Source organism: Momordica charantia (assembly GCF_013281855.1).
Source record: "Momordica charantia cultivar OHB3-1 chromosome 4 unlocalized genomic scaffold, Mcharantia_2.0 BLBB01000004.1, whole genome shotgun sequence".
NCBI lineage: Eukaryota > Viridiplantae > Streptophyta > Magnoliopsida > Cucurbitales > Cucurbitaceae > Momordica > Momordica charantia.
The window spans coordinates 3,450,738-3,568,850 of record NW_028275162.1 but is presented as its reverse complement, the minus strand read 5'-3'; the positions used below and the strand labels follow the sequence as shown (position 1 = coordinate 3,568,850).

Sequence of the window (118,113 nt, the reverse complement as noted above, 5' to 3'; positions counted from 1 at the left end):
CATTTCATTTTTCTTTATTAAGAATGAAAAAACAGGGATAATAAAGAAGAATGTTACTAAACGAACCCTAGTTTTCGTCTGATATTTATATTGATGTTTTTATAGATCATAGATTCGATATCAACTGATCGACACTTCTATAATATTGTAAGCAATTTTGACAAATAAACATAACAATTTTAAATACTACTAATGTAAACATAACATTAATAAGACATTTTCACTTATCTACAGATAACTACATTTTATTGATATTTTCATCGACGTCTTCATCAATTGATGCATCAACATTTCCATCGACATCGATGTATTGACGTCTTCCTAAGTGTCGAGTAACTTTGATATATTTGTAAATACCACAAATAATGAGATTTTGCAAAAATAGTAACTCTGTACAGTAGGCGTCTGTGAAGTTGAGATACGTTGAGTTTTAATAAAAAGTTAGTGTCATATTTACAAATGTTGTTAGCTTAGGTGTGTCATATTTACAAATGTTGTTAGCTTACGTGCAATCGTCTCTATACTAGGTTTGGTTCCTAAACTTAAAAGGTTTTTATGTTTAACATGTTTGATGGACTTTAAAAAAATGTTATGATTTTTAATATATTAACATATGTTAATGTATATTTTAAACTTTAAAAATTGTATAATGAGTCAATGACCTTTCAATTAATGTCAAATAAATACACGAAGCCTTAAAAAATTATGGTAAAGTAATTTATCTATTGACACACAATTGAAAGTCTAAAAGACTTATTAAATACATGATTGGAAGTCTACAAATTTATTACACTTTTTAAAGTTGTGGACCTAATAAATCAAATATTGAAAGTTTAAACACTTAAACTTATAATTGAACAAACTTAGAAAATGGTATTGCTGAGGTAATTGGAACTTTCTGCTTGTAAGAAAAGATATTGATATTTAGCTATTTGGATTATACTTAGATTAGTATTAATATCCAACCATTAGTTCACGTGTTAAATGATCCTACTTTAATAATTGAATTTTCACTATCAAATAAATTACAAAGAGATTTTACATTATTGTTCAAAAAAAAAAAAAAACAGTTCAACTAATTAAGACATCTAGAATCCTCACCTTCGTATATTTTACTAAAATAATAATAATAAATAAATAAATACAGTGAGGAATAGCTTTGTTTTTTTTTATTGCTTTTTCAATTTAGTTATTTTTAAAATTTAAAATTTATTCTTTAAAATACAAAAGTATTCAACCATTTTTTTGTCCTTACTAAACATTGTTAAAAATTGAAATGACATGATATTGGTGTGACGTTTAAATAAAAACATTATTTTTTTCATGGGTTGGTGAGTTTTTCATTCAAGTAGGGTCAACTTTTTTTTTCTTTTGAAATCCTAATATAACAACATGAACACTAAACAATCAAATAATAATAATAATAATAATAATAAATTTTTTTTTTATCTCGTAAGAGAAATAAAGAAAGAAAGAAGGGAGGGAAAAAAAGAAAAACAAAAAAACAAACAAACAAACTAGAGAAAATTTTATACTTGCCCTCGTACTTATTTCTGTCTTTAACCTTATAGGACTATGAGCTTGAAGAAGCAATGAAATCAAAACGATGCCTATTTTTAACAAAAAAAAAAAGTATTATATATATTTTTTTTGATAAAACAAAAAATGTATGGATATGGAGATATATATGGATATCTTTTTATAGATCATATAGATGTCAATCAATAACAAATTATAGTTTATAACTAAAATTGTAACAATTAACATCTGATTTAATTATACAAGTTATTAAATTATAGTTTTTTTCAATTCAGTTTTTATTTTCATTTAAAGGGTTAAGTAGTGAAATAAACCATAGTAAATTTTAGGGTTTGAAAAGTAATTTTTAGATTTAAATACTATTTTGGTCAACGGATTTTCAAGACGTAAATTTTAGTTTATGTACTTTCAACTTTTGTTCATTTTAGTCCGTATACTTTTGAAACGTTCGTTTTGGTCATTGTATTTTTAAAAAACAATCATTTTGATTGTATCTCAATTATTTTAGTAAAATTTTTAGTATGACACATCACCCACTAAATTTCTTGAAATATAATCATAAATTTATATTAAAAATTTTATAATGTTTATACCATTTGTATTAATGTTTTTTAAATAGAACGACGAAATTGATAACTTTTCAAAGTATAGAAAGCAAAATAAATATTTTTAAAAATATAATACGTAGAATAAATAAAAATTAAACGCACAAATGAAAATTTTAAAATTACTAAAACACCGTCAAAATATTATTTGAACCTAATTTTTGTCTAGACCATTTTTTGAAGAGACGCGCGGCGGAGAGAGACGCCGGAAGTGAGGTTCCGAGAACCATGTGATTGGTGGGTCCGGCATCGTGCACTTTACACGTAGGACCTCGAGGGGCAGATGTGACTTGACCAGTACAAGCATGTTCGACGCCCACGTGGGGCTACTACCGTCTTTACACATGTTTGGATGCGACCCAGTTTCCACTCGCCACCACGCGCCACCACGCGCCGCCCTCCGAGTCCGTCGACCACCGCGGTTAGCAACCATGGATTAATGTCCTCGAGACGTGCACCCACGACCACGATTATTATCAAGTAATTTAAAAAATAAAATAAGTATTTTATTTCCAAAAATATTATAAAAAATACAGAGTTTCAAATTTCAATTGCTTGCCAGCCAAAAAGTTGGCTACGTTACACATTTACACTTGTTCAAATCCAACTGCCTATCTTTATTATTATTATTTTTTATATATAAAATATAGTTTTAACTTTTAAGATGTAATTGCCTGAATTAATACTATAGATAAATCATTATTTATAAATAGTACAAGTACTGAACTCAAAATTTTAAAAACTAAGAAAGAAAGGGTAGAATTAGGCTTAGCAAAGCAATTGGTTTAGATATTCTAAGTTTATATATCTATAGGAGGGTAAAATATGAGTATCTATCGTAAAACAAAGTATACATACATCTTGATCTATATTATAGGCCAACTTATGAAGCTCGAGAGAAACAATAATAATCTTCACAAAGACATACTTCTGAACTGTGTCATTGTCGACCTATGGCCTAACATTTCGTAACTGCTTGTCAGAATCGCCATAACGGATTTGCAATGCTTCATCCGCTTATAAAACGAATTTGCCCCCCTTTGTCTAAGGTTGACTTACTCAATTCGACATCAACTGACTTGAGCTTCATAGTGTTTATTCCTTATATACATAGGTCATGCGTTCCTATCTTGTCCGATAGTATTCTATAGCATTGCTTAGGTCTTCCTAACTTGTCCGAATGTGAAGAGGTCGACCTTTGGTTCTTGACAAAATTGAGCATAAACATTTAAAATATGCGTACAATGAATCACTTAACGCTTCACTGAAGTATAAAGAAATATAGTTGCTCATTCGCTCGCAAGGAAAGTTGTGGAATACTATCAGAAGGGGTGTGGAGTGAAGAATGACTTTCGAAAACCACCGCAAAGCTTCTAATTTTGGACTCTCTAGACGGGTCTATCATATTTTTGTCGTTCAATTATTACTTTATAAAAAAAAGTGTTACATCCTCCCTGTTATTGAATGAATAAATAAATAATATATATAACAAATTTTTTTATTGTCAACGTAAACATAACTTAGAGTCAAAAGCAGGTTCATTCTCACATTTGTAATACTAAAAATTTTTAATAAGATTATTATTTAACTACCATCAAAATTATATCTTTGAACGTAACAATTTGATTTAATTAAATCTGACGCATCCAGCAGAGAGAAGCAGCGTTCCATTCTTTTCGGCGGCATCCTTCCGCATTGGCGGCGAGTGAAGTGCCACCCCCTCCCCGGCCGGAGATCCTCCAGGACAAGGGGGCGGTGGGTCAACATGTGGAATTTGCTGGTGAAGTTCCTGGGTTGGTTTGGCCTGTCCCTGCGGGAACTCCGGCGGAAGTCTAAGGCTCTTCCCGGTTATCAGGGCAGTAGAACTAGCACTAGACTTCTTAAAAAATTTCCAATAGGACCTAGATTAAATTTTAGTCCACAAAATTCATTAATTTTAATTAATCATTTAACAAAACTATAGATATGTCGTCAAGGCGAGCATAGCTCAGCGATAATTGTCATATACCTCCAACCAAGAGGTTGGTCCCTATAATTTTTAGTTTTGGCCAATGTACTTTTCAAAAGTGATCGTTTTTTTCCATTCATTTTATTTTTTTTAACTTTTTTTTTCCTATGACAATTTTAACCTAAAACACCATACTAAATATATTTTTATTGAAATGTAGCTCTAACTTTATATTTAAAAGGTTTATGTTGTGTGCAGAGCTTGTATTAAATATTTGAAAATACGAACTAAAAAGAATGTCTTAAAAATACATAAACTATAATAAACAAGTTAAAATTAATGTTCATTATCTTTTTGTCGAAAGAAGATATATTTATAGTTGATTTTATCGATCAAATTATAAACAATCTTGTTTCCACTTTTCTTGGAGGAGAGATCGAGTTTCGAGAAATAGTAAATGGTCTCCTCTAGTTTCCCTAATGGCATAAGAAAATAAATCTCCAGATTGATCAACTCCACTAGCTACACAGGAATCGCAAGCATCACGAGCACCACCTACATTGCAAATCTATCAAACATGATCAACCATTAACGAATTATCCTAATGTAAACGACTTTCTGGTTCACTTACAAAATACAAAATTTGATTTTCAACCATCCAAAAATAATAATCTAAAAAGTGAATTTAATTCTTAAAAAATAGGAAATCCCTTTAACCACCCTATGGTGGGATTAGGAAGGCTCACCTGAAGATGGACAAAATTAAAATTTGTAAAATGTTTAGTTGTTGGGCACAAACCAACATATAAATCAAGATGGGTTTGTTTTAACTAACCAACAACCCCTCATTCAAATTTAAACTATGTTAGGATAATGTTCATTTGCATAGCTTTATTTTATTTTTTTTTTCTTTAAAGATTCTGAATTTTAAAAATATTTTGTGTTTTTTTTCCTTCTACTAAACTTGAAAATATATTTCCGTCTTCTATTATTAAATTTTTACATTGTATTTAACATGAAATTGAGGACATATGTTCAATTTGACATTGTTGTCCAAAAAAAATAATTACATATGGCACAAAATGTAAATTAAATATATACATTTTTATAATAAATATGAGAGCGGGAGAATTTTTTTTTTTTTTTTGAATAAGAGAGCGTGAGAATTTGAAACTTCAATTTCAAGGTAAGAAGTAGATGTGTTTATTGCTTAGCTATATTTATTTGACAAATTTAGGTTCCTACGAAAGTATACAAGTTATTTATCAAATAGACATGGATAAATATGGTGAGCGAATTTTGCAACCATGTTAAATTGTTTGAAACTACATAGACTAAAACTAAATAAAAAAAAAACTTGGTACTTGTAATATGAATTAATATAAAAAAAATGTATCTAAACGTCAATTCGAATCTAGTTTAGTAGATAAAATATCTATTATTATTTCAAAAATCGATGGTTTGATCTTTCAACTCACAATTCTTGAACTAAAAAAAATCTACCTAAAGTTAAATATACACTTAATTAATTAATACATCATTAATTTTTCTTTATCGTTCAAATTAGGTATATTTTGACATTAACTAGAAATTAATTAATGAGTACAGTCCTTTCTCCTATTCCCTATAATCATTTCACAGGAATAAAAATATATTTTTAAACGGATAATAAAAACTCATACAACTAAAACGTTATTTTTATTACTCGATAACAATGATCTGAGTCTTATAAAGATGAGTTTAATATCCAAAGTTCTTAATGTCATCTACGTTTGGACCTTGAGACAGGTACTAATACTCATTGGTTATTGTGTAAAAAATTAAAACTTATCAATTTTGGATTATAAATAAAAAATAAAAAAGTAATAATATTTGAATTTTAAAAATAAAATATCCAAACAAAAAAAAAACCTAGCTGGCTTTGGTTTTTGTAATACTCAAAATACCTCATACTATATTATCTTATCCTCCAAGACATTGTTTGAATTCTCAACGAACAAAATCACGAAAGAAAGAGAATCTTAATGTGGATCAACCTCACCATCTCCACTCAAAGGAAGCCAAGAGATCATCTTGATGATGCCTTCGATATACAAGTATCATATACATCAATGTCGTTTGTCCTCTAGTTTTACAGTAAAAGTCGAAACCGTTACTTTACCTGAAATAAAAAAGGAAAAAAAAAGTTCAATTTTTGTAACAATATGTTACAAAATTAGCTTAATATAAAATATTGAAATATGGTAAAAATCTTAAACCTTAGGTTGTGTGAAATATATATATAAAAATGAGAAATATTGATGTTTCGTTTTGGAAGAGTGGGAGAGGAGAAAAAAAAGAGGGTGGGGATTGTTTACTTGAAAAGGAAGCGATGAGCTGTGACTGTGAGGCAGTTTTTTTTATTTTTAATTTTTATTTTCACGTGGGAAGTGGGGCCCGCCCGCTGAGGATGGGGACACGTCATCGGGCTCTCTCTGTTTTGGGCTCTGTGGAGGAGCTGTCATTTTCAAGGCCACATTCATGGGCCCAAACTTTATGGACCATCTCCCCTCAAAAAACAATAATAACCATATATATATATATATATATATATATATATTATCTATTTTTTAGATCAATAAATTGTCATGTATTATTTACATTAGACAATGGACATCATATTTTTATATTCTATTTTTTTATTAATTAAAATCCCAAATTCAAATTAAGGATACACGAGCTCAAGTTTTAATAACTTGTTCATTTTCATAATTTGAACTTTTTATCATACAAAATTTGAGTTTTTAACATAAAATTTCGAAATTGGGATTTAACAAAATCCTCATTGATTTTAGTTTTTATTATTACTCTCCTACATTAGTTTTGCCCTTGTTCTTTAAGGATGAGTCATGGAGACACTCTTTTCAACGATAATGCTAGGATTTCTTTAATATATGTATAGGTCAACGTTAACATATTAAAAATTAATTGTAATAAATAATAATATGTTAATGAATTTTGTTTATAATTTATTTCAATGTTATTATTTGGTTTAAATACTATTTTGAGTCCTATATTTTAGATTTTGGTTTATTTTGGTGTCCATACTCTCAAAACGTCCATTTTTATTTATGTACTTGTAACTTTTTGTATGTTTCAAAAAATTGTTCATTTACAATTCTGGACCTCAGACCAGAACGCATGGCCCAACTCTATTTTTGGATTGGACGGGCCAAATGTTCTCCAAACCTCCCATCAAGCATGGGCCGAAACTCCAGTCATTTCAAAGACCTCACATGAGTTACGAGCCCACGTTACCAGGCCCGGCGACTGTGCTTCTTTGCACATATATTATTAAGGAAATTCTGGGCCAATCTCTACCGATGTGGGTTGGATGGAGCAAGATTTTTATTTTATTTATTTTATAATTAAAATTAATTCTTTCATCTATGAAAAAAGTTGACTGCTTCTTCCTCTCTGAGTTTTGAGAGGAGTCTGGGTATTTTGCTTTTTTCTTTTAAATTAGTTATTCAGTTGAAAAATAATGTGTTGGCACTCATAATTTGAATATGGTCAAGTTTATGAAATTTGAAGTTGGAAGACGTTTAGAGTTTGTGTAATTAAATTATGTTTAGATTGTATAAATAAATTATATAAGATATTTTTGAAATTAACGCCTTAAAGTTTGAACCTCTAATGTCAAATAAATTAAATTATAGAAACTTTATGTTGGTGTAACTTTTGCTTCTAAAATACACCATATAAAAATATATTTTTCAAAATTTAGGTTTTATATACGACCTTTTGAGATTAATAAATTTATAGTGATTGGATAAATCAACGCACGTGATAACATAAACTTGACTTTCGATAACCTTAGTAAATTTTGAAGCAAGTTAATTAGTCTAAGATGTGAAATTTTTTGTTAACATGAAGTATTAATATTTAATATGTATAGAGATTTAGGAGTACCCTATAGTTTAAAAACAATCTTGGCTGTTACTGATTTATTGATCTATATAGGTAAAAGAACATCAATCACCCCTTGATGTTATTTTTACATCAACGACCAATAAATTGTTGCATTTTAAAAAATTGAGGTGAAGTCATTTTAAACTAAATATTTACATATTAGAACTAAAAGTTTTAAATCATCTAAGTACATAATTTTTTTTCTTTACCATTTCTCAATTTCTTAGGTTTAAGTAAAAAAAAAAAAAGTCAAAGCCAGCATACAACGGTAGAAAAAAAGAAAGAAAAAAATACTAAAAAAGATCCTCATATTTAACAATATTCTAATATTTCTCTCCCAAACCGAGAATAGCTCAATGGTAAGAAAAAATTATAATATTCCTCTCCAAAATTTCTAAGAAGTTGTATGAAATGTCTTTTTTTTTTTTTGCTCTAATTTTTACCAACTCAACTAAATATCATAACCTACAAATTTATGACTTATCCACTGATTTTAACATCTATCCAACAATAGCAATAATAAAAATAAAAATAAAATAAAAAAGGTTGAAACACGAGATATGGAATGAAAAAAACAACTCAATTACAATGGAACGAAAAATATATATTTAGGCTATTCAATTTATAAATAAATACTTTTTAAGAATTAACAAATCAGCATGACTTTTAACTATTAAAAAGTTGCTATTTATTCCTTTGAAATAATTGTTTTTTTTTCTGATTTCATTTAATAATGCATTCCTCTCTCCCAGGGGTAAAAAGACTATTATATATACCCTGATAACTAATTAATAGTACATTTGGTAATTTATTGTTTATTGTCTTCAATTTTTTGGTAACTGTTATTATTTTTCATTTTTAAGAAACAATTCTAAAATTGTGTTGGGTTTTTGCAAAATATTGGAATTAAAGTTATCCCACGTTGGAATACAAGGATGATCTTCATATGTTAGAAGTTGTCCCATATCGGAAAAGTACAAGGGAGGAGACGTGTTTCAACTACTATAAAAGGAGCTCATGAGCTTGTGTTTTAATCATGTGAAATACTTTAAGCCTGATATACTAGCTCTAGTTAACTGAGCGGTATTTGCTTTGAAAGAGTGTTTTGTGTAATTGGGGGAGAGAAATCTGTGTGATTCTAATAATTTTTCACATATTGGATTTTCCCTTGTGGGCCGTGGTTTTTTCTCTGGTTTGGAGTTTTTCCACGTTAATTATTGTCTTTCTTTATTTTATTGCCTTCTTTAAATTTATCAGTAATTGTCTGCTTATTCTTCCTGGGGTAGAAGTAGGGGATTTTTCCCAACAAATTGTATATAAATTTTAAAAATAACTAAATTAAAGTTTATTTTTTTTCCGTTCCTATTTCTATTATTTTATTTTCAAAACACAAATAAAAGTATTTTTTTATTATTAAAATTTCCATAAATGTAAAAAAAAATTAAAAACATTATATGTTTAATTTAAAAATTAAATTTCCATTATCTCATTCTTTTTAATTTAAAGTTTTAAATAACGGCATATATAATAAATAAATAATAAACATAATTTTTTTTTTCCAAAACAAGAATAAGAAACAACTACAAAGATAGTTTTTATTATATTTATCAAAAATAAAAAATAAAAAATAGAAACAACAATATTATCAACCGAACATAAGATTACCTTGTGCATACAAGACTATCAAAATTCATGGTGGCTCGTTCGTGCCCACCCATCTATTATGGATTTCATTCACATTGATAATATAAGGAATCCAACAAATGTTTTTAATAGACATAGACTATTTCTCTCATTGTCAATTGATTTTATAATGGAACTTCATGAATATTAATATGGTATTAGAGTCCGAAACGTTTAAATGAGCATTTGCTCAAAAAATGAGATTCGACAAAGATCAATGAGTCAAAAAGAGTGGTAGACATAAACCATTCCTCTCATTACTAATTGATTTTGAGACGAACTCAGGAATATATTAATATCATCTTGATCGAATTATTTTTTTCATGATTTGAAAATTGTTTAAGTTGATAGAAGTCTGATACTGTATCAAAATTCACAAACGTGGTCTACCAATCAATCACACTAATCCATTTATATAATAAAAGGTAACTATGGTTCTTGAGCGACAGATGTCTTTTCTCTGAAAAAATCAAGTACAAATTAGAATCAAGTAATGATTATCTTCTTACATCATCACTTCAAATTTCAAAACCCCAAAATAAAATCTCTCTGTTTCCCATATTGCCCCCATTTCTTCACGAGCTTCCCTTCCCATGGCGGCCACTGATCTCAATCCAGAAGCTCCCATTTTCATTCCCATGCAAATCTCCCATCTCTCCCCCATTTTTCTTCCTCTCCCTTTAATAGAAATTTACCCAAATCCTTATATTCCCATTTTACCCTTCTCCGCCCCAACTTCCCCCGTTTTCCTCCTCTACTTCTCCGCCCGCCCTCCGCCGCCGGCTCACGACAAGGCCGCCGCCGTCTTCCCGGCGCGCCACGCTGACGGCGGTAAGAAGAACTCGTGTAGAATGAAATCCGGGAATTGCGGGTGCGTTAGGGCTGACGTGGCCGGCGAGGGTTGGAAGAAAATGAGGAGGCGTGAGATGATTAGGAAGGGCCGCGGCGGTGTTTTGTCGGTTACCGGAGATGGGAATTTTACGACGATTATGCTCAGAAATATTCCCACCAAATACACGTAATTTTCGATTTTTTATTTTTTAAAGTTTATTCTTGGTTTTTTATTTTTTTTTAATTTTGTAGCCGGAGGATGCTGGTGGAGTTTCTGGACCGGCACTGTAAGAGTGAAAATGAGGAGTTGGAAGATTGGAGCTCCGGCGACGGTGGAGGAGGAGAAGTTGAAGGAGTTTCAGCCTTCGATTTCTTGTATTTACCCGTAGATTTCAGGTAAATATATATGTTTTTTTGGGGGGTTAAAATACATATTTGGTTCTAATATGAAGTAATTATTTAATTTCTAAATTTTAGTTTCAATTTAGTAAAGTGATTTATTCTCTATATTTTGAGTATCAAAATTGTCTTTATTTTTTAAAATTTGTAACTACAATACTTTGATTAAAGTAAGTATCCATTTTACTCGACCATTCGATAATATATCAATTACATCATAATTTAGTTCTTACTTTTATTAAGTTGGGTTATAATTTAGTTCATGTATATTTTAAATTAGTCTATAGTAAAAAAGTAGTTCAAAATAATCCCATTTTCTGCTTCGGTGCATTTTAAGTTCTGCTTTAAAAATGTTTATTTTGATTTTATGTCTTTAACTTTGGTTCATTCTAGTCGATTTACTTTTAAAATGTTCGTAAAATACTTTACAAAATTTTAACACAAATTTTTATATAAAACAAAAAACTCTTTTTAAGTATAAAATAATGTTTACATTCTAAAAATTTTTAAAAAAAATGTTGATTGTAATGTTAAGTATAAAATAATGTTTATATTTTAAGAAATATATTGATTGTAATGTTGTGTTGAAATTACGATGGTACGAAGTATGAGATTAAAGATAAAAATGAAGAGGTCAAAATGATAATTTTTTAAAAGAATAAGGATCAAAATGAATTAAAGCGAAAAGTATAGGGATTGAAAAGTATAGGGATTAAGATGAATAAGTAAAAAGGACCAAAATTTTTAAATTATAAGATTAAAATGAAAAGAACTATTTTTAAAAAATATTGTTAAAGAATTTAATAAGATCTCTTCGATATATGTTGAAGAGTAAATGGATTTATAAGTTAAAAAAATTAAATGGTTATATATTTAAAATCAACACCTATTTTTATGAAATTTATAAATTTTTACGAGAAAGAATTTTGTAATCCATTATTCATTTCATCGGCCGGCCGTTTGACAGGACGGGGATGAACAAGGGATACGCGTTCGTGAACTTCACGACGGCGGGCGGGGCGTGGAAGTTCAAGGCCGCCGCCGACAACCAAACGTGGGATCTCTGCAACTCCTCCAAAGTCCGGCGAATCGCACGTGCCAGGCTTCAAGTTGATTTAAAACCCGACCTTTTTTTTTTCTTAATTTAAGAAAACGAATTAAAGGGTTAATAAATTAATTAATTATTTGAATTATAAAACTTGGCGTTTTGTTTAGGGGAAGGAGGAGCTGCTGCGGCACTTCGAGAACATGGGGTTTCCGTGCGAGACGGTGGAGGTTTTGCCGGTGAGGTTCAGCCCGCCGCGCGACGGCTCCGGCAAGTCGGTCAAGGAAACAACCGTCGGGCTAATCGGCGGCGCGTGGGCGACCTAAACTATTCGGATGTCACATGCATAAGGGGTTTTTCCTTTTTTAAGTTTATTTTATTTGCTTTTTTTTTTTTGGGAGGGGGTGGAGTTTGGCACCTGAAACTTGGGAGGGGCAGGTGGTGGGGTCCACCCTCTTTGATCTAACGGTTGTGATTGGGTTTGAACTAGGGTTTACAAATTACAATTTAAGTCCCCATGCATGAGAATCTAAAGAACTATGCTTCACATCTATTAGGTCTGCTTGATACATAATTTCGATTCAGTTTATTGTTCATTTGATTCTTATCAATTCAACGAATATTTGTTTAACAAATTTGTTTTTAAAACTATTGGATTTAAGTAATTTGGAAATTCTAGTATGTTTCCATGGCCGACCAAGGTAAATTATTATTTTGGTTTTGTTAATATTATAAAATTTTCAAAGTAATCACTGTTATACTAAAAATTTTCAATTTAATCTTTCTAGATAAATTTTGTTAACAAAAAGTTTTCATGTCATTTAATTGTTTTTTTATGATGTATTCATTAATAAAAATATTAATAATTTAAATACACGATAAAGTTTGAAAATAATAAAATATATACTTTTAATATTAGATTCATACTTAAATGTCATGAATTAATTTGTAATAGTTTTCAACAGTGACCTAATAAAAGAAAGAACGAACATGACAGTTAAAGAGACAAAACAGGCATTGATGAGCGGTAATTAACATATATGTCAACCTAAGAGGTTGTGAATTCGATTATCCAATCTACTAAAAAAAACATGACATTTAAAGAAAAAATTGTCATTGATACATTAGTATACCACAATAAAATAATTTCACAAATTGATCTTCGAAAACAATTTATATAATAGTCAACAAATCAATCCTAAGAATCTTTAATTTACTTCCATCATTTAAAAATAAAAAGTTATAACATTCTTTCAAAACATATATTAAATTTGTATTATATAATAAAAAAACAAATTTATTAACATATTTGAACACTATACACCTGTAAAATTCAACCCCCAATAGTGCCGTACGATTCATCGAAAAGAAAAAAGAAAAAGTTTAATTTAATGATTTCGTCTGTATATGCTAAACTTCGCCGCCACTGCCGCCGGGCGCCGCCCCGAAGCTGGCCGTACATGTAGGCTCAGGGTTAGGGTTTTTTCGGGAAGGGGAATGACGTGTGACACCGGCTGTTTTCTTCTTAATCTCTCAACTTTTTTGAAACTTAAAAAAAAAAAAAGAAAAAAACAAAACAAAACGGTTTCAAGAAATCTTCGGACCAAATAGAACCTAAAACCAAGTTTTTAAATCATGACGTGGAAGTAAACTTCAATTTCCTATCGATTATTTATGTAGAAATTAGAAAAATAAAAAAAATCGAAAAAAATATTTAAATAAACGAATAAACATTTTCTTATTTCTAAATTAGTTAAAAATAATTAATCTTAATATATGTATATATTTTTATTTTTGAAAAGTTAATATTATATTTATATATATATTAGTGACATTTTGTTGATATTTTTCATATTTTATTATACTATGATGGAAATGTTGATTTACCTCTCATGTCGATGCAAACCCATAAAAACATGGATATGCCGATAAAAATATTGATGTGTCGACATATATTTAAAACCATGCTTAAAACGAAGTTTTAAGATGTTGATGTTGATGTCTCAACTTCATAGAAATATTAATAAAGCGTCGATATACGTTTATGTAAAGGTTAGATAAATTAAAAAATCGCAAAAAATATTAAATTATACAAATAAATTTTTTCTATTTCTAAATAAGTTAAAAATAATTAATATTAATATTATGTATATATTATCGATATTTTGTTGATTTTTTTGTACTATAATGAAAATATCAATTTATCTCTCATATCGATGTCAAATCCATGAATACATAGAAATGTCGATGGAATGTCGATATATATTTAATACCATGCTTAAAAGTGATTTTCAAAATTTAAAAATAAAATAAAAAGATGGTCTAAAATTTAAAGTATTTTTGTTCCACTACCCATTTTGATCTTTGCACTCTCAAAATTTTGTTCATTTGGATGATGTAAGTCTATTTTGGTTCATGATCTTTTAAAAAGTGACTATTTTGATCATTATTTGCAAAATTTTAACACAAATTTTATATACAATAATTAAAGCGAGCAACAGTAGTTGACATATACCTCAAACCAAGAGGTTGTGAGTTCGAATCCCCTCCCTTATATTAAAAAAAATTATACACAATAAAACTATTTAATATGAATTTATAACTACATTTCAATAAATTTAGTGAGTAAAATTTCATGCTAAAATATTAATCGAAATAAATTAGATAAAAATAAAATGAATAAATATTATGTGAGTACCAAAACAAATGTTTTGAAAATACAAATATCAAAATGAACAAAAATTTAACATAACAGGAATCAAAATAGCTGTTTTACAAATAGTAAAATGAACCGAAATCGAAAATACATAAACCAAAAGAACTCATTAACATATATTTTATCAAGAAAATTAAAAAAAAAGCTAATTAATTTTAAGATACTAACTGAAACAGTAATAGCAAAATTTAAATAAAATTAACTACTTCACGAAATAAAAACAAATTAGACTATTCATCTAATATCTCATTCTATATCTTTTTTTTTTCAGAACATATTTCATGCTATATCAATTATTTTATCAAAAAGAAAAGAAACCCTATATATCAGTTAGCATACAATTATTGTGAATTACAGTCTTATAGTCAACTAATAAATAACATATACTCTTGTTCCAGAAAGAAAAATGTATACTCAGGTAATTCGATATATATATTAATTTTTGGATCGTAGAAATATTTTATCTTCACTAAATATTATTTCATTACTTTTTAATAGAAGTATTCAGGAAATAAAAAAGCAGTGCTTAATTTTTAAAAAAAAACCAAAATGGGGTGTTGCGAGAATCGAACTCGCGACCTCTCGCACCCGAAGCGAGAATCATACCACTAGACCAAACACCCGTTCATGTTACCATTCGAAATATTAGTTTAATATTTTAATTTGACATTATCCGATTTCTCTGTTCTCAAATTTCTCGGTTTCTTTTGCGGCGAAGACGAAGGAAGCAAAATGGGAGCTTCGATAATGTCCTCTCGCCCTCACCTGATCCACTCTCTTCTTCTCCGGTCAGTTCCCTTCTCCTCCTCCTCCTCCACCACCGCCGCTGCCCTCTCCACCGGTTGCTTCCGTCAATTCAGACCAAACAGTTCAATCTTCCTCATTCGTCGATCTCCTCATCGATTCCGGGATTTCGCTCCCTCCGCATCCGTTTCCGTCGCTCAATCCTTTTCCTCCGCCCTTTCTTGTCCCTCTGAGGTCGAATTCAATGAGGAGGACGATGAAATTGAAGATGAAGACGACAGTGATTACGAAGGTGAAGTTCGAATCGTGGATTTCGAACTTGAGGAGGAGAGCATTGGGGGTGAATCGCAAGCTGATGCAGTTTCGCAGTTGTCTTCGTCGGTGGTGAATGGAAGTGAAGTGAAGAATCTTCCGAGCTTGACGGTTAAGGAGAAGAAAGAGTTAGCGTCATACGCTCATAGCCTCGGGAAGAAGCTGAAAACTCAGTTGGTGGGCAAGTCTGGCGTTACTCCTGGCTTGGCTATTTCTTTCGTCGAGACGCTTGAAGCCAACGAGCTTCTCAAGGTAACGTTGATTCTTGTAATGTTCTCTTCTCTGCTTCATTGATGTATTGTTTCGTTGTTTGATGCTCTCCGATTAGTCTTTATGGTACAAGAATTAGAGTTTCTTGGTCTAGTCTTCTTAATCCACTTGAAGGGAACAAGTGCATGGGACATCAATTGTCTGTATAAATTTTTATCTCCTGATTCTTATACAACTTGAATAGCAAGAACATTCTGCACCTAAAATGCTTGTGTGTTGTTTGGACAACAATTACCTGTTTCTTGGGCGGGAAATGTTAAAACTATGGTGAGAATGAACAGTTTGACGAATGATGAAATGATATCGTAACATTTGAATTTAAGGAAGTCTTATCTAGTTCAAAGATTCGAATGATACACTTCTCTTCAAATTTCATCCGTGAAGAGAGACTGCATATGGTTAAGCATTTGCATTATGTATGATTCTCTTCCCTGTCTTTTAAATGCACAAAAAACTTCAATAATCTTCATGTACTTGTGTTGTCAACTTGCTCTTCATTCATTTTCTGTATGTTTAAATACGATTTTCTCACAAAAGAGAGAGAAATTTGCAGTTCGTTCATTTTCTGTATGAAAAGTTTAACTAGTTCATAAAGTTTCACTAGTGACATTTCTTCTTGATTGGGTTTTGTTTATGAAGGAATATGTAGCCTCTGGAACTCAATTGTGATTTCTCTATTTGTAATCTTGACTAATGGCTCCAATTTATGCGTACTTTCTGATTTAAATGTCGAATATTGAGAAAGTCCAAACTAGAATAAAAGAAACTGAACCATGGGATACAGATCAAAATTCTCAGGAACTGTCCAGTGGAGCTGGATGATGCGGTGAGGCAATTGGAGGAATCAACTGGCTCTGTGGTGGTCAGTCAAATTGGCAGAACTGTTATTATTTACAGGCCCAGCATCTCAAAAATGAAAGCCGAGGAGAAAAAAAGGCAAGCACGGAAAATTTACGTGAGAAAAGAACCCGATCGGGTGAAATCCATTCTACAGGTATAGGAAATGGATTGGCATTCTTGATATTTTCTTGAAGGAACAAAAAAAAGTGTCAACATTCTATGACAAGGTCACTCTTGAATTTGAATTCTTCCAAACTATGCAGAATAAAGTACAAACACCCGGGATCTCTAACTCCAACCGCGGTCGTCGTGGAAGCAGCAGGTTTTGATTTCAACTAGGATTCACATCTAGCAGGTTTTATGGTGGAGGAAAACAAGATTTTGAATTCCCATCCCATGTAAGTTTTGTCATACCATTCTAAATCTTTGTAGTTTTCATTTAGTTCATTAACTTTGAAATTTTACTCTGTTTCCACTTCACTGGTTTAGAGTTCAAACAAGATTGTATTGTTTGTGTGAGTTAGTAGGAGAAGTTCAAATTACAATTGTCATAGAACATGAGATCAGCCTCTGAAGATGAAGACATTGAATTTGAGTCTAGTTCCATGAATTCATCTTCCATTTGAAAAAGATTATACCCAAAAAAAAAAAAAAAAAAAAAAACTCTGTCTAGGAGAAATTATGATAAATTCTTTTCAGATTGATGATCATGCCATGGTGTCAAAGTGGCTGATATACAAAGAAAAAAAAAATAAAATCAGAATGCATGTCTTAGATGTGCCACATCTATATTCGAGTGTGGTGACATGATTTTATTCTGTGTTTGGATTCATTGGTATTCACAGGTGGCATTTAGGGGTAGTTTGGTAACTATGTTGTTTCTTGTTTTTCATTTTTTAAAATATTTTCCAAATTTGCAAATTTCCTATTTTTTTCAACTAAATGTAGTACAGTCAGACAATTGTCCTGTGAAATTAGTCGAGGTTAGCGGATCTGGACACTCGGGATATCAAAAAGAAAAAAAGGCCCATAGTTCGGAGAAAGTGAATGCAGTTTTGGGATGGGGTAACCATACAATTTTAAATAGACAATTTCAAAAAATGGTCAAAAGACCCTCAGACGAACGACCCACTAAAAAATAGGAAGATATCTTCTCACTTTTTAAGTACCAAATTACTCCTCTCTAACTAAGTGTTATTTTTATTTTTCTTTCTTTCCTTTTTTATAGGATAATCCTAACCATATTTTCTCCAACCCTATTTATAGGATAATAAAAAATACAATGTATTTTTGTGTTGATACAAAATAAACAGATAGGATGTGTTTTTGTATGTAGCTCTAGATTACCAATCAAAAGGAAGAAATTCAAAGAATATACCTCTTCAGCCTAACACTACAATAGAAATTTCTATGCATTATTCATCGTATGAATTCGTGGTAAGAGAAAAATATAGAAGATAGAAGTATAACTTTTTAAACACAAATTAATAATACAAAAAGAATTTATAGTAGGTGTCTATATTTGTTATATTTGTTACTTTTTTTTAAATGACCAAATAGTTCTTATTAATAAAAATGTCAATCTGTATTTTTTCAACTATTTCATTAGGGTTGATTTTGACCTTTTGATTTTACTATTTTTATTATTATATTTAAAATAAAATATTAATATTTCTCCTAAATTCAATTTTTTTTTGTTATTTTTTTACTATATTATCTCAATATATGTACATATATAAACCGACCTCACGAGATACATTCATGGCGGCTAGTGGCAGAGGTTGAGAGAGAGGCCACTAAGGGACTATGGATGGCAGCGAGTAGAATTGGTGGAGGGTTGCGTCCATCGGAGGAGGAGGAGAAGGAGAAGGAGTGATGCAAGTAAAATTAGTTCAATTTATGTAATTTTTTTTAATTTGAAAAGAAAAAGTCTCGTAAATTCTATGATTATATGTTGACTTTAAATGTGACTAATTTTAAAAACGAGTATTTTATTTAAGAGGATGATTCAAAATTAAATATTATTACTAACCCATCATAATTCAACTGATTTATTTAAAAGGTCTAAAACGTCGTGAATTTGAATATTTATCCCACACAAGTTGTACCAAAAAGATTAAATGTTATTTATTTTATTATTTTTATGTTAGCAGTTAGAAAAAATATCATTTACTTTTTTGGCAAACGGGCAATTTTTCATTTCTATGGTGTAACAGTGATACTAAAGCTTGGGGTGGAAGCAAATCTTGGACTAACATAAATTTATAATTATAATACCCGATTTGGTGATTTAACGACCTAAATTATCAAAACGAGCATAATTCAGCAGTAATTGATATATATCTCCAATTAAGAGGTTGTAAGTTCGATCTTTCACCCCCACATATTGTATTAGAAAAAAACGACCCAAATTCATATTCAATTCAGATATCTATTTTTCATTTCACCTGTTTTCTCAACTAGCCAACTAGGTATAGAAAAAATGAAGCCAATTAATTTTCAACTCATCAATTTGGATCTTAGGAGTCGATGACTATTCATAGCTATTACCTTGACACCAAAGAAGAATGCCGACTACTAACGAAAGACTTTCCACCTCATTGAGAAAGAGAGTTGCTCCCATTTTTTGGGTTTTAGTTTGTTAGAGGACACTGGTAAAAGTCTAAACAATATATATCTTATATAAATACTTGATTTGATAAACCATTATATCGTGAAAATTTAGAAGGGTAAAGTTACAAATTCCATTTTCTTGGTCAAAGAAGGCGTTTTTGCTCTCATAAATCAAAAGTCAAATTCAAATTCAATATGACATATTTGAAATAAATGAGGCATAATTCTCTTTAAAATTCTGATCTGTGATTTTGATCCAACGGCAGAGATTAGCATCCACCAACCTTTTTAATTATTATTTTCTTTTTCTTTTTTGTTATTGCCATATAAACGTTTCCAATAATGTTCCCACCACGTCATTTTTACTCATACAAGGCAGGATAATTAATTTAATTAAAATCATCAATATATGTGGCCATCGGTTTTGGTGGATTTTCTAGGGGAGTAGTTTGATTTTCAAGGAAAACTATTTAATTTTAAAAAATGATTAAACCGATTTAATGTTATTTCTATTTTACATGGGGAATAATTGGTTCTTACTCGTGATGTATGATCTCGTCGTCACCACCATTAAATGTTTAATATTTAAGATTTAAGAGAGAAATGCAAAATGAATTTTGGATTAAAAAAAAAGGGCAAAATGAGTTCTTTTTTATTTTTATTATTATTAGAGTGGTTAATTTTCCAAGGTGGCGATCTAGTTATCACTGTTGAGGAGTCAAATATTTTCCATTTATAAAAAATCTCTACATTTTTATTTGTCTCCCAGTTGTCAAACATTTAATAGTGGTGAGGATAAAATTGGTCAGGTAAATAACCCAATATTTTTCATTTATTTCTATTCTTAAACGTTTCAGTTTTATACTAAGATTTTGAGCTAAATGTTTACATGTTTAATCTCAACTAAAATGTTGCTCACAAAAAGGAAGACGTAACAATCCATTAGATATATTTTTTTTTTAGTACAATACGTAGGATGAGGGATCAAATTCATAACCTCTTAGTTGGAGATATATGTCAATTACCACTGAGCTATGCTCGCTTTGGTTAGATAGAATTTGGATGAAATAGTGTGACTATCCAACTGGATATCATATTAAAATTTATTTCACACTTTTAATCGTAATTTTAACCTTCACTCCCTCGACTAAATCAACCACACGTGTCTGAAATTCAATGTAAAACTTTTAATAAAGAAGCATAGATCAATAATTCATGCTTTTAACCGTAATTTCTTCGACGGTACAACACGTGAGGATGAATATTCAAATTCACAACCTTTTGATCAGATATAGATGCTTTAACTAATTGAGTTATATTCAGATTGACTACTTTTAATCCCTCGACCAAATCGACCACACCCCACTTCAATCTATTGTAGATTTCATCCATCTACATCAATAACGTAGATTAAACATATATGTACAAAAAAAAAAAAAGGTCTTGAGACATGACGTAAGTGAAAGCTTTTAAAATCTAAATATGAGGTTCCAAAGCAGATAAATAAAATTTAATCTTATGTATGCATGAGGGAAAAAAAAACAGTTGACTTTAATCAAATCTTTGAAAGTTTTAAGAGAATGCTTAGGACAGCGTTGGTCTGAGTTGTCACTTCCCAATCAAGCCACCTCCCATTAAATTCCTTTGTCTCAAAATTAAATCTCTTAGCACCAATCTTTTTGTTTATTACAATTAATTTTTTTTAATATTAAAAGAAAAAAGAAAAAATTATTAAATGGATAAAACTTGTTACTTATTACTAAACAGCAACTTTGTACTTACCACCATTAAATATTTAACAATTAAGAGGGAGAAATGTAAAAAAAAAAAATATTTTAAAATATAATAAGTTGTCAAATATTTATTGATGGTAAGGATAAAGTTGCTGGACCCAAGTTTTACCCGTAAAAAATGTAACAGTGATTAATACAAAGAACATTTGAGTAATTTTCTTCTATAAATATTATTCTTTCAAATCTTTCAAACTATCATTTGAATCTCCAATGGAGTTTTTAAGTCCCTTCTTGTTATTCTCCATTTTTTTCTTCTCTCTTTTTCTTTTAGTGATCAATTTTCTAAGGCGTAAACTCCCTTACCCGCCAGGCCCCCATGGACTACCCATCATTGGTAACATGTTGATGATGGACCAACTCACCCACCGTGGCCTCGCCCATCTCACCGCCATCTACGGTGGCCTCTTCCATCTCCGCCTCGGCGTACTCCACATGGTCGTCGTGTCCACGCCTGAGATGGCGCGTGAGTTCCTCCAAGTTCAAGACATTGCCTTTGCCAATAGGCCAGCCAACGTGGCGATCACTTATCTCACCTACGATCGTGCTGACATGGCCTTCGCCAACTATGGCCCGTTTTGGCGCCAAATACGAAAGATTTGCGTCATGAAACTCTTCAGCCGCCGACGCGCCGAGTCGTGGGCGTCGGTGCGTGACGAAGTCAACGCCGTAGTCCGAATCATTTCGGCCAAAATCCACGAGCCAGTGAACATAGGCGAGCTGGTTTTTGGTCTAACACGAAACATAATTTACAAGGCTGCGTTCGGATCGAGCTCGCACGAAGGACAAGATGAGTTCGTGAAGATCTTGCAGGAATTCTCCAAATTGTTTGGAGCTTTTAATATTGCAGATTTTTTGCCGTGGTTGGGTTGGATTCATGCGAGAGAATTTAATGAAAGATTGACGAGAGCGAGAGGAGCTCTCGACGTGTTCATCGATAGCATAATCGATGAACACAAAGAGAAGAAGAAAAAGGAAGAAGGAGAAGATTCAGATATGGTGGATGAATTGATGGCGTTCTTTGTTGATGAGTCAAGTAGAAGTGAGTTTGATGATTCACACTCGGTTCTTAAGCTCACTAGAGATAACATCAAAGCCATAATCATGGTAAGTTTTTCCAACCCCTCGTAAATATAATATAAAATAATATTAATTTTGAGTTGAACGCAAAAAAAAAAAAAAAGAAAAAGAAATAAATAGTTTATTCATCGTGAGACTTGAAATATTTTGAATTTTTAAAATTTTTTATATCAAATTTGACATAAACTGTGATATTAACTTTTTCATTTTTTATTTAAAGGTTTTTGAAATGGAAAGAAAATAATAACTTTGACTAATATAACTTTCATTCCTTATTTATTAATAAAAACCATCATAGATCTCAACAATGATCAATGTAAATAATAAAGGACTTAGAGAGAATGAATTCAAATAATGGTAGACATCTAATAATTCTGTAGTTGGATAAGGATCAACCAAACGGACTTAAATTTTTACTGAATGAAAAAATTGAGATTAAGATTTAGATTAAGTGGCCAAAATAGCTATTTTTAAAAGAAAGGGACATAAATGGATATTTTAAAAGTAAAGGGACTAAAATGAATCAAAATTAGAAGTATAGAAATATAGGAGTAGAGAACAAAGCAGAAACCAAATTAGTATTTTGACTTAATTTATTACAAACAAAATAAAAAGTTGTAGGGCTAAATTTATAATTTAACAGTGTTATGTGTTTGACGGGGTTTTTCCGACGGTTATTGCAGGACGTGATGTTCGGCGGAACGGAGACGGTGGCGTCGGTAATAGAGTGGGCCATGGCGGAGCTTATGAAGAATCCGCCGGAGCTCAAAAAAGTCCAACAAGAACTCGAACAAGTCGTCGGATTAGACCGGAATCTCCACGAATCCGACCTCGAAAACCTCCCCTACTTGAAATTCGCCGTCAAAGAAACGCTCCGCCTCCACCCGCCGATTCCGCTGCTCCTCCACGAGACCGCCGTCGACACCGCCGTCGCCGGCTACTTCATTCCTGCCGGCTCCAGAGTCTGGATCAACGCTTGGCGATCGGCCGCGACGGAGCCGCCTGGCCTGACCCGGACAGATTCCGGCCGGCGAGGTTCCAAGACGCCGCCGCGCCGGATTTCAAGGGGAGCGATTTCGAGTTCCTTCCGTTCGGGTCGGGTCGGAGGTCGTGCCCCGGAATGCAACTCGGGTTGTACGCGTGTGAGATGGCAGTGGCGAATCTTCTCCACTGTTTTAATTGGGAGTTGCCTGACGGAATGGGAACCGAAGAACTCGATATGAACGACTCGTTCGGACTCACCGCTCCGAGAGCGGTTCGACTCGTTGCCGTTCCGAGTTACCGGCTTAACTCGCCGGAGTTCGAACTCCGAGGCAAGAGATGGGAAGATAATGAAATCAATTGAAAACCACAATCGTTGTAGAATCGGATGAAAAGAATTTTCCTTTCCTTTCTTTTTTCTAATTTTAACTTTTTACAAATAATAATCCTTTTTTTGATTATAATTACGAAAGAGATTTGATATTTTTTTGCTTTTTGTTTAACTTTTATGTTGATTTTAAATTTCAATGGTTTTAAAAGGTAGGTTAAATTATACAGATGTTCTGAATTTTTGGATATATATAAACTTTTAATTCTAAAATTATAAAGATGTAAGCAAATACATTATAGGATAAAGATTCAAATTATCACCCCTCCCTCTATTATGGTAACATTATAAAAATAATTTATCGTATAATGATTTATTATAGAATTAATTTGAAATAATTCTTTAATAATTCATTTAATAGAAATTTGCTATAGTATGCCTTTTTATTTATTTACCTTATAAATATATTTGGATTATATGCATAAGACCATACGTGGGAATATGTGTTTATTCCGAGCAGATCCAAGTTTGAATTAAATAATTAGCAGCAAAAAAAAATTGTTGATAAGGACTAAAATATTGTACCTTATAAAAAATTTAAAGACTAAAATATGACATCTTGAAGCTAGAAACCAATTATTTCGAAATAAATAAATAAAAGCCAAAATCAAAATATAACATTCAAGAGACAAAAATAAAATAAGTAAAATTATAAAAGTCGATAGAATTTTGGGCAGTTTATATTTTTAGCCCATAAATTTGAACATATTCTCATTGGTTCATGAGTTTCTATAAACTAAAAACTCCCACAAAATAAAATTCTCGTTTCCTCCGAAATTGCAAATAATGAATAATGCTTTCAATTATATAATAACATTAAATCTTACCAGTCATTCCATCGTAATTTCATAATAATGCTTTAACAAATATTTCATTTCACTAATTAAGACAAATATAACTTCAGACTAAAAAGTTCTAAAAAAGAAAATAAAAAATTTCAGATGATGCGTTGTCACTAGTCACTAACCTCAGAAAGGAGGAAAATGGAAATAATAATAAAAATAGTTAAGACCAATCGATTATATATGACTGTAAATATTTTATTACAATACTTCTGTTTTTGTAGACATTTTCCTTCCAAATATGTGTGAATAAAACTATTTATTATATATTTAAGGACAATTTCTATATATTTAATTATTTGTATTTAAAAAAAAAAGAAAAGAAAAGAAAAGAAAAAGGGCATTGGAAAGAAACCCGGTTGCAATTCCTAGTCTCTCCGTTTTTATTAATTACAAATTTAGTCGTAATTTCATATTGTTTTAATTTCAGAAAAAAAGATTAATAATAAAAAATAATTCCTTTATAGGAGCAAATTCATTTGATAAAAAGAAAAACAAAATAGAAAGTTTTCTATCCAACTGTACATTTTCTCCACAAAATTTTTGTATTAGGACAAAAGTATAAGTTTATTAAAGACATAAATATAACACATGAGAATATAAACTAATACCATTCCTAAAAATATTTTTATAAATCCCTAAATAGATATTCAAGTTATAGTGTTGCTGCTTTTCTGTATAATAAACAAAATTCCTCAAAATAAACTGTCACTTTAATGTTATCATAACAATCAGGTATAAACAAATAAATCTTAATAAAAAAAATTACAATACTAATTCTGATAATAGAATATTGCTTTGAATTTTGTTGGGAAAAAAATAAGATAAAAAAGTTATGTTTTTGATTCAGTGGAGAATAAATCTTATAGTAAGATTCGAATGACAGCAAGACCCACAGCAGAAATTGAAACAACTGTACCTATGCAGTATTTAATTACATCATATTTGGCGGCTTCTAATTGAGCTCTTAAGGCATGAATTTCCTATACACCAAATAAAAAAAATAAATAAATAAGAACAGACATGAAACAATTAGAGTCTCGTGAGAGAACTTTTAAGCAATCAAGCTTACCCGATCGAGCTTATTGGTTAGATTGGTGGTTTCGGCGTTTTGATCAGCAAGTTCATCTCGTATGCGCCTGCACTCAAACCCGAACAATAAAAATGAGTTTGACATAACTTCTAGAATGATTTTGATAGGCCCCAATGAAGAAAGTGTATTCGAGAAAGAGAGAAACTCGGGGGGTAAGAAAATAGAATGTGGGTTAGTAGGCGCTGGTACGGGTATTTTGTAAACAGGAACCCACGGTAGAAGGTAGAGGTATCTTTACGTCATTTTGTCTAAGGACTGTTTGGAAGAGATTCGGGAGCTCTCTAATTCTCGCCCATTGTAATGCCTTTTAAGAGAGTTCTATCAGATTTCTAACTACTTAAAGGTGAAGTGCTTTCCCAAGGGTGGATCTTATGGATAAAAGGATTAATATCCCTTAATTAGGGAAAACATATTTCATTACACTCCAAAATGCACAAATATTGTTGAAATGAGAAAATTTCTGCCTTACCCTTTTTCAAGATTTAAATCTAAACGTTGTCCAGCAGTGACTTTATCAATCTCGTATCTGTTTCAACACATAATATATATGTATAAGATTAGAAAGTTCAAGATTAGCATGATAATTAAGCATTATGAGGCAAACCTTAATTCACTACGCATCTTCTCTATGTCACTTCTAAGTTTTTCGGTCTCTCGTTGTAACATTGAAAAGTGATGCTCCTACGGAAAGAAAAATTATCGAAAGAACTTCAATTGAAGAACAAACCTATCACTTAGCGAAAATTTTAAGTTCTATTTTTTCACAACATTTTAATTGTCTTATATAAGAAGAAATAGAGACGAGTACAAAAAAGGAGCGTTTTTCTATAGTCTAATACTGCACAACAAGTCCACAACTATACTAGTGAGGAAAAAATACTATCAAATTTAAACCCAATACCATTTCAACTAGGGGTATAATTGCTTCTTTAATTATCTATCAATTTCGATTATCCATAAACTAAAGTTTTACTATTTTTAAAACTCAAGGAAAGGATATAGTAGTACAACCTATAGAACAAATCCTATTCAAGTAAGGTGGCCCAAAATTACTTACTATTACTAATGGATTTGTATTAGACCAGGTGGTTCGTTCCAAATTTGCCAGCAAATTGATATGAAATAACCAAAATTTCAAATTCTAAAGCTAAAAAAATTTCAAAGTATGCATAGAAGGCAAAGATATCGGGACATACCTAAACAATCCCTCGATCGATACAAGAACTGGTTAGACCAAAACACCTATTCTAATCTAACATATAAAAAGAGGACAAAGAAAACCTCATCTCGACCGCATTAAACAAGATTCACCATGAAAAGGTTCTGAATCATATGTTCAATGAAAGAGAATTTAGAGAAGTACAAAAATCTCAAAAGTTTCGAAAAATCTGTATCCATAAATACCTGTGAACTTTGCACTTGAGATTTAAACTTCGACAAATTAGATTCTTGAACCATCTCAGACTGCAATATCAATATGTCATCAATGATCAAATAAATCAATCATTATTCATAGATTCTATGTTTAGAAGATCACAAAATCAATCTTAAAATGCAACCAAGATAGGCATAAAAGAAATATTAAGATATAGTTATCTTACCTTTTGCATTTCTGCTTTTGAAACAAAGGAATGGGACACATTTTCCAAGCTATCGTTTAAAACTTCAGTGATAGCAGCAGTTATAGCCTCGGCTTGCTTTGATGGCACGTCCTTTGCTTCTAAGCCTCTCACCTACAGGTAAGAGTATAATTTCTGCATATTATGACCATCTTAGAATAACAATCAAAGTCTATTCATAACTATTGACTAAGAATATCAAAAGTAACACAATTTAGTTACAAAATCAATGCACAGAATAATCAAGTTGCTATAGAAATAGAACTGAACGGCAATAAAAGATTTTCCATATGGAAACATAGGAGCAAACTAAATTTCATGAGCCTTCATTACAACAAAAACTCCTCAATAGAGTTCAATTTCCCAAAAAACAAAAATTCTAAATTCGTTTTTCTTGGAAATTTTAGTTTTATAATTCATTGAACGCACCTTGAGAATACCTTTTATGGCGATTCTTCAAAGGGAAACTTGGTAAAAATTACAACACTAATTCAAGTTTAGTCAAAGATTGCAACACAAGAGTAAACGTTGATACACCTTCTCCCCAAAAAAAAAAAAAATCAAAATGTCTACAGAAATAGAACTGAATGGCAAATAAAATATCTTCCAAATGAAATCACAGCAACAAACTAAATTCCTCACAGAAACTCATAAACAGAGTTCAAACTTCCAAATAAATAATAAACAAAAAACAAGTAAAAAAACTTTACCAGCGCCAGTGTATCCACAAGAAATGCCCGGTTTCCGTTGGTTGATTTCGCGAGCTGCGAAATCTGCCTACAAGCGAATCCATAAGTAGAAGAATTTGAAGACAAAACCAACGCCCTAACCTTCGGTAAAGGCGCACGATAAGCCATCTTCTTTACTACCAAAAAAAGAAGCCAAAATACAGATGAATTGAAATCAAAACGGACTATAAAGGCCAATGAATCGAATCAAAAACAGTGTGGAAAATGGCGGAAGGCGAATCAGAGTTGACCGAAAACGCCTAAAAGAAATGGAAAAGGAAAAAGGGCAACGCGTTGAATCGACGACGAGTTTCTCAGAGTTTGAAAAGAAAGTCCAATGGTAAAACGTTGAGAAGCTCCATTGCGTTTTCTTGGGGAAAGGGTTTTGGTCCGGTTCGGTTCGATTTTTAAGGTGGACTGAACTGGCTGAGGGAACTGCCACCGTCCCACGTGCCTGCTACATTGGGCTGGGCTTATTCGCTGAAACGAAATCGTGGGCTGGCCTTGGGCTGCTATTAGGCCCATGCAAGAATTTTAACCGTTTTTAATAACTAAATCACTTTTTCAACTACGTCAATTTGGAAAATATACTTTTGGAATAAACTTTCCAAGAAATTTGATGTTTTTTTATTTTGTATTTTGACTACAACACATAGGGATAAGAATTTAATTCAGGATATTTTAATCGCAAATAAGTGCTTTAACTCGTTGAGCTATGTTCAGGTTGACAAACTTTACGTATTTGGTAACTAATTTTTCAAAATTCTCAATTTATTCTTCGATATCTATTATTAAAAAGTTTTTATATATCATGACTCACATCAATCTCATTTCATCATTTCTTAAAAGCATAGCTTAATTGGCTAAGATATATATCTTCGACTACAACGTTGTGACTTTAAAAACTCACCTCAACATGTTATACTAAAAAAAAATCTTATTTGTCTCCTTCCTCCAACCCGTCTCCTTCTCTCCCTCCCCCAAGATCTAATATGAGGGAGGGGCACACCGAGACCTGAAATAAAACTACACAATTTTGCATGTTTTGTTTCTTGCTAATATATGCTAATTACAACTATAAGTCAATCCATTACATGCAATTGGTTTTTATGAACCCTCAGCATATCCATGGTGTTTTATGATAAAATAGATGGTAAAATAAATTTATTGATGTCTATTTGGTTACGAGGTTATAAAATGACATTTTAGTCATTTGAATTTGAAAAACTGTTTTAAATAGTCTGAAAGTCTTCCTCCTCATTTTCTATCACTCGCCACTCGCCATGTTTAAATTATATATTTTTATTAAAAAAAATAGCATTTATATTATTTACTGTTTAAATAATTAATAAAATAAATATATTGATTTTATAAATAACTTAACTGAAAATTTTAATTTCTCAAAAAAATGGTTGGGAGAAAGAAAGGTGATAGGTGGAGAATTTAGTTTATACAACTTCATCATGTACGAGAATAAACATGCAAAAACTATCATCTTGAAACTATTCCCATCAACAATCTTAAATATTAAAAAAATAAAAAATTCAAATATACCGAAAAGTCATAGTATTATTTAAAAAATCAATTTTCACAAAAGTGCTATGGAATAAATCTCTTCATTTGGAAACACACTATCTTCTTAATCCATTTTCAAACACACCTTACAACCTCTCTAGAATCATATTATTATACCAAGCACACTCATTTTGAAACCTAAATTATGTGATGTGATTGTGAATTGATTTAATTTGATAAAATTATTTTGTTTTCAAGACCTCCCATAATAGAGAACTGCGAAAGTATCACATGTATAACATTAACAACAGGAGGTTATACAAAGAAAAACTCTCAATGGTGATAAGACTATACAAAATTAATTGCTCTCTAATGGCTGTCAAATATCTAACTTCTAATTGTGCATGTAATCACAAGAAGCTCCTTTCTTGCAATGTCCACTTTCATGGTACTTGCACACTCTTTGACCTTTATAAGGAAGCCTTGAAGAACTTCCACCACCACTACCACCACCATAAAATGGCTGCTGCATCCCCCAGGATTTACCTCCGTTACCGGGATCTCCGCCGTGAGAGCCACCGTCCTTCTGGTTCGAGAACCTATCCCCATTTTTACCATGTTCATTACCCCACATGCCCTGGTTCGAGGATGGGGCGGACCAATTGGGATTCACATTCATAGGTGGCATTGGTCCGAGGCTGGGGGCGCCCCATCCCGGAGTTGGGTTCACAGGAGGTGGCATCGGTCCGTGTCCTGGCCATCCTTGAATGGCATTTTCGGTTGGTGGCCCTTGACCTGGTGCAGACCAACCTGGGTTTGTACCTGCAGGAGCAGAACTTGGAGCAGCAGCTCTCCACATCATACCAGCACCAGCATTCGGAGGTGGTGTTGCACCCCAACCCATGTTTGGATTTCCTGATGGCATTGGCCCCCAGCCTTGGTTTTGAGACTCCAAGCCGGGCCGTGGAACAGTACTCTGACCTTCCGGAGCTCCCATTCCCCAAGAAAGATTGGGCGGAGTCGAAGACTGAATGTGAGGCTGGTTACTGGGCATAGGAGGTGTAGAACGCCAAAGGTCGGAGGATGGATAACCGGTCAAGCCAGGCGTGGAGAAACTCCCTGTCGGAGTTCCTGCACTGAACGATGTCGCAGCAGCATTCTGCACAGGGGACATCTCCCCCCAACGACTGTGAGGAGGTTGTGCTGGCAGCATGCTAGAAGAAATGTTTGGTTCAACTTTGAGTGATTTTGCATTTTCCCAGGACTGCAGTTCATTTCCTAACATAGAGACCGAATTACTCATTTCCCGCTTCAGAATGGAACCAGAACCGTGTCCTTGAGTTTCGATGTGAGGATTACGATTACTGATGGATTGTACTAAACTTTGAAGATTCGCGCTAATGCTTTTAATATCTGCAGCTGCCTTGACAGAAGCATCATCAAGGATAGTTGATGGCCTTGCTGGCTGAGAATGATTTTGATATGTATTTATAGAACCTAAACCCATGCCCTTTTCTGCTGAATTCATGCCAGAATGTGACCGCAAGGAATCCTTCTCGGCCCCTTGCAAACCGCCATTACCTCCTGAGAGTGAAAGTGTTCTTGCTTCCAAGAACGACGCAGCCACTTGAAATGGCTGCTCCTTTGTTCCTCCTGGGCTGGGAGTAGGAGAAGGAAGACTTGTGAAGTTTTTATTACCATGGTCAGAAGACCATCTCTCTCCCGAGTACCTGGGGACTTCTATCGAGGCCGAGGCAGGCCTCTCTCCCGAGTACCTAGGGGCTTCTATCGAGGCCGAGGCAGGCCTCTCTCCCGAGTACCTAGGGGCTTCTATCGAAGCTGAGGCAGGTCTACCAGTAGGACTAACTTCATTTTGAGATTTCCATCTTCCTCCAGAAGAATGGCCAAAAGAAATTGGATTATTAAGTGGATTTGAGGTACCAGTATTCTGACCATCCATACCTAACTGTGAAGTGGCTCCCTGAGGCTTCCCACCAACAAATGAAGAAGCATGATGCGTAGGCATTTGAAAATTGTTATCCGACGTGTCCTTTAGGATCTTTCCTGCTAAGACATCAGTCAGAAGTAGGGAGTCATCTTGCTTGTCTGAGGTTCTCCATACTCTCAAGTCAGCAGGAAAATAACCAGTGTTACTCCACTTGCGCAGTTGCACCATCGAAAATGGTCCCTGCACTTTCCCGGATGGATCTTGATAACGCCATATCTTCTCTGATTCATTAACAATAGCGGCATTTTGTGTAGTGCCTACAGATGGAGATGCTGCTGGATTTACTGAATGAGCGGCAGAAGACGACTCAGATGCTGCCCCAGACAAGGCATTCCTAACAATGATTTCTGAACTAGGTGAAACTTGTTGCTTGTCCCACTTGTTTATCTTTTTAACATCTCTTTCTCTTCCTTGACTCCAAGAATTTTCATTTATTATTTCGCCAGAACCAATGGCATCATCGCCTTGGGCAGAGAAGCCTTTGCCAGACCTGCTCAAGTCCCGATTCGTGTTGGAAAAGTTTCTCATCCCGCTCCAGGAATCATTCAAATTTGAACCTCCTTTCCCAGGAGAAACCGGATCCCTCGTCCTCCTGCCAAAGCTTGTGCTTCTTGGCAAGGCATAGGTTTCTGCATGAAACGGATGATGTTAAACTTGCTCGCTAAAGGAAAATAAATGTGAATTCAATCACAAAAGATGTAAAAAACCTGGTCTCTTATCATCTGTTTCATCCTCATCATCAGACTCATGACTCGGATCCATGTTAGGGTCGGTATGTATTTCTGGTATTTCCTCCAGTCTACGCTGCCGCTCCTCAGGTGTCTTCAAAAGCTGTAGTTTCTCAACACATTCTCTAAGCGTTGAGAGAAGTCAAGGAAAGTAATCATAGAATTCTCAATCATTAAGAGTGTTCATCAAAATAAACAAGAAATTGTGAACAATTTATGTCTTTATTCTAGTAGTTGCACACTAAAGGATTATATAGTGATCTTCAATATGAATATAATCTCTGTAATTTGACAGTTCAACCCCATGACTTGCAAATGTTATCTTCCAATGTAAGTGCAGTACCTCTTCAGGAAAAGAAAGAACCTAGAGTACTCATACAAATACATAATGAAAAAGATTATTTTTCTCTCAATGTGCGATGGGAGCAGGCTTATCATTAATCAACCAAAAGAAGAAAATCATACATAATTCAACAAAATATTGAGAAAAGGATATTCCTTCCTGCGCCCTTTTTCACTTGCTCGATCACGGAGATGACTAAGTCGGACTATCTCGGTTTCCATCCACTAGAAGGGAGACATACAAAGAAATAGTCAACTAAAAAATAATGAAGCTGTATCTGAAATAGATATCAATAAATAGTTTGTTCTAAACATATAAACTATTTATAATATGCAACATGTGCCAACTTGACCAGTAAGATGAGTTTGTTCTCATCTCCCAAAAAAAATTTAACAAAAACGAGATGCCAAGAAATTATTCTTCTTTTACATATGAAGCTTTTTGGTAACATACTAGCCATTGTTGTTACTGATTAATTTTATAACATAGTGCAAATGAACAATCTAACATCACCCCCATTTCTAGCTTCTTGCTCTAAATTCTCAAATAAGTTGATGCACGACAAAGTGGACCACTACCTCCCAATTAATCTTAGCTTCCCAATATCTTTTAGTCACTTTACATTATGACAATGTTATCTCTACTTAAACTCTTGGTTGCTTGAGTTCTTATACCTAATAAAGGGGAACAAAAAAAGAAGAAGAAAATAAAGAGCCTAGGAGTCGTAAATTGTTTGACAAAAAGTAGCACATACTCAAGAGGCCATCTCAGTACAAGCATTAACTCCAAATGATTATGGTTAGATGAATTTTGTTTTTCCTCTACAAATAAAACAATAGAAAAATAGACGCACTCTGATTGATATTCATAGTGCAGATGTACTAAACTGCATGCATAAGTCACATGGCAGGTAATGAACCAGACAAGATATAAACTAGCAAGTAAATGAAATTACTACAATGATAACAATAACATTTTTAATGGATATTTGCATCTTAGATTGAAGGCATATTTATTTCCTCGGTAAACTGGTCGAACATTAAAATTTAAAACACGAAGTTGATAATATTTCCCTTCAAAACATGCATGCATGTCAAACTATTCCAGGATCAAATATATCAAATACATATATAAATAGATCCATACACCTCTAACATTGAGAAAATGCAGAATAGTTAACAATCAAATACTTACATCTTTGACTCTTGCATCTTGAAGCGACATTGCTCTCTCTTGAAGGTCGCCCTAGCAGGGGGAGTTGATATTTTAACAAAGCTTGAATAATATTAAATAGAAGACAAAAAGAAAGAAAAGCAAGATTACCACAGTCAGACGGTTAAGAATTCCACACTTCATGCTCTGTCGAAGACGCTTGCACTCCTCCTGAGCACCCCCCATCACCCACGGAAAGGGGAAAAAGTACAAACAAAAATTAAAACCAAAAAAGAATGCAAATTGTTGGTGCCCAAAAGATCATGGCAATCAAGTTCTAAGAAGATATTCAAGCATTAAATTAGTATTAAAATTACCTCCGTGAACTCTTGATTTGAGATAATATCAATTGAAATCACTTCTGTCTTGTTCAAATTCAAGATCTCTAGCATGATATTTGTCATTTTTTTACCAACTTTATATGGCTCAGATGCTTTGCTTGTACCTGATAACATCAATAACTTAAAACGTTATTTTTATTACCTTTTTATAAGAAGCAAACGATTAAGAATTAACATTCCTTCGAATGGTAAAGGAATGACTCCTTACCCATAACTTGAACAAGCCGATATAAATCTTGTTTTTGTGCACTGCCTGATATCCTTATCCTCACAAAAGAACCAACAACCTTGTCGTGAAAACTCTCCTCGTCTTCAATCAGATATTCCACCAAATTACGTCTTAAGTAAATTAAATTAATGTTGTGAATATCAATGGCTGCATAATCATCAAGGTTAGACTGGAGTCCTCTCTCATCACCCTTTTTCCGAGTCCTGCGTTTCTTCTCTTTCTTAGTCTTTCCTAAAGCATCAGTGTGCCCATCAGCCTCCAATTGACTTGATTCAGTATCAGCAACACTCCCTTGGAGGTCATTTGTCTGGGCATCCTCTTTGACGAGGAAGTGCGACTCTAGAAGCTTCAACATTTCAAAATGCCCCACACGTGGCTTTCCAAACAAATTTTCAAGTCTTGAATCACATATGATTTGACTTTTCCGCCGAGGATCACGAAGCTTATTTCTTTTAATATATTCTAACAAGAGAGCCTGCACATCAAACTGAGATAAAACAGTTTTATCACCGTTCCTCATGTGCATAACAAACTCCAAGAGCTCTTTAGATGCCCACTCAACATCGTTATCTGTGGATAGCCCTTGGGAATCAGGTATAATGGGCATACTAGGTGAGCTCATTTCCTTTGCATGAGTTTTTGACCTTTTCTTAGCTTTTCTTTTCTTGGAACTACTAGATTCTTCATTTTCAGAAACGTCCAAATCTGATCCTCCATCAACAGTACCATCACATAACTCGCCAGGTGAATCAGGTCTGCTAGTTAGCGTCTCAGATCCTTTGCACGGGTTCTTTGCATGAACAAGTTCATCAAAAGTTAGAGACAGACTTCCCTTCAAGTCTGTCCAGTACTCCTTAAAAAGATACTCCCAGCTATTTTTGTCATTAAAATCAATTTGGCCCTGCACAAGCACAAGAATGAAGGAATAAGCAAAATGACCTGCTGCAGTAAAACACATCCATGGTAATGCATATAAAAGTTCCCTTATTAAAACGTAGCTCTCCCTGCTTATACGCATTGGTTAGAATTAATACAAACGGAAAAAAATAAATAATCCCCAGAAACTAAGCCAAGACAACGATGAGTTATCTGGAGCCTATGTAATCTGATTTCCACATCACGGAAGAATTCAATCACATACATAGATATAATGGTCTTCCTTAGGAAGTAATCATAAAAAAGAAAGACGCAAGATTAATCCCATACTTCAATCATTTTGCAACCAAAAAGAAGCCCTTGGTTCTTTTCTTGCATATGACACCATTAACTTCAGCATCTATTGAAATCAACCTATTTTCCTATTATTCGATTAATTAACCAGAAATGCACGTGACATGCACAAGTTGCATCATATAATGTGAATACTTTGAACAAAAACAACCTTTTACTTTTGACTATGTAACCAACAAAATAGAGGTTTGGTAATAAATTGAAAATTTTGGCAAAATCACCAAAACCGAGTATATATAAAGCACTCTTTTCTTTCTACCCTAAAGGTTACCTAAATCTTAACTTGACCTCCTGTCCCCATATTTTTAGTTCCTAACGAGATAAAAAAACAAACCGACAACACCATCTCCACATCGAAGAGTTCACCACCAAGCTACGATTAATGGACAACGCCTGTATGATAACTGCAATTCAAATAACCCAAGTAACAAGCTGACACTTGAGAGATATCAAACAGAGTTCTGAGGAAAGTTGATGTATGGAAGTAATGACCATTAGAGGCAAGATCCACCTTCCAAATCTTTTGAAAGAAATTAATAACCATATACCTTTTCCATACTTCAACTAGTCCATGACTTTCTAATACATCATTTTCTCCCTCCCTTCCCAACACTTCTGCAAAATATAAGTTCCCGGCCATTTTATTTTAATTTTTTTTAAAAAAGAATCAGCTTTCATGGAGAGGAACTGAAAGAATATAAAAGGGTCACAAAAAACAGCCCAATGATCCAAAAACTAAACTAGCTATATAAAAAAATGGCTCCATCCAATCCAAGAGAATAAGGCCTAAATGACAGTTACAAAATTCCTTAGTAACATTGGCCCCAAAGGTGCATTAAATCTAGCACAAAACCACACCTCCTCCAACACCTCTAATCCCATTAAAGATCTTCCTATTTCTCTCGAGCCTAATCTCCCACAAAACAGCAAAAGAAGAAAAGCCCAAAGGACACTGTCCCTTATCACAAATCTAGGGATGGAAGTCCCCAGCCATATTTCATGGTTTTTCCGTTCTTGAGGTATAAGAAAATGCACAGCAGATAACACTAGAAAATGATTAAGGCACTAGGATTTACATGAATAAGGGAGATTCCTAATGACTTTTCAAAGTGTGGAAACTCTTGGACTGATTTATGGTCAGATTCAGATTATTTAATGCAGAATTTAACATGGACAACAAAGTTTGGTGATCTTGTCTCCCCATTATTATATTGTGATTGCCTAATTAGTACTTATGTAAAACTATTCCGTTCTTTCTGTTGTATGCTTGCTGCAAAAGAGAAGGTTCCCCTTCACTTTATTTGTCCAAAACGATAATGAGACAATGGAAATGCAGTACAATGAGTCAAGTAATGTTAGGAATTTATTAGCAACTAAGTACACCTGAACATTATGCATTTTTTGCACCAACAAAATGTAACATGTACCTTTTCCGTATTCCCCTGTTCATTCTTTTCAATCAACGTGACAAATCTCATGCATGCCTCACAGAAGCCTTTGTTCCCTCTAACACACAAAATAACAGCATTTTTTATGCAGCCCTTGCACAAGGAGAACGTACAGGTGTAACACATGTAGTGGGCAGACTTCTCACAGTTACTACAAAGGTGCCAACCTAAAATCATTATTAAAAGAACTTGAATGAGAACATAAATCAGTTCAGTTCACAAAGTAGACAAAATAGAGAAAAAAAAGTTTACTGCCCAGTTTAGAAGATTGTTTCAGATATTCAAAAGGCAAAGAGATGATGATAAGTTACTGACATAAAGGCATACAAGAAACAGCAACGCTTTATAAGTTGAATGATGGTCAGTCATTTTTATTTATGTTTCTTTGATAGGAAATAAGGTCAATCAATAATTTGTAAATAATTAGAAAGGGTTTAATAAAAAAATCAACTCTTGAAGCACACTTGATACATTATTAAGAAACTGAGTGAAAATCTATAAACTTTTTCTTTGGAAAAGTAGGCATTTTTTCATTCATTTAGTGAAAAGTACAACCCAAAGCCATACCCTCCCAATACAGGTGTACAAAAAAGAACACCAATTTCTGCCAATTACATTGAGAGTTAATTACAAAAGAATGAAGAAGAGCACCAATAATCTTTAAAAAAAAGTTATCAGAGGAAACAAAAATGATCGACTGCACACAAGAGCCATTGCCACAAAATTGAACTTCTGGTTGAAAAGATTGCAGGACCTTCATCTCTTCAGGCTACAGCCTTATTTGTTTCCTACACAAATGCTACATTTACCAAGTAAACCTCTGACTTCAAATTTTAAAATCAATATCTCTAGTTTCTATTATAATTTTAGTGTACAAGTTGAAATACATATATCCGAGAAGATTACCCGCACACCAGCCAGATACCTCCCCCCTTCCCCTTCCTCTGCCTTCGAAAAAACTCAAGTTATATTGAGGATAAGGAGAAGTGTTTTCAGTTAGGATAAGAAAAAAATGTCCAAACATCCTTCGGTGAAGTACGATGCTTTCCACTTCCAAGGCACTATTTTTAGCCAGAAAGTTATATCAACACATTTTAAGATCAGAGAGAACACTTTGGCTGGCTGATTAATTTGATATTCTTTGAAACATTTGGTTAGCGAGAAACATGAAGGTCTTCAAGGACACAAAGGTTCATATTTGATGTAGGTTTGGTTATACACACTCAACCCTCTTATCTTCAATTGAACTTTTTGTATTATCCTTTGTTTTCTATTCCTAACAACAGGAGTCTCCCGGGTCTCCTTTTGTAGTTTCTTCTCCCGAGACTCATTTTGTTTATTTCATACCTGTTTTTCATATTGCCATAATTCTTATACTCATATTTCTAAATGAAACTTGGTTTCTTGTGTCCTATCATTAAAATATTTACAACCATTTCCACTTCCACAGTACAAACTTATAAACACTAACTCTCCAACATTTTTGCATAGGTGATATAGTACAATAGATGAGCCTGGTTATTCCAAGTTTAGTAACCAAAGTTTCTCTACCTCCATTATTGATACAAAGAACATGCTGCAGCTGAAACTTCAAACCAAGCAACACCTATAACTAGGAAATCTTAATTGCTACAATTCCTGATTCCTGAACACTATAATGCATGTAATTCAGATGTCTTAAAACCTGCATGATAATAATCTGCAGCCATCTACACAAAGACCTTTATAAAACAAAGGATGATAAACTTTGGCGCAAGGACTTCCACTTTATTAAAATTTATAAAAAAACGAGTTCTTTTGGGTGGAAAACAAGAATCTCATTGAATACCAAGAAAGTGTAGAAGAGGGAAAAGAGAACATCCACGCAAACTAGCTAGCTAACGTGGTTAACAAAAAAAACTTTAAATACTACTTTGGTCCGTATACTTCAGCCTTGGTTCATTTTGGTCTCAATACTTTCAACTCTTGTCCATTCTAGTTGGTGTATTTTCAAAACGTTCATTTTGGTGCCTGTACTTCTAAAAAATTTCCTTTTGGTACCTCCATTTTCTTTTTTAACAGCCTTTTGAACGGTTTTTTGACACCATTGTTTTTTGGTTATATCTTGGTGTAAATGCTCTCCTCTCTTACACCCCTATAGCTTTTCAACTCTACTTTACAGTTGGAGAAGCATTCTTTAGCCCTCATATGGGCCTCTTTTGTGATCCCTCCTATGGGCCACTCTTGTAATTTCATACATCAATGAAATTGTTTCTTTTACACACACAAAAAAAAAAAAAAAATCTTTTTTATCTCATTTATTTCAATCAAAATTTTAGCACAACACTACACATAATAAAATTTTTGAAACATAGTCATAACTTCGTATTAAAGGGTTTTCATAGTATATAGAATTTGTGTTAAAATTTAGCAAACATGGACCAAAATAGACACTTTCCCATTCGACCGTTTTTTTTTTTTTTGAAGCTATAGTTTATTAGTTGTCTCTTGGTGTAAAGGCTCCCCTTTGTTTCATTACTATAGCTATACATCCCTTTTAACCAATTGGATATGTTTTATGTAACTCCCTTCACTTGGCTTCCTCAACTTTTGTAATTTCATTCATCAATAAGATTGTTTCTTAAAAGAAAAAAGTACAAGACCAAAACGGACGTTTTGTAAGTAAAGAAACTAAAATAAACCAAAGTTAAAAGAAAGTATAGAGAACAAAATAGTATTTAAACCAACCAAAAAAAAAAAACTCTTCAAGTTAGTGCAATTTTTGTGAAAGGGAATAACTACAGAAATAAATAAATAAAAATCCCCAAAGAAGACCTTGACGAAGTCATAGAAACAGAAACCTCCCACAAATAAGATAATTATTTATTCCCTTACAAAAAGAGAAAAACAAAAGACCCTCAATCTCTATCAACAACTACCGAAAAATGACTTTCAGTTTCACCAAGTTGCAACAGAAAACTTCAGCCTTCTCATAAACCAACTGCCACCAAGGAATTGAATGAGGTCACTGAAGATTCTGGATGGAAAAAAATAATGCGCAAGTAATCTATCGGGAAAGTGGAAACCTCTTTTTCCCCAATATTGTCTCGGTCCAAAAGATCAATGAAACATCAGGAACACACCGTTAAAAAATGCAAATAACCATGTAAGAAAAATGAGTGACTCTTAAGAAATTGAGTACATTATAAGAAGCATAGGTAATATAGGACACCACATTACCACAATTCCATCGACCCTTGGCTCGGAAGAATGCCTCATCACGATTTATACAAGAAGGGTGATATGCCTTGGGACAACCCCTGGAACCAAGAAGAAAATTTCAACATACGATCTCAATAAAACATTGATTTTAGACGTCCCAGATAAACTAACCTGCGATCACAGAGCACAAGATTACCCCCATCAAAACAAATAAAGCAAACGTCCTCTTCCACCTTCTTTCTAGAAGGCGCTCTAGCTGGAGCTTTAGGATTCTTTCCACGTTTCCTTTTAGACCCACTACCACCTTTACTTAGCTCATCAACCTCCTCTGCCTCCTCTGCTGCTTCAGTTTCCTCCAACAAGTAAGTCATGTTTGCGTCAGTCTCCTCTGATCCAATCCCGTCATCCACCAAGTAAACCATGTCATCTGCCTCCTCAGTCTCTTCTGCCATTGCTATTTCCTCCACCTGTTCATTGTTGTCTACCTCATTTTCCATAGTTTCCACTTCGGCAGTGTAGTCTGCCACTTGCACTCCCCCCTCAGCCTCTGAAGCCTCCTCTACCATGCTCTCAATCTTTCCCACCTCGGCACTCTCATCAGCCACGCCAAATTCCTGCATCCCCGCTTCCCTATCTTCCACGTTCTCAATCTTTAACACTTCAATACCGTAGTCTGCTATGTCCACTCCCTTGATATCTCGGGTCTCATCTGCCAAATTCTCCATCATCATCACCACCTCGGCTGTCTTGTCTTCCATACACATTCCATCCAACTCAACAGTCTTGTCTTCTGCATTCTCCATATTTACCGCCTCATCGATCTCACCAGCCAAATTTGTCAGCCCCATCTCAGCCGTATTTCTCGAGAAATTCTCCATCTTCAACGTCTCACCAGTATTGTCAGCTAAATTAGTTGTCCGTCCCTCCTCCACCGCAGTCCCATCTACCAAACTAACTTTCAACTTGGAGTTCTCTGAAAGTGGAACACCTAATTCCCTATCCTCCGTCGTAGCAAACGTTTCTTGCTTTGGAACCTCCATATCATCTGCGTCCTCAGGCCCATCAGCATCCATTGCCACCTCTGTCTTCTCCGCCAAATTAGTGGCATCTGTAACACCTGCATCCTGCACAAAAAGAGTCGTTTCTGCAAGCGTTTCCACGGCCACAACATCAGTTGAGCGGGTCTTGCCGATTATCTCTGCGCAGCCAAGTGCAGCTGCGCCTTCCAAGACCGTATTCTCTTGAAAATTATCCATCAACGCGTTGCCCTCAACCCGATTTTCAGCCACACCAGCCAAAACCATTTCATGTAACAATTCACCGTCTGAAAAACCAGTAACAGCCTTCTCCTCCGCCCCTGCATCCTCTGTCACATCAGAGAAAACCCTTTGCCCCAATAACCCCGTATCCGCAATATCAGGCTCAATCTCTAACTTCACTGAATCTTCCGCCAAATCCTCGAGAATGTTAGGGAAAGCCTTCTCCTCTGCCATCTGCGTCTCCTCCATCACACCCTCCTTCTCCATCTCCGAATAAGCATCCGCAGCCAGACCCTGGTCTCCAAGAATTGCATCTCTGGGTGGTAAAGATTCAACGCTGCTATTGGGTGGCAACTCCGTTTCGATAATGGAGGACTTGAACACACAATGCTGTTCGTTGCTCTGAAGCTCCTGAAGGGCGTCACACTTAACACCAAAGTTGGCATCATCAACATAGAGAGATGATGTTTCGTCATGTTTCGTGGAATCGTCTTCTTCGGCTTCCATTAAGAAACAAAATTGGATTACAAATTAGGAAGGCCCAGAATTGAAACCCTAGGGTTTTAAGATCCACTTCCCCCACCTCTCCTCTGACAAAATTTATGGTCCAAGAAAAGAATTACGAGCGTTTGCAGAAAAATTGAGTTTCGCTCCCCTTCGAGGATTTGCCTTCGTGTTTTTCAATTTTGATTTTCCTTTTTCTTTGTGAACAAATATATTAATACAATATATAGCCCTGTAATTTAGCTTAATTACATATGCACCCTTATATAATCTCTAAATTAATATGATAAGTTTTGCCAATTAGTTTTTAATTATACTCCTGATTTTATTTTATTTTTTTATTTTTCAATTTAAACATAGTTTAATTGGTAAGATATCATTGACCAATAAATGAACAGACCTATTGAACTTAAAAGAAATATAATCACATATATACTTCTAACTTTTTATTTCATGTCATTCAAAAAAAAAAAAAATTTCATGAATCAATAGTTTTAAAAAGTTTGAGGTTGAATTATAAACTTAGTTGTTAAATCTTACCGTGTTTATTTAGATTTTATATTTAGTTTTAAATTTTATTTTGATGTTGAACTTTTGTGTTATATTGTTGGTGTGATTTCTTAAATGTTATTTGACTTTAAATGAGTTATTATTTATGTCAGTCACAAATTTAGTACTGGCTCAACCTTTGTCTCAAACCAATTTAGGTAATTTCAATACACTTCAAAAAAGTACAAATATTCATAGTCGTGTTAACTATTTGTCAAAAAACAAAATAAATATAATATAAGGATAAAAAGAATCATTTTATAGTCCGATGAATAAAGTACACGTGTTAGTAAAGACATGTATTGATTTTTTTGAAGTTGAAGATTTGAATTCTCACATCTCGCATTTCTTGTACTAGAAAAAAAAAATACACATTGAAAATTCAATGGCCAAAATATATACCAGAAAAGTCAAGGATCAAAATTGACATTTTGAAAGTCTAGGAATCAAAACCGATAAAATTACAAAATTCAAATATAAAAAAAATGAATTTAATCTTTTATATATATATATATATATATATATATATATATATATATATTACGACATGTAAGGGTAACAGTTTGAACTCATGACGATGAAGAGATGTAATTATCAATAAAATTCAACGTATAAATGTTTAATTGATTAAGACACCTATGCCTCACGAGAAGCTCAGAAGTATGAATCACCCCACTTCACATGTATTAAAAAAGGTATTCATACTCAGGACTGATCCGAGATGGGTGTTTTTGCTATGCTTAGGTTGGCTTATAATTACATTTTCAAACTATAAAATCATATAGTAATTATAATAAAATTATTTATTAATCTGTTCAATTAGCTGCCATGTCACAAGTTGGTCACAAATTTTAAAACTGTTTTCTTTAATTGCGGTTGGAACTCCAAAATGAGGAAGGTTTTTTTTTGCAAAGGAATGAGGAAAGATTTATAAAATGAATTTATCCCAATTCATTACACACTTTTCAGAAAACAAAAAAAATTAACATGATGGGTTCATATCATTAAAATTTAAAACGCCATAGTATTGAGTTCATGTGTTATCATATTTGATTATTGTCATATATTAGCGACATTCTTGAGAACGTCGAGTTAAAACACCTATATCAGATCAGAAGGTGGTGGGTTCAAATCTCCCAACCCCACATGTTGTCCCAAAAGAAATTAAAAATAGAATAGAATTTAATCTAACAAAAATACACTACATAGAGATTGGGCTTCAAAGTCTGCTACGCTTGCAAAAAATCAAATAACTAGTGTTTGAAATACGACATCTACAACTATTGAAAACATACCTTATGTTTAGAAATAAAATATGAATGTCCCTTCATATAAGTTAAAAGATACCAACACGAACATCAACATATTAAGATTGTTAGTCTCATTTTCGTACAAGTTCTCCTTATTTTCAAAAATCACATTCCATCCATGAGAAGAAACAGGCCTATAATCCAAATGTGTGATATGAGTAGAAGTTCAAAACTAGCATCTCAAAATGAGTCAACTAAATCAAGTTTAACAACTAGCAATTTCATTACGAGGAAAATCAACAAAACTACAGAATCATTGATAGGAAGTCTTATTATATAGAACCATGATCAACAATAATAATACTAAAAATTCATCGGTTGAGACCGCAAAACAAATGTTCAATAATAACATGAGCAAATACTACAATAAGCAAGTAGAGTAATTCTCTAGAGTTTAGTTACCCACTCGTCTAAACTCGAAGCAAAATCCGAAGGTCTAACCATGTCAAAGACATACGATTAGCTCTTTTGATCATCAGTACCTCCTGGGATAGCGCTCCATAAACCGACCAGAAGGGCATTCGTACGCTAGGTGCCCGCGTCCCCCGCAGTTATGGCAGATCATCAAGGGGCCCATGCAATCCCTGCTCATATGGCCAAGCTGCTGGCAGTTCCTGCACACAACGTCCCGATAACCACCACCGCTGCCGCCACGCACACTGCCACCGCCACTGCCAATGCCCCGGTCTACCCGGTCACTGAGGATGTTGGATTTTGGACACTGTCTGGCCACATGCCCGGATACATTACACAAGTTGCAAATTGGGTCATTTGGACAATCGCGAGCAAGATGGCCTGTCTTCCTGCAATTGTTGCAGGCCTTCTCGTTAGTACAGTCAGCTGCTATATGACCCTGCTTATAGCAATTATTGCACAGCCTCAAGTCCCCCGGTGGCAGCGGAGGAGCGGTGCATTCCCTAGCCCGATGTCCTGCCTTACCACAGGTGTGGCAGATGCCTTCATTGGGACAGCTATTTGCCATGTGACCTGGTTCTCGACAATTCCAACATAGTGATTTCGTTGTGCACTCTGAAGCAATATGCCTAGTAGATGCAGTATCGCAAATTTATCATCAATTGCAAGTTGAGCAATTAAATAAAAAGGGGGATCATTATATCCTCAATTCAATTTTGAATCTTGAACTCTAAACTAAGACTAGCAAAACTATTGATTTCAGTCTAAATAGATCAATTACTCCCAGCCATAAATAATTTTCACATCGAGTGGAATGGAAAATAACAAGTCACTTTTTGCAATGCCAGAGATGAGTATAATGGTAAATAGTTGGTTTAGTAAAAAACGAGTATTCTTATAAAAAAAAACATGAGTGTTCAAATAGCTATTCGAGGATGATAACCATAAGATCAAGTTTCCTTACCCAGGGAGACCACAATTGTGACAGATTGCCACATTGGGGCATTCTCGTGCAAAATGGCCAGGCCGCTTGCAGTTCTTGCAAAGATTGTCTCGACTGGCAATAAAATCAGATTAAGTTTAACAGCTTCAAGCAAGGAAAAATGGAAGATAAGCATAATCGATATATTAAAAATGGTCCTTCCATAACATTATAATCTCTGTCCACAATACCATGTTAGACCTCCGATCAATCAAGTGTCCATGCACAAGGGCAGGAAACTTGGGGACTTAAATTAGGATGCACTCCTAAGCAGTTATTTACTTTTGCTTTCTGTTTCTATCATCTTTTGTGCTTGTGTTAACTATCGGTTAGTTTGGTTAGTTTTTGTAAATAAGGGGTAAGCTAGTGGGATAGGTAGGCAATATTTTCTGGAACAGGTGTTCAATGTTTATGGGAGAGATACAATTAGTATTACATGGATATACATGTATGTCAGCTGTGCAGGAGACTTCCACGTATGCTCAAGCATGGTAAATGCAGAGATTTGTGAGCATGATCAAATAAAAAACATGCATAACCAGAAGAGTATAACAATACACAGCTACAAATAATTCATTTAAAAGATGTAGAAATATTTTAAGAAAAAACAAGATATTTATGGATGAATGACATATCTAAGAAAGGTAATATAGCCCCGCAGCCAAAGATGCATACAAGAATAAAATGACCATGACTGCATATAAAAAACACATCTGTTGATTATTTCCCCAGCCTGTGTATCAGACATGAGATAAATAAGTAATTTATCAGAATCAGAAACCTGAAACCCCGACGCGACTCTCTCCTGTACGGTGCATCACGATATGCAAAACGATCAGACCGGATCTTACGATCCAGTGGGCTCCTGCTCCTGCTCCTGCTCCGACTCCTGCTATCTGAACTCATTTCCAAACTTATCCTTCAATACTTATCCCCACTGATACGTGAAAATACCACCACCACCAAAATCACACAGATGCTGCCTCCTCCCTGTCCACACAACAACCACATACCCAAATTCATTTCCATGAATCCAAACCAAACTCTTTCTTTTCCCTTCAAATAGAAAACACCAAGTTCCAATCCCATTCAACAAAGTAGTAAAATTCCAACAAAGCAAACACCACATTCCCCCAACATCCGAGAATAATTATCCCCTTCCTTGACTACATTCTTCAAGTTCATACAGTTTCAAGAGGGTCTCACATACAGTGAATATTACCAACACATCACACCAAACTAAGAACATGCCCCCTAGTGGACAATCCACAAACAACCCCCACTAAAATTCATATTCCAGATTGCTACATCAACTTATTTCACTGTTATAACTATTAATGCGAAAGATGTCAATATTTTTTTTTAGAAATGTCACAGTTTACAACTAGCAATCCCACGAGTAGTTATTTTGGAAACAACTCTTCAACCAGTTACTTTCATTGCAGAAAAGGTAAAATTGTCAATTTGTGCAGCTGTTAGAGTTCTAGACCTTAGTCCCATAACAAGTCTATCCCAACAGAATGCTAAACACTACATTGATATGAACTGCATAAATATTTTTCTAATAGAAGCAAACACTAACTGACGAACTATTTACCACCACTGACGCCAATAATAACTACAACGGCCACAAATCATGAGATCTTTGCAGACATTATCAGTTGGCGTTGCACAAATTTCCTAACCGCAGAGAGAAATGATTCCAAAATGAACATTCATACACGCCCTTCGGTTCCAGCAAAAGAAAGAACACGATTCCCGGACGCCTTGCATAAACTCACTCAAGTAATCTACAGCGCTGTAACTTATTAATCATTCCCATCCCTACCTGTTCGTAGACCCGAAGGAAGATGAAGAAGCAACACAACGCATCGAGAAATCTTAAACACGAGACAGCATACAGAAAACTAAAACCATACTTCTCAATCCAATGTGCGTCTACATGAATTACAGACAATTAACGAAGGAATTAACCCTAAGCCTGTAGCCCTAAAAATGCAACGAGAGCATAAGTTTAGACTGAAAATCAGAGATGAAAGCGAGACGAACCTAATGCGAATGGCTGTGTGCTTCGGATCGATACGGCCGTAGCTCGGATGGATGAAGATGTAAGATTACGAACGAAGCTGAAGAACAAGGAGAAGATTCGCGGGAGAACAGCCGCTCGAGCCCGAAGATTTGTGAAGTTCAGACGAAGAGATTAGAGAAGATACAACAAATCGGATCGAAAAGGCAGAAGCCAATCTTGGGCCTCGTTTTGGCAACTGATTCAGCCCAAGAACCTTCTGCGCCTTTCTCCGGTCTTTACGTTCCTATTGGCCCGAATATTCGACTTTTTTTCTAGCAAAAAAATAAAAAGTAAAAAACATATTTATATTTTATAAAGCAAAATATGTATGTGTATATATATATATATATATATATTTTTTTTTTTTTTTATGCCAACGTGAGTGCAACTCGCTATTTTTTAGAGACTGAAATTGACTTTTTTTCTATCTTCAAAATTTGTTGTAATATATATATATATAATCGTTCTGTTCGAGTTCATGCCTAAAGTTTTGCAACGACCGTCACACCTTTCTATTCATCAAAGCCTGGCACTTGCCTCGACGGTCGGGTATAGGTCACATGCTTCAGCGCCATCCATTTTTCGGACTAGTTGATTTGGTAGGTGAGTTGTTACACACTCTTTAGTAGATTTCGACTTCCATGACCACCGTCCTGCTGTCTTAATCGACCAACACCCTTTGTGGGTCTAGGTTAACGTGCAGTTAGGCACCATAATTTGACTTTCGGTGGCCCACTTGGAGCTCTCGATTTCGTGGTATGGCTCAATAAAACAGCCGCACCGTCCTACTTATTTAAAGTTTGAGAATAGGTCGACGGCGTTGTGCCCGATGCCTCTAATTATTGGCTTTTTATATATATATATATATATATATATATATATTTATTTAGTTATTCTAATAAATTTAAAAATTGAATCTCAATTTTAAAAATCAATATGTTTAGTAATACATTTGTAAAATAATAAATAGAGTAGCCGCGCCGTCCTACCTATTTAAAGTTTGAGAATAGGTCGAGGCGTTACACCCCATGCCTCTAATTATTGGCTTTATATATATTTTTTTTAATATATTTATTCTAATAAATTTAAAAATTGAATATCAATTTTAAAAATGATACGTTTAGTAATATATTTGTAAAATAATTAGTTACCAACTAAATATTTATTTGAATCTAATATATTACTAATTTATTTATTAACGTATTAGATATTTTGTATAATTATTATTTTACAATATTATATAACTTATAATATATTGTATTTTACATATTTTAATGATGAAAAATAATACAAATAAAATGAATTTATAATATAAAATGAAATAGTATATTTAACAAAGTTATTTTTCTGTTCAAAAAAAAAACAAAGTTATTTTTATCTGTTTTTAATTTAGTTATGAATTTTAAAGTTTCAAATTTAAATTATATAAATACTGTAAAAATGTTGTTTCCATCTGATTTACACTATTTGGATCATGTACTCCAAAAACGTAAATTCTAATTATTGTACTTAAAAAAATACTCTTTTAAACAATTTTCTCCATTCTCGTCTTATTAATTTCAATTGTAAATTCTTTCAGTATATTTTAATTATAATTCTGCTCTTCACTCACTTTTTTTTCTCTTTAAATGTAGCCATACAAAAACTATAAGATTTATATCAAACATTAGAATCAAAACTTTTTAAAATATAGAAATCAAAACAAATATTTTAAAATTACAAAAATTAAAATGATAAAAATTTAAAGTATTGCTATCAAAATATAATAAATAGTCAAATCGAGCATAGTTCAAGTGGTCAAGACACCTATCTAAGAGGTCATGAGTTCGACTCCACTTCCACGTGTTGTATAAAAAAAAACTCAAAATATAATAAATATTTAAAAAGTAGAATAACAAAGATAAATAAAAGCGAAAAAAAGGTGGAAAATAGTATTTCAACCTAAATATTTTTTAAGATTTAGAATTGAATCAGACAATTTGAAATTCTAAGGAGCACAGTTGTAATTTAAGGGGAGAGGGAATGCAGAGTCCTTCAATCGTCGTCTCAGTTTCTTCTGCTATCTACTCATAAAGCTGCCCTTGCTAGATACTAGATAGATTGCCTGCAATTCCGCTCATCTCCAGCAAAATTAGGGTTCGATTCTGTGAGGTTGGGTTCTCTGATCTGTTTCCTTTTCTCTTTCTTTCTGTTACATAGAAATCACTGCCATGATCGATTCAATTACAGCCATCTATCTCATGTTCATGCCGCCTGAGGGTTTTTTGTCGGCTATGCAGTAGATTAGATTCACGGCTCACTTGCTAGTTTCTTGTTTTAATTTTATGATAATCTATTGCATTTATAAGGTTTTCGATTCCGTTCAGAAGCATGAAGTTTTAGGAAGTATGATTTACTGATTTGCAGTGTTTGTTTCAGTTCATAGAAACGTTTTGTGAGTTTTTCTTAGTTTTAAGCTTATAGTAATCAATGAATAAATAGAGAAGAGAGGACAGGGAAATTTTGGCCTTTAAGTCTTAGCTGAGATTGCTGGGTTCCTAGATTAATCTCTCACAGAATCACGGGAAATTTTTTAGACCTGTGGAATTGGTCTTTCTGTCTTGTTTTGATCCGTTTTTCCCTCTTCACTCAGAGAAGATGATCATTAATGAACCTGTCCTTCATTTTTTACTTACTATTTTCATTCTGCTTCTTCAAATTTAGGCTCTATCAATTTCCTCTCCCTTGCCCTTGTTATTATTGCTTTATTTGCTTTGGTATGGATTGACTGTGACTGGAAGATTTTGACACCTAGAAAGAAAGTCGGGATAAACCATAGTTTTGGTACTAAGCCTTAAGTAGAACACAGACTTTCTATATTGACATCTTGTCATTAACTAAATTATAAGATCCGAGTTACCAAAATTTTAGCATAGCTCAACTGATTAAGCCATATATTCTTGACAAAGAGGTTAGAAGTTCAAATCTCCACCCCACAGTTGATGAACTAAAAGGAAAACCGTAGGATCTGGGTTGTTTTTGTGAAATGAAACTAGTAGAGAGTTACTTGTTGTTACACAGATGGATTGATTTATTTATTTTCATGTCCTTAAACATCAAAGTATTTCTGATAAGTTTATACCTTTGGTTGTATGGAACAGCATGGTTGAAGAATCCATCTCTTCTTATCTCGACAGTAGACCGGAATCTAAAGAGCCAGTTGATGCTCTTACTCCTGAAGACATTGCTTGGGTTGATTCTTGTCTGATTAACGAGACACCCGATATTTCTGATGGGAATTGGAACAATATGAAGTCTGCCTTATTGGAAATCCTCGATCTGTATCCTGAAAGTTTTGCATCTTCTGCTGTATTAAGTGATAATGCTCCGGGAGGTACTAAAGATGACATTGACATGCTTCCCTCTAATAATGAAAAGGAATCCATATTTCCCTGGGGAGATGATGATGATCCTATGAGCGAACCAGGAATAGCTTCGGAAGATCCACGAGACCATGACGATATCGATACATCTCTGTCGTTATCGTTTAGCAAGAATCCATTTTTACCCACTTACAAAGAAGATGTAGGAGGGAAGGAGAATACTCAAACTGGATCCAGCCAGGATTTATCAGAAATTGGATATGAGTTCCCAGTAAACGATATTTTCAGGGTCTGGGACTTGAACCTCCCTCCGGTCGAAGATGAGCTTCTCGAGCAGCTTAACAAAGCCCTTTCCGAAAATTCCTTTAAATCACTTCCTTCAATGTGGGATAATCGTAGTGTCTTGAAAGACTTCAAGGAAGAATCACTTGATGACTTGATCAATAGCATTTCAGACCTGTCTTTAGAACAGAATAATTAGTAGGGACAGAGTTGTTCAACAGCCCTTGATTTCTGAAAGTTCATGCTGCTGACACGTGGCATTCCGTTATTTGTCAACTTTGGATGTCTCACATAGGAATAAGGGTGATTTTAGAGAAGCTACTAGGAGACTTAGATGATAGTTCTACAATCTGTTATTATTTTTGGCTCAGTGCAGTCTAGTGGGATATGTAAGTACCTTTTTTCTCAGAATCTTATTGACCATTTTGGTTAATGACGACGTTATAGTAATTAATAGGTCTAATTGGCTGTAAAATTTGATTTCGTTTTTGTGAAAGTAGGTGGTACTATTTATGTTGAATCAGATTTATACCAGCAATTATTTCTAATTTTGATTAATTAAAGTAATCTCATGTAAATACCATGAGATAAGGTTTGATCAGATTCGGGAAATATTTCATTAGAAAAAAAAGAGTTTAAAAATAATTGATTTTTTTTTTAAAGGTTGGATGCTGTTACTAAAAATTTAATTTTTAATTCAACTATAATTTTTAAGAAAACTTTTCATTTGTTTCTTTGGTATAAAAGTTTATTTTCCAACCATGGCTAATATCTTCTATTTTTTTCGAGTACAATATGTGGGGTGGGAGATCGAACTCACAACCTCATAGTTGGAGGTATATGCCAATTATCGTTGAGCTATGCTGGTTTTGACGACTAGTATCTTGAATGATTAAATAGTTTAAATAACTATTACAAAATTATGCATGAAAAAAATTTAACTATTGAGTTTTGTAAAATAGTACTGTTTACTCCTTAAAAAAAGGTTATACATTTCTTTTCCAAGAGAACTGTTATTATTTTGGTTACGTTAGCTATGTAAAATTGATAACTTAAATGGCAGTACTTTTAGTTTCGGTTTATTTTGGTTTCTATATTTTAAAAACGTCTATTTTGGTTTTTATACTTTCAATCTTTTCTTCCATTTTAGTCTTTATACTTTTGAAGTATTCGATTTGATTCCTATACTTTTAAAAAGTGCATTCTTGTTCTCTCCATTTTATTTTCTATCTCATTTGTTATATCACAATTTTAGCACGACACCACGTGCAATCAAAATAAATACTTTGAAAGTACAATAATCAAAATGAACTAGAACCAAAAATACAGAAGTCCCTAATATTAACCAAAAGTAGAGGAAGTCCCTGTCAAGGATCAAAAGAGTATTTAAACCTAATATTAATCATCTTTATACTTGTAACAGTTTTTAAAATTAATTTAATACACTTTTATTATCAATATTTCTTAATCTTTGCTTTCATTTTTTTCCCTTGATTAATGGAATGATCGTTGAACCTTTGAAAAGAAATGATTGTTAAAGGATAACAATAATTAGCAATTATAAAACCTAGCATTAGCCCAATTAAACTAGCCAAAGGCATTGTTTGCAGCTTGAGAATTACTATTGTTGGAGGATAACGATAAAAACTAGCTTCACCAATCAATTCAACTTGATGACATTTAAATAATTTATTTAACAGTGAAGGACATAGCTGAACGGTAATTGACATATATCTATAAAGAGGCCGTGAGTTCGATCTTCCACCCCAAAAAAATTATTTAACCAAAAGGAGAAGACTAACTTACTATTGAAGCCAAACTGAGACCAGCCGAACCAAAGAATCACTCAAGTTCTCCTCAACCGATTTGAGGATGTCGACCTTAGATCTGACAATCCGTAACCGTCCTAACCACATATTGGAACGGTCCTAACGGGCTTGTCCCTCAACTCTCCCTGTAAAAGGAATGTCACTTCTCCGACTCAGGTACGCAATTTTATCTCAGAAGAACCTATTGATCTTGAGTCCTTATTTACTTGAGCGTCGAAGTGTTTGTTCTTTTTTGTGCAGATCACTCATTACACACCTTGCTTCTCTGTAGCTCGATCAGATTCGTTGGAAGTTGATCTTTGTGGCTCAGCAAAATTCAACATCAACATTGTAATTTAGATCATGAGTTTCATACCCACCATAAATTGAATATATATATATAGATATATATTATATATATATATATATAAATTTAATTATGTTGGTATCATGTAGTTTTTCTTGTATCATTATTTTAAGCATGTGAATTTGAAATAACAACAGCAACATTTCTAACGAAGATTAATTATTTCATCATGTAAAAAAATCTCAACAATGATTTATCTATTTTGATGATGTATATATCAAATAGGATCCAAAAGAAACTAAATTGAGCCTCGTCAGTGCAGTTGGATTTAATAATATTGTTTATAATTATGTCTGATTGTATACTGTTTGATATAAAATTACAAAAAAAAAAAAGAAAGACATTAAATCTATTCAATCCAATTAAAGTTTTAGTAAGTCCATAATTATTTGTTTTTATTGTATATATAGTAATAGGGAGTGTTGAGAAATAAATTGCATTGTTATATAGAGTATGTGATAGATTTCGTTCGATTTTCTCTCGTTAAAGGAGGCAAAAAGAGTATACATAATGGATTTATAGTAGTTCGATCTTAGAAAATGGATATTCAATTATAAGAGATGGTCAATATCATTAAAAGAGATTGAAGAACACAATAATGAACTAAATAAAATAAATAAACGACATAACCGTAATCAAACATCATCAAACTAGAGTCGCGACATTTAATTTTTTTGCATAATAATTTGGAACATGAAAAATGAAATGGAGAATGTGGCAAGAAAATGGATATTCCATTAAAAGAGATGGTCGATATTATTAAAAGAGATTGAAGAATACAATAATGAAATAAATAAATTAAAAAAACGACGTAACCGTAATCAAATATCATCAAACTAGAGTCGCGACAGTTAATTTTTTTTGTATAATAATTTGGAACATGAAAAATGAAATGGAGAATGTGGCAAGAAAATGGAGAATATAGTAGTCAATGGGCTTCCAAACCCAAACAAATAAATGAGACTTAAATCTGAAAAATATAAAATGGATTGGCAATTTATATTATATTTTAAAAGTACCGAGACCAAAATAAACAAAATTTGAAAGTATGCAACAAAAATGGATACTTTGAAAATACAATGACCAAAATGAACAAAAAAACTAAATATACAAGGACCTACATACAAATATGAATAATAAAAAATCGATGCATAGAATTTGAAATTATTCGAACTAGATTATTCTCTTTCACTATATCTAACGTTTTATAGTTTTGACTATATTATAGTTCTGTTTTTGTTTCTTTAATGAAATATGATAATGTCCTAACACAACATAATCGTAAGATTAGATGTATCAAGAGTAATTAAAATGATGAATAAGAGACTTTTATGGGTTGATACTTTTAATATAAAGTTAAATCATATGATAATTTTCTTAAGCTCTTCCATGTTGATTTAGTTAAACTCGTGGATGTTTAATCTTTCTCACTTTTTAAGAGAACAATTAAGAAAAAAAATTTGTGCACATGTTAAATAGGTAAGGTTCTTTTAGGGGGCGACCAAGTTAAGGTTAATTTTGGCTAAAATACTTGGGGATTGGAACAAAATGAATCAAAATATTATGTTTTAATACTCCAGGAAACTAAATCGATCAACAAAATTATTTTAAAAAGAGAAAAAAGTTGATCAACAAAAATAGTTTAAACTGACTTTTTCTTAGTTCGAAAGATATAAGTGCTTTGGTCGATCTGATACTTAGTTAACTCTTTGATCTTTATGTTCCCACTATACCCTAATCGATAAAGAACCTGAATGCCTTTTTTAGATCCAATTCCATCAATTTTTGTTGAGGCAAGCAAAAATTACAGTAGGGATCATAACAATTACTTCTTAAAAGTACATGATCAAAATAGACATATCGAAAATACAATGAAAACGAACATAAATTAAAGCACAATGACCAAAATCATAATGACGTTGCACTAAAATAAACCATACCCGAGAGTACATAAAGTGAGATTTTGAAATGGGAAACCAAAAATAAGAAAGTAACAAAATTAGGGTTTGTTGAGATTGGGCGCAATCTCCGTACCCAACCAACAACCACATGAAAAAATAATAACAAAGGCTTCGAATTTGGGGTTCACAAGCTGCACGTCCAAACCAAACATGCCCCAAATGATGCCTATTGGAGAACCACTCCTTTCCCATCTTTCTAAACTTAATCAATTACTCTGCCAATTTCTTTTTTTAATATTTACATTTTTTTTAATACTATTTCGATCTCTGTATTTTTGAAATGTTCGTTGTTGGTCTCTATACGATCGTTTTGGTTTCTTCATTTGAAATGAAGCTATAACTTTATAAGAAAGAGCTTTCGTCATGTGTTGATGTCGTATTAATTAATATTTTGCAAACAGATACTAAAATTATCACTTTTTACATGGTCTCAGGTAGACCAAACTTGGGAGTAGAATGATTAAAATTGACATTTTAAAAGTAAATGAACTAAATGAACTAAAGCTTTAAGTATAATAAGGATCAAAATTGTATTTTAACTTCTTTTTATTTTAATTAATTGACATATAAATCTAATCCAGAGGTTTGTGAGTTGGATCTAAACTAGTAGTATTTTTGTCTTATCTAGCATTATTGTAGTGCATGCTCACAAAAGCTACCTGAAGTTGGTCAAAGTTTCAAAATAGATTTTGTTAAAATAAATAAAATATTATTTAAAAAAATTAAGGATAGTCACTTACCTTATTGATTAATTCACATATATTTTCTAACACTAAATGTTGTACGGTCAGTTGTTTCATGAAATATTGAGATGAGTCGAGACACGTGCAAGCTGACTCAGGTAGTCACAGATATAAAAAAAATCATTTTAGGATTAAAACATAATATATTTGAATTTTTTTCTATTTTTATAAAATAGATGGATGAATGACAGCTATAGTTGTTTTAATTGTATTTTTTAAAATTTTAATTTAATTTAATAATAATAGTTATTATTATTATTATTATTTTTCATTTGCACAGGAAATTCTTAATATCTTGATCTCTCACTTTATCCAATCCAATACTATACAAAACAATAATTTATAGAGATATTGACTAAGTTTGAATATAAGATATCTAGTTACAATTTTGTTTTTGTTTTTTGTTTTCCTAATTTTATGTTTTTAAAAGTTAAAGACTATTTTTCTTGCTTTTTTTTCAAATATTAGATATATTATAATATCAAATATTCACAATCTGAAATTCACCCATAGGAACAAAATGATGTTTTTATTTTCTTTACTTTATTATTTATATTCTAAAAAAGAAACTAGAACCTAATGTCTAGTTTTAATAATCATTTCACTTTTTGTTTTTTGTTTTTAAAAGTTAAGCTGATGTGTTTTTATAGACATTTTAAAAATTTAATATTAAGAAAAATAATATTTATTTTTAAAATTGGGTTAAGAATTCAAATATTATTTACAATAAAATGGAAAACTTTTAGCAATGAACTTATAAAAAATAAGCATAATTCTTAAAAAAATAAACTAAAAATGAAATGGTTATCAAATGACACTCAAAAAATTTAGGCGTTTGATAGTCATTTCATTATTAATTTTTTGTTTCTAAAAAGTAGGTTTGTTTATTTACAATTTTCTTAATATATTTTCACATTTTTTAATAAAACAAATGTGAATTTTTAGCCCATTTCTAAAAACGAAAACAAGTTTTAACTTTTTTTTTTAGTTTTTAAAATTGGATTTATATTTTAAAAAGTAGGTAGCACAATAAAAAAAATATAAAGATAAAAGTAATATTTACAAATTTAATTCTAAAAAATATAAAATTAAAAACGAAATGACCGAATAAAAATGAACCCTACTCGGAGTCTTAATCTATCTTTTGAGTTATTTTTGTCAACCATAACCATTTGTCGTTGTCCAAAATATTAAAACCAAATGTCAAATGCCTTATAATAGCTTCGTAATAAATGGAAAATAAAAAATTCTCTTCATTTTTCCCTCTCTACCCTTGATTGTGATTGGCTAGGGATGTTAAATCGTTAGATCGAGTACGAAATGACGTTCTTATCCCTTTTCCAATCTCCTATGATAAAATATAACAAAATACTTTTAAAAACTTATTAGGCTAAATATTACATATGGTCTCTCATTTTGTAGGTGATTTTCAATTTCGTGAATAAATCTTTTAAAATTTTTAATTTTACTCCAATGTAATGAAAATTCTCCATTAATTCAATAAAAAATTGTTAAATCTTATTGGCATAAATTAATATATCATTGGATTACTGCTTTATTAATATATTTGAATTCGTGAATACGTAGCTACATGACACATTAAACACAACTAGGTCATCTGTTAAATTAAATCGGTCAATCAATAAATTTCGAAAGACTTATTAGATACAATACAATCTTCAAGTTCAATTACTAGAAATGTACCATTTGAAAAATATTTAAATATACTTTTGATCTAATTTTTGTTAATTTTAGTTACGTTAGTAATAACCACTGTAGGTGGCTAAAGAATGGAAATCTTTAAATACAAATTTATACTTCATTTCAAGAAATTTAGTAAGTAAAATATCATATTAAAATTATGATAAAATCAAACAAGATAAAAATGAAAATGAATGGACAAAAAATAGAAGTACAAAAAATTAAAACAAACAAAATTTAAAATACATGAAATAAAATCGAAAATGTATGTGGTATTTAAATAAATAAAAAAAGAAAGAGAAAAAGAAAAAAGAGTAAAAAAAAAAGCTCGAGGTGCTATCAGTATTTATTATGAATTTGTCAGCTTTGTCACACTTCTCTTTCTATTCCGCTCCAACCAACGACTGGTTCCCCCACAGATCTAACGGTAGAAAACAGCAACATAGGGAGCACCGCTGACACGTGGCGCCATATCCACGCACCTCTCGTCTTAATTTTTCCCATCCAACTTTTTTTTTTCCTCTTCTGTCACGTGACGCTCCAGCTTTTGGATCACAGAGGGAATAAAAGAAAGATAGTGAGGGCATTATCGTCATTTCGCCCATTACAGTGGAGGGGCGGTTGGGGAAGAAAATTTCAACTTTCTTGACTCAGCATCGGCTCTCATTTCCTGGCACCGCCCGTTGCCTTCATCTGCGTTTCCTCTCCTCCCCGAGACAGCGACGGCTCCGCCGTGAAATACCGGAATCTGCGGCGTCTCCGGCCTTCGCATTCCGCTTCTGCTTGTCTACCTCGGCCGCTGGACGTTGCAGACTCGCCATTGTTACCGTTTCATGTAGCTCCGTCCGGGGATTCATCTCCACCTTTCAATGTTCGGTACATTTAGTTTCACCTGCTTTTTTTTATTTTTTGTTCTTCTTCTTTAATCTCTCTCACTCTTTTTCTTTATTTGTTACTCGGACGCTTTATTCCACTCGTAAAGCTTCCTCGTCTTCTCCAATATACTCATCCAACTTGCTCTGAAGCTACGCCTTGAATCCTTTTCTGCGATTGCGGTTCGAGTTTGCGTAGCTGATTTTCCATATCGGAGGAATCCGCGGAATCTCGTTTCATTTTCGATGGTTTAATTGTCCACTGGCTGCTCGTAATTTGTTACTTGTCAGCCATTTTCGTTGGAAACCGCTACTGCATTCGAATTTTGCTTTGAGTCGAAGTAAAACAAAGAGTTCTAGAGTGCAATTATTTTCGAGATCGGAATTTTAATATTCTTGCTTATTTGGGGATTTGATGAGGATGAGCTAACCGTTAGAATTGTATATTAACGCTGTTGCGTAAACCATCTAACCGTGCAACATTCCTCGTGCATTTTGATACGCACATTGTGAATAGTATCTAATTGGGAGTTTTTTCAGTTTTTTAACGTTATTTAATATTGAGATTGTTTTCTTAAAGTGCACGAGGCTTGAAGACGACGAAAAGCGTAGCAGAGGCTTCGGATCAGACCGAGACGGCAGAAAAGAAGAAAGGAAAAAGGGGAAATTTTAGAAACGACGGCGTTAGGAGGATCGCATTCACTTCTCGAGCAAGCAGGCAATTGCATTGGATATCTGAACCGCATCGCTGTACCGAATGGATACATCGTTTTCGGCGACGGTTTTCTGAAAAGACAGACGATTCGACAGTATGTTTATTTTTTTTTCCTCTCCTTTATTTTAATTTTGAAAATTCACGGTACCAGTAACAGATGAACATACCTTATCGTGAAGAGCGATAATGAAAATACAAAGAAAATAACGTTCTGATGGTTGGATGACAATGCTTACTCCTTTTCAAATTCCTCGAAATTGTCCGTAAGCTTTGTGGGTGTCCACTGTGGGGGAAGGTTTCTGTCTTACATGACATTTGTGATTTTTTTGCGGAAAATGCCCCCCACAAGGGGGGGGGGGGGGGGGGGTTTCTAATGGATGCGTAGAACTAAAGGCTAAGCTAGATTGCTAAAGGCTTAACCATAATATGGCAATTATCAATCTACTTTCTTGCTTTTATCATTTTGCGGGTGGCGGGTAAATACCCATGATTAGCTTGTAGGCTGAGGGGGTTGATTAGATCAGAAGACACTCATGGCTTGCTGAATGGTCACGATATTTAATAGTTAGCATTTGTTTAGCATATTTGTATTATTTAGTGATTAATAGTATTTTGTGCAGGTAATTTCAGTCATTAAGGGCTTATAGGCTTTCCTTTTCTTTTGTTCAAGAAACTAATTTATTTATAACAGTCCTGAAAATGTGCGAAGCAGGGACACAATTATTTGGGCTTCTACGCTTGTTTTGATCTTCGAGAGTACTACAATTATGGATTGGTATTGACTGAATCGTGGTGGCAGCCTGGTGGGCTGGGAGAAGGTTTGGTGAAAGTTGAGAAATGGGGGCAGTTGCTGGAGAGGAGCTGACGAAGTTGGAGAAAATGCAGGGGATAGCTGCCCGTGAGGAGAAAATTCTTGTTTTAGTAAGGTTGAGACCTCTGAATGAGAAGGAGATTATGATGAATGAAGCAGCAGATTGGGAGTGCATCAATGATACTACTATCTTGTATCGGAATACCTTACGTGAGGGGTCTACATTTCCAAGTGCCTATACTTTTGGTAGGAAATGCCAATCTCTCTCCCCTTTTGACATCCTTTGTATAACATCTGAAAACATCTAACTTTTCGAGCTAATATTGATGAGGATTAGACACTGGAAATGTTTCAGTACATTTTTTATTGAACGCTTTAATACAGGTTCTTTTATTCAAGCTTGGAGGATTTTGGCTTCATCACTTGTTAATATTATATTTAAATTTTGTCTATTATGTCAAATATCTTTTTAATGATTATTACCTTTTTACCTGACTGTGGCTCTGTAAGTTAAGCCCATGTTTAAACATATTTCTATGCCTTTAGTACATTGCACTACTTAAGCATGCCATTGATAGTTATAACTTTCAACTTTAATTGTTTTGTAGAAGAGGACTGTTTCATTTTCTGTTCATCTTTTTGGTGACAGATAGAGTCTTTCGAGGTGATTGCTCTACAAAGCAGGTGTACGAGGATGGAGCTAGAGAAATTGCATTTTCTGTAGTCAGTGGTATCAACTGTAAGTATGTCATTTTATTACAATTTGATTTTTAACATGTCATCGAATTCTAATAAAAAGTAAAGACCTTACTCCAATATTTATGTTTTCAAATTTCCAGCGAGTATTTTTGCATATGGTCAAACAAGCAGTGGAAAGACATACACCATGAATGGAATTCTTGAACATTCAGTGGCAGATATATTTGACTACATCAGAAGGGTGAGTTAATTGTGGTGATCGCACTACACTCTTTACCTTTACCATAAGTAAGCTCTATTCTTATAGTCTTTGATCGTTTGTTTTCTTTTCCCAAAAATAAATGTCAGCATGAAGAAAGAGCATTCGTTGTAAAGTTTTCAGCCATTGAGATATACAATGAAGCTATTAGAGATCTCCTTAGCACAGATAATAATCCGCTCAGGCTGCTAGACGATCATGAGGTGGATATATTGTTTTTTATATGAATAAAAAAAAAAATTATATTTTTTCCTATTCTGTCATTTCTCACAGTTATTTGGTTATCAATAGAGGGGGACTATTGTGGAGAAAGTTACCGAGGAAACTCTGAGGGACTGGAATCATTTAAGGGAGCTCATTTCAGTGTGTGAAGGTGAAGCATTTTGAAAAATCTTGCCAGTCCCTGATTATTTCATATCTTCATGAAATCTGGTTATAATGTGCAGCTCAACGACGGATTGGAGAGACCTCACTGAATGAGAAAAGCTCCAGATCTCATCAAATTATCAAGCTGGTGTGCTTCACGTCTCCTCTTAATTAATCACATGATCAATCTGATTGAAGGATTCTATTTTCATCTCTGGGATAAAAAAATTTTCAACCAACTCCTCTTTACTTGTTGATGCCTGCAGACAATTGAAAGTTCTGCTCGAGAGTTTTTAGGAAAAGACAATTCAACCACCCTTGCTGCTAGTGTGGTACAGACCATATAACTTTACATTGTGTGTACATTACCGTATAGCTAATGTACCGACTATGTTTTATCTTTTACTTTTAAGAGACTTCAATTAATACACAACAACATTTCAATGTGAGACAAGCAACTCATCTCAACTCTTTTTCACTCTCCCGACTTTTCTTGCAGAATTTTATTGATTTAGCTGGGAGTGAACGTGCAGCTCAAGCTTTATCAGCAGGAGCAAGATTGAAAGAAGGTTGCCATATAAATCGCAGTTTACTGACTCTGGGTACTGTCATTCGCAAACTAAGGTAGTTGAAGTCCTCTTTCCTCCCTTTACGTTGTTGACATTTGTATTTTTCAAGATCTGTTGGAAACTATTTGGATCTTCGTCACTATGGGCCTAGTTATTCCACTAAACTCAACTTTTTTTTTTCCTTTTCCTCTTTAGATTTGAGCGAATGATTAATATGCAAAATTGCCACTTGCCACTGATGCTTGTGTCATGAACTTTCTCTAATGAGTTAAGAAATAAATATGGATTGTCACCATTGTCGGCAGTGTGCAAAGCATACAACCCTGGAGGGAGGGGAGTAAAAAGCGGTGGCATATATAGGCTTTCCCCAGGCAGTACAGAAGTTTCTTACGTGCAATTCTATTATCATTTTTGAAATACTTCTCTGTACAAGCTTAAGAACTATCATTCTGGTCTACTGTGTTGTGTGACCTGTGTTTGTATCTTAGTTCAAATATGCTTCCTGGTATGTTTTGCTTATTAAAGAGTTTCCTGGTGTTTCACTGATTTATGTAGTTGATATTCCAGAAGATGGTGGTCTAGAAAATTTACTTATAAATTTAGTTTGATGTTGAGTGGGACTTGCATCTGGAAAAAACTCGTTTATAGAAAATTTTACTTTAGCCATTACAGATGTTTTTGTGATTGGAAAGGAACAAAATATTCTTTGAGAATGGATCCCAAGTGTTTCAATATCTTATTTTTGGAGTAAAAAGGTCTAATTCGTTGATAACTAGATGTTATGCCCTCTCCCTCTCATTTTATTTTTCTTTTTCTTTTCTTAAAGTTTGCACAATGAGTGAAGATCTTTTTATACTTTTTAAAAACCCTTTGAGAATTTATTGGTTTAAATTGGTGTTATAATTTGGTGCAGCAAAGGAAGACATGGTCATATCAATTACAGAGATTCTAAGCTGACACGAATATTGCAGCCGTGTTTAGGTGGCAATGCTAGAACAGCCATTATCTGTACATTGAGCCCTGCAAGAAGTCATGTTGAACAAACTAGAAACACTCTCTTGTTTGCTTGTTGTGCAAAAGAGGTGACAACAAAAGCACAAGTCAATGTGGTCATGTCTGATAAGGCTTTGGTTAAGCATTTGCAGAAAGAACTAGCTAGGTTGGAGAGTGAGCTGAGAACCCCCGCCCCTGTTTCGTCAAGCTCAGAATATGCAGCCATAATTAAAAAGAAGGATCTTCAAATTGAGAAGGTTGTGTTTGCTACCTTAATTCATGCTTGAGATATATGCTCGAATTGATTTGAAGTTTGATATAAAAAATGTGCATATTTTCATTTACATTTGTTTGATATAGCGAACACCTTTAAATATTTTATGTACTCAGTTTTTAGTTATACAATCCATATCTATTCTAGAATTAAGTTTGGTGTCAAGAATTGCCTGAGAGATCTCATGATTGAATTAAGTTTGGCTATAGATGTCCTGTGTCACGCTTGATTGAAGGAGATCACTAACCCAGACAAGTTATCTCACCCTCAAATTTGATAACCATGAGGGGGAAAAAGTTAGCATGACAATTTTGCTTATAGATTAAATTGTGTTCCATCATGCAGTTGGTGAAGGAGAATAGAGAGCTCACTAAGCAAAGGGATCTCGCTCAATCCCGGGTTGAAGATTTACTTCGTATGGTTGGACATGATGATGTCTCGAGAAAGGTAAGCATTTACTGAGTTTACTTGATTTTACTTGCATGCATGTATAGTTACCATTGTGTTCTGCATATTATTTTTTTGTCTTCTTTCCAGGATATCAAAAGTAGTCATTATAAATGGCAAGCAAGGGATAACTTGGAGGATGAATGTTCAGCATCAGAAGCTTCAAGTTTTGCTGATTCTCGAGGTGCAGATATAAGAGGAAAAACTTTTAACAATCCTCATTATTATGATGGAGACAGTGATGATGGAAAGAGGTTCCTTGACTCTCACTCAGGTCAGAGTGGAATGACAACCGCTGTTGCAATAGCACAGGATTCCGATGACTGTAGGGAAGTTCAATGTATTGAAATGGAGGAGTCAGTCGGGGACGGTGGCTTATCACCCTTTGCTTCTGGTGAGTTCGGAGGAAGACCCTTCACTGGGCCAAACGATGGAAATATTGGTCATGAGGTAATATCAACTCCAGTGAATGGGAGCAGAGAAGTGCGTCAGATTCGAAATGATTCAACAAATGGTCAGCCAGAGCAAAGACTCCATGATACAAGAATGGCCATTAATTCTATTAACAGTCCTTACCGTGACGATGCATATTCTGAGGCAGCAGCCGAGATGTCGAGCTCCAGAAGCTTGAAGCTAGCCAGAAGCTGGAGTTATAGAGACAATCTCATGATTGAGTCTCCTGATAAAGCAGAGACCACCCCTTCCCATGGATTTGACAAAAGCTTTCCTGGAAGACCTGAAGGTTTTCAACGGAAACTTCTGCCATTAGACTATGATGGCACCCTATTGAGAGTTGATTCTCAGTCTTCTATCGGAAGTGCTCGGAGCATCAGAACTTCTGCAGATGAAGATATTACTCGCTTAGATACTTTTGTTGCCGGACTGAACAAAATGACCAACGCAGAGTATGGGAAAGAACTTGCTGATGGTCAGGTGAGGATGCACTAATTTTATTTTCTTGAAATTGATTGCGTAGTTTTCAAGATGATCTAAGTTTCCATACTTTATTTCTTGCAGATGAGATATCATATGGTGTGTTCTCTAGAACTTGGGTTCATTCATACTCAGCCATGTTTTAGATAAATGCATCGTTTGGCCTATGCCTTCTCCATTAATCCCACAATTTTATACATTCATAGAAAATGCTCGAATTACAATTTAGTAATTAGGTAAGAACATTTTAATTTCTTCTAATAATTAGCATGTTCTTACTAGGTTCTGGAGGATGGGCAAGAAACAGGTTTCTTAAACAACTCAAGGGGTGCTGGAGTGGAGACAATGCAAGATGCGCTACCCGCACTGGATTGGAATGAGGAGTTTCAGAGACAGCAGAGGATGATAGTTGAACTTTGGCAAACTTGCAATGTCTCGATAGTCCACAGAACTTACTTCTTCTTGCTATTCAAAGGTGATCCTACCGATTCCATTTACATGGAAGTAGAGGTTAGGAGGCTGACTTTTCTCAAGCAAACATTTTCTTATGGTAATGAAGCTGTGGAAAATGGCCGGAAGCTCACTCTTGCTTCGAGGTTAGTCTTCGTTCTGGCACGTTTCATCTTTGATTTTTAACTTCATACTATGAGTTCAGACAGTTCAATGCAGATTGCAATCGATGGCAGTTACAAAAAGCTGGAGCTTTTTATTTCTTTCCCTTTTTGATAAGAAACTAAAGAAACTTACGGATAAATGAACTATTATACTATTATTACAGAAAGGGACACATAATATACACCAAGTGAGAGCTACAAAAGTGAGATTATCCAAAAACAAGTTTCCCATCTTTGAAAACTTTAGACAAATCTTTAGAACAGTGGGTGGGAGTTGCAGTTTAGAATACTGTTGTGACTGCTCTTATAAGATGCAGACCAGGGGTTGGAGTAACATGTTAGAAATAGAATATTGTTAACTTCCTTCAATTGTTTGAATGAGCAGAAGCATAAATGTACTAACCCTAGCAACTTTATTTCTCGTGTCGCCTGCCTGATGCTTGCTCATTTTCTTTCTGCTCGGGAAAAACAGTGCAAGGGATCTCCGTCGCGAGAGACAAACATTGAGTAAGCTAATGAAGAAACGATTCTCAGAAGAAGAGAGAAAGAGACTATTCCAGAAATGGGGAATCGGATTGAACTCAAAACGCCGAAGACTGCAGCTGACCAACCGCTTGTGGAACGACCCGAACAACATGAACCACGTAACCGAGAGTGCAGCCATTGTTGCGAAGCTTGTGAAGTTTGCTGAGCAAGGACAGACCATCAAGGGGAACTTTGGTCTCAGTTTTATCTCCCCTCAGAAAACTAGAAGTTCATATAGCTGGAAAAACAGTAGGAATTCTCTTCTGTGAACTGAGCTGCACATATAACCACACTTACAGGTAACATTTTCAGTACTGAAATTACCATACAGCAATTTTTTTTTGTTACCAGTAATTAATATTGATAATGAACTGCAGCATCATTAATTGAAATAGGGCTGTATAAATCTCCTGTAAACTTGCTTGAGCTAGGAAGTTAGATTAGGCTTTTTGTGTGTATTTTGTGGAACTTATTAGTCCCTGCTCCCCACGTACTTTATCTCAAACATGAGATGACATGTTGAGATGACAAATGTTGTCGAGTTATTATCTGTCCTTCCATTTCTTCTGCCTTTCAAATTGGATTATTCTTGGCATCTAATTACTTAATGGCGATTATTTTAATATTTACTATTGATAAAAATGTATATTTTTTATTTAGTTGATTGATTAAGGTTTAAATACTATTTTGGTCCTCGTATTTTTGGCTTTGGTTCGTTTTTGTCCACGGACTTTCAAAATGACCATTTTGGTCCCTATACTTTTTAAAAGTGATTATTTTGATAAAAATAATAAAAATGATGAATAGAACAAAATCGTCACTTTTAAAAAGTATAGAGATCAAGGTGGATGTTTTGGAAGTATGCCGACTAAAAAAACAAAAGTTGAAAGTTTAGGGATAAATTGAACGGTTGAAAAGTATAAGAACAAATATGAACTAAAGTCAAAACACGTGTATCAAAATAGTATTTAAACCCTTAATTAATGTTGGAGTTCTACATATCGATGTCAATGGAAATGGAAGGTGATAATATGGACGACAATTTGATGAGATCTTGAATTACTAGATTAAAATATTTCAGTTAAGCGGGCCTGTTATATTTTTTATTTTATTTTAAGTTTTGAAAAAATACTTAGATAACATTTTATAGAAACATTTTGAAATAAGAAAATTGAGAAATAGTTTTCAGAATGTATTTTCACTCATTTTTATTTTCAAAACAAATTTAATTATGAAAACGTGATACATAAATATTATTATATATGTTGAAATCATGATATATAAATATATGATTTTAGAACAATAATTTAACTTACATGATACAAACACGAGAATGAGAGAGCGAGTGGTTCTCCTTCTTGACATTTAGGTAACTTAAAAAAAAAATTAGTAAATTCTAAATAATTTCCCTACGCGTAAAACGGATAAGCTCACACAACATTTTAGAAAACTAATTATAAACTAAATAATAAAGAAGAAAAAGAAGTTAATTTCATGTAAGATGTACAATTTTCAACAGTACAAGAATTTAAAATTTTAAAAATATATACAGAAATAATATTTAGGGGAGAGAATGTTAAGATAGGCAATCCGAACTCTATTTATTCTTTTCAGTGTTTTCAATTTTTGAATTTAAAATTTTAAAATCAGAACTAAATTTAGTTTAAGGATATTTGTTTGGTTTTGAAAGTACATAATCCAAAATAAATAAATAAATAACCAAAAAAAATTAATAGCTGCTCTAATTCAGGCCTATATCCGTAACTAATTTGAAAATATCGGTACAGTCAAGTCCTAAAACGTTTATTTTTTATTATTCAAAAATTAAAATAGACCTTCTGAAAATCTGAACACAAAAATAGTATAAATCTTGAAAATTCACACACTAAAATGAGATTGAAAAAAATGAGCGTATTAGTTTCATTTCCACCACAAATAAATTTGCCAATTCCATCTAATTGCGTTCAGCTTCAAAATCTTTATCGCAGAAATACTTCAATTCTCAATTCCACCGCGTTGTTGCAGGCGAGGCTGCAGTAAGATAAATCAGAATCCGATCTACAAAATCTATTTTCCTCCCCAAATAATCTTCTTTCTTTCTCGAAAAATTTCCAGATATCATTATGAATCTGAGCTAATTTTCGGTCAAAAAGATCCATATTCCAATTCAAGACCGGAAAAATGAAATCGTACAAACCAGCAAGCCGATTAAGCACTCAAGATCAATTCCAATTTCGCTTAAATCGATCCTGCCAAAACCCTAAACCTCGAGAAACCCTTGATTTTTTCGAAATTACAGATCATGGAATTTTATGCGATTAGAGGCAGAAAAGGAAAACTAAAATCAGATGAGCTTGAAAGGAAGAGGCCAAGGAGTGGAACTAGGAACCTCGATTTTATCCTTGATGCGCTGAATCTTCTTCTCCTTCTTCGGCCTGGCGTTGCCGTAGGAGCCTTTGAATCTCTTCCCCTTTTTGGTCTTCTTGTCACCTCGTCCACACAGGATCGGCACCAGAGCTTCGGCCGCCATTGGTGACGTTAGTGAAGGAGCGCGCCGCTCCGTCGCCATCACTCGCCTAGCTACTGCGCCGCACCACTGCATCATCGCCATTTTTCGGTTCCGAGTCCAACTGCGCAAATGAAGCAGGCAATGGGGTCCGACTGCGAGATATCAAGTGTGTTACAAAACTTGGGCTGGGCTTATTAAGTGGCCCATAAAGCAAGCCCAACTCTTTATTTTACTGTTCCCAGAATTTCCTTGTGTAAATTTTGGAATTTTATTCCATTTTTATTGAGGAAGAATAAAAAAAAAAAAACATCACATCTGAAATATAAAATTGCTACAGATTTCATGAGAAAATTGATGGGTTGATCGAAATTTATGTCTGCTTTCTAAAATTTTTGTTCTATTAACTTTTTTTTTTTGAGTCATTCGTTATTGTGAAGTTATTTCTCTTACTTGTCACATTCTCGGACATCGTGTTAGGTACAACTAATATGAAATTTTGTTTGCATTTTCCTTGCAAACTAAACAATCCGAGCCTTGGACAGCAGTATCCCAAGTGGCTCAAGTATCTTCACAATTGTATTGTCCGTTTTGGACATAGCCCTCACCGCTTTACCTTTAGTTTCACCAAAAAGATCTCGTATCAATAGATATTTGTCGTCTCTTATATACCATGGATTATCTCATTCCCTAGCCAATGTTGAACTTTGTTTTGATACCTTGCAACCTCAATAGACAGGAAACTTTCATACCACAAATAACGGTGAAGGTAATGGTCGCTCACTTTTTGATCTCTTTGCTAGCTAAGAAATAATCAATAAGATGAGTTCATATTGCATTTTTTTAAGCTTTGAACTAAAAAATTTTAATGACTGATTAGATTAATTACGTTTTACCTAATTCAAAGGTGACTTCGGAAGAGTTCAAACCTTGTGAATCATATCATTGTATATCATCAATCCATATGATAGGCAGGAATCAACGAAAAGAAATGTTGCTCTTACATTTATTTTCAAATATTTTATTTTAGTTCTTAAAAACTCGTCTAAACAAATATTTCCTTTCTTATCATCAAAATTTCCATTAATCATGTAACAAAAATCTTAATTGATTTCAAACTTTGAGCGTATAACTTCACATCCATGCTTGTTTAGATTAACATTTATAATATATAAATGAAAAAATACTAGTAAAAGGGATATGGTTTTTTTTTAAATAATTTATTCGAAAATAAGGCCAAAATAATATTTGACTAAAAAACTTAATTTATAAGATATAATAACTAATTGTACAATACAAACATCAAGGGGTGGTGGCGCAGTTGGCTAGCGCGTAGGTCTCATAGCTGTAGAGTTATCCTGAGGTCGAGAGTTCGAGCCTCTCTCACCCCAAGATCTTTTTTCTTATTAATTTTTCCAAATTCATTTTTTCTAACCAATAAATATTTGAATTTAAATTAAAATAATAAAATAATATTACCTCTCATGCCCCTCCAGTTGAGCTTCTTCGGAGGAGTGAGAACCATTTGTTTCATCATACGATGGAGCTTAATCAATTTTGTGATCGAGATGGCTCCATCTCAAGAAGATCGACATGGCCCAGCAAATCCATCGCAACATAATCTTCAGATCTCATTTTTGCCTCAATTTCTTCTCGCTCGCACGCCAATTCCTTCATGGAGCTCCATGGAGTCACTTCCTTCTCATGGTCCCGCGCTGTATCCCACGCTCTTCCCACCCACCACCACCTCGCCGTAAGTGGGTTCGATTCTCGCAATCTCATTTATTACATTTGGTTGAGCGTTGGGGGGATTTGTGGTTAATCTTGATTAGTAGGCCCTCTCTCTGTTTTTCTTCCTTTAAATCCTCTTTTTCCTTGAAGATTTGTGGCAAGAGGTTCAGGGTTTTCTGCGCCATTGATGCAAACGAAATGGTATGTACTTACTTGAATTTCTGTGTTCTGTGTTCTGCATTCTACGGCTGTTGGCTATTTCAGTGTTGGGATTGAAGATTATAATGTGTGTTGATTTGGAGTCAGTTTGTTCTACTGGTGATTGCGTTTCATATGTTTGATAATTTTTCTCAACCAATTTGTAGCTGTGAATCTGTGCTTCTTTTATTATACTATTGTTATTGATTTTTTTCAAAATTATTCGTCTTTCAAGGTTGAGCTTGGGGGGCTGGGCATATGTAATCTGAGACTTCGTAACGAAGCCCTTTTGGCTAAATGGTCGTGGCGTTTTCCATTGGAGTCGAATGCTTTGTGTTGTAGGGTTATTGTGAGCGAGTATGGTCCTCACTCTTTCGAGTGTGCCTCAGTTTATGGGTCTAAAGGCACATTCAAGAATCCTTGGAAAACTCTCTCTGTGGGGTTTCCCTTCTTTCCTAATCTTGTGAAGTACTCAGTTGGAGATGGTTCAATTCAAACACTTATTTTTGGGAGTGGTTCGTTGGGTGATAGTCCCTTTTGTATTTTGTTTCCTCGCTTGTACCACCTTTCATCTCTGAAGCCATGTTATGTGGCTTCTGCCATATCCTGTTCTAGTAATGCATACTCGTTTAATTTCGGTTTTCGTCATCCTCTTTCAAACAGGGAACCGTTGAATTTGTCTACTCTTCTTCCTTTATTGAGAGACTTCCATATTTGCCATAGAGATATTTGTTTTTGGTCTCCTAATCCCTGTGAGGGGTTCTCTTGTTCTTTTTTTCTCATTTTGAGTAGCCCTCACACTTCTAGAAATCCTGGAAAGTTCAAAATCTTCAAAAAGGCCAAATCCTTTACTTGGCAAATCTTATATGGGAGAGTCAACATTATGGACCGAATTCAGAGCCACTCTTCCTTGTTGTGGCTGCGTTGGTGCATTTTGTGTAGGAAAGTGTTTGAGGATCTGGATCACGTCGTGTGCAGATGCCAGCTTGCTATTTTGACATGGGATAGTTTTTTGGAGACTTTTGGCGTTTGCTTAGCTCGTAATAGAGATAGATCTCCCATTTTGAAAGAGGTTTTGTTTTTTCAACTTTTTCATGATAAGGGTTGTTTTCTTTGGCATGCTAGGTTGTTCTTTTTCATTTCATTTTATTTTTATTTTTCCAAGATTTCAGAGGTCCTTAGAGAGAAGTGTGGGTTCTTGCCAAGTTTTGTGCCTCTCTTTTGGGCATATGTCATAAAAAAAGACATTTTTAACTATCCTCTAGACCTTTTTTTTAGGTTGGAGACATTTTTTGTCTGGTTAGTTATGTTGTTGGTTGGCTCTTTTTTCTTTTTGTTTTGTTCTTTTGTATTCTTTCATTTTTCTGAACAAAAGCACTATTTCTTGGGGAAAAAAAATTGTTGCAGAAAAATCAGCTCACTGTATCAATAACTGGAGCTACAGGATTTATTGGTCGAAGACTTGTGCAAAGGCTACATGCAGGTTATGTTCAATACATCAAGCTAGACATTGGAAAAACCAAGGACATCATAGCTTGCTCTATTTTTGTCTAATTTCCTATGTCACATTTTCACAAAACATTTCTTTCTTAAGTTTACATCTTTAAGCTTTCAGCTCCAATCTGCTTCTCACAATGTAGCGGTAACGACTGACTGAGAATTCTTTGTTGTGGCGCTGATTATAGATAACCATAATATTCGAGTTTTGACACGTTCTAAATCTAAGGCCGAGTTGATTTTTCCGGGTAAGAAGGTAATAAATGTCAATAGTCTTTCAATGCTTTACTATACCTTCTTAATTGTCTTCTGCCTAATTTTTGAACTACATCCCACCACTTGTAGCTAGGGAGTTTCCACGGATCGTGATCGCAGAGGAACCCGGGTGGAAAGACTGTATCCAAGGTTCAGATGGCGTTGTTAACTTGGCTGGGATGCCCATAAGTACCAGGTGGTCTTCAGAGGTAAGTAGTATATTTCCAACGGATTTTGACCCCCTATAATATGATTTTTGGTCCCACATACTACACAACAAGCAAGTAATAAGCCGCTCTATTAAATATTAACTTGTTTTTTGTCCATATTACAAAAAATACCCTTTTAACTTTGCCCTTCGTTTAAAAAATATCTCTATCCTTTCAAAAGTTTCAATATTATCCTTAACTTTTCATAAAAGTTTAAAAAAATACCTTTTTGAGCAAACATTTATGAATCTTGAACAAAAAGTTGACATGGCAGAATCTAGAATGATGTGGCAATTAACATGGAAGCCGGCCTGAATTAAGTATGGAAAGAGAGGAAATATGGAAGAATCTATCAGTTTTAAAGGGAGGATTAGGGCAAAATTTAGTACAATTCCGCTTGTTTCCTTGCTAAAAAATGACAGCTTCTTCTACATCTCCTCCCTTTTCAAACCTAATCTAGGCAAGTTTCTAATTGTCATGTTGTTCCAAATTCTGTCACGTCAATTTTCCATTCAAAATATTAACGGATACTTGCTCAAATAATATTTTTGAAACGTTTATGAAAAGTCAAGGTTAATATTGAAACTTTTGAAAGGATAGAAGTATTTTAGAAACAAAGGGTAAAGTTCATGGGTATTTTTTGTATTTTAGCCTAACTGGAAACTACATCATTTTTAGATGAACAGTTCCCATGCAATTTGATTCAAGACATGCTTTTGATCTGTCGACTATCTCTTACTCTAGTTTCTATTTGAGAATGTGAGGATTGGTTACATATTCTATCTTTCAAAGCTTAATCATTTATATTCTGTAATACAGATCAAGAAGGAGATCAAGCAAAGCAGGATCAGAGTCACCTCAAAGGTAAGGAACTTCTTCCTTTTCTAACTCTACCTTATATTTTGATTTTTGGGTGTGTGAGGTTACAGAAACAGAATCTAATATGTAACGATATTTAGTACCAAGTTTACATGGTTACTTAACCGATGTGAAGGTCGTAAGCTTAATAAATGACACACCCGATGCAGCTCGCCCTACAGTTCTGGTTAGCGCAACAGCTGTTGGTTACTATGGTATGTGCTTCTGTCTAGATTAGTTGTTGTGAATTTTTTTCATCCTTCTACTGTTAGGATTGCTTATGTATATGTTCGTTCTCTGTTGCGATGTGAGAATTATAAAATCTTCCATTGGATCCCATTCATAATCTCTCAGGCACTAGTGAAACAGCAGTTTTTGATGAACGAAGTCCGTCTGGAAATGACTACTTGGCCGAGGTGAGGAGAGTAATTGCTGCAGTTCTGTGTTGGTAATTGGTATAGGAATTGTTGGATTTATATTTGTTCTTTACAATTGAAGAGGAAAAGAATCAAATCAATAAACGTTTGCTTGTGTTGCAAGTTTGCAACAAAGTTTCCGTTAATCATACAGCATATTGACATAATTATGTGGGTCTTTCTTTTTTTTCCTACTAGATCAAGTTTGTGATTGGAACTGGTTTGTTGCAAGTATGTTAGATAGAGCTGGTAAAACTTAGTTTCCATAAGAAAAATGGACTCATGAAAATTATACATCTTTCTTAAATTCATTGGACAGTTGTCTACTCGTAGTCTATCGAGAATCTTCGACCACCGGTGGTCGGCTTAGTCGTTATTGGGGCCCTTAAAAAAATAAAGGGGCTTAGGTAATGGTTAAAAGGCCATATAATTAGGATTTAAAAATCTCAATCTTTCCGTGAGATTAGAGCTGGTTCGGAAACTCATGGACATCGAAAGAAAGAAGTAATTTCTCTTTTAAGTTTTTTTTTTTTTATTGAGGCGCGTGTTTAATGAAGATGATGATTTTGCAGGTTTGTAGGGAATGGGAAGCAACAGCCCTAGGAGTAAACAAGGATGTGAGAGTGGCCCTTATTCGTATAGGTGTTGTTCTTGGTAAAGAAGGGGGTGCTTTAGGTATAGCTGAGTTTCCCTTGTTGATTATTAAATCATTATTTCCTTATACTAATCCGATTTCTGTTTCGAGTTACTTGGAGTGGAAGGATAGATAAAAGGCCGATGTCAGTTTTTGAATTTTTTTTCAAGAATTCGAACCTTCAACCTTTTAGATGAAAATATGTCTTAACCAATTGAGTTTTGCTCAAATTTGCCTTGAATGCTTCTTCAGCCAAAATGATCCCCCTCTTCATGATGTTTGCTGGAGGCCCTTTGGGATCGGGAAAACAATGGTAACTCTCTCGACATTCTTGTTTGGAAGATTTCTTGTTTCGATAGTTAATTAACTTACAGAAGACTCAACCTTTCTTTCTCTTTTTTTTTTAATATTTGATTTCTCTGCTTAGTTTACTATTGAAATGGGTTTGCAGGTTTTCCTGGATTCATTTGGATGACATTGTGAACCTAATATATGAAGCTCTCACCAATCCGTCTTATAAGGGTAATATTGCTACTTACCAAAGTAATAGCTGCAAATCTAGTATAATTTGAATATAATATTAAAATATTACAACTAAAAATTATTATGAATATAGCAAAAAAAGTACACAAATAAATGATTATTAATTAATTCGCAGCCTAACGGAAAAAAAAGGTTGATTAGTAATAATTTGCTGATTATGGTTGAGCAGTAAGTTATATTAATGACTATTTTAATATATATAAACAACACATTGGTAATAATTATTTAATCAATAATTTATAAGTTGCGTGTAACTTTTCTAGAGATGAAAGGTTTGAATCTTGACCGCGCATTGCAAGTATTATTAAAAAAAAAAAAAAGAGCTAATCAATAATTTGTAATTTTAAAAATATTATCTTTGTAATTACTTTTAGAAATGTACAAATATTTTTTTAAAAATAAACTTAACATTCAGATTTGCCGTTGGCATATGTGATAGATGGATTTTTGAAAGTTACCATTCAGTTTCATGTAGCATTTCATTAAAATGTAGTTAAAAAAAATGCTAGAAATATGGTGAATTTGAAGATGATATTATTTAAATAAAATAAAAAAAACGTAATTTTTCAAAATATCGACTTAAATAAGATTATTTTTGCCACTTAAAAAATCGTGGTCATCACAAACATTAATTATATGCTTATAAATTGCGCATTGTCTGTGATTTCCGAAATTTTGAAATACCAGTTTTGCTAATTTTTAAATTTATTGCTTTCAGAGAGAAGAAACAAACAAACACTCAATTTATATACAAAAATTACTGACTTTTTGTTCTCTCTTTTCCTCTTATATTTCTCTCCCATTTTTCCCCCTTTTTCTTTTCCAACATCTCAATGTTTGCAATGGTTTTAAATTCTCTTAATTAGAAATGATTAAAATGTCGTTCAACCAAAAAAAAAAAAGAGAGAGAGAGAGAGAGAGAGAAACAAGAAACAAGCAACCTACAGCAAGAGATAAATTTGGAAGCAAGAGGAGGAAAAAAGAGTGAAGCTGAGAGGACTGACGAAAATTCATTAGCATGAAAATTGTATCGATGGCACACGATTTATATAGAAATTGCAACATTTGTATGTAAAAGGCTCACTGGTGGGTGGATAGAAAAAAGACTCTAAACGGGTTTGGTTACTGTTAGTAGGTGTTATAAATGGAACGGCACCAAACCCAGTTAAATTGGCAGAATTATGTAAACGATTGGGAGATGCTATGGGCAGGCCCTCGTGGCTTCCTGTACCCGAATTTGCCCTCAAAGCAGTCCTTGGAGAAGGAGCTACTGTGGTAAGTGGTAACAAATAACAATAACAACCCGTTTTTCCCTATTTTTGGTTTTCCAATTTCCAATTCCCAATTTGCTGCAGGTTTTGGAAGGGCAACGGGTGATACCTGCCAGAGCCAAGGAATTGGGGTTCTCATTCAAGTACCCTTCTGTCCAAGACGCACTCAACGCCATTCTTTCCTAACTGCTATTCTATTCTTCTACTGTAATGGATCTCAAGAGTTCTAGCTAGTAACTAGTGCTTTCCATTGTCAAATCTCTACGCATTGGTCAAATTCTTTCTGTTATATGAGATTTGCTTTCCTACTCGAAATGGCTCGAAATACTAGAGGATATATGGATCATAACATTCAAGTGTACTGGAGAAGGAGAACGAATGTTTGGTTTTGGTCCTAAATTTATGGACACAACTGACGCATGTTTTCTATTACACTGGCTGGTATAAGGATTCCATATATATATATATATATATCCAGTGCAGTAAATGTGTATTTGAATAACTCAAGAGCTAATTTATATATATAATCAAATCAACCTCTCAGCGAGTACCTTTTCCCAGAGAAGGGCTCAAATTTCGGCTCGTCCTTTTCAGGCTGCTCTTGTTTACTCTCTTTCGTGGCATCCTACGAAATGACAAAAACTCTGTTTAGTTTTCTTTTTTTTTTCAATACAATTGATGGAAGGCAATAGGAGCAAAAAAACCTTTTACCAGGCTGGTTTCCTGGAAATAAATTGATTGGGAAAAGCATTGATTTAAAATAGGATGATGAAATGTGCAAAGTGGGTAGGGTACCTTTGGAGCTTCTTTAGGGTTTCGAGGAGCATTTTGTCCAAACACTAACTTTCCCTGAGACCGACGAGTTCCGTTCTGTGAGCTAGACCCAGCAGATTGAGCAGATTGCTTCTCATCTGATGACCTAGAGGATGAAATTGACTGAGGCTGGTGACTTACAGATTTTCCATCTAAACGTCTTCCTGTTCCTGTGAAAGCATTAAATTTGGGCTCGGCTTCCGCTGCTGGAGCCTCTGCAACTGCAAGAGAATTCATTTAGAATTAGACAGACTGCCTCCTTCCTAAATGCATCTCTCCCGAGTTGATTTGACCAACATTATACTGGTATGTCAAAATAAATTTAACTGGTTCAGTCTACACGATGTGCACGTCACGATTTAATGCAGGGGGGGTTGTGTTTAAAATCAATAAACTACAATAAGAAACTGATATAAAAGGTCAATTTCATAAGCATAGATAAAACGAGAGGAAACACCAAACTGTTAAAAATGAAAAACAACGGCAGCACTGCAGCAGCCGCAAATTGCAGTGTAGGAGAAAAAGTGTAGAAGATTATACCTTGCTCCTTCCCCTTGATTGGTACAACAGGCTTCTCCGGTTCCTTGTAATCCAAGGGAGGTGCGAAATCCACCTCACAATCCGTCTCAATAATACTTATTGCATTGGAAGGCTTCGTTTCAACTATGTCAATGTAATATTTCTTGTTGTTATATGCCACCATAATACTGTCTCCAGTGGAGAGGCAGGAGAAATTCCGAAGTGTTGTCTCCAAGCTGTAATGACAAAAAAAATAAAATAAAATAAAAAAGTGTAATGTAAACAAACTTCATCGTTCCAACCATTACCGATGGAGAAATCATATATGATGTATGACAAGGGCACATCATTACAGACAAGAAAGACCTCCCTCCTCATCCGTCAAGACTAAGGATGAGTTTGGAAATGTTTTCGAGAGCAATATTAACACTTGAGCGCGCTTCTTAGACTTCTTCCAGAAGGATTAGACAATGTTTTCAAGAACAGGCAACTTTTTAGTTCTTCCTTTTTATTAAGAAAACCAAGCACAGACAAATTGAGAAAACAATTTGATATTCAACCAAACACCATAAAAATTTTCAGCATTACATTCATTAAGCTAGGGGTATTCTTGCAAGATCGAAAAGCGCTTTCAAGATGGCTGTAGTAATGCATTCTTTCATATGTATAGATTTGGACTAGCTTCACATATCTTAACTAGTTGAAAGGACTAATAGTCCAACCCTAGAACAATCGACGTCAACAAGTTTTTCTGTTATATTCAATATTCTAAGTGGATACCATGCGTTCATTGAAACATGGAACTTAGATATGGGTGCTTTGATGATGTTCAAGCATTTTGTGTACTCCTTGGGCTTGAGACTTTAAACGTGGTTGGTAATTGCTAAATTAACAGAGGTTAAAGAGAGCGCTTTCAAATTAAATAAGTGGTAGAAGATTTCAGCTTTAAAACTCCTTCCTATGACCCAAGCTGGAAATACCAACAATTGGAGAACATTAGACACATGTATCACCAACCAAAACATGAACAATTAACTCACATTGCTTTTGGATTGGAGATATCCAAGAAGTCCTTCGTGTGAGGTTGTAATTTGACATAGGTTCCCTTTGGAAGAGTGACATTCTTCACATGCACAAGGCCTCCTTCTGGTAAAAGCATGTTCTCCATCATCTGAAGGGGAAACAATTAGAAAGGAAGTGGGAGAATCATTGGATAGGAAGTAAGAGCTAATAACACCGGGGATACATATCATGCAAGAGAAATATGGACCTACCCAATAAGGCATGTAAATCATGCCTTCCTCTGCAACAAACTCCAAAACCCCGCAATGAGAGACTCGCTCAACAGCATCATTTCGAAGTTCAAACAACATTGGATAATCAATTTGTAAAGATGCTGCAGGGGGTTATGTTTAAAATCAGTAACCTACAATGAAACGAACAACGATGGAAAAAACAGGAGAAGAAAAAGGATTTTTAAAGAGATCCCAACAAACCGAGGCGATCAAGGGCTGATGGAGGCATTATAACTGCACAATGAAAATAACAATAAACAACATGAGAAATTAAGAAGATGGAGTTAAAAAAATACGTTAAGATGGGACATGGAACCTAAACCATAAAAATGGTAAAGACAGAACATCTTACTTCTATCTCCAGTTTCAATGTGTGGCTGCAGTATGAAAAAGATTAATTGGAATTAGAAGAAAATATTAACTTTAGGAAGCGCTCTCAAGTTATATGCATGCAAATATGGATGCTTAAAACGCCTTTTAGCCAACAAATTTGAGACATGAGCGGTGATTGCTTAATAATATGCAGTTATAAGCTTATTAAAAAAATTAATTCAAGAGCAATGCTTGTTCCATGCTCCAACTTCAAACAAAGACAAGAGCATATTGCAACTGCTGCCTACATTTAATTTTCTATCATGGAAACCGCCTTTATTATGGATGCTTAGCAATGAAAATGCAAAATTCAGGAAACAAATCAAATACTAATCAGCATTTGAGTACATTTCTGGTGACAGATGTTGAAGGTAATCAAACCTTATCAATAAATGACGCAGAGAAGCATTGATATCTGTGTTCAAATGTGGTTCCACGATAACCATATCCATCAAAATACTGTAGACGTGAAAATATAGAGAAAACATGAGTTTTAATGACTACAAAAAGAAGGGAAAAAAACACACATAAAATATGCAAATACTTATTCACAATAAGAACCCTCATAAAATGGGGCATTGGATGCTAGTGTATTGCATAAATAATGACATGGGCATGGTTAGAATAAAACTCAACACAAGTCATATCCTTCCTCTAGGTTTGGATTGATTTAAAAAATTCAAAACATTAGGATGATATTATAGTCATATAACAGTCTTCTTCTACCAAGTGAGAATGCATAAAAAGAAAATAAACTTTTTTCACAAAAATGAAGTGCTTTGAACACGCTATTATAAACATCCACCACTTGGGAAATTCCTTCTGCAAATATCAATGTTTTAAAAGGCTAAAGGCGGCCTCGAGGCTTTTTCTCTTGAAAAGGCGAGGCATAAGCCTCAAGGCGGTATGAGGCGTAAGCCTCAATTTTAATTAAAAGAATTAAACAAATCCTAAATTTGTGTGGTCAAGTATTACCAAACATAATAGTTATATAAAATTATCAAAATATCCACCTGTTACTTGTCACTCAAAAAAAATTCTAAAAAAACATCATAACATCACTACTATTATCACCAATAGAACTTACTTATTCTATAAATTGTTGTCTTCAATATTTTTAAAGTCTAGGTAGTAAAAGTAGTAATAGATTGAATTGTTACACTTACAACTCTTGCTTAGGATTCCACAAAAAAAAAACCTTGATATTTTTTAAGAATTGGAAAAATTAATAGTATTCTTGTAATCATTACACGAGGCGTATACTTTAAGCCTCAGTGCGTTTTCAAAGAGGCGTAAGCCTCTTCTATGCGAGGCGTAAGCCTCTTATAGTCCAAAGAAGGCGTAAGACTTGAGGCTAAAAGTTAGAGCCTTGCCTCGAGACGGGCCTCGAGGCTTAAGCCTCAAAAGCCTTTTAAAACATTGGCAAATATTGCTCAAACCAGTCTAGTGTTCCACAGCCAGAACAAGCACCACGTCTTAAGGTCTAGGATTATTAACAGTTAACATAAAGCAGCATTGTTCTCATCTAAAAGCCGAAAGCAGCATCATATTATATTGAGGGAATGTAAAACCTTATTTACGTCAGTGAAATTCAATTCCGCATGACAAACCCCTAACACATATTGCATGCCTTTTCTTCACTTTCTCATCACACAGGTAATATAAGAATCGTATGCAATTTCACTAAACGATCAGAGATACTCATTTCAATGAGCTGAAAGGCATGCATACCATTTTGTAGAGCCTTTAGAGTTCCACAAGCTCCCACTCGAGCAGAAAAGAACTGCCAGTTGTAAAATACGTAAGAAAACCGGATATTTGAAAATTGCAGCATCATAAACCTCGAATTACATCCAGCAAAAAATCGCTCATTCACCGTATAACTTAAACAAGCGTAGTGAATTTTTATAAGGTCACCACGTGCATCAAATTAGTCTATAGCCAAAACAGCAAAAACAAAGAAAGTAAACAAATCCATACTTTCCATTCCCCTCTCAATGTCAAACATGAAACAACAGCTACTAAAAAACAAATAAAACCAAGGCAAACAATAAGACTAAGCTAAAATATGAACAAATTCCAGAACTCATACTAACGCTACTCAATAATAAATCAGTAATAAAGCAAACATCAGACTAAATACTCCATAAGTTGCTATGTTTCTCTTAATTCCGCCGCAGGTAACCAACAACTTTACTTTTCTGATAATCGGAACAGGAAATAAGGTTACGAAAAGACGAACACGCATTTCCAAAGGAGTAAAACGCAAAGGTGATGAAAAATCAAAGTTCCAGTCATTCAACTTCCTCAGCAAGCAAACAACCAGAGTATCATCTCAGAGACGATTGACTAAGAAACAACATTAAATTCGAACAATACAAGCTAGAAAGCGAATGCGGTCGCACCGGAGACGAGAAAACGGAGAGAGACGTCGCCGATGAACGATCGCCGGCCGGAGGAAGCGTGTAGAGGAGAGAGAGTTTGATTGGTTTCACTAATGGGCGTCGGATTTGGAAAAGAAAAAACCCGAGATGCTAAAGCAAAACCAGATGCTCTAAATCGTAATGTTCACGCCATGTATATACGATACATTTGGGTCTGGGCCTTTGCATGGGCCATTCTTTTGAAGCCCACTAAAATAATTCGGATTGAATCTGATACAATTCCGTATATACCCTTCTACGGCACATCGTTAAACCAAAAAAAATTCACCCTTAGAATAAAGAAATAGGCTTACTATACATTAAATCACACCCAAACCAGGATATGGAAAAAAAATATGGAAAATCTTATTTAACAGTAAAGACATATAACTCTTTCTCCTGGTTGGAAATTCAAATTCTCACGTCAGATATTTATAAAAAAAAAACACTATAATAAATTTAAACAATTTGTCTAACAAAAATTTGTTGTTGAACACCAATATAATATGAATGGACTTTATGTCATGTTTGTCCACCAAGGCATGTACCCCCATTATTATTCTTTTCCAAATAGTTTATCACTCACTATAATCAAATATTTCAAAATAACTTTATAAGTTCTGTCATTCAAGTTCAAAGAATTTTCATTACGCTTCTATATTTTGTATTTTTATTTGGTATATCTTTAGTCCCTATATAAATAATATGTTTGACAAAAGTCGTCTAATTTGACACTTAAGTAAAAAAGGGAGAGACATAATCTTTCATTTTATAGATGATTTGTCATGACGACATCTATATGGAGATGGACATATCACTTCATCAAATAGTTGCAATTCTCATCAGATTAATTTCTCTCTCAACACACTTTTTCACTAAAACACTCACAACTCTTTTGGATTAACTCTTTGTTTCATCGAATGATCACAATTCTTTTGAGATTAATTCTCTCATCATACACTTTAACCCGAACAATTGTGTCTCTCGTAGAAATTTGAATGGCGAAATATGCATGTATTTAAAAGTTGAGTAAAAGAGTAGAAGGTAAAGATTCACCTCCATAGTCTCATTTATATATAGAATAAATTAACCATTAAAACATTGCTTAAAAAACAATTAAAGCAAAAAAAAAACAATTAATGAAAAAAAATCGTATATAACTTAGTCTTTCACGTTTGAAAAATATAAATTAAAAAAAAAAACATATAACATCGTAAACAACACATACGTGATACATAGCAACCATAAATCTAAAACCATAAAATTAATGATGTACATCCATCATAGTTCAATAGTAATTGACATATATCTCTAACCAATAGATTGTAAGTTTGATTCTCAGCCTCACAATATTTTAAAAGTATAAAGACTAAAATAGATAAAAATTAAAAATATAAAGGCTAGCAATATACGACCTAAAATTAGAAAAGTATGAAGTTACTCAAATGGTATCTTTTTTTTGCTCCCTTATCCAGGAACACCTGCGCCCGCCCAAAACCCCGATCGACAATACCCAAATGGTATTTAAACCTTAATTTACATCATGATAATTTTGTTGTTTATTTGATGCTATTGTTTGGAGTTCACAGTATGAAAACTAAAGAAATTTCATCTCCCGACATTGATTTAGTATGTATTTTAAAATGTCACCGACATTTTTATATGTTAAAACAGCATAAATTAACTTTTCTTGACGTAGTTTATCTCACATTTAAGTTTGATTTAAATTATACTACTTTTGTTAAATTATAAATCTTAACTTCAACTATATTTAAAAAAATTTCATATTTATTTAATATTATTTATGTAATTGTCTCTAAAAATTATATGTAGGATTTGCATGTGCGTCACATATAGATACATATACATATATTTTAAATTAGGAATTATGCATACTCTCCTCCATCATATACATATATTTTAAATTAGGAATGATGTATACTCTCCTCCATTAAATAACAGTTTCAATATTTCATTTGACGGAGGTTTATTTGACGGAGGTATAGGGTAAGTTCAATTTTTTCATACTAAAACGTATCAAATAACGTTTAATTAGTCAATACAAACATAATTCAATACTTAATATATCTACTACTTTTTTGAAGTCCAAAGTTTAAATCGTCCCCTCCCATTTACCATAATTTGTATTTGTGAAATGATGAAGCCACTATTGTCCTCTTGTTTGACTTATTTATGATTTTTATTTTTGTTTATTATTATTATTAGTATTATTATTATTATTTTTTGGGGTTTGCAAAGGTGTTTGTCTTATTCGACCATCTCGTCTCCTGCCACCAACCGGCCAGACACACATTTATTACACCACTATTTCAGCTCCAAAATTTTTGGCCGTAAAGGACAAAACGTGGCATAATATAACTGGTTGAGATTTGTAGATTTTTTTATTACAAATTAATGATTGAGATTTGTAGATTTAATAAAACAAAAAAACCAAGTATTTGGAGCCAGTACGAATATGCCATCTGGCACCCATAAGTCGATGGAGATTTAATTAAAAAAAAGTTTGAGTTCTCCCAGCATCAATGACCAACACGAAGGGTGTTTATGGCACATCCAACTTATTCAACTCATGCAATTCTTATCGAATAATAAACTCAACTCAACTATTAAATATTTAGGTTGAGTTGGTTCGAGTTATTTAATATCACTTATTCAAAGTATGGTAGGATAGTACACTACATTTTATGAACTTTATATTATAATTATTTATTAGTTTTTGTCTAATTATGACAAATTTACGTACATAACACATATTTTGTAGAGATGAATTATCGAGAGAAAATGAAACATAAATGGATCTAATCAAGAGGAAAATCTAGCCCGAAAAAGGTGGTTTAGAGTTAGAACTTAGATGTATAACTAAAGATGTTTTAAGATTGAGAGGTTTAAAAGTCCTTTAGAGATCTTTAAAAGACATATTCTTTAAAGTCCTTACTTGTTATCGAAACTAGATACAAATATTGATTTCTTAATAAGTAAGGAGAATTATTCGCTCGGGAGAGGCGGTTAAGATTTGAGAGTTCTTGGCCTATAAAATTAATAGTTCATTCCGTTTTGGGTAGGACCCGTTTGTTAACATTATTGTTTTTTGTTTTTGTTTCTTCATTTTTAATAAAGAAAAAATAGAATTGCATGGCTCCAACATTATGATTTTATGCTATTTTCGGATAAGGTAGAGAGGAGGATAAAACTCAAGATAGTTACATGTAAGAGTATATTTTGCTTACCCTCGTTAAAAAAAATTGACAATTAAATTAACTAAGTGAGATTTGAGTGGAGTTTGTATCTCATCGTAGGTGATAAATTTATATGATGCTAACTATAGGTGTGGCCGATCTAAAAAATTTGTTTAGGGGGCTTCGTACTAATATTCAGGTAAGTAATTCACAAATTTATAAAACGGTTGATTTGGAGGCTCGATAGTTATTTTTGTAAATATACTTTACAAACTTGGTTTCAATATTACATTGTAATCCACCATTATATCTATCAAAACTACAATTAATTTTCTTCAATAGAGATGATGATCCTAACAATTTTATTTGATGATAGTATATCTCTCTATTTAGATTCCAAATTAAATTTATAAGAACATTAATAAAAATAAAAATCTATGACATAAAATAAGAATATTATAATTATATGTATAAAAGCAGTTCAAACATGAAAATTTTATATTCTAGTCCAAATTTTTACTAACTATTATATTCAAAATAACATATGATATAAAGTTAATAAAAATGTACCTTAACAATTAATCTCCAAATTATCGACATCTTTAGATTTTCCAAAATTAAAATTAATAATTATATAAAATAAGAACAATTTATTTAAAAGAGAAGAAAAAAAATATCAATACAATAATTTACAGAAAAATTGTTAGCAATATGTAATATAAATTGAAAATAAAAATAAGTCTTGAAATTGTTATCAAAATTTAGATAAAAAATACTAGTTTTAAAAGAGCGGGTAGTGGTTACCTAATTTAAAACTAAGCCGGATAGAGGGGTTAAGTTAACCCTTGTCACTCCCAAAGATGAATTTATACTTTTTAGTATATTTTTATGTACTAATCCTATAAGTTCGTAAGTTCAGGGGTCTCTTTGGCCTAAAGTACATCTGCCCCTCTGACCACCATATTTTTAACTCATTCCTTAAAAGGATATAGTTTGACTCCTTAATTTAGACCAGTGACTAATAACCATGATTGTTAAATAAAGAATTAATATGAAAAAATATTGGAACGTTATCGTCCCACTATATATTATACAAACATTGTGTCGGCTAGCTATGAGAAATAATAATAATAATAATAATAATAATAATAATAATAATAATAAAAGTGACAAATCACTGTAGTGATAAATTAACTTGGATTCTTTTTTCTAATACAACATGTGGGGTGGATCATCAAACTCACGACTAGATATATGTCAATTATTCTTGAATTATACTTACTTTGGCTAGTCGCGAATTTGAAATAAGTTACTCATTAATCTTTATTAATAAATATCGCAACGTCATCGCGACCGATGAAGGGTCTCTTTCGAGAAAAACAGTTTTTAGATTTGGGAGACGCTATATTAATTCACACGTTGTTATAATGTATGAATTAATAGGTATGAGTAGTACGAACACCATTGAAAAAAATTTATCGAACTCGAACTTAGGCTACAAATGTTAATAACCAAGTGCATTGCCAATATGCCAACACTTTGGAATACAATATAAGTTTCTTTTTAAAAATACAAACTTTTTATTTTTCAATTTCCGTTTAAAAAACGAAAATTTTCTATTTAAAAAGAAAAAAAAGAAAGAAAAAAAAGATCTTTTATTTAAAATAATTATTTAGTAAAAACAATGATAAAAAATAAATAAAATAATTTTATTTCAAAGTAAGCCGAGATTCGAACTTGAGTGATACAAAAAAATCTCTAACCATCTTACCACTACGCTAATATCATAGGATAAACATAATTTATTTTAAAAAGAAATCTTAAAAACCTAAAAATAAAATCTTATTTTTTTAACACATCTATTTATATAAAAAACAAAACTATATTTAAACTCTCTTTAAAAAAATCCCAAAATCGTTTACTCTTTTTAATAATTTAGGAAAACTTTATTTTAAATTAGATTCTTTTATTTAAAAATCCAATATTTTATTTATTTTGAATTTAAAGAAAATCGATCCAAACCTAAAACAAAATCTTTTTAAAACTTGTGTTGACTTACCCAATAAAATTCTTTTATTTTAAAAGATTTTATTTATCCAAACTTTATTTTAGAAAAAAAAACCTTATTTTAGGGAGATTTTCCTTTAAGAAGGTTTTATTTTCTTAAAAAAAAACGTTTTTTCTCGATACATTTTCAGGGGATGTGACAAATTTAGACCAACCTATATTGTTGCCACTAACTCCAAGAAAGAAACAAAATGTGCTCACCTCACTTTTGGGAAGAAACATTAGAACTCTTTGGGAAAATTTGTAAATAAACTTTTTGTTGTTGGAGTTGTGGAGGAATTGTTTGAGGAAGGCTCTATGCTTGTTAAAAGGTATATTGACTGAGTATCGCTGTCGGCTTACTGCCCGTTGGAGTGGTGGTCGTCGGAGATGGTGCACCACCGCTGGAGTTCTTGCCACCGCTACTTGCGTGTCGTCGGAGGTCTATGGGTGTCGGAAGTGTGAGCTTGAGAGAGGGGTTTGAGAATGAAGAGGAGGAAGAAAATATTGATTTTTTTTTAATTTAGTTATCTTGAGGTCCACATTATTTATTGTTATAGGACTAAAGTTTTAAATTTCAATATCTCAAAATTATAGATAGAATGTCGGTAAAGGTGAGAGAAATTAAAAAATAAACATTTTTCTATTTTTAAATAAGTTGAAAATAATTAATACCAATATTATGTATATATTAATAATATTTTGTTGATATTTATTTATATTTTATCGATTATTTTATAATATGTTGAAAATTTCGATGTTCTCACGATTGGTACCAAATCTATAAGGATCCGGTCTTAAGGAAGCTTGCCGATGAATACATGAAAATATCATTTAATACTACATATAGAACGATTATTAAAAAGAAATTAGATGGCAGTGATATTTTCTAGAATTACAGAAACGCAAGTGGTGTATATCCGGAAACTTCTCCAATCTTCCTCCTCCACCTCAATCATTTATTCTTGTCTCTTTCTTTTACCGAGGGTAAAGAATAAGAAAATGGAATTAATTTATACTAATTCAGAGTAAAGTGTATGAACTTTTACCCTAAAATTATAATTTCATTAAATTTCACTTTAATGTAGTTACTAGTGAGTGTTGTGATCTTCCATTGAATAAGTTTTGTAATTCTTACCTTGAATTAATTGGTAAATAAAAAAAAAGTATTTTCATGTGCAATCAATTCAAATTATAAAACATATGGTACAAAAGAGAGTTTAAAAAAAAAATTACGTGGCGTCCGCGTGGTGCACGTCTAAATGGTCGTCTAGATGACGAACCTTCAATTTATTACAACATTTTTAAAATAAATTTCAAAATCTACAATATTTTTAATATTTTTAATTAAACAACTATATTTTTAAAAAGTAAGTTTTATTTACAACAATATTAAAATTAAGAAAAAAAACCAGTACAAAAGACACTAAAGTTGATTTCTTTTCTTACTTAAATCGGCATATTTTGATATAACCAGTTAATAGCTAATTTTTTACGTTAATCGAACTTAATTTGACTGATTTTATTGAAATCATAACCATGAGTTATTGGATTTTTTTTACCTTGTTTTTTCGGTGAATCGGCAAAAGTTGAGTTTTTCTTTTTTTCTTAAATAAATTATTATTGTCGTTAGTTCGTCGGAAAGTAATATCGTTTTAAAAGCTTTTAACAATGGCGTTAAGGAGGATGAGGCTAATTTTAAAAAGCAGAGTCGAGAGAAGAGGTTTCAGACAGTAGCAAAGGTAGTTATAAAAAAAATGGCGATAATAACTGATGGTTACCACAGTGAATTCGTAGAGGAGAGCTGGAAACTCTTAACAATGTCTTCCAAATGCCAGTTACCGGCCTCGAAGTTTGGCGTATGGAGAAGCATAAAATCAAATATCTCATTATCTATGCCATTAAAATTGGTTAAACTACCTACTTGTTAAATGGAATTATATATTTTTACGGAATTTCAAATAAAATTTCTAAATTGACTACTGTTAATTAACTAGTTGACAAGTTGATTTTTTTTTTCAACGAGGATGGCAAAAGCTATTAGTTGAATCGGTCTCGCATGTGACATCTTATTGAAGCGTTCGACTTTCTCTGTTAGTTAGCCTCTGATTTCCAATATTGCTAAATTTCTTTCCTAAGATTGAAGTGTTTCTTTCCATCATATTTATTAGGGATATATAAGTATATCTAAGAAATTAAATCAACTAGTCGAAACCAATCAACCACAATATTTATCAGTCAATTTTTAATCCACGTGAATCGATTGTGGGTTGTGCTGGTTGGTCGGTCGACCTATAAAGAAATAGATAGACCGATCGACAGATTGACACTTTTATATATTAAAAAAATAAGAGAAATACTTGGTCCCTTACTAGTACGGAACAACTTTAATTTTTCCTCACCATCATTAAATATTTGACAACTTAACGTTTTTAAAAAAATCTTTATGTTTTGTATTTCTCTCTTAATTATCATATATATTAAATGGACGATGAAGACAAAATTGCTTGAGAAATCTAGTATTTTCCAATAGAATAATGATTATGGTTCGTAGTTGGCGCTTGGGGATGCCAAATAGCCATTCATGCAGAGGTCTGAGAAAAGAGCGTTGGTGCATATTTTTTTGTTTGTTTTTTTCCTCGTCTTTTTCTTTCTTTAATCCTTCATTCTCTCTTTTTCTCCTCCTTATAGTTTCTGTTTTCTAGATCTTAGGCCGACTTATTTACTAAGATTCAGAAACCAAAATCAATCGAAATGAGAATGTTAATCTTAAATTTCTAAAATTAAAATCAGAATTTATTTGATATTGCAAACATATATTATATTATTATGGTAGTCCCTATGACTCGTCTCATCATTCCCTTTTCCCTGTTTGGGCTTTTGTCCCGTTGCATTAAAAAGAAAAAAAATGGAATTTTCTTGTAATAACAAATTTGGATGGTAGTGATATATTTTCTAGAACAAAAACACGTGAAACGCAGGTGGGGCAGATATAAAAACTCCCCCGTCTCCACCAAACAACAAAAACAAATCAATTCATTATATTATTCATCTTTCTTTGGGTAAAAAAAGAAAAAAAGAAATCAATCATTATTTAACTTCCAAGGTCTATTCAAATTTCACACACCTTCTCAAGTTGCAACTTTTAAGGGTAAAAAATTGAGTTTCATTTTTTTTTTAATTTCCGTTTTATGCAAAAAAAAACAAATTTGTCAGTGTCAGTGTCGACTACGTGGTTTCAAATGCTTTATCAATGGCGTCCATAAAAGAGAGTGAGGAGGGGAGGTTTGGGAAGCAGCAGAGGCTTAGAAAGATGGCGACGATCACTCTTAACAATGGCTTCCAAATGCCAGTGATCGGCCTCGGAGTTTGGCGTATGGAGAAGCACAAAATCAAGGATCTCATTCTCGACGCCATTAAAATTGGTTATCGCCATTTTGACTGTGCTGGTATAACTCATTCTCCTTCCCTTTCACATGGTCTCAAATCTTCTTCTTAGTTCCTGTATGTTCTGTAAATATTTATAGGGTTCAATCTCAAAACCAATCAGTTAGTCCTTATATCTTATAAATAATATAGGATTCTTAACATGCTAGTTGAAAATGGTGACTCTTTTGGACTCACTAATTTTGATCAGATCTCACTTTTTGATGGGATGCTTATTTCAGCTTGTTGGACTCTAATTCCATTCAGAGCATCTCAAAATTAATTGACGATAAAAGAGTAGCTCATATATCTTACGAATAGTGCTATCTCAAGATGGTAGTTCTTTTGAGCGTCGCATCCCTTTTTTTCTTACCAAATGTTCATTTGAATTTGTTGAATTTACCGTTGAAAGCTTACCTATCCTATATTTGTGTTTTCAAAGCTCTAACTAAGAAAATTGTAATACCTTAACCGATTTGAATATGCTTCATATGAGTATATCATTTGGATTCTCTGGCTTCTAATACTTGTTTGGTGTAGTTTCTTTCATTTTATGTCATGATTTTCAAAAGTAATATTGTAGGCAAATTATTTTGTTAAGTTTCTCAATTTAAAATTTTGGTTTAAGTTTAAATACTATTTGTGTCACTCTACCTTTAGCTTTGGTTTGTTTTGGTTTCTCTACCTTCACCAAAATAGTATTTTAACCTTTTTTTATTAATATTATTTAGTACAGGTTTATGGTCATCTTCCACCAATAAACATGCAATTCATAGGTCAAATTTCTATTTGGATTACTAACTCAGAGCACAAATTAAACTGGTTAAGAATTCTTTCCATAAAAAAAAATTGGTTGAAAAATATTTAGAAAGTGATCGGTCAACACAGATCCACTCATAAAATTTTGACAACTCTCTAATTTTTTCAATATATATATATATATATACACACACTGCATTTCTACAGTCTTCAAAAATGGATGCAGACCAGTAAGCACTTAAAGATTGTTATTAACTAGTTCAAGGTATTAGATACTTCGTGTGAAACGTAAAAGATTAGATTCTCACCCGAACCTATTGGATTATCAAAAGAAAAAAAAATCTATTACTATAGCCACCTCAAAATATCAATGTCTTAACAAAAGTAGTTTTCTTGCAGCTGATTACAAAAACGAAGCTGAAGTTGGGGAAGCACTTGCAGAAGCACTTAAGAGTGGAGTTGTGAAGAGGGAAGAACTTTTCATTACTACAAAGGTGAGTTTCAAATGATTTTAAAACCTTAAAATTTTTTTTAAAAAAAAAGAGCATTTTTAGCCCATAAATTAAAAGTAAGGCAAAATATACACCTTAGTCCTAAATTTTTATCTAATGTTCAATTAGATCATTAATATTTTAAATGATCAAATTTGTCCTTAATGTATTAAAAAATTATCAATTGTATCATTTTTATTAGAACCATGTTAGAAAACGTTGATTCATCGTTAAATTATCATTTATTCATTCCTCAAAAAAAATATCATTTATTAGCATATTTAAATACGTATATGTACAAAATACTATTTGACACATAAATGAATATTTCATTCGTCCCTTCTCAAAATATCCAAACTTACCCATCAATAAAGTTTTTTTTTTTCAAGTGGGGACATGCCTACATATTTTTATGGGTTAGTGAATAATAATTTAAGTCTCGTCTAATAACTATTTTGTCTTTTTTTTTTTTTTAATTAAGTTTGTGTAAGCACTACTTTCATTTATTTATTTGTTTTAGCATCTATTTTTTTTAAAACATTTTCAAAATCTAAACTAAAATTTGAAAACTGTAAAAAATAGTTTTTAAAAAATTGTTATGTTTTTTAAATTTGGCTAACAGTTAATTCAAATATGTTTCCAAAAATAGTTAAAACATACCCAAAAAATTTGTGAGCAAAAACATACCAAAAAAATTTGTGAGCAAACAAGCATAAATTTCAAAAATAGAAAACTAAAAATGAAATGGTAATTAAATCGGGCCTTAATTAGACCTGAGTTTGTTTTTTTTTTTAACAACCTAATTGAGTACATTCCTAGTAGAACTTAAAATTTTTAAATATTAAGGACCAAATTTGAGAACTACATAAAGAAGTATTTCTAAAATAAATTAATAATATGTTTAGTTATTGAAAGCTAAAAAAACACTTAAAAAGTACTTTTAGAAAAAGCATTGAGTTACTCCCGTCTAAATAAATCGTCTTGACTTAAAATAAGTTCTCTTATAAAAATCACTTCATCCTCCAAGTAATTAATCGAGAATCTCTACTCCACTAGTAAAAATAGGTAGCAGAGGGGAAGAAGCACTACGTGATAACGTTTTGATATTAGTGAGCGAAATTCTAGCTATATTAAAATCAATTCTAAACATGTCTCAAATGACAGCTATGGAATTCAGACCATGGACATGTTCTTGAGGCTTGCAAGGACAGCCTAAAGAAGCTTCAATTACAATATTTGGATCTCTACTTGGTGCATTTCCCAATTGCCATAAAGCATACAGGTGCTTTTCTTCATCTCATGGCTGTTTTTCGAGTAATTTGGAAGACTAGAATAATTTTTAAAAAATTAGGAATAAAGGGGTAAATAGGTCACATTTTAGTTTCTATACCATTTTTTTAAAAATAAAAGAGTTTTGAAGTACTCCTTTTGATGTTTCCTCTTTTCTAACAGAGAAAAACAAAATTGCATGATCTAAAGATTGATAGATTCAAGAATAATGAAATAATATATTTATTTATGTTTGAACAATTTGAAAATGGGAACAAGAAATAAGAAACTTATTTCGATTGTTTCCAAAATTTTTATGTAATTTTGAGAACATTTCTAAAAAAATGAAAAACAAGAAACATAAATAGTTGTCAAATACTTAAATTTCTTAATAAAATTAGAAACAGAAATTAAGGAATGGAAACGTTAATAAAAAATAATGCCCTTCTCATTTTCCTAATTCTTTTTTTTTTATTATTATTTTGGTTGTCTTTTTTTGATTTCTAAATAAGTGGAGTGGGCACTACTGGGAGTGAAAAGGATGAGGATGGGATGCTGGCCATTGATACAACCATCTCTTTAGAAACCACTTGGCATGCCATGGAAGATCTTGTCTCCTCGAAGCATCGGTATCAGGTATGGAAGCATCGGTATCAGGTATGGATTGTTCCACAATGGTATGATATTATCTGTTTTGGGCATAATCCTCACAATTTTATTTTTGGTTTCACTCAAAATGTCTTATATCAACGAACATAATTGTCCTCATCTAAATACTGTGATCATGCTCTTTGTTAGCCAATGTGAAACTTTATTTGCATTTACCTTACAAACTCGCCAAAAAGTACTTTCCTACCCACTTTAACATCGTTCTTTCTTATACTCTCTTATAATTCATAGCGGAACGATTTCAGTGCATATATTTGCATTGGGTATTTATTTTCGGATGATCATAAAACCCAAAAAAAAAAATTTTGAATGTTGCAGAAACTACGACATATTTTCAACGAGAGATTGTTTGGCATCCTCAAAAGTGAACCTGCTGTGAACCAGCTTGGAATTCACCCTTATTTTCAAAGAGAGTCTGTCCTAAAATTTTGCCACAAGCATGGAATTTGTGTCACTGCTCATACTCCTCTGGGGGTGCTGCTGCAAATGCTCAACGCTTTGGTTCACTTTCTTGTTTGGAAGATCCTATTCTTCAAGTAAGTAAATTTCCTAAACTTTTGCCAACACAAAGTGGAGGTTATATGTTGATTTTTAGGTTAAATTGCATATTTAGTTCTCGAGCTTTCATATTTGTGTCTGATAGGTTTCTGAACTTTAAAATGTATCAAATAGGTCCGGTCCCTGAACTAATAATTAGTCTTAGATAATTTTCTATCTAATAGGTGTTTGATGTATTCGAAAATTTTTAAAATTGATGGATCTATTAGACATAAAATTAAACTTTATGTCTAATTAAGACTAAAGCTTTGAATTTTGTGTATGCTAGATCTATGAATTTTAAAAATATTGAATTTGTCCAAAGATCTATTTGGTATATATAATATTGAAATTTTGGGAACCTATTAATATTTTTTTAAAGTTTATGAATTTATTACACATAAAATGAGAGTTCATCGACCAAACTTGTAATTTAACCCAATTTTTATGTCTAAACATAGTATGGTATACTAACTTTCGTTATAAACTTTCAATTTCATCAAATTGGACCTTGTCACCAACATTTGGCTAAATAGAGCATAACCGACTTTTCGACCTTTTCGTATGGGCCAGGCCTCCATTTTTTGTTAAATTTTGTGCATTGAAATATATTCTATTCTTACTGGGCTTTTGGCCCACTAGGAACTGGGTGAGAAATATGGGAGGAGCCCAGCCCAAATTGCTCTGAGATGGGGCATCCAAAGGAACACTGTGGTGATTCCAAAGACAACAAAACTGAACAGATTGGAAGAGAATCTCCAAGTTTTTGATTTTGAGCTTCAGGAAGAGGACATGAATTTGATCTCCACCATTGACAGGAAATATAGAACCAATAACACACCTGCCAGGTCATGGGGCATAGGTTTATATGCTTAATTTTTATGCAATATAATTTATTAAATAAATTTTCTACCAACTATATATTTGTAATTTGTCGAGATGCATTGGACTTGTTGCCACTCTTTCTTTTCTTATGCTAGTTCCATTATAAGAATGACGATACACTTGATTCTTGTTTCGTTTCATTTCATCTTCTGTGGTTTAGATCAAGGTCAATATTTACTGTGGTAAAAATTTCGATACTTGAATTTTATGAAAACGAGGGTCAGCTAAACGATACATGCAAGTGATATGATTGCTTGAGACCTTATGATTTTAGAAGACTCGTTGCGTTCCTTATTAAAATACAATAAAGATCACCCATTCTTTAACTAGTTAAGTTGTAATTAAGATGGTAATAACGACTAATAATTAATAAAATGGTTCACATTAAATTTGTTATAATAACTTGATGAGAGTTTGATAGATAACCTGCCCAAGAAAACAAACATACATGAATATAAACTAGGAAGATTATTTTAAAAAATTGTTTAACTAAATTAATTTTTTAAAAGAAGGTTGATTTGAGTGGATATTTCTGTAAGTTTATGAAAGATGCTGAAATTTAAAAATTTTAAATGAGTTTAAAAGATTTATTATTAATGTTATGTTGAGTTCAGACTATAAATATTTTAACTATATAGAATCTATTAATTCTCAAAAGTTTCAATTACGTCTTTAAAATTTAAAATTAGGTATATATTCAGATTTCTCCAAAAAAATGTTAACCTATCGAAACAATGGGCTTTACAGAGAAAAATCGGATAAGCCCATTTCTGTTGGGTTTTGGGCCTCGGCCCAAAACTAGGATTTTCTTCACGGCCCGCCCAACATTGCCAAAAAGACGATTATTACATCACTGCATTAAACGACGCCGTTAAAATCCGGATGAAGCCGGCATCAGTCTGCAGAAACAAGAAAAATAGTATCTTCAGGAAGTCCAGAAGGAAAATCACAAGCAAAAGCTTAGCAGTGGAGTAGCAGAGCCAGTTTGAAAGGTCCGATAAATCCAAAATGGCGATAACTCTCAACAACGGTTTCGAGATGCCGGTGATCGGACTCGGAGTTTGGCGTATGGAGAAGCACGAAGTCAGAGACCTCATAATCAACTCCATTAAGATTGGTTATCGCCATTTCGACTGCGCCGGTATCGTTCTGCTACCGATTGCTTCTTCATTTCTCAGTTTCTCTAGCTTATACTTGCCTTGTGTAGTTCCTTATGTCGACTTTATGGTTTTAGTCTTTAATGAGACTGGAACTTGGAAGAGTTTCGGATTTTCTTGAGTGGAATTTAGAAATCGTGAGATTGCGACGAAATAATGGAAGGATTTGAGTTGTAGATTATTGCATCGGATGTTCATCGATTGGCTGGAGTTGTTTGTGTATAAATAGCGGATGTTCATCGATTTGCTTGAGTTTTCTGTCCAAATTCTCTATTGATTTATCCTTAATACTACGATTTGAACTTTAAGTTCAATCGTTTAGTCTAAGGCTGTGTATAGTTCTTGTAAAAAGTTTCTACTGCGACCACTTCAAAAGATTAATTTCTTTGAGATATTTGTCTGAGGAAGACGTGAGCGGCATAGATTTTTAACAGATTGTGTTTTTTGCAGCTGATTACAAAAATGAAGCTGAAGTAGGCGAGGCACTTGCTGAAGCTTTTAGGAGTGGACTTGTCAAGAGGGAAGAACTTTTCATTACCACAAAGGTGAGTTTGATTTTCCAATTCTTCTTGTCTGCGTTACTTGAAGTTATTCAGACATTGAGGTGCTTTTAAGGGTGTGTTTGGTATGATTTTAGAACGATGTAAAAAGCATTTCAAAGATTTCACGATGTTTACTGATTGAAAATTCTGGAACACTATAAAAAGTTCTTCTAGAAGAAGCATTCAATTAACCTTCCTAATTAACGTAATCCCACACTCACTTTGAATCATTGTTGTTGGCTCTCATGACAATGGCAGCTCTGGAATTCAGACCATGGACATGTTCTTGAGGCTTGCAAGGACAGCCTAAAGAAGCTTCAACTACAATATTTGGATCTTTACTTGGTGCATTTCCCAGTTGCCATAAAGCATACAGGTGCAGTTCATCTTCTTTGATCATTATCTGTAAACATCATCCGTTTCTCGCGGCTGTTCATCAAAAGGATTCTCATTTTCCTACTTTATTTCCCTTTTTTTTTTTTCTTTTTGTCAATTCAAAATAAATAAAGGGGTCGGCAATACTAGCAGTGAATTGGCTGAAGATGGGGTGCTGGACATTGATACAACCATATCTTTAGAAACCACCTGGCATGCCATGGAAGATCTGGTTTCTAAAGGTTTAGTTCGCAGCATTGGAATCAGGTGACGTGATTGATATTCTTAGGACATCCCTATTAATTATTTAACAATACTTTCGACTTTGGTTCATTTCGGTCCCTTTACTTTTAATATTTGTTTATTTTAGTTCTCGTGGTTTTGGTTCATTTCGGTCCTTTTACTTTGTCTATTTTAGTTCCCTAGTTCCCGTACTTTTAAAACGTCGGTTCGGACCTTGAATTTTTAAAAAGTTATATTTTGATCCCTTATTTGTAAAATTTTATACACAATAAAAGTTATTTAATACAAATTTATAGCTATATTTAAGAAGTTTAGTGGGTGAATTGTCCCTACTAATTTTTATCAAACAAAGGTAAATGGATTAAAATGAATAAAAATTAAAAATAAAAGAATATTTAGACCTTCCTTAAACTATCTCGCATGTTTGCAACATTTTTGTGTCGCCAATCTCTCTTTTCATTCCTGCCCTCTTGTCAGTCTCTTTTACGAATGCAATTTCTCCTACTCTCTTTACACACCTTAGAAGATCTTTTTTTTTTTTCCTTTTAATGTTTTCATTTGAGTAATATTTTATAATTTTATAATTTATTTTTTCACTTAGTTTGTGATTTTTCAAAAGCACGAACTACAAAATGTTTGATTATTAAGCACTTTTATCAAAGTACTGTTAACATAAATAGTTTTGAAAAATAAAAAACATTTTTCGTAAAAGAACACTTTCGAACAAACTCTAATTTTCTTCTTACAATTGGCTGCGACTGATTCCACTGCATTTGAATTGTGTGTTTTGAGTATTTATATTCTCATTGAACAATTACTTGCAGCAATTACGATATCTTTTTAACCAGAGATTGTTTAGCTTACTCAAAAGTGAAGCCTGCTGTAAACCAACTTGAAATCCACCCTTACTTTCAACGCGAGTCTCTAGTCAAATTTTGCCAAAAGCATGGAATTTGTGTCACAGCTCACACTCCTTTAGGAGGTGCCGCTGCAAACGCTGAATGGTTTGGTACAGTTTCTTGTCTGGAAGATCCAGTTCTTGAAGTAAGTTATCTGAGATTGCATACTTTGCAGCTTCAATATTCGATTTTGCACAACATTCTTATCAAGCTTTTTTCCTCAGGGACTTGCCAAGAAATATGGGAAGAGTGCTGCTCAAATTGCTCTCAGGTGGGGCATCCAAAGGAACACTGTTGTTATACCGAAGACGTCGAAACGCGAGAGATTGGAAGAGAATCTCCAAGTTTTTTATTTTAAGCTTACAAAAGAGGACATGGATTTGATCAACGGAATTGACAGGAAATACCGAACAAACCAGCCCGCCAAGTTCTGGGGCATAGATTTGTATGCATAGGTAATGATGTCCTGAGGCCAAATTTGTGAACTGTTTCTTCTGCGTTGAAGTCTCTAAAACTTCCATTGCTTTGTTAATTCCATCACAAGATAATGAATCATGTAGCAGATTCCATTTGAACTACTGCTTTTCAAGATCAAGCTAAAGAAAGCTCTTTCTTTTTCCTTAAATTGCTTTTTGCTTTCGTTTATTTCTCCAAAATGAGGAAAATGGCAGAGAGATTCCCACAGGAAAGAACACATGCGACTTCTTGTCTTTGTTACAAAGAACTGGCTTGTTTCCCATCTTTTGTTTTGAAAATTTCCAAGCATTTGATGCATTTGTAGGAGTGCAAGCAGGCCTGTGATTTGATTCGAGTTGATTTTTTTGGACAAAAATCTTGGCATTTTTTTAAAGGGTCGGGAATCAGAGACGGACTCTGATTTTTGAGTTCATATAACAAGTGGGATTGGAGATTCAAATCATCGACTTCTTAGTTAGAGGATATATGTCATTAACCAATTGAGCGCTAATTGACGACAAAATCTAGTTTTTGAGAATCAAGAGGAATCAGTCACCCAACTCAAAACGATAAAAATCAAACCAATCAATTATTTCCAATTTTATACTAAAAAATTTTGAATAGGTTGACAACTATACTTCTAACTGACAAAATCGACTCAATTTCATCTCTTTTTCGTTTCGACTTGTCCTCAGTATGTCAAATGAGCAACCTACTTTCAGGCCTAGAAAATATGAGGGCTGCAACTCCAGTGCAGGGCAGAAATTCTACACAGTATGATTATAATTACATAATGATATTCAAAACAAGTAATCTCACTACAGAAAGTATGGCTTATAGTAAATTTCACATGGCTCAGTAGATATACGGTATAATAGCAAACCGGTTTCTCGGATAATCATCGAATTTACGAAGATACCACCTATGAGTGTCTACTGCTGCAAAGGCCAGATTTACCACCTGCAAACACCCAACAGAAGATTATGGGGAATGAAACAAAAAGACAATGATAATTCTCAGAGAAACAGAAGAACAGAGTAGACTTCATGTTAATTCTCAGAAAAAACTAAGAATCTCACCACAAATCCAAAAGCTAGCCAGATTGTCAAGTCTTCTCCTCCACTAGCAACCACCAGTCCAGCGTATATAACCTTTAAAAGGAGAATGAAGAGAGACGAACCCCATCAGTAGTAGCTAAGAATTAGTGACAAGAAAACTTGAAGTTAGTCTATGCAAGTTCATGAGAGAAAAACTTACAATCTCGGCAAGATAGTGTGGAGAAGATACAATTTCAAACCAATCACCATGAGGAATTTTATATTCTTCAGATTGTTGTCCAGGTACCCGCAGCGAGCCCTAAACAAATGAACCTTGCTATGTATCAGTCAAATGAATATAGGACTTGTTTTAAGAATATGGTGGCATTTGCCTGGTGAGAAAATTTCCAAACTCCTTCGAGATTTTTGAAAGGATCCTAATACTAAACATTTTTCATTGTTGAGGAATCTGTGAATAATGAAGGATCAAAAAGCATTGTGAACTGAACACTGGTTCGAGTTCCATCATGGAGATAATAAATATGATATGTGAATATACAATTCACGGTGTATCGTACCAGAATCTGATGGCAATGATGCTGATGAATCCAACCCCAAAAGAATAACGCTGCACCGATGCACTGATGCCACCCCAAATTTGTCAGAGGAATCACAAAATCAAACACTTCAACATCTGGCATATGCCTTTTGCCTTCAACAATGAACTTGACTAGTCCATTTGTAGCAAAGTGATACACTTCTGGAATAAAATTGCTACAAAGTGATAGAGGAGCTGCCGTGTAGAAACTAACAATAGAAAATAACAGAAATCAACATACCATTCCTATAGAACAGAATGTAGTATGCATACCACATTCATACATATGTAAAAGCAAAGTAAATTCAAATCCCAAATAGCATTTTCCATTCTGAGAAGCAAAGAGCAAAAGAACTGGTCTAACATCACACGTAGAGACTATATCACGTGGCTACGGACAAGAATGGGTATAGTATATATATTGCAACAGGACAACAGCCAAAGAGAGCTTCAAGATGGTACTTACAAGAAGCCAGTCAAATAGCCACAGATGTGCATCCGAGCCGAGCGACTGTAGTTGAAAACATATATTGTTTCATAAAGACGTCTCAGAACTTGAACTTCCATTAATAAAAGCAAAAAAACAGTTCTCCAGACCAGGAATCTGGTTTCCCTTCGTGATGAAAGAGATTTGCCCCATGAAAACAAACTTGAACCTCCAGTCAACTGGCTCGTAATGGCAGGAAAATTAAAGGGCTCTGAGATTTCCGGTGTCAAAGCATATGCATATATCCAAGTTGTTCCTAGCAACAATGTTGTCCAGATAACAGCCAACACATAGAAGTGGCAGAAGTACTTCTGAGGCACAGTAAATTTCTGAATTTGGAAAATATGGGTAAATAAGAGTATATCTTACACAGACACCAGAAAATTGTTAAGCAATTCACATTAGTTGCTTAAAAAAAGTAGTAATTCCTGAACTGGACTCTGGGTTTTGTGTTAACTGTTAACTATATTCTTAAACTTCAAAAAGTTCCAATTATGTCCTAGAACTTCCAATTTTCATTCAAATAAATTCATGCCATTGACTAACAAGGGATATGTCAATTATATAAAATCTGGGCAACCGGCCAAAAAAAATGGTTTAAAGCCCCCATCGAGTCTTTTGCCAATTTGCTTCTACTTTACCTAACTGGCGTTCTCCTCTATGCCACACATGTCAAATCATTAGTTCAATAAAGTGTAATGTAAATATTGAACCGTTTTGGTATAATTATAGCTGATATACCGAAGCTTTATGGTATAATTACTATACAGATTGGAATCCCCTCCCATATTTCAAATTTTCAATCATCATATTCGCATAAACTGACAATTACTTTTGAACAAAAAGGTAAGACACAGAGATTCCCGCCATCCAATGCCCATAATGCCACTAATATTCAAGGTTTCTTCAATACTCCTCACCGTGATTCAATTTTCTCACGACCAAACAGACATTTTAAGCAATGAGGCGGAAAGAAAAGTAAGCAAGTTCATCGAAATCGGACCAACTCGATCACTCACCTGAGACGACGACTGCAGGATCTTCCCTCTCCTCGCAAACCCTAACAGAACTCCGCGAAACCAATCCAGACTAGAGAAAGGTAAGAAAGCAACAAGTATAGGCAATGCTACTGCAATCCAAGCAGCTCTAAGAAGGCAATCAATCCCGAGCTCCATTTCGGCGAAAACGTAGATGGAATTGGCCCGAATAAGCTTGATTTTTGCAGTATTCTCGACAAAGGTAGCGATCCTTCGACGACTGCGTAATCGGAGATGAAGCCGACACTGTACGGAGGTAGATCAGTGCAGCGGAGAGACGAATCGGAAGAAGATCAAGAGAGGGAAATGGAGTGGGAGTCGTCATTTTGAAAGATTCGAGGCGTGAATCTGGAGATAAATTCTTGGATAAAATGCTAAGAACGCCGCCCGTTTTCACAGGTGTTTCGGTGCGTTTCGTCCGTCATGGTTACTGTTCACCGTGGATTACTTTCAACAATTTAATTTTTTTCTTTTTTGCCTAAACTAAAAATAAAAGATAAAATAATAATAATAATAATAATAATAATAACGCTCAGCTTTCCCTTTTGTTTCGAAAATTCACATTTTGTTAGAAAATTTTCAGTTTTCGGAGATATTATAAGCAAACATAAATTTAGTTAATATTTTGAATGGTTGGAATAGGGATGTTGGCTTTTGTAATAAGTAGACCTATGCTACGGATTATCATAAATCATAGATCGAACTGTCAAAAAATGGAGTGTTATTATATAACTTTATATCAGTTAAGTTCACTGAGTTTAAGATAAGCGGACTCGACCCGCTGACATCTACTGTAGGACAAATCACCATCTCTCAAGCCTCCGACTGATTCTATAATAGAGGCAAAACGAGATAGGTAGCTTTCGCTAATGCGAGATGGATTTGGAGATTAGGTCTCCTAATTCATGGAATTTGTTCTCTCTTTGTTAGTTTCTTTTTAAAGCAATATTCTCTTTCCGCTTTGATTGAGCTCGGGTCAAGTGACATAAACTATAATAATCTTGTAAAAAAAAAAAGTGTATTTTCATCCATGGAAAAGATAATTTATTTATTTTATTGTCTACCCAATTTCAGAAAACGATTCCATATTTATTCTCTTTTCAAATTTAATAAAAGTCATTTTTCTGGAATAAATTTAGTTTCAACTAGTTAATTTTATTGTTTTTAATTGATTGAACCTTCTATTTTCTTTTTTTCTTTGTTTTTTTGGATAAATTAAACCTTCTATATTTAAATTGACAATATAACTGTAAAGTAGTATAATATATATAATCCACATTTTTACTATTAAATTAGTTGATAAAAAAAGTCATATTAGCATTAAATTAGTGGCTAGATATAACTCCAAGTGCTTAGTATCAATATCTTTTATTTGGCATATTACAGTAGATTTGAATTCTCCACTTTATTTATAACTTAACCTAAAAAAGTTATTAAATTAATGGATGATTTTCTTAGTACAATAATTATAGGAATGGGATCAAACTCGATTAAGGGAAGGAGTTAGATACCTTAAATGCTATTTTAAACTCGTTTTGACAATTAGTTAAAAATAGTCTTTATCAATCTTCCATCTAAAAATTTAGTTCACGTTAAATCTTTTATTTTAGGAATATTATTTTTACGATTATCTGAATAGAAAAAAAAATTAAGTATAGAGACTAAAATGGTATTTTGACCTAAATTATGTTTTAGTGGACTTTTTAAATAGTAATTACGCTAACGTGGGCGCAGTTGTCATATATCTCTTATCAATAGTTCATTTGTTCATCACTCTTTCTACATTCGTTTATTTTAGTTTCTATACGATGAAAATATTCGTTTAGGTCCCTATACTTTTAAGAAGTGATTAGATTAGTCCATTAATTTTGTCTTTAATTTCATTTTTTCTATCACAATTTGAACATGTCATTACGCTCATACATTTTTTGAGATGTAACCATAACTTTATATTTATGGATTTTCGTTGTGTGTAAAATTTGCGTTAAATTTTTAAAATAAGTACCAAAATGATCCATTTTTAAAATCTACGAGGACTAAAATGAACCAAAGTTGAAAATACGATAAACATTTTGAAGTCGAAGCAGAGTAGTGTTTTGTAAGACACGAGTGCAATTTTTGGGTTCTAAGGGTTTTTTTTCTTCTTTTTCTAGGTCCAATAACACATGAGATTAAAAATTTGAGTTTCTAACATTTTGATCGAAAATAAATACTTCAACCAATCCAACGAGGTTAGATTGACCATTTTTTAGTTTAGATTATTTCATCAAAATAGGCATAATCTATCCCATTTTACCATATCATTATCACCTTATTCAAAATTTATCTTTTATTTTTTAAAACCAATACAATTCAAACCATCAAACGATAATCAAAGCATACAATCCAAAAAAGATTAGGAAAATAACACACACATTCGAACTGTAAATATTAAACAGATGTGAGGCTTGTAATATAACCAAATTTTAAAGAATAAAACCAAAATATTTAGCCCATAAACATAGTTCCACGCAAGATATTAGGCCCTGTTTACTTACCAACCATGTAATCAAGGAAGTGTAACAAAAACTTTTATTCTTCTGATGGTGTTTACCAAATGTTAGATATCCAATATATGAATTAAATCTAACCAACTCATTTGCTTAAGATTTTGGGTTGAGTGGTGGAGCGAGAGATGCTGTGTTCGAACCCTGCATTGTTGTTTTCTTTCTATTTATAATGATTCCACAATTCCATAAAATTTGTGGTAAACAACATCAAATGAATTTTGATTCCCATTAGATAAGTAAACATGACCTTAGTTACGTCTCTTATGGATCACGGGTTTAATACTTACAAATTTACAATACTTAACGAAATAAAAAAAATGTTTAAATACTATTTTAGTCTATATACCTTTTAATTAGTTTTATTTTAGTTATTTTATTCTCCATTTTTGTTATTTTAAGTTTTTTACTTTCAAAAAAATTTGTTTTGATTAATGTACTTTAAAAAAATGATCAATCTAATCTCTATTCGTAAAATTTTAACATAATAAAAATATTTTAATACAAATTTATAGTTACATTTTAAGAAATTTAGTAAGTGAAGTGTCATGCTAAAACTATCATCCAAGATAAAAATAAAAATAAAAGAACTAAAATAGATATTTGGTCATTTTAAAATTAAGAAATTAAAATAAATAAAAGTTATAATAAGTTGAATAAAAATCGATAGTATTTAAACCGTGGAAAAAAAAAGACTGAAAAACGTCAACGGGGAAATAAAAATGGAAAGAGAAAAAAAATACTTGAAACGACGTCGTATGAGGTGTGAAGGCAAGGCAACGGGGTCGTTTCGGATGAGAATGGGAATCAAATGAAGCTGCCCATAATTTCCTTCACCACTCCCTCTCTGTTCTTCTCTCTTCTCCGACTGTCAATCAGAAGAACAAACAAAAAATTTCTGCTACCGCTGTCAGATCGAGATTCGTTGTCCACAATCCACTCACGAATTCATCTGTAAGTTTCCGCTTCTTCCTCCTCCGTTTCTGCTCAGTTTTTTCTAGCTCTACAAATTTGTTACCGCCCAAAACCCTAGCCTTCTGTAACTCTTAGCTCCAGCGTATCCGTTTTCCCCGATTATGTTCTTCTTCTTCTTCGGCTGATGCGGTTACTTCGTATGTTTCAGCTGTTAGGTTTCGTGTTCCGTTATCTGTCAATTTGGAGGAGGTTCAGCTGCTTGCTCTGCTGCTGTTTGATTGCGGTACGGTTTTCTGTTTTCTTACATTTTTTTTTGTTGCGAACATGTGGTACTGTTATTCTTTTTTGTAAATTTTACTATATTTGTCAGTTTAATGTAAAAGATATGCTGAAAATTTTGAAATTGGATGAGGCAACTGCAGCTTTGTGACGCTAGGAGATTTTTTTTAAGAGAAATAGATTTCTAAGCTGAAGCTGAGCAAATAATGGTTGACACTGAACTATTGTTATTTTAGCTTATGTTGTTTGTCTTGTGTTCAGAGCGCTGAAGAAATTGGGTGTGAAGTGGACTTAATTTATGCTGTGCATTTATTGTTGAACTTTATTACTCTATACGCTAAAAGGTCGTTAGATGTGATCTTTTAAGGTGAAGACGAGCAACTGTTTTTTTATTTTGATCATGTTCAGAGCTCTAAAGAAATTGTTAAAACTTATAGACTTGAATGAGTGAAGTTGATTATCCTTTGATGTTAAAAGTGAAATGCTGCTTTAAAATGTGACCGTAAAATTGCTTCTGGAAAGACCTGCTAGTTCTTCTGATAGTGTAAAAAGAAAACGACTGACATTGCCAGGTTACCTTTTTTTTTTTTTTTTTTTTTGGCAAGAGCAATGTAATGAGAACCATTACATTTTATGATACCTTGATTTTGAATTAATATGTAATTTTATGTACATCTCTTTTTTAATGTGTTAGTTATCTGAAAAACCATATTATTTTAGGCTTTTTCTTTGCATTTGAATGCGTGTGCATATAGGATATATGTTTGGATTTGGTCCCCATGGGATGCCAGATGTGGCCATGCTGTACTTTCTTGCTGTTATTAAGAACTTATTATCATTCTTTGTCGATGATAAGGAAAATATCATTTTTAATTATCCGGTAGATGTGGCTAGACAAATTCATCTTGGTGTGGGTGATTCTAATTTTCTTTATAATTTTACATTAGTTCTATCGTATGTCTGCACATTGACCAAAAGATGGTCCCCTTTAGTTTGGGTTTATTACGTACTGCAGGCTCAAATTTGCTTTCAAATGTTTGTAAGTTTGTATCACCACACATTATTAGTTGCGAGGTTTTATTTTGCTTATATTTTCAATCTTTGCTGATAAATCTCGTTGATATTTCCCATCATCTAAATCTTGCTGATGCCAATTTTATTAAAACAGAATAGATGACTAGGAGTTGGAAGATTAGTTGATGATGTAAGTAGTTTGAGTTGAACTCCAACCAGCATTCTGAATCCATTTGCCTTGTTCGTTATTTTCTGGGAGTATGGATGATGGCCGGCAACATGAAAATGGGAGGCACAAACTAGATTATTTCAGAGGAAGCCCGTCGCCAGTAATTGCCTATTATTTTCCAGATTGTTTATTCTTTTATTTATTTTATTTATAGCTATTTTTAATTCATTAAATCAAGATTTTTTCTTCAATAGAATTGAATGAAATTTAAATGATGTATGCAGTGGAATATGGTACCCCAGCATCACGTCAAGGAACCAAATGCCTTGGTCATGAACAAGAAGATCATGTCCATTATAGCAGAGAGAGATGCTGCTATTAGGGAGCGAAATTTAGCACTATCTGAGAAGAATGATGCATTGGCTGCACGCGATGAGGCTCTCCGGCAGCGAGATGAGGCACTTGCACAGCGTGATACTGCATTGATGGAAAGGGATAATGCCCTTGCAGCCCTTCAAATTCGCGACAATGCTTCTAACTTTCCTCTTGGCGGTGGGATCCAGCAGAAAACAAAGCGATTGCACCATTTATCTAATCATATGCCGAACATGGCTGAAACTCCCTATGGTGCAAAAGACGTGCAAATAACTGATGCTTTTCCAATTACAGTTATAGCTTCTGAAGCTGTTAAGTCTCAACAGGGAAAGCGAACAAAGGATAACAAGGTAGTTTCATCAAAGACATCAAGGCCGCCGAGGAAGAAAGTTGGTGAAGATTTAAATAGACAGGCTGCCACCGATGGCACAAAGTACAGAACTGACTGGGATGGTCAGGATGTGGGTTTGAATCTAGTTAGTTTCGATGACTCTTCTATGCCAGCACCAATTTGCTCGTGTACTGGACTTCCAAGGCAGTGCTACAAATGGGGCAATGGCGGTTGGCAGTCGTCGTGTTGCACCACCCATATGTCCATGTATCCACTTCCACATATGCCTAATAAACGCCATGCCCGCATGGGTGGGCGGAAAATGAGCGGAAGTGTTTTTACAAAACTGCTCAGTCGGCTAGCAGCAGGAGGTCATGATCTGTCAATACCAGTGGATCTTAAGGACCACTGGGCAAGACATGGGACTAATCGCTACATAACAATCCGGTAGCTAGTTAATAGCTTCAGCAGGAGTAGAACATTTTTCAGAGGTCCTCGGGATGGTCTCGAATGCGGTCTCGTATTTGAGTAGACAACTTGGCTCAACTGAAGTGAATCTACATGAGGTAGAGCTCATCCCTTCCGTTGGCACAGGCTTTGTGATTAGACGCCCAACCTGGATGGACCACCCTAGATTGGGGATATTTGTAAAGTACGGCGATAAGAATGCGGCAGTCTTTTGTGCAAATTCCTTGGAGGCTGGCCGTGGGTTGCCGTCCTCAACTATTTTCCAAATGCTTAATTCCCCCATTAGAATTTCAGAGCAAAGGAACTGTAGAATCGAGATTGGATCGGTCTGAAATGATGTGAATGAAGCCGGGTTTATTTGATTATTTGAATTCAAGGTACCTATGCTAATCTGTTATAACCTTAGCATTCAAAAACTTACTTTCAAGGATCAAGCCTCGAGTCTCGAGAGGGCGATTCGTTGCTGAAATGGTGGTTGGAGAAACTTGTAGAATAGATCCTCCCTCCAACTCTTTTTGCACTTTGAAATGGAGTAAGAAGCTTCATTCATTTTGCCTGGTGTTGTGTTTGTTTCCTTCTCTATATGTTTGTTCCAATTGCCCCATTTTTTCAGGTGGCCTTCCCAAATCATGGCATCAACTTTTCTCCTTTCTCTGAAGCACAAATTCAAACTGTCCACCAGCAGGCAGGGCCCCGAGCTCCCATTTAAACAATGGCGAGGATTTGACGTTGTTTTGACTTATAAGATAAGGTTATTAATATATAATTAAACTCAAGTTGACATCCCCTCTGGGGTTATTAGCATGATCGAGTTGTCACATGACCATCGTTTTCTTTTAGTACAACTAATATGGGGGTGGGAGATTGGAGTTTCAATTTCAATAAAGGTAATTTGTGCCTTATTTATTGGATGGATTGGTGACACCAACACATGACCGTCATCTATTCGAGCTCATTTGAAGTCTTGTGGATTGAAAATAGATTTAACTGGCTCATGGCCAACTCAAACATATCGTTTTTAGCCCAAAAAGATTAAAGTATTGATTCAAAACTCCTATGACTGTTATAAGTTTTGAGTATTTTTTATGAGGTTTGAATACGACAGTACAATTTATTATTAAAATGGCCAAAGTTTGGGTTCGGCTCTCAAGACTCGGCCCAGACAGGCCCAACCTTTTATCTGGGCCAAAGGTCCACAATCAAGATCTAAATCCTTTGACAAAATTAAAGAGGGAATTATAAAAATAGCAAAAAAGAAATATTCATTTTTATATATACCATTCATTAGTCTTAAAATTTTATAAAAATAGCATAAATTGCAAACTTATACAATTTAATGAAACCAACCAAAAACTATTTTTGTGGCATTTAAAAAAAAAGAAAGGCAAATAATAATGATATTTTTCTTTATGCTATTTGGTATAATTTACCAAAACCAAACATATGGCTGGTCTTTTGGGGCCTATTCTTTCGTTACCTTATGAAGCCAAGGAGTGAAATAAGGAATATATATATATATATTCAGGGAATCCAAGTTTATCTATTTATTCTTGTGTCTTTCATCTAAATTTTCTTTTGGAAAGAATCTTTCATCTAAATTTTGGTTTCTTAATTTACTATGCATAGACTACATTACAAATCATACCTTATATTTTAAAAATAGTTTCAAACACTTTAGTGGGATCGAACATACATTTTTTTTTTAGAAAAGAAAAAATTTAGTGGTTACAGACATTTACTTCTTTTAAAGTCAGAGATTCAAATCCCTACACTGAAATTTGTTGTACTACAAAAAATTGTTATTAGCAAAACCTTAAAAAGTTAGTTTATTTTATGTGTGCCATCTATTTTAGTTTTGTTCAAACTAACAAAGGGTTCGAAATTACCAACCCGAGCATAAAGTAGATAATTCACTAGAATTGAAGTTTCAATCCTCCAGTTGTGTTTATTGAAAAAAAATCGTCAAGATATTAATAACTTCTTTTATAGTCATCAGTTTGAATTCTTATATCCTAATTCGAATTGTAATACTTAAAAAATGGTTTAAATACTATTTGTGTTCTTGTACTTTCGCTTTTGGTTCGTACCTATACTTTCAGCTTTTATTCATAGTCCTATACTCTTAAAAAGTAACTATTTTGGTTATTTCATCTTCATTTTTTGTCTTAGTTCTTTCCATCACAATCTTAACATGATACTTCACTCACAAAGTTTATGTATTAAACAATTTTTATTGTATATAAAATTTGCAAATAGAAACCAAAATGATCACCTTTTAAAAAGGACGATTTCGAAGTATCTGATTAAAATGAGTTTAGTTCATAACTAACGTCGAACTTACATCACTAAAATAGTAATTAATCCTAAAAAAAATTGATGAGAGCTGTTTGGATCTCCAAACCTATGGAGAATAGGAATTGAATTAGTTTGGAAGAACAAATCATGCAATTTTGGAAGCCATAAACTGCGGAATTTCCCTAAATTCCTCCGTGGATCAATAGTGAATAAAACAAAGTTTTTTTTTTTTTAAATATTTAAATGGAGATAGAGAATTGTCCCACACTATCAAACCTTTCCCAAGCCATAGCCATGATTGCCGCCCAATTTTGCCCTTTACATTCAAACAAAAAGAAAGAAATTCTTCTTTGTTTCTTCCTTCATTTCTCTCTCTCCATTCAACTTTGACAAAGTGGGTATAAATCAAACTAAAATGCTTTTTTTGACTTGCCATTTTCAATAATTTTTTGGGTTTGTGTAGGCTAAGGTTTGAAAAATTTTGGATGTAATTGATCGGTGATCTGAAAATAAAGATTCATTCGGTAATTCTACCACTCATGGATTCAAAAATGATAAAATCATCTTTTATTTATGTTTTTGATCCATTCGTAAACGAGAACCGTCCTAAAAAAAATGTAAATGAGAACAAGAAATAAAGAACTTGTTTTTGTTGTTTCCAAAATTTATATGCAATTTTGAGAATATTTTTAAAAAATTAGAAACTAGAAATATAAATAGTTATCAAATCCTTTCAAATTGAAAACGAGAAACAATAAACAAATATGTATTTCATGTTTCCCATGCTCTCGAATATGCATTTGAGTATATTTTGAAATTGAATGAGTAGTTGTTAAGTACTTATTCAATCTAAAATATTATTAATTAATTTATTAATATAGATGGCCAAAATGAGAATAGTTAAGCGATAATTGATATATTTCTAGGAGGTTGTGAGTTTAATCCTCTGCCCCACATATTGTACTAATTTTTTTATTAATATAAATTATATAAATTTTGTATAATTCTTTTTTAGAATATTATATAATTTATAATCTGTCGTGTTTTACCTATTTTAATTTTATAAAAAATGAACTGAATTTATAGCTTTCAAAAGTTAATTTATCAAAGTTTTTAAAATTTTTAAAATATAATTTTGTATATTAAATCTTAAAATTTAAAATTTGAAAAATACTGAAAATATTTTCACAACTCTAATTGTATAAACCTTATATTTAGTGGGTTGATTGGATTTGGATTTATTTCACTAGATCGATGGTTGATTTTGTAGGACGATTGATTCATTTCCTTAATTTGGCAGGTCGATTTTGCACTAAACTCAAATTAGTACATAAATTTAAACGTCTTAATCAAATTGAGCTATATTCAAGTTGGACCATAACTTAATAATGCAATTCTTGACATGGAGACTCTTTCTTCGGGTCTTTGGTTTATAACACGAAGAGTAAAACTTATATATCAAATATATATTTAACTTCAAAATGTTAGGCTACACAATTAGTCTTATATTCTTTTTTCACCGTCAACCATATCTTAAAAATCAATTATTACCATGGAAGGTTGACACGTTACCTATTGTCCAACAACGTGTGCACGTTCTATTTGGGATATTTGTTTTCTTGAAATAAAAATTATTTTAGTGCTTTCGTAATCTTCATATGTTTTCTTAAAAACTAAAGATATGTTTTGTTTAATAATAATGTTAAATAATTTTTATTTCTCGATAAATATCTCAATACTTAGGGTGTGTTTAAGAATGATGGTAGAAGAAATACTTTTGAAAAAAAAAATAATTTTCCAAAATCACAATTCAAGTGATACTTTAAAAGTCAATTTTAAGTGTAAATTTTTTAATTTGTCAGATTAATGGGAATGAAAGTAATTTTTTCAATGATAAAAGTGATTTTAACATGTCAAAATTACTCCCAAACACACTTTTGGTTTCAAATTTGTTGAAAGAGTCTATTTAGATAATATATGATTTTTTTTTTTACTTTTGGATATAGGAGGACTCGAATCTCGATATAGGTATCAACATCCAAACCTCTTATCACTATAGTATATATCTTTTAGTTAAGATATGTTATAGTCGGAAAGAAAAAAAAAAAAAGAAATATTTACTTCTTGGGAAGGGAGAAGAGAATATAAATGAAAAGCAATATGAGGATTTGAAGTTTGAAATGAAATCTTTAAAATTAATTGGATGTTGATATTCCCTTTTTCCTTTTTTTTTTCTTTTTTTGAGTAAAGGATGTTGATATTTCAAGTGCCATTAGATTTATTTTTTTATTAATGAATTAGATTATATAATATCATGAGAAAATGACAAAAGAGGACATTCATTGTCAAACATTAATGGGCCCTTCCTTATTATTATTGTATGGCCCATTAGCCTTTATTGAGTGTTTGGACAATGACTTCAATGAGAAGTGGAATGGATAAGCTCTTTTTTCTCTTCTTCTTCTCTTTTTCTTTCCAAAAAAACAATAATAAAATAAAGTTCTTCTTTGCCCTTTTTTTCTTCCCTTCAACCGCTCATAGCTTGCCACGTGTACTAGTCATCTATCAACACGTGCTCTCTATGCCCCACTAGACCTGGCCCACGTGATACTGATATCGACGGTGAAAGTCTTGCCACGTGAAGAGCATCGCGTACCCTCTTCTTTTCTTTATTCTTTGAAAAATTCTTTATTCCTTCTTTTTTTTTTCTTTTTGATTTAAATATTATTATATGGTTATTGTACTTTTAAAAAATTGTATGTATTTTTTACTTTTGTTTATTTTAATTTTTATATTTATAAAATATTCATTTTTATCCATATACTTTTAAAAAGTTTTTATTTTAATTTTATCGGTAAGATTTTAACATAAATTTTAAAACTTTTTAATAATTACCTTTCAAGAATTTTTGTGACTGAAATGTCATGTTAAAATAGTGATTAAAAGATAAAAATGAATGAACCAAAATTGTAATTTTTTTTTTTGAGTAAAGAGACTAAAATAAACCACATATGAAAATACTATGACTAAAATAGACACTTTGAAAGTACATAAACCAAAACCAAAGTGCAAAAATCACATAACCTAAATAATATTTCATTTTTCAAATCATTGTGTTTAACTGCCCATATAGTTGGATAGACATTTGGCTCTTTTAATTTAATTACTAACAAATAATTTTCTTCAAATTATGCATCTCTCTAATTATATTATACTATATATATATTTGTAATAATTGAAAAATTAATAATTGAAATAATTTTTATATATTTAATTCTTATAACATATCTCGATATTTATAAATAATTAAAATTCAACGTACAATACAAGTGAAGAATGCTATAAATTATGATAGAGTAATAATAAGAGAAAAATAAACATAAAATGAGTACTTTTTTGGACTTATAAGTTGAATACAAGGTGAATTTTGTAGATATTTTATAATAAGGTCCCTAGCTATATGAATTATGAAAACAAGGTAATCGTAGAGACAATTAAAATAAAGTTTTAATACAATCATTTTTTTTTTCTTTGGTTTGTTTATATCATAATTCATCTGGAACAATTGGACTTATAAATATAATTTTGGTGCATTATTTAGCCTAGCACAATTATTAATAAATAAAAAAGGCACTACTACTTAGTTGCACTAAATTAATAATTAAAAATTACATGTACACATTATTATAAGCAAGATTTTAAAGGTTGGTGAAGATGATGGTTAAAATATATAGTTTTGATTATAAAAGTCAGACTGCTACTAAGAACCTAACAGAACTTTTCAAAATATGGGTTCTAAAACCACTTGTGTAGGTCGGGGTTTAAAATTGGGGGGCCAACGAGGCTGGAGCCCTATTTTCCAGCAATGACCGGTCAAGGTCAATCAAAATGGGGATTCACAGATGATTCTCAGCATAGAAGAGATCTTAACAAGTCTGATCACCATCTCTAGAAGGATTGAACGTCGGATTGATCATCGACTCAATATCTATTATCTTGCTCGAATTTTCAAGCTGAACTAAGAATATACTTTACTTTCACATATTAACAAAAAAAAATAATAATAACAGAGAAAATTGGGATGAGGTCAAGGTTTTTGCCGAACAACGATGTTGACTAATCATGAGAGGTAACCCTAGTTTTATTCTAGGTTATAAATTATATTTTGATTCATGTACTACAGTTTTTTTCTAACTTGATTTTATTTTTAAAAATTCTTAGATACTTATTTTGTCGGTAGACTTTTGATAATATATCTTTTTACAATCTTGGTTGTGACTACATCATCAATTTGTTTAATTAGACCAATGACGTGAATTTAAATTGGTATTAACGTGCTGATCACATGCATGAGCATCTACTAAAGTTATATAGATTGATTGAGAGCCTATATTGCCTAAAAAGGAACGGTTTATATAACATTAATTAGAGTTGATTCTATACCATCAATAAGGATATAATTTAAAAGAGAGGCTTAAGACTTATCAAGAGCATAATTTGTGCAATAGATAACCAAAAGTAAGTTGTAAATATTTGATTTTGACTCTAATCTATCCCAATTCATATCCACCTCAACCAATCTATTGGTTTTAATATCTGCTCTTACTGTACACATTGGAACCCACATTGTTCATTTGTCAAAAAAATTAATGACATGTCAATGTAAACATAGTTTAACGGTCGGTTAAGACACTCATGTTTGACCAGAAATTTGTGAATTTTAATCCTCATCTCCACGTTTTGTACTAAAAAAATAATAATAATGACATGTTTTAAGACCATGAATGTCTTTTTTTAAATGATTAAGAAAATCTGACATTTTAAGAATTCAAAATCAAAATAGAATATTAAACCTGAAAATTTAGGAGCAAATTTTTTTGCCAAACTAACACTTTTGGCCAATCATTCATTGTTATTGTTGTTTTGAATGCATGGAGTACTTATTAACTTGTTTTTATTTTGTCTTTATTTTTCATAAGTTCAATTTTTATGGGAGAAAAAAACATTTTTGAAATGAAATTATTGGGGGTGTAATTTAAAAGGTGGGGATAGTTTTAATATAATTTGAAAAGGCTATTTTAGTAATTAAACAGTAAGTGGAATAGATTGAAATATAAGGTTGCGTTTGTTAACGTTCTCGTTTATTGTTTTTGTTTCTTTTTTCTTTTTAATTAAAAAAATTACATAACCCCCAACACACATGAATTCAAGAATGAATAAACAAGATTTTTATTTGTGTTAGAAACAAATTGGAAACATAAACCAGAAACAAGAAACTTGTTTTCGTGGTTTCCGAAATTTCTATACGATTTTGAGAATGTTTCAAAAAAATGAAAAATAAGGAACATAAATAGTTGTCAAATATTTAGATTTCTTAATAAAATTAGAAACAACAAACAACAACGTTACCAAACGAGCCTTAAATGTGCTAATAATACTTTTTTTAGTACAACAATATAAGGAATATGGGAAATTGGAGATCGAAACTCTAGGAAAGGAGTAAAATGGCTTAAACGCCGAGCCATGCTCATTTAATTAACTTTATTTCCATGACTTGATTTTGAGTGTTGTATTTTTTTAGTACAACATGTGGGGTGGGAGATCGAATTTATAACTTTTTTGTTGGAGAATCAAGCGCTTTGACATTTTGAGTGTTGTGTTAATTACTTTTGGTTTGATTTATCTATAGCTCAGAGATAATTTCTAATTTAATTTTGAAGATCTAAATTTTAATTCGATTATGTATTCAAATTAAAGTTTCGATGGGATGAATTTGAAATGTTTTTATTAGGGTTAAATTAATCATCAATTTAATTAGTTCCTATAGTTTAAGTTTATTTTCAACGTCAAGTTCATATATTAAACTCCAATACACGGTCAACTAAATTGGAAATACCATAATTGTCACATAATCATAAAATATGCTATATATTCAATATATGATGTTAGAAAGAAGATTGTGAAATTCGTTTACATGCCAAATTAAAATTAAGCTCAAACTAATAATAACTAAATTTAAAACTGATGTGTCTACCACTTGAACATAACTAATTGGTTAACGCATATATCATCGATCAAAAGATTAAAAAATAAAATAAAAACATTTTCAATAATTTCAATGATGTGTGAAATATATAATAAGATATTTTTGTTCATATGATAGATATATACACACGTTTTTGTGTTTGTTAGAGCTAACAAATGGCATCTCCACCACCCAACACAAACACACGCAAATTAATTATATATTCAATTTCATAAAATAAAAAAATTACATTCGTTAATTAAATATCAAATATGATGAATTATACATTGTATTATATTATATTGTATAGTTTTTTATTTCCTATTTTGTTGGCCATTAATTAAATTTAAGCATAAGGGGAACCAAATGTCGTGCCAAATTTTACCTAACAAAGAGACCAAAGAGATTCAGCCAAACACGTTTGCTTGTATCAATGGAATTGCCCTTCAATGGCTTTCAATTTACTTTTCAAAATCTATATACTATTGAGAAGTTTATTAATTTGAAGTAACAATATACAAAAACCTAACCTTTTAAAACTATATCATAGAAAGAAAAATCAAATTTAATTTGAAATTGCATGGGCGACAATTTTTGTTCGTGAAGAAACGAACATTGAACGGTAGATATTGAACTTTATGAGTTGGATAATCACGAGCGGATTATGATGATGTCCGTGATAGGGTAAAATAACATACTTATGTCGTTCATTCTATACCTTCACTAATGAAAATGATATGTACGGTATACTTTAGTTTTATTGGTAGCGAATAATAATTAGTTAAATTTTAATTTTGAATTGTTTTAAGTTCAACAAGGAAACGGGGGTTTGAACTTCCGATAGGATATACGTCTTAACCAACAATTTCTTACATTTTAGATTTAAAATTTAGGAGTTATGAAGGGAAGATATCCCGGAGAGATTGTATTATTTCTATTTAGTTGTCTTTTATGTAAAAAGGACCAAAAAAATTGAAAATTTAGGACGTATCATATATTTTTAAAGTCTGAAATTTATTAACAATATTTTAAATGACAGTATCGATGAAAATAGAGATAATATCCATAAAATGTCGATATTATTAGATATTTAAAAAGACATAAAAATAAAAAATCAATAACAAATATTTAAAACAACCAATAAGCATCTACTTTATTTAAATAAGTTAAAATTTATTAATATTAATATTATGTTCATATTAATGATATTTTGTTGATATATTTTATGGTACCATACAAATGTCGATTTACATTTTATATAGAGGGACACCAAATTCTGGACCAAAATATGAAGATACCATTCTAAAAAGTTAAACAAATCAAATTTATAATTTAAATAAATGAAAAAGCAACATCACCAATCAATAAAAAAATAATAATAAATAAAAAAAAGTCAACTAAATAGCTTCTCGTAAAACGTGTTCCAAAGAACTGAGTTTACGTTTTCTTTTCATGAGGGATTGTCCACGAACCAAAAGCCTAATCCTATTATTTTTTTTTAATGTTTAATCTTTTTTCTTAATAAGATATATTTTTTCCTTCGGAGGCAAAAAGAAATCAATTTTTTTCTAAAATCAGATTCTTTTTGTTAAACGTGCATGCAATTTTTTCCCCGATTGGTTAGTTTAAATTTAATAAAATAATATGAATTATTTATTGAGCTAACTTTAATGGTAAGCGACTAACATGTGTGATTCGAAAATTCATGTCTTTGCCCTATTAATTCGTATATATATTTTCATTTATTTTATTATATAGTTCTTTTTCTGATAATTTAAATGAAAGAAATGTATAACGGTAGCTAATTTACCATATTTGTAAATATAGCAATAAATCTTTTATTTTGCAAATATTACAAAAATATTTGAAATATGGTTTTCATCTTTGTTGCTATTTTAATTTTATCCTTCAAGATTTTTCAGATATATATGTAAGATATATTAGCATTTTAAATAGAATCATATATATTAATGTTATTGATTCTCCATTAATATAACAAATCAGGTAAATTAATAGTATGTCAAATCATATATATCAAACCAATACAAAAATAATTTAATTGGTCAAGACATCTATTTATTTAAATGAGTATATCATTTTTTGGGTTGAATGTGTTATTAAATGTACGCTGGACTTTTACTTTCGATCGGCTTCCAAATTTTGATATTTTTGCAACATTGAAAGAGTTACTACTTTTGCAAATTATTATTAGTATTATTGTTATTTTCCTAATTTTGCAACCGTTCAAAAACAAATATTTTTTTTATAATATTTTGGTACTTGTACTTTTAAGAAAATTGATCAAATTGATCTTCATTTGTAAAATTTTAACACAAATTCTATAATCAACTTAAACCTTTTAATACAAATTTATGGCTACATTTTAA

The 118,113-nt window shown here is 32.8% G+C and overlaps 13 protein-coding genes, 1 long non-coding RNA gene, 2 other non-coding genes and 2 pseudogenes across 29 annotated transcripts; 10 read left to right on the top strand and 8 right to left on the bottom strand.

Annotated features, from left to right (window-relative positions):
* The first annotated feature begins 10,319 nt into the window (after positions 1–10,319).
* Positions 10,320–12,327, top strand: LOC111007720 (protein MEI2-like 6). Its single transcript, XM_022280188.2, has 4 exons — positions 10,320–10,744; positions 10,810–10,953; positions 11,924–12,065; positions 12,172–12,327. Exons 1-4 carry the CDS (start codon positions 10,320–10,322, stop codon positions 12,325–12,327), a joined length of 867 nt encoding a protein of 288 aa, XP_022135880.1.
* Positions 12,328–15,268: 2,941 nt separating this feature from the next.
* On the bottom strand, positions 15,269–15,340 carry TRNAP-CGG (transfer RNA proline (anticodon CGG)). The gene has a single exon. It is a non-coding gene; the product is annotated as a tRNA-Pro (tRNA).
* Positions 15,341–15,419: 79 nt separating this feature from the next.
* LOC111007723 (uncharacterized) lies at positions 15,420–18,902 on the top strand. Of its 3 annotated transcripts, none has more exons than XR_015790075.1 (4): positions 15,420–16,025; positions 16,828–17,037; positions 17,147–17,281; positions 18,662–18,902. XR_015790075.1 is itself a non-coding variant. In XM_022280190.2 (3 exons), exons 1-3 carry the CDS (start codon positions 15,450–15,452, stop codon positions 17,210–17,212), a joined length of 852 nt encoding a protein of 283 aa, XP_022135882.2. In that variant the 5' UTR covers positions 15,420–15,449; the 3' UTR covers positions 17,213–17,493. The 3 variants fall into 3 exon arrangements, 1 of the variants encoding a protein (XP_022135882.2); XR_015790074.1 differs by having other exon boundaries at positions 18,656–18,902; XM_022280190.2 differs by lacking the exon at positions 18,662–18,902 and having other exon boundaries at positions 17,147–17,493.
* Positions 18,903–21,499: 2,597 nt separating this feature from the next.
* On the top strand, positions 21,500–25,176 carry LOC148211659 (cytochrome P450 84A1-like; annotated as a pseudogene). The gene is made up of 2 exons (XR_015790500.1): positions 21,500–22,393; positions 23,050–25,176. The product of XR_015790500.1 is annotated as a cytochrome P450 84A1-like (transcript).
* Positions 25,177–25,315: 139 nt separating this feature from the next.
* On the bottom strand, positions 25,316–28,396 carry LOC111007722 (coiled-coil 90B-like protein (DUF1640)). Its single transcript, XM_022280189.2, has 7 exons — positions 28,000–28,396; positions 27,272–27,403; positions 27,075–27,134; positions 26,275–26,351; positions 26,140–26,196; positions 25,650–25,716; positions 25,316–25,560 (listed from the first exon to the last, which is right to left on the bottom strand). Exons 1-7 carry the CDS (start codon positions 28,144–28,146, stop codon positions 25,441–25,443), a joined length of 660 nt encoding a protein of 219 aa, XP_022135881.1. The 5' UTR covers positions 28,147–28,396; the 3' UTR covers positions 25,316–25,440.
* Positions 28,397–29,801: 1,405 nt separating this feature from the next.
* Positions 29,802–42,223, bottom strand: NERD (GW repeat- and PHD finger-containing protein NERD). The gene is made up of 10 exons (XM_022280185.2): positions 40,444–42,223; positions 40,291–40,370; positions 37,051–37,238; positions 34,373–35,294; positions 34,141–34,268; positions 33,935–33,994; positions 33,806–33,856; positions 32,765–32,835; positions 32,248–32,399; positions 29,802–32,169 (listed from the first exon to the last, which is right to left on the bottom strand). Exons 1-10 carry the CDS (start codon positions 42,036–42,038, stop codon positions 29,927–29,929), a joined length of 5,490 nt encoding a protein of 1,829 aa, XP_022135877.1. The 5' UTR covers positions 42,039–42,223; the 3' UTR covers positions 29,802–29,926.
* On the bottom strand, positions 39,771–40,284 carry LOC148211658 (uncharacterized). The gene is made up of 2 exons (XR_015790501.1): positions 40,137–40,284; positions 39,771–40,051 (listed from the first exon to the last, which is right to left on the bottom strand). It is a non-coding gene; the product is annotated as an uncharacterized LOC148211658 (long non-coding RNA).
* A 1,917-nt stretch (positions 42,224–44,140) lies between the features above and the next one.
* LOC111007845 (zinc knuckle (CCHC-type) family protein) lies at positions 44,141–47,517 on the bottom strand. Its single transcript, XM_022280364.2, has 4 exons — positions 47,340–47,517; positions 46,072–46,280; positions 45,273–45,365; positions 44,141–44,937 (listed from the first exon to the last, which is right to left on the bottom strand). The coding sequence occupies exons 2-4, from the start codon at positions 46,194–46,196 to the stop codon at positions 44,370–44,372; spliced, it is 786 nt and encodes a 261-aa protein (XP_022136056.1). The 5' UTR covers positions 46,197–46,280; positions 47,340–47,517; the 3' UTR covers positions 44,141–44,369.
* Positions 47,518–49,326: 1,809 nt separating this feature from the next.
* On the top strand, positions 49,327–51,522 carry LOC111007546 (uncharacterized). The gene is made up of 2 exons (XM_022279945.2): positions 49,327–49,509; positions 50,499–51,522. The coding sequence occupies exon 2, from the start codon at positions 50,500–50,502 to the stop codon at positions 51,199–51,201; it is 702 nt and encodes a 233-aa protein (XP_022135637.1). The 5' UTR covers positions 49,327–49,509; position 50,499; the 3' UTR covers positions 51,202–51,522.
* A 6,670-nt stretch (positions 51,523–58,192) lies between these two features.
* LOC111007666 (ATP binding microtubule motor family protein) lies at positions 58,193–66,237 on the top strand. Of its 8 annotated transcripts, none has more exons than XM_088122664.1 (15): positions 58,193–58,453; positions 59,035–59,263; positions 59,882–60,226; positions 60,630–60,719; positions 60,820–60,920; positions 61,028–61,141; positions 61,230–61,311; positions 61,385–61,452; positions 61,571–61,636; positions 61,804–61,928; positions 62,787–63,123; positions 63,486–63,587; positions 63,678–64,520; positions 64,803–65,116; positions 65,607–66,237. In XM_088122664.1, the coding sequence occupies exons 3-15, from the start codon at positions 60,007–60,009 to the stop codon at positions 65,926–65,928; spliced, it is 2,784 nt and encodes a 927-aa protein (XP_087978790.1). In that variant the 5' UTR covers positions 58,193–58,453; positions 59,035–59,263; positions 59,882–60,006; the 3' UTR covers positions 65,929–66,237. The 8 variants fall into 8 exon arrangements, with proteins under 8 accessions (XP_087978790.1, XP_087978786.1, XP_022135795.1 ...); XM_088122660.1 differs by having other exon boundaries at positions 58,565–59,263; XM_022280103.2 differs by having other exon boundaries at positions 58,193–58,458.
* Positions 66,238–67,797: 1,560 nt separating this feature from the next.
* Positions 67,798–68,318, bottom strand: LOC111007814 (30S ribosomal protein S31). Its single transcript, XM_022280315.2, has one exon. The coding sequence runs from the start codon at positions 68,268–68,270 to the stop codon at positions 68,004–68,006; it is 267 nt and encodes an 88-aa protein (XP_022136007.1). The 5' UTR covers positions 68,271–68,318; the 3' UTR covers positions 67,798–68,003.
* Positions 68,319–69,471: 1,153 nt separating this feature from the next.
* Positions 69,472–69,556, top strand: TRNAM-CAU (transfer RNA methionine (anticodon CAU)). The gene is given in 2 exon segments: positions 69,472–69,509; positions 69,521–69,556. It is a non-coding gene; the product is annotated as a tRNA-Met (tRNA).
* A 110-nt stretch (positions 69,557–69,666) lies between these two features.
* Positions 69,667–76,085, top strand: SULA (NAD(P)-binding Rossmann-fold superfamily protein). Of its 2 annotated transcripts, XM_088122708.1 has the most exons (14): positions 69,667–69,918; positions 70,047–70,097; positions 70,330–71,166; positions 71,502–71,577; positions 71,780–71,839; positions 71,937–72,055; positions 72,875–72,919; positions 73,050–73,128; positions 73,268–73,329; positions 73,902–74,004; positions 74,216–74,276; positions 74,415–74,485; positions 75,642–75,781; positions 75,862–76,085. In XM_088122708.1, exons 1-14 carry the CDS (start codon positions 69,841–69,843, stop codon positions 75,961–75,963), a joined length of 1,884 nt encoding a protein of 627 aa, XP_087978834.1. In that variant the 5' UTR covers positions 69,667–69,840; the 3' UTR covers positions 75,964–76,085. The 2 variants fall into 2 exon arrangements, with proteins under 2 accessions (XP_087978834.1, XP_022135861.1); XM_022280169.2 differs by lacking the exon at positions 70,330–71,166 and having other exon boundaries at positions 69,681–69,918.
* Positions 76,086–76,102: 17 nt separating this feature from the next.
* On the bottom strand, positions 76,103–81,321 carry LOC111007708 (ubiquitin fusion degradation protein 1 C). The gene is made up of 10 exons (XM_022280170.2): positions 81,182–81,321; positions 80,508–80,559; positions 79,158–79,235; positions 78,757–78,781; positions 78,606–78,638; positions 78,384–78,505; positions 78,150–78,280; positions 77,131–77,345; positions 76,573–76,811; positions 76,103–76,402 (listed from the first exon to the last, which is right to left on the bottom strand). Exons 2-10 carry the CDS (start codon positions 80,508–80,510, stop codon positions 76,310–76,312), a joined length of 939 nt encoding a protein of 312 aa, XP_022135862.1. The 5' UTR covers positions 80,511–80,559; positions 81,182–81,321; the 3' UTR covers positions 76,103–76,309.
* Positions 81,322–89,692: 8,371 nt separating this feature from the next.
* On the top strand, positions 89,693–94,620 carry LOC111007762 (NADP-dependent D-sorbitol-6-phosphate dehydrogenase-like; annotated as a pseudogene). The gene is made up of 6 exons (XR_015790342.1): positions 89,693–89,891; positions 91,027–91,121; positions 92,283–92,400; positions 92,905–93,023; positions 93,375–93,592; positions 94,236–94,620. The product of XR_015790342.1 is annotated as an NADP-dependent D-sorbitol-6-phosphate dehydrogenase-like (transcript).
* A 753-nt stretch (positions 94,621–95,373) lies between these two features.
* On the top strand, positions 95,374–98,319 carry LOC111008012 (NADP-dependent D-sorbitol-6-phosphate dehydrogenase). Its single transcript, XM_022280589.2, has 6 exons — positions 95,374–95,619; positions 96,086–96,180; positions 96,436–96,553; positions 96,687–96,819; positions 97,620–97,839; positions 97,919–98,319. Exons 1-6 carry the CDS (start codon positions 95,487–95,489, stop codon positions 98,147–98,149), a joined length of 930 nt encoding a protein of 309 aa, XP_022136281.1. The 5' UTR covers positions 95,374–95,486; the 3' UTR covers positions 98,150–98,319.
* Positions 98,320–98,720: 401 nt separating this feature from the next.
* On the bottom strand, positions 98,721–101,735 carry LOC111007527 (3-oxo-5-alpha-steroid 4-dehydrogenase family protein). Its single transcript, XM_022279924.2, has 6 exons — positions 101,292–101,735; positions 100,252–100,601; positions 99,766–99,994; positions 99,408–99,506; positions 99,230–99,301; positions 98,721–99,110 (listed from the first exon to the last, which is right to left on the bottom strand). Exons 1-6 carry the CDS (start codon positions 101,445–101,447, stop codon positions 99,006–99,008), a joined length of 1,011 nt encoding a protein of 336 aa, XP_022135616.1. The 5' UTR covers positions 101,448–101,735; the 3' UTR covers positions 98,721–99,005.
* A 2,911-nt stretch (positions 101,736–104,646) lies between these two features.
* Positions 104,647–108,226, top strand: BPC4 (basic pentacysteine 4). Of its 2 annotated transcripts, none has more exons than XM_022280545.2 (4): positions 104,647–104,809; positions 104,979–105,053; positions 106,218–106,392; positions 106,517–108,226. In XM_022280545.2, the coding sequence occupies exons 3-4, from the start codon at positions 106,324–106,326 to the stop codon at positions 107,387–107,389; spliced, it is 942 nt and encodes a 313-aa protein (XP_022136237.1). In that variant the 5' UTR covers positions 104,647–104,809; positions 104,979–105,053; positions 106,218–106,323; the 3' UTR covers positions 107,390–108,226. The 2 variants fall into 2 exon arrangements, with proteins under 2 accessions (XP_022136237.1, XP_087979590.1); XM_088123464.1 differs by having other exon boundaries at positions 106,223–106,392; positions 106,517–107,777.
* Positions 108,227–118,113: the final 9,887 nt, after the last annotated feature.

Bases quoted from the DNA above. Each gene is read 5' to 3' on its own strand.
- LOC111007722 (XM_022280189.2), bottom strand. From the start codon at position 28,146: ATGGCTTATCGTGCGCCTTTACCGAAGGTTAGGGCGTTGGTTTTGTCT. The intron at 26,352-27,074 runs GTATTTATGGAT...TTCTTTCCGTAG, and splicing joins CTCAAGTGCAAAGTTCACAG to GAGCATCACTTTTCAATGTT. The intron at 25,561-25,649 runs GTAAGCTTGATT...TTTGGTGTATAG, and splicing joins TAACCAATAAGCTCGATCGG to GAAATTCATGCCTTAAGAGC.
- LOC111007666 (XM_088122664.1), top strand. From the start codon at position 60,007: ATGGGGGCAGTTGCTGGAGAGGAGCTGACGAAGTTGGAGAAAATGCAG. The intron at 61,453-61,570 runs GTGTGCTTCACG...TGATGCCTGCAG, and splicing joins CTCATCAAATTATCAAGCTG to ACAATTGAAAGTTCTGCTCG. The intron at 63,124-63,485 runs GTTGTGTTTGCT...TCCATCATGCAG, and splicing joins AGGATCTTCAAATTGAGAAG to TTGGTGAAGGAGAATAGAGA.
- LOC111008012 (XM_022280589.2), top strand. From the start codon at position 95,487: ATGGCGATAACTCTCAACAACGGTTTCGAGATGCCGGTGATCGGACTC. The intron at 96,181-96,435 runs GTGAGTTTGATT...TGACAATGGCAG, and splicing joins AACTTTTCATTACCACAAAG to CTCTGGAATTCAGACCATGG. The intron at 96,554-96,686 runs GTGCAGTTCATC...AAATAAATAAAG, and splicing joins AGTTGCCATAAAGCATACAG to GGGTCGGCAATACTAGCAGT.
- LOC111007723 (XM_022280190.2), top strand. From the start codon at position 15,450: ATGGGAGCTTCGATAATGTCCTCTCGCCCTCACCTGATCCACTCTCTT. The intron at 16,026-16,827 runs GTAACGTTGATT...CATGGGATACAG, and splicing joins AAGCCAACGAGCTTCTCAAG to ATCAAAATTCTCAGGAACTG. The intron at 17,038-17,146 runs GTATAGGAAATG...CAAACTATGCAG, and splicing joins GGGTGAAATCCATTCTACAG to AATAAAGTACAAACACCCGG.
- NERD (XM_022280185.2), bottom strand. From the start codon at position 42,038: ATGGAAGCCGAAGAAGACGATTCCACGAAACATGACGAAACATCATCT. The intron at 32,836-33,805 runs GTAAGTATTTGA...TCTCCCTTCTAG, and splicing joins AAGATGCAAGAGTCAAAGAT to TGGATGGAAACCGAGATAGT. The intron at 32,400-32,764 runs ATATCCTTTTCT...ACTTCTCTCAAC, and splicing joins GAAAAAGGGCGCAGGAAGGA to GCTTAGAGAATGTGTTGAGA.
- LOC111007814 (XM_022280315.2), bottom strand. From the start codon at position 68,270: ATGGCGATGATGCAGTGGTGCGGCGCAGTAGCTAGGCGAGTGATGGCG.
- LOC111007527 (XM_022279924.2), bottom strand. From the start codon at position 101,447: ATGGAGCTCGGGATTGATTGCCTTCTTAGAGCTGCTTGGATTGCAGTA. The intron at 99,995-100,251 runs GTAAGTACCATC...TTCTATTGTTAG, and splicing joins GGCTATTTGACTGGCTTCTT to TTTCTACACGGCAGCTCCTC. The intron at 99,302-99,407 runs GTAAGTTTTTCT...CTCCTTTTAAAG, and splicing joins CACACTATCTTGCCGAGATT to GTTATATACGCTGGACTGGT.
- LOC111007546 (XM_022279945.2), top strand. From the start codon at position 50,500: ATGGTTGAAGAATCCATCTCTTCTTATCTCGACAGTAGACCGGAATCT.
- BPC4 (XM_022280545.2), top strand. From the start codon at position 106,324: ATGGATGATGGCCGGCAACATGAAAATGGGAGGCACAAACTAGATTAT. The intron at 106,393-106,516 runs GTAATTGCCTAT...TGATGTATGCAG, and splicing joins TCAGAGGAAGCCCGTCGCCA to TGGAATATGGTACCCCAGCA.
- LOC111007720 (XM_022280188.2), top strand. From the start codon at position 10,320: ATGGCGGCCACTGATCTCAATCCAGAAGCTCCCATTTTCATTCCCATG. The intron at 10,745-10,809 runs GTAATTTTCGAT...TTAATTTTGTAG, and splicing joins AATATTCCCACCAAATACAC to CCGGAGGATGCTGGTGGAGT. The intron at 12,066-12,171 runs GTTGATTTAAAA...CGTTTTGTTTAG, and splicing joins TCGCACGTGCCAGGCTTCAA to GGGAAGGAGGAGCTGCTGCG.
- SULA (XM_088122708.1), top strand. From the start codon at position 69,841: ATGGAGCTCCATGGAGTCACTTCCTTCTCATGGTCCCGCGCTGTATCC. The intron at 70,098-70,329 runs GTATGTACTTAC...TCGTCTTTCAAG, and splicing joins CCATTGATGCAAACGAAATG to GTTGAGCTTGGGGGGCTGGG. The intron at 74,277-74,414 runs GTAACTCTCTCG...ATGGGTTTGCAG, and splicing joins TTGGGATCGGGAAAACAATG to GTTTTCCTGGATTCATTTGG.
- LOC111007708 (XM_022280170.2), bottom strand. The intron at 77,346-78,149 runs GTGAGTTAATTG...TTGTCATTACAG, and splicing joins ATCTCCAATCCAAAAGCAAT to CTTGGAGACAACACTTCGGA. The intron at 76,812-77,130 runs GTATAATCTTCT...ATTCTCTTGCAG, and splicing joins AATCAAGGGGAAGGAGCAAG to TTGCAGAGGCTCCAGCAGCG.
- LOC111007845 (XM_022280364.2), bottom strand. From the start codon at position 46,196: ATGAGTTCAGATAGCAGGAGTCGGAGCAGGAGCAGGAGCAGGAGCCCA. The intron at 45,366-46,071 runs GTTTCTGATTCT...TTTTATTGCCAG, and splicing joins GAGTCGCGTCGGGGTTTCAG to TCGAGACAATCTTTGCAAGA. The intron at 44,938-45,272 runs GTAAGGAAACTT...TGCATCTACTAG, and splicing joins CACAATTGTGGTCTCCCTGG to GCATATTGCTTCAGAGTGCA.